This window comes from Macaca thibetana, chromosome 5, assembly GCF_024542745.1.
Source record: "Macaca thibetana thibetana isolate TM-01 chromosome 5, ASM2454274v1, whole genome shotgun sequence".
In the NCBI taxonomy this organism is placed as follows: Eukaryota; Metazoa; Chordata; class Mammalia; order Primates; family Cercopithecidae; genus Macaca; species Macaca thibetana.
Window position 1 is genome coordinate 161735503 of NC_065582.1, and position 144179 is coordinate 161879681.

The following is a 144179-nucleotide window of genomic DNA, read 5'->3' on the forward strand; positions in this document are numbered from 1 at the left end:
ATGCTGTAGTTGGAGGTAGGAGTACTGGGACTCAAATCTTTGGCAACTTGATATTGGGAAACTCTGAACTGTTCCCTTTCAATTCTCTCCTGGGCAAAATGTAAATAATGGTTTCTGCTTCACTTACTGTCCAGAATTCTTTAGGCAGTTATATCTGCTAACAGTTTACATTGTTACCATATTCAAATGAGATCATCAAAAGGCATTATCTCTGCACATGACCTGTGTAAACTGTAAATATATAATTGGTGATTAAAATTCTTACTTTTTTATTTTTTAACTCAGGTTGGTTTGAGGAAAGCAATGTTTTTCAGTTTTTTGGTTAAACTTTCCCAGAGGAGTTTGAAACTCTTCCCTGCACCTACCCTAGAGTTTATCCACAGCATCGCATGTTTATTGACATCAACGAGGAAGCATTTCAAAAATCCCGAGGTGTCTTGCCCTAAGCAATTGAATTGTATGTAATCTCTGGGGGTGGAGCAGTCAAAAAACTCCCCAGGTGATCCAAATGTACAGCCAGGGCAGAGAAACACAGCCTCAAGAAATGATTTTCCAGTTTAGCACCTGAAGTTCAGCCAGAAAAACTCCTAAGCATTACATCTGTTCCAGGTGGGCGGGTAGTGGTTTATCCAACCTCCCTCTCATTTTCAGGAAGGTGGAGGCTGCAGCCATTCCGGGTGCTTAGACAGGCAGATAGAGGATCTGCCTCTGCCATTACAAAATGCCATTGCCGGCATTTAATATTTTCAACAGTAGTAATAAAATCACTTTTTATAATTGAAGTGCTTCACAGATTCCAGAGTGCTTTCAAATGCATCGACTCATTGAAATAAATTTACTTTGCCCCCACCAGTACAAAGAAACAAGTGCTTTTTAATAGGAATTTTAGAAAGTATAGAAAAGCTGAAAGAAGACATCAAAAAATCTTCCAAATGCCATTACTTAAAGACAATCACATTTTGTAAATTTATTTCTAATTTTTTTAACAAATTAGTTAAAATTTTTATCATAAAATTATGCATGTTTGTTGTAAAAAAAAGTTAAATACCAAATTTATAGAGCAAAAAATGAAAGTCCCTATCCTCCCTCCAACCCCTCACCTATCCCAACTCCTACCCCACCTTATTAAATTACACTCTTCAGAGTCAGATGTGGTTAATAGTCTTTGTTTGTCCAATTTAGAAGATTTAAATTTTTTTTTTCATTTTTAAAAAAGTTTCCATAGGTTATTGGGGAACAGACGGTGTTTGGTTACATGAGTAAGTTCTTCAGTGGTGATTTGTGAGATTTTGGTGCACCCATCACCTGAGCAGTATATGCTGCACCCCATTTGTAGTCTTTTATCCCATACCCCCTTTCTACCCTTTCCCCCTGAGTCTCCAAAGTCCATTGCATCATTCTTATGCCTTTGCATCCTCACAGCTCAGCTCCCACTTATGAGTGAGAACATACGATGTTAGTTTTCTATCCCTGAGTTACTTGACTTAGAATAATAGACCCCAATCTCATCCAGGTCACCGTGAATGCCATTAATCCATTCCTTTTTGTGGCTGAGTAGTAGTCCATCATGTATACATACCACAGTTTCTTTATCTGCTCGTTGATTGATGGGCCTTTGGGTTGGTTCTATGGTTTTGCAATTGCGAATTGTGCTGCTATAAACATGCGTGTGCAAATATCTTTTTCATATGATGACTTATTTTCCTCTGAGTAGATACCCAGTAGTGGGATTGCTGGATCAAATGGTAGCTCTACTTTTAGTTCTTTAAGGAATCTCCACAGTGTTTTCCATCGTGGCTGTACTAGTTTACATTCCCATCAGTCATGCAGAAGTGTTCCCTGATCACCACATCCATGCCAACATCTACTATTTTTTGATTTTTAGATTATGGCCATTCTTGCAGGAGTAAAGTGGTATCACGTTGTGGTTTTGATTTGCATTTCCCTGATCATTAGTGATGTTGGGCATTTTTTTGTATGTTTATTGGCCATTTGTATATCTTCTTTTGAGAACTGTCTATTCATGTCCTTAGCCCACTTTTTGATGGGATCACTTTTTTTTTCTTGCTAATTTATTTGACTCCCTTGTAGATTCTGGATATTAGTCCTTTGTCAGATGTATAGATTATGAAGGTTTTTTCCCACTCTCTGGGTTGTCTCTTTACTCTGCTGACTATTCCTTTTGTCATGAGAAAGCTCCTTAGTTTAACCAAGTCCCAGCAATTTATCTTTGTTTTTATTGCATTTGCTTTTAGGTTCTTGGTCATGAAATCCTTGACTAAGCCAATGTCTAGAAGAGTTTTTCCAATGTTATCTTCTAGAATTTTTATAGTTTCAGGTCTTAGATTAAGTCCTTAATCCATCTTGAGTTGATTTTTGTATAAGGTGAGAGATAAGGATCCAGTTTTATTCTCCTGTATGTGGCTAACCAATTATCCCAGCACCATTTGTTGAAAAGGATGTCCTTTCCCCACTCTGTTTTTGTTTGCTTTGTCAAAGATCAATTGGCTGTAAGTATTTGGGTTTATTTCTGAGTTATCTGTTCTGTTCCATTGGTCTATGTGCCTATTTTTATACCAGTACCATGCTGTTTTGGTGACTATGGCCTTAGAGTATAGCTTGAAATCAGGTAATGTGATGCCTCCAGATTTGTTCCTTTTGCTTAGTATTGCTTTGGCTATGCGGGCTCTTTTTTGGTTCCATATGAGTTTTAGAATTGTTTTCTCTAATTCTGTGAAGAATGATGGTGGTATTTTGATGGGGATTGTGTTGAATTTGTAGATTGCTTTTGGCAGTATGGTCATTTTCACAATATTGATTCTACCCATCCATGAGCTCCTCCTCAACATAGTACTGGGAGTCCTAGCCTGAGCAATCAAACAACAGAATGAAATAAAGGGCATCCAAATTGATAAAGAAGAAGTCAAACTGTTGCTGTTTGTTGATGATATGATTGTTTACCTAGAAAACCCTAAAGACTCCTCCAGAAAGCTCCTATAACTGATAAAAGAATTCGGGAAAGTTTTCTGGATACAAAATTAATATACACAAATCAGCAGCTCTTCTGTACATCAACAGCGACCAAGCTGAGAATCAAATCAATAATGTAACCCCTTTTACAATAGCTGCAAAAAAAAAAAAAAAAACTTAGGAATATACCTAACCAAGGAGGTGAAAGACCTCTACAAGGAAAAACTACAAAACACTGCTGAAAGAAATCATAGACAACACAAACTAATGGTCTTTACATACAAACACTTTCTGGCTTTTCCTTTCTTTGTGCGTAAGTTTAAAAAGCTTCCTTTTTCATGGTTGTATTCTTAAAGTATATGCAACTTTTATTCAGTTTTACCTCAATGAAAATTATATCATAAGTTTTCTTAAGTATGATTTTTAATGGCTGCTTAATATCCTATTGAATATATGTATTATAATTTGCTTAATTATGTAGTGTTGAATAATTACTTTTTTTCTAGCTTTTGACTATTATAAATCCTGCAGTAACCGTCTTGCACATAAAGCCTTTTCTGTTCTATTTAGGCAAATTCTTTCTTTCTTTTTTTTTTTTTTTTTTGGAATAGAGAAAGGGTTCTCACTATGTTGTCCAAGTTGGTCTTGAACTCTTGGCCTCAAGTGATTCTCCCACCTCAGCCTCCCAAAGTGTTGGAATTACAGGAGTGAGCCACCGTGCCTGGCCTCTTTCCACAATTTCTCTAGATATATCCATACTCCAGGAGAGCATTCCTGGGTTGCGTTGATGATTCTTTCTGTGACCCTGGGAAGTTGGCTATGCAGGTACCTACCCATTGAATACTAACACAGGAAGGAGCATGGGTTTTGAGGGTCAGACAAACTTGTATTCAAATCCTAGCTTTGACCAAATGTGGTAATTCACACTTGTAATCCCAGCACTTTGGAAGGCTGAGACGAGTGGATCACTTTAGGTCAAGAGTTCAAGACCAGCTTGGCCAACATGTGAAACCCTATCTCTACCAAAAATACAAAAATTATCTGGGTGTGGTGGTTGCACACCTGAAATCCCAGCTACTTGGGAGGCTGAGGCATGAGAATCGCTTGAACCTGGGAGGCAAAGGTTGCAGTGAGCTGAGATCACACCACTGCACTCCAGCCTGGGTGACAGAGCAAGACTCTGTCTTAAAAAAAGAAAAAAAAAAAAAAAACCGGCTTTGCCATTGATTAGCTGTGTGACTTTGGAAAATAACTTAACCTCTCTGACTCTCATATTGTGCATTTGTGATACAGAGATAATAACGCCTACTTAATGGTGCTACTATATTATGAAGATGATTTTGTAAAGCACTTATGGAGATAACTTCCCTGAATTAACACAGAGTAAAAGATATTTCCTGTACTTCCTTGAAAACAACAATGTTGTGGGGACTTTTAAAAAAATAAAGTGTGGCTTATATACTGTAAGGTGCACATATTTTAAACACATAACTTGACGATTTTTAAGCATATGTATAAACCTAAGTAACTACAATTCAGATCAAGAGATAGAACATTTTCATCACCCAGAAAATTCTCTTATGCCTCCCGCTTCCCCATCAGTAACCATTTTCCTTCTCAGAGGTAAGTGCTGATGTCTACCAAAATGGATTAGTTTTTTATCTTAACCTTTATTATTTTTTCTTTTATTTCTTTAAATAAAGTCTCTGATAGATTTATTTCCCCAACAATTTTGTCATTAGGATAGCATTGGCTTTCACCTAGATGACAAGACTTTTCAGCACAAATATAAAGTTTTCTGTAAGTAGCAGTCCTATGCTGAATCCAAAACCTCTTATTTTGCATGTCATTCTTTCCTAGTCTTCAGTTGCACAGCAGAAGGGGAAAAGGGTGGAATTGCAGAGGAAGAGAGGGTGCTATTTTGTCAGGGACAATGAGAGTTCAACATGGCTGGGGAGGCCTCAGGAAACTTACAATCACGGCAGAAGGCGAAGGGGAAGCAAGGCACCTTCTTCACAAGGCTGCAGGAGGGAAAATCGTCAACCTTTATTTGAAGGAATCAAACAGTATATATTTCTGTGTTTCTGGTATCTTTTGCTCAATAATTATGTTTGTAAGATTTATCCATGCTGTTGTTTTAATAGTTTGTCCTTTTATATTGTGTCATATTTCAAGCTCTGAGCATCCCAACATTTGTTTATCTATTCTGCTATTGATGGACATTTGAGCTGTTTCCGGTTTGGATCTATTATGAACACTTTGGTGCATATCTCTAGTGGACACAGAACACTCATTTTTTGGGTACATATACCTAGGAGTAAAATTGCTGGGTCATGGGGTAAGTGAATATTTAGCTTTGGTAGATATTTCTATTATCGTCTATGAAAACAGATTTCAAAAAGTTGAAGTCGGTCAGGCGCAGTGGCTCACATCTGTAATCTCAGCACTTTGGGAGGCCAAGGAGGGCGAAATACCTGAGGTCAGGAGTTCAAGAGCAGCCTGGCCAAGGTGGTGAAACCCTGTCTCTACTAAAAATATTTTTAAAAATTAGCCAGGCATGGTGGCAGGCACCCGTAATCCCAGATACTCAGGAGGCTGAGGTAGGAGAATCGTTTGAACCTGGGAGATGGAGGTTGCAGTTGTGAGCCGAGATCGTGTCACTTGCACTCCAGCCTGGGCGACACAGCAAAACTGTCTCAAAAAGAAAAGAAAAGTCGCTTAATTATTTATTTGATAAATGGTAAGTGCTACCATGCATCAGCTACTGTCCTAAGTCCTGAGTTGGGGAAGTTCCATGGTTAGTCAATTGAGAGAATCAAAGACGTTAGGGACCACTTTTTCTTTTTACCCTCTTTAGAGTGTTTTAGGGCACTGATCTTCATCTCCTTATTCCTACCCTCATGGTCTTAAGATGGTTTCTGCAGTTTCAGGTATTATATTAATATAATTACAAGGTCTCATCCACAAACAAAAAGCAGGTGAGGAGCAGGGGAACAGTTCTCCTTGTGTGTGTGTTTTATTTTGTTTTTTAATCAGAAAACTTTCTCATAACTCCCCAGCAAGCTTTCCCTGTGGCCCCATTGGCTGGGTTGGGTAATATGCTCATGCCATAGCAGCAAAGTCTGGAGGAAGAGTTTCCAATGACTGGGTGCGATGGCTCATGCATGTGATTCCAGTACTTTGGGAGGCTGAGGGAGGAGGATTGCTTGAGCCCAGGAGGTCAAGGCTGCAGTGAGCCGAGATAGTGCCACTGCACTCCAGCCTGGGGTGACAGAGTGAGACCCTGTTTCAAAAATTTAAAAAAAAAAAAGTTTCCAGCATTTTCTTTCTTTTTGAGTTTCCAGCATTTTAAACTTCTTTAATAAGAAGCATGTTCAGCCAGCAAAGAAGAAGAAAAATGGTTACAGACAAGCAACCAACAGCATCTGCCAAAGCTATTTTATAGCTGTTTAAACCTAGGTAAGTAACTTACTCACTTTCTGGCTTTTCCATCAGAAAAATGGGAACAATAACAATTGCTTTAAAGATTAGGATCAGTATTAAGTGAAAAAAAAACATGTGATGTGATAGGTATCAAATAAATGCTAATACCCTCCCTTCATACTATTCCCACTCCTATGGTGCTTAACATTTGTGATTACATCAGTTGTCCAAATGAAAGACCAATTGAGAAAAGTGAAGAGAAGAAACTAAGAGAATGTATTTCATGTTGTGATATGTGTATGTAATTTATAAATTATATGGCTAGAGAAATTGTAGTTTATTATTTTAGGATGCAAAATAGAATGTGGAAATCTGAATCAGTTACAGGGAGATGTATTGCAGTTAAATGAATTGTTTTGCTTCACAAATACATGAAAAAATATAGTCATCTGAAGGATATTGGATACCAAATGGACTTTATTTTTAACTGTTTGTTTTAATAGCTCATGAAAATATGGTGGTGCTTTTATGGCTGCAATGAATTTTAGGAATAGGAGACTTCACTGCAGCTTTCTAGCACTAAATCTTTTTAGCGGAGACATAAGAGACTTAGTATGCTGGTGTCTCTCCATGCATCCTGGTGGTCAGTTCCTCCTCTGCTGCTATTCATGCTTTTCTAAACACTGGAGGCTGTGAGGATGGGTGGAAGGGGTGACAATTTTAAGAGTTGGTGCCTAGGAAAGTCGTATCATCTCTCATGAGCTTCATTTGCTTTTCTTAAGTTGATTCTCTTGATTGATTCACTTTTTTTTTTTTTTTTTTTTTTTTGAGACAGAGTCTGTCTCTTGTCACCCAGGCTGGAGTGCAGTGGTGCAATTGTGGCTTACTCAGCCTTGACCACCTGGGTTCAAGTGATCCTCCTGCTTCAGCCTCCTATGTAGGTGGGACTACAGGCCTATGCCATGTTACCTGACTATTTTATTACTTTTTGGTAGAGACAGGGCCTTGCTATGTTGCTCATGCTAGTCTCAAACTCCTGGCCTCAAGAGATCCTCCTGCCTCAGCCTCCCAACAGGGAATTGTTGAGCGAATTAAACAAATTAATATATATAAAATACTTATATGATAGACTCGATTTTTAATTACCTATATATAATCAGCTATGGGAAGGATGTATCTCCCCATCCCATTTGAAGTTAAACTTCATCTTTTTTTTTTAAGGCAATATCTCACTCTGTCACCCAGCCTGGGGTGCAGTGACACAATCATAGCTCACTGCAGCCTCGACTATCTGGGCTCAAGGGATCCTCCCATCTCAGCCCCACTGAGTAGTTGAGACTACAGGTGCATTGCCACCACACCAGGCTAATTTTTCAATTTTTTGTGGAGATGGGGTCCCACTATATTGCCCAGACTGGTCTTCAACTCCTGGCCTCAAGCAATCCACCTACCTTAGCCTCCCAAATTGCTGGGATTACAGGTGTGAGTCACTGTGCCTGGCCTTAGAAATGTCTTAAAGGAAGATTTACAAATGGCCAATAAGCACATGAAGATACTCAACCTCAATAGCCATCAGAGAAATGCAAACCAAAATCACAGTGAGATACCACATCATACCTACTAGTATAGTTATAATAAAAAAGCCAGATAGGTGGGGCGCTGTGGCTCATGCCTGTAATCCCAACACTTTGGAGGGCTGAGGCAGGCGGATCATTTGAGGTCAGGAGTTCGAGACCAGCCTAACTAACATGGTGAAAGCCCGTCTCTACTAAAATACAAAAATTAGCCAGGCATGTGGTGGGCACCTGTAATTCCAGCTACTCGGGAGGCTGAGGCAAGAGAATCGCTTGAACCCAGGAGGCAGAGGTTGCAGTGAGCTGAGAACACACCACTGCACTCCAGCCTGGGTGACAGAGTAAGACTCTGTCTCCAAAAAATAAAATAAAATAAAATAAAATAATAAAAGCTAGATAATAACAAGTGTTGATCAGTATGTGAAAAAATTAGAACCCTAAGTGCAATGTCTCACACCTATAATCTCTGCACTTTGGGAGACTGAGGTAAGAGGACTGCTTGAACTCAGGAGTTTGAGACCAGCCTGGGCAACATAGTAAGACTCCCATTTCTGTATTTAAAAAAAATACATGAATGAATAATTTTAAAAAAAAAGAACCCTTATACATTGTTGAGAGCATATAAAATGGTGCAGCTGCTCTGAAAAACTGTTCAACAGTTACTGTAAAAACTGTCTGGGAAACTGTGGGGCAGTTACTCTGAAAGTTAAATATAGGTTAACCAAATGACCCATCAATTTCATTCCTAGATATAGACCCAAGACAATTGAAATGATATAAATTAGTATAATATTTCTGGGATGTAATCCTATTTGACCCATAAATTCTACCTCTGGTAATATAGTCTAAGGAAGTATATATTTTCTTGTTTTTTTTTTGTCCCAAACTATCCTCAAACTCCTGGGCTCAAGTGATCATCCCACCTCATCCTCCCAAGTAGCTGGGACTAGACTAATGGCAGGCACCACTGCACACAGCTCTAATAAAATATATTCAGACAAGAGTGCAAAATATATGTATAAGATGTTTATTGATGTATTGTGTAATAAATTTGGAAATAACCTCAAAGATCTATCAATAAGAGATAAGTTATGACACAGTTTCTATTAGGCAGTGGAATACCTAGCATTTATTTAAAAGGATTTTGTTGATAGCTGAGTGTGGTGGCTCACACCTGAAATACCATCACTGTGGGAGGCCAAGGCAGGTGAATCTCCTGAGCTCAGAAGTTTGAGACCAGACTGAGCAACATGGCAAAACCCAGTGTCTACCAAAAATACAAAAAAAGAGCCGGGTGAGGTGGCAGGCATCTGTGGTCCCAGTTACTTGGGAAGCTGAAGTGGGAGGATCTCTTAAGCCTGGGAGGTGGAGGTTGCAGTGAGCCGAGATCATTTCACTGCACTCCAACCTGGGTTACAGAGTGAGACCCTATCTCAAAAAAAAAGAAGAAGAAGAAGAAGATAAGGGCAGGGGCAGTGGGTCACGCCTATAATCCCAGCACTTTGGGAGGCTAAGGTGGGCGGATCACTAGAGGCTAGGAGTTCGAGACCAGCCTGGCCGACATGGTGAAACCCCATCTCTACTACAAATACAAAAATTAGCTGGACACGGTGACTGGTGCCTGTAATTCCAGATACTTGGGCGGCTGAGGCAGGAGGATTGCTTGAACCCGGGAGGCAGAGGTTGCAGTGAGCCAAGATCGTGCCACTGCACTTGAGCCTGGACAACAGAGTGAAACTGTGTCTCCAAAAAAAAGATAAGAGGATTTTGTGTTACTGGACTGATGAACCTTTTACCCTGTAGTTTTGATCTTGTTTGGAGATGGAATGAACAGACTAGGACAAACATCTGCTTTTCTTATTCACTCACCTCTGGGTCCACTTCCTAGAAGATACCACATATTTGAAGCAACAAAGGAGAATGTGCAATGTTTGCAAATTCCTTTTCTACAGTTCCTGGTTGTTGGAGGCTATGTTGAGTTGCTTTCTATGTTTCTATTTGACAATTGGGGGTGAAAGATTCCCTTCAGTGTCCCAAATGAGAGAAGAGAATTGTGATTGGGAGTGGCCAAGGTTCACAATTTCAGCCTGGAGGAAAGTTAAGGAGGTAAGGGCAGCTCCCACTTTGGAAAGACAATCTCCCCAGGCCTGCAGAAACAGACCTGCAGGATACCAGAGGCCCCTTGTCTACTCCCACATCACTGAGAGAGCTTCCCTAACTTGAGGCTCAGCAACATTTGGTATCCTACACTTAGGCAGAGGGTTGCAAACAGTAGGGGCAAATGCTTGAACTCTGCTTAGCACTGAGTGGTCTTTGCTACTTTTGGTCCTGAAATTTCTACCATGTTCCAATGAATCTAAGTACAATCTAGTCCCGGGGTCAGGGTGGGGTAGCCAGCCTAAATTTTGGGATTTTTGTTGTTGTTGTTTGTGTGTTTTGAGACAGAGTTTCACTCTTCTTGCCTAGGCTGCAGTGCAGTGGAGCGATCTTGGCTCACTGTAACCTCCACCTCCCAGGTTCAAACGATTCTCCTGCCTTGGCCTTTCAAAGTGCTGGGATTACAGGTGTGAGCCACCATTCCCGGACTTTGATAGTTCTTAAGGTATCTATTTATTGAAAGGAAAGATGTCCATGATGTTAAGTAGAAAAGGAAAGCTGACTACATTAGGACATAGATATGTTCATATGCTGGACCATATTCACATGTGTATCAAAACATCACATTGTACACCTGAAATATATGCAATTGTAAAAGCTGAAAAAGAGTATGTGTGTATATATATATACACACACACACATATATACACACACATACATATACACATATATACACACATATATACACATATATATACACACACACATATATATAGTGATTTCTATTTTTTGTATTAAAAGCATACAAGTTGTTTGTATAGAGAAAACATTTTGATGGACATACATGCAGCATGGTAACAGTGGCTATTGCTGGGTGGTGTGTTTTGGAGGTGATCCTTTTTTTCTTTTGTATTCTTCACTAGCATTTTATTTTTATTTTGCAAAGAGCATGTATTTTATAAACAGTAGAAATAAAACTATTTTTTAAAAGATGCCAATGTGAGAGGGTCAGGTAGATACTATTGGCCTCAAAAGCTGCACTTCGGAGCTTGGCAGATCAACAGTGACACGTAGAAAAGCACATAACACAGGGTGGTTCCTGATTGCAGGGCACAGGGCGCTACTTTCTGCCCGATATTTCTCTCTCACCAGATGTTTGTGGTCATGTCTCCTCCTGCATTATATCGAAGTTAAAGGAATGTCAGAACCTGGTCTGCTAAATGGAGGATTGCTATGGGCTGAATTGTATCCTGCTCCTTCAAATTCATATGGTGAAGTCCTAACCCATAGTACTTCAGAATGTGGCCCTATTTGGAGATAGGGACTTTACACAGGTGGTTAAGTTAAGATGAGGGTATGAGGGTAGCCCCTAATCCAATCTGACTGGTGTCCTCTAAGGGAAATTTGGATACACAAAGAGACGCCAGGGATTAACCTACCCAGAGGAAAGGCCACATGAGGACACAGCAAGAAGGTGGCCGTCTGCAAGCCAAGGAGAGAGGCCTCAGAAGAAGCCAAACCTGCTGACACCTTGGACTTCCCAGCCTTCAGATTTGTGAGAAATAAATTGCTGTTGTTTTAAGTCACCCAGTCTATGATATTTTGTTATAAGAGCCCTAGCAAACTAATACAAGGATATTCATCATTCTATGTTTTTGTGCATTGAAATGTATAAATATTTCAGCCTCAATATTTTCACAGATGCTGTCTTTTTTGTCTCCATTCAGAGTAGCTTTCTTCAACAAATATTTCATAAGAACAACTTCATAATATAAATTGTCTCTATTTATGATTCCACACAATTATGGGCTTCCACAATTTCATTTTATTCCAGTACAGAACATAAATTTATCTAATTAAAAATAGGTGCTTCAGCAAAAGATTCATCCTCCAAGTTGAGATATTCTAAAATGCAATTACAGAATTTCAGCATTAATATTGTATACTATTTGAGGGCTTATTGTTTAATTTGTTCAGTACTCACTGTGCTTATGAAAGGATAAACTTCAAGTTTCTCTGTTTGCAAATCATTTTTCCAATAACCACATTTTAGTATTTCATTTGACAAATACTTTGATTAAAACTTTTTATAAGCATATGAAAATGTGCTCAACTTTATTATTCATCAGAAAAATACCAATGAAAACTCCAGTGAGATACCACTACACACTAGAATGGGGAATCATGAAGATTGACACTACCAAGTGTTGGCAACGATAAGTTGCAACTGGAATTCTCAGATGTTGCTGTAGGAACACAAAATGGTATAGTAGCTGGGGCCATGGCATTATGTTATAAAAGTAAATTCATTATGGCTGGGTGTGGCGGCTCATGCCTATAATCCCAGCACTTTGGGAGGCCGAGGCAGTGGATCACCTGAGGTCGGGAGTTCGAGACCAGCCTGACCAACATGGAGAAACCCCATCTCTACTAAAAATACGAAATTAGCCAGGTATGGTGGCACATGCCTGTAATCCCAGCTACTAGGGAGGCTGAGGCAGGAGAATCGCTTGAACCGGGTAAGCGGAGGTTGCGGTGAGCCAAGATCATGCCATTGCACTCCAGTCTGGATAACAAGAGCGAAACTCTGTCTCAAAAATAAATAAAGTTAGATTCATTATCATACGATCCAGAAATTCTACTTCCAGATATTTACCCAAGAGAAATAAAAACATATGTCCGAACAAAAACATGTACATGATAGTAGGGTGTGGTGGTGGATACCTGTAATCCCAGCTACTCAGGAAGCTGATGCAGGAGAATCGCTTGAACCTGGGAGGTGGAGGTTGCAGCGAGCCAAGATCGCGCCATTGCACTCTAGTCTGGGTGACAGAGTGGGACTCCATCCCAAAAAAAAAACAAAAAAAACTCACAACAAAACATATACATGAGTGTTTATAGTAGCATTATTCATAATAGCCCCAACTAGAAACAACACAAATGTCCATCACTATTAAATGGATAAACAAAGTGTGATATACTCATACCACAGAAAACTATTCAGTAATACAAAGAAAGGACATAATACAGACAATAACATGGATACATCCTAAAAATATTATGTTAAGAGAAAGAAGTCAATCACAAAATATTCTATACTCTGTGAATCTACTCATATGAAATTCTGTATTATGTAAAACTATAGGGACAGAAAGAGAATCAATGGTTGCCTGGGGCCAAGGTTAGGGGAGATAAATGAATATATACAAGTATGAGAAAACTTTCTGGGGTGAAGAATTGCTCCATTTTTTGATTTCGTTAAATGATTAGACACAATAACCAAAATTTACCAACCTGAACACTTAAAATTAGTATAAATAGGCAGGGCATGGTGGCTCACGCCTGTCATCCTAGCACTTCAGGAGGCTGAGGCAGGTGGATCACGAGGTCAGGAGTTCAAGACTAGCCTAGCCTGACAACATGGTGAAACCCCATCTCTACTGAAAATACAAAAATTAGCTGGGCACAGTGGCAGATGCTTGTAATCCCAGCTACTTGGGAGGCTAAGGCAGGAGAATGGCTTGAACTGAGGAGGCAGAGGTTGCAGTGAGCCAAGATCGCGCCATTGCACTGTAGCCTGGGCAATACAGTGAGACTCTGTCTCAAAAAAAAAAAAAAAAAATTTAGTATAAATATTACCTTGGTAAACAAAAAGGAGAAAGCAGTTTCCAACCAATTTTGAATAAAATACAATCAAAATTAAGAGGACTTGTTTGTACAAAATTCAGTACAATGGTTGAATATCTATATTGGTTTATAAAATAGATATTAAAAGGCTTAAACATTTTTAAACATCAGACTGATGACAGGTAGCAGAGAGAAAACATATAATGCCATATTGAAATATGTTTTTATATTCAATGTCAACATTGTCACATGATTTTGTAATCTAGTTATTCTGTGCATATGTAAAAATATTTGTAGATTTTGGCAATTACAGTTTTTTTTTTGGTTTTTTTTTTTTTTTTTTTAGACAGAGTCTTGCTCTGTCCCCCAGGCTGGAGTGCAATGGCACAATCTCAGCTCACTGCAACCTCTGCCTCCTGGGTTCAAGCAATTCTGACTCAGCCTCATGAGTAGTTGGGATTACAGTCACCTGCCACCAAATCCGGCTAATTTTTGTATCTTTGGTAGAGACGGGGTTTCACCATGTTGGTCAGGCTGGTCTTGAACTCCTGACCTCAGGTGCTCTGCCCACCTCAGCCTCCCAAAGTGCTGGGATTACAGGCGTGAGCCATCGCGCCTGGCCCGGCAATTACAGTTTCTTTTTGATAATTAAAATAATTATTTTTTGAGAGTTTGAATATAATTATAAATTATGTGTGTACCAAATCCAAATGCAAGTAAATCTCTTTAGTAAGAACACTACTTTTTTCAAAATGTGTATGTATGTTATCACCACAAACATCAGTCAATTTTCTTTAGCATTGAAATTTTTATGTTTTTAAGCTGGAGTCTTACTCTATCACCCAGGCTGGAGTGCAGTGGCGTGGTCTCGACTCACTGCAGCATCCACATCCCAGGTTCAAGCAATTATCCTGCCTCAGCCTCCTCAGTAGCTGAGATTACAGGGACACACCACTATGCTCATCTATTTTTTTTTTTTGTATTTTTTTGTATTTTTAGTAAAGACAGGCAGACTGGTCTTGAGCTCCTGACCTCAGGGGATCCACCCACTTCGGCGTCTCAAAGTCCTGGGATTACATGCGTGAGCCACTGTGCCTGGCGTGAAAATTTTAATTTATTATAGAATAACAGTCATAATGATTTCTACATTAAACCTTCAAGAGAATAAACTTCAAAAGCTTTACTTTGATTCTACACACCGGATAGAAATAATTAAATAATTACTAGACTGAACTGGTTTTCTATTTGAAGCTGATGGCAATGATATACAATTAGCGCCATTCAACCATAACAATTTTTCTTCATCACGTATACTGCTATCACTTTTTCTATATACACAATAAGAAATGGGGGGAAAATGAGCAGAAAAATGAATGTTGTTTGATCTAAAAGCCATGCGTCATAGAGTGACAGATAAATCCACCTTTTGCAGCTACACATGTTAACAGTCAACTTTAGGCACAGACTTAAAATAACTTCTAGCTTTAGAAACAGATGTTGATGTTTCTTCAAAAATTTGTATTTATGGCCAGGCATGATGGCTCACACCTGTAATCCTAGCACTTCGGGAGGCCAAGGTGGAGTGATCACTCGAACTCAGGAGTTTGAGACCAGCCAGAACAACACAGAAAAAAAAAAAATAGCCAGGCATGGTGGCACACACCTGTGGTCTCAGCTGCATGGGAGACTAAGGCAGGAGGTTCGCTTGGGCCTGGGAGGTCAAGGCTGCAGTGAGCTGTGTTCATACCACTGCACTCCAGACTGGGTGACAGACTGAGACCTTGTCTCAAAACAAAAACAAAACCCAAAAAACTTTTGTATTTATTCATATTATCAGTGATATAATTACAGCCCACATGGTGATGTAAATGTTGACATGTTATGTGCAAGTATCCTATCATCGTTAACTTTCTTAGTTAACAGATACTCATTACTTAATTTTTCATTCAATACACACTTTGCAATTCTCAAAGGGGTCAGGAAAAGGAATGGATTATTATTGGCCATTCTTCAGAATTAGGGGGGGGAGTTGTCCTTTCTAGATATGCATCTCATGACTGCTAGATGAGATCATGAAAGAAGCTAGAAGTACAATGTGGAGGTTTTCCAAACCCATCCCAGTTTATCATTTTAGTGAGGTGAAATGCAAAGATTTTAAGCGTATTCCTCATACAGTTTTAACAAAGGTATATGCCCATGTAACCTGTACTCAAATAAAGCATAGAATGTTCTCATTACTCCAGAAAGCTCCTTCACTTCCCCTTCCAGTTAATTCCAACCCCTATAGGTTACCTGTGTTTTTTGTTTGTTTGCTTGTTTGAGACAGGGTTTCACTCTGTTGCCCAGGCTGGAGTGCAGTGGCATGATCTCAGCTCACTGCAATCTCAAACTCCCATAGCTCAGGTGATCCTCCTGCCTCAGCCCCTCAAGTAGCTGAGATTACAGATGCATGTCACCATGCCCGGCTAGTTTTTGTATTTTTAGTGGAGACAGGGTTTACTTATGTTGCCCAGGCTGGTCTTGAATTCCTGGGCTCAAACGATCCACCTGCCTCAACTTTCCAAAGTATTGGGATTATAGACGTGAGTCACTGTGCCCAGCCTATAGGTGACTCGTGTTCTGATTTCTATTGCCACGCATTTGTTTTGCTTGTTTAAAAACTGCATAAAAATGGAATTATACAGTATAAATTCTTGTAAGTTTGGCCTTTTTTTATCTCCTCAACATTATGAAGTAAGATTCAACTACAGTATTGCACGTATCAATACAGTGGTTTGTCCTTTTTTCTTTTTCTTTTTTTGAGACAGAGTCTTACTCTGTCACCCAGGCTCAGCTCACTGCAACCTCCGCCTCCCAGGTTCAAGCAATTCTCCTGCCTCAGCCTCCTGAGTAGCTGGGATTACAGGCACAAGTCACCACACCCAGCTAATTTTTGTATTTTTAGTAGAAATGGGTTTCACCATGTTGGTCAGGCTGGTCTTGAACTCCTGACCTCGTGATCTGCCCACCTTGGCCTCCCAAAGTGCTGGGATTACAGGCATGAGTCACTGCACCTCGACCTCTTCTTTCAATTTTTAAACTGCTGAGTGGTATTCTGTTCCATGCATCTATCACTGTTTATTTATCCATTTTCCTACTGATGGATATTTTTCTTCAGTGGTTAATACTTTTTGTGTCCTCTCTAAAAAGAGTCATTTTTTTTTTTTTTTTTTTTTTTTTGAGACGGAGTCTCGCTCTGTCGCCCAGGCTGGAGTGCAGTGGCGCGATCTCGGCTCACTGCAAGCTCCACCTCCCGGGTTCACGCCATTCTCCTGCCTCGGCCTCCAGAGTAGCTGGGACTACAGGCACCTGCCACCACGCCAGGCTAATTTTTGTATTTTTAGTAGAGACGGGGTTTCATTGTGTTAGCCAGGATGGTTTTGATCTCCTGACCTCGTGATCCGCCTGCCTCGGCCTCCCAAAGTGCTGGGATTACAGGTGTGAGCCACCGCGCCCGGCCAAAAGAGTCATTTTCTTAAAAGTGTTACTGGATGAGCATAAGTTTTTAATTTTGATGAGTCTAGGGTATCAATTTTGTTTTACAGTTAGTGCTTTTGTGTTCTAAGAAATCTTTGCTTACTCCAAGGTTGCAAAGACATTGTTCTATGTTATTTTCTAGAAGCATTATAATTCTAGTTTTTATACTTAGAAGAATGATCTATCTCAAATCACTGTTTATTAGTAATGTGAGGTAGGAATTGGAATGGTTAATTTTTATCTACATTAGGCAATGTTTTTGAGCCTAATTTACCCCCTCTACAAAGTGATTAAAGGCTACCTCAGAGTAGAATTGAATATAAAGTTATTAATATTAGCATTTAGCACAGAGTAGGTATAGAATAATGTAGTTCAATAAAGATCATCTTATATTTTTGTGGATCTCTTGAATGTCCTACAATAGTCCTGCCCATTTTCTCGTGGTCCTTTAAAAGTGTAACACCCTCAATTAGCATGAACACAAGTAATCCAAACTGGCACTTCATGTAAATTCCAGTAACTCTTTGAGCAAGTATGATCTTCATTTTGAAGATGATTAAACCGGCTGAGAAAACATAAATAACTTGCCCAAGGAAACAGTTAGTAAGTGGTAAGTGGTATTCCAAATTAGGTCCAAGTTCAAAGCTCACATCATATTCACCACATTCCTTTGACTGTTTTTTTTTTTTTTTTTTTTTTTGAGACAGGATCTCACTCTGTCACCGAGGCTAAGGGGCAGTGTGCCATCATAGCTCACTGCAGCCTCAAATGCCTGGGCTCAAGCGGTCCTCCCACCTCCGCCTCTGGAGTAGCTGGGACTACAGGCATGTACCATAACACCTGGCTAATGCCTTTGACCTCTCCATTGGGCCTGACATTCATGTTAACACGATCCTTTGGAGTCATCTGGACGTTTTTGTGATGAGCACTTAGAGATAGCCCTCATTTTCAGCCTGTTTGAAACATCGTTTTCCTGGTGCATCTTCTACCACGATCATGATGCTCTGTCAGCAGTCTGCAAATGAGCCTCGCGTGTCTTCCCTGCACCTTAGTCTTCTCCATTTGGTCACACTCCTCTCTGCTATCCATCCGTAATTCACACCCAGGGAAGTACAGCCCTCCAGGGAGGGGGTGTTTTGGACCTGCTGCACTTAGTGGGCAGGGTTCAGGGATTCTGAACATCATACCGTGCAAGGAGCAGACCCACAAAAGGAGTCCTTCAGCGCAATAGGCCAATAGTATACCTTCCCTCCCATGTTTGACTAACTCCTGACTGTCTTTAGGGACCCATTTTCCTCTGTGAGGCTTTCTCTGCCCAGCCAGGCCCCAAGTCATCTCTGCCTCTTGAATGACAATCTGCTAACGCCACCTCTGCTGCTCCTATGGAGATTTCAGTCCTGTGTTTTCTGGTTTCCTTCTCTTGTGGGTGCCTTTCTGTTGAAACACATTGAAGGCACTCTGGCCTCAGGAAGCAAGTCTGCTTACTCACCTATCTAGCACTTCATGAGTGCAATGCTTCATTTGCTCAGTCATTCAGTCAAAAAAATGATTTAAAAAGGCCTCAATCAGTAGAGCTGTAGGAATTTCTCCAGGGGTTGTAGGCAGAGAGACGTGAACAGAGGCCTTTGTACAGAATGAGTATAAACGTGTATGCTATTGATGCCTGTGAGAGGCCTGGGAGCAGGGACGGATGCAGGGGAAGGCTTCAGCCATGGCTGACCCTTGCGTAGAGCTCAAGGCAGCAACAGAGATATGAGAGAGCCGAAACCGCCTGTCAGCACTCAATTCTGCACTGGCAGTCCCTGTGATTCATGCACCAGGCGATTAATTCAGTAAGAAGCCGCTCAATGGGCAGATGAACAAAAACAGGAGGCCCTTCTGAGAGCCATAAATTCACTCTCCTAACAGCTTTATATACTTGAAAGCGAAGGGTATTCCAGGAGCACCGTGGAAACGACTCAGAGACTCAGTTTCTAACAGAAAACCAGGAAATTCTATTCTACTGCTAACAAATTAAGGACTTACTTTGTCAAGGTGGCTAGGTTGGCACAGAGATGAATAAAAAGCCAGGGTTTCCTCTTTCAGGAGTTCAAAAACTGGTATTTTTTTCCTCCTCCATTCTACTTTTTCCTCCTCCACCTCCATATCTAATCCTAAGAACTATTCCCTTAATACCCTTGTATGAATCCGTTTTCACGCTGCTATAAAGAACTTTCCGAGACTGGGTAATTTATAAAGGAAAGAGGTTTAATTGACTCACAGTTTCCTATGGCTTGGGAGGCCTCAGGAAACTTACGATCATGACAGAAGGGGAAGTAGGCATGTCTTGCAAGGCAACAGGCAAGAGAGAGGGTGTGTCAGTGCAAGAGAAACTACCATTTATAAAACCATCAGATCTCATGAGAATTCACTCACTATCACAAGAACAGCATGGGGGAAACCACCCCCATAATCCAATCAGTACCCATCAGGTCTCTCCCTAAACACCTGAGGATTGCAAGTCAACATGGGATTTGGGCGAGGACACAAAACCTAACCAGATCAACCCTCTCCAGACTCTCCCCTCTTCTTCACCCCTCTGCAGCTGCCAGGCTTTCCTAATGTCTGCATGGGTGGTCTCAACACTCCTTACCTGGTTTCTCTCGCTACCCCTGCCCCATATTCTGTTTCAGCATCACACACTGGCAGATTCATGTTTCCAAAACAACAATCTGGTCCTATCGCTCAGTAACTTATATAAAGCCCTTTACTGATGCTCTGTTGTTTTAAGGAGAAAATTCAGACCCCTTACCAAAGCCCTTCCCCATCACGGCTCTGTTTGCCTCTCTGGCCTTTCGTCAATTTAAGTCTCCAGTCCAGACAAAGTGACTCTCTGGCTGGTTCCCAGACCTCTATGCTCCTGCCTGCTGCTTCCTCCCACCATGTGTCCCAGCCCCTTATTCTGCTAACTGTGCTTTCAAAATGCAGCCTGGGCGCTATCTCCTCCTCCTCCTCCCGCTCTTGTCCCGAGTGAAGGTTGCCTCCTATGTGTGCTTCCACCACCCCTACCCATTTTCACTTGTCACATGCACCATATCTGACTCCTTGTTCTTCTCTCCTAGCTGACTTTGATTTTCTCAACTAAACTTCAAGAACTAGATCCGATTCATTGTTGACTGCTCAGCACCTAGTAGAGCACCTGGCACCTGCTGGTACATTATAAGTGTTTGCTGAATGTATTTGAATGAGTGCCTACGCAAGGTCATAATAAATGAGACAAGAATGGCTTATTCAGAGATGCCTGTAATGCACATTTATCTCTCCGTGGTCCCTGGGTTGCTTCTAATACTGCACTTGGAAAAGTTGTGATGGGTAATTGAATGTCTCATTGTTCTTGAATGATGTATGGGAGTGGTATGATCTTAGAAGAGAGACAAGGTTTGTTATCTTTGGGGAAATCAAATTACAAGTCTCCAATATAATTCTGTCACACAAATGATACAAACATTCATGTTCAAAGTAATATACACATCAAAGATCTATAGGATGTAGGATGAATATTTTGGTTAAGTACTTGAGTTTGAAACATCATGTGTATTTTATTGTTATTTTTAAAATGTTTTTACTTCTCTTTTTTTTTTTTTAATAGAGATGGGGTTTCACCATGTTGGCCAGGCTGGTCTTGAACTCCCGGCCTGGGATCTGCCTGCCTTGGCTTCCCAAAGTGCTGGGATGACAGGTGTGAGTCAGTATGCCCTACTGAAACATCATGATTTTATTAAGCAATCTGCCTTGCTTTTGAAACAGTTTTACTTATTTGGTGGCTCCAGACATCCTTTGGTATGTGGCTGCTACTCTTTACCTTTGTCTTCACATGACCTTCTCCTCTTCTGCTCTCAATAAGGATACGCCATTGGATTTAGGTAATGACCTAGGTAATCCAGAATGATCTCATGTTGTGATACTTAATTACATCCACACAGACTCTTTTTTCAAATACAGTCACATTCCTAGGCTCTAGAGATTGGGGTGACCATATTTTTGTGGGGGAGTGGTAGCACAATTCACTCCGTTGCTGAAAATACATTTATAAAAGCCATTGGGATGAAATTCCAAGAGTTTTCAATGATCATTTTATCTTAGTTATACATTACTATTTTGAAGTGCTCCAGAGGAGTCTTATTTCCTCAATTTGGAAGGGGCTGCTACTGGATGAGCATTGAGTATTAATATTGCACGGGGACGCCACCTACTGGTTGTTAAGATTCACAACTGATAGACGTTGGCGGTCACACTGAGCAGAATAACATGCATCAGCACAGTTAATAAACTTGATTACATGGAACCACATTTATTATTAGCACATTGAAAATATAGAATGGCTATTCAAATACAGCTCCCTTCCCTCTCTGAGCCTCAGTTTCTTTACCTGCAAAGGTGAAGATTTCCTCACTCATTCCTTCATTTATTAAGACACGATTATTTGGGTATCCACAAGGTGATAGTGACTGGGACTGCAATAAGCCTCTTACAGATTATTTCTTTTCATAGGTTTGTTGTATGGATTAAATGCAATAATTCAAATAAAGGGTCTGGTGCAGTAATTATTGTTAACTTTAAATTATATTTGATCCAAATATCTAATTAGAGTGGCCTACCTTGACATTGGGTCTTACTTGTTGAAGAGCTCTAGCTCTTTTTTTTTTTCCTTTCTTTCTTTTGAGACAGAGTCTCGCTCTGTCGCCCAGGTTGGAGTGCAGTGGCGCGATCTCAGCTCACTGCAAGCTCCGCCTCCTGGGTTCACGCCATTCTCCTGCCTCAGCCTCCCGAGTAGCTGGGACTACAGGTGCCCGCCACCTTGCCCGGCTAATTTTTTGTATTTGTAGTAGAGACGGGGTTTCACTGTGTTAGCCAGGATGGTCTCGATCTCCTGACCTTGTGATCTGCCCGCCTCGGCCTCCCAAAGTGCTGGGATTACAGGCCTGAGTCACAGCGCCCATCCTTTTTCTTTCTTTTTAAAAAACTACAAAAAAACTTTTTTAGAGACAAAGGCTCACTATATTGCCTAGGCTATACTTGAACTCCTGGGCTCAAGGGATCTTCCTGCCTCAGCCTTCAGAGCAGCTGAGACTATAGGTTTCAGCTTCTTTTTTTTTTTAATGCTTGTTAGCTCTTCCTCTCTTCTCTTCCCTCTGACCTGCAGAAGTTACACACCACCTCATCTAGTTCAGTTAACTCTTTGGATGTGAACCAATGATTGAGTACCATGAATTTCAAAGCAAAAAGAGAGAAGGGGTCTGGCGATAACCTTTCCTTTTCCTCCTTCCACCCCATTCTAAGTTCCCCTTAGTGCCATCTAGAAGAGACCTCTCAATGTGTCAACACTATTGAATATCTTTCACACATTGGATGATATACTAAATGTTGAATATACAAAAACAATGAACTCTAGTCCTTGAGGCAAAGGACTTCCAAATGCAAGTCCTAAAAATGGACCAGGCAGAACTCAGTGTCTCCAAGAGTGCAAAAAGGATGTTTTTCACTGAACGGTTGAAGCAGTGTTTGGAAAGACACAGATCTCATGATTTTTATAAATTCAAATGCAACACAGAGTCACATGGGCATAGAATTTTCCTGGATGTCTGAAAAATTTGCCAACCAGCTTTTTGCCTCCTCCTGTGTTCACTTTTACTTCACCTGGACGTCTCCTAGCATCCTGAGAAGGAAATGTTTCTGAGCTATAAAGAACTTGGAATGTCTTTTTCAAAAGTACATTTTTCAACATTCAAGGAATTTCAAGAAATGTACTATTTGCCTAAGGGTAGATGATTTAAAAGACCTCTCTTGTGATGCCTTCAAATAAGTTGGTGATTGGAAAGCTGATACAGGAGTAGAAGGCATTATCATTCTACATTGATGTTTCAGAGGAGGAAGCCAGTTAGGGGAATATTTTCCTCCCTAACATTTTATCCCTGCTGAAATAAGTCAAAATACCCAATGTTCTTTGTATTCAAAGGTGACACTGGTACCAGCATGACTGTCAGCTGCTGTCAATCCTCAGCTTCTAGAAGCAATGTCATGGTGCTTTAACTTGCTTTTCAGTTTGCTCAGCATGTCTTTGAAGCATCACCTTTACTCATCTCTTCCAAAGCTCGCTGTTAACCACATTGCACTATTTCAGCAGGAAGTCAGCGAAATACTTAAAAGCTAGTGGGCCAGCCTCCTTCTTGTTGAGATAGAAGCCTGTTTTTCAAAGAGCAGTCCTCAGAGAGACAGTGTCAACATGTCCTGGGTGCATGTGACACTGCAGATTCCTTGTTCCCAGACCAACAGATTCAGAAACTCGGGGAAAAGATCAGGTAATGTACATTTTAAACAAATGCCCCTGGTGATTCCTCTGCAATGATGGCTAAGACCTTTGAGTTGAGGGCTTTTGCAGTCACCAACTATTAGTTTTGTTGAGCCTGCATATTCATTTACACACAGGGACATCAACAGTCTGCAGAAGCCAGTTCCCAGAAATACACCTTAGTATCTCCACAAAAGGGAGGTCTGTTCACATGATTCTAATCTTCCCAGAAGACTCTCTGAGTCTTACATATATTATGGCTTATATTTGGAAAAAGTCCCACTTGCAATTAAGTATACCTTTCCAAATGGCTACGTAGATCCTGAATAAAGAGAACACATCAAATTCAAAATGCTAACATACATTAAAAGAAGAGGAGCTTGAGTAGTGAGAATAGAATTATAACCTTCAACAGAAAGGGGGGAGAATATCCTTAGGTTGGCTGGTACACAGGCAAGAACTATTTCTGGTATATGTTGAGAAAATAAAAATAAGTGCAACATGTTGGGCATCCTTTTTAAACAGGTAGATGCCCTGCCCAGGGCAGGTTGCACTTCCTTTTCTGGCTGGCTAGATACAGTGCCACTGGCTCAGGGCTCCTTTTCTATTTGCATTGATTCTACAACCAAGATAGCACTTCTGCCCAGTACGTTTTTTAAACTTTTTTTTTTTTTTTTTTTTTTTTGAGACAGGGTCTTGCTCTGTCACCCAGGTTGGGGTGCAGTGGTGTGATCTCGGCCCACTGCAACCTCCACCTCCTGGTTTCAAGTGATTCTCCCACCTCAGCCTTCCGAATAGCTGGGATTACAGGTACCCACCACCACGCTCAGCTAACTTTTTGTATTTTTATTAGAGATGGGGTTTCACTATATTGGCCAGGCTGGTCTCAAACTCCTGACCTCGGGTGATCCGCCCATCTGGGCCTCCCAAAGTGCTGGGATTACAGGTGTGAGCCACTGCACCTGGCCAATTTCTTTTAGTTTTTGATTTTTGAAAAATTTATAGTTTTGCTGGAAATTGCTATATATATGTATTCCACATACCCTGCACCTAGCTGCCCGAATGGTAACCTCTGGCACGACTACAGCACAGGAACAAAGCCAGGAAATTGACACTGCTTATTGGTAGAATCTACAGAGTGTATTCAGATTTCACCATTTTTATATACACTGTGTGTGTGTGTGTGTGTGTGTGCAGCTCTGTGCAACTGTGTCACATGTATACATTAGTACAGCCACTACCACAGCCGAGCTACAGAATTGTTCCATTACCACAAGGCTCCCTCCCTTCAGAGCCATACCTAGCCCCTTCCACCCATCCCTAACCCCAGCAATGGCTAATCTGTTCTTCATCTCTGTGATATTCCACAATTATTTTTAATAGCATTTTAAAGCCTTGAGGCAACTTCCAACCATGTTGAGCTTCCTGCCTGGACTGTCCAAGTTGTCTCTCAAGGTACCAATTACTGTTTAGTTAGTGCTCTAGTTACAAAGTTGCATAAATTTTTAGTGGTCTGACTATAATCCTAATATTCCTGAAAGCAGTCTTTTTAATGTTCGCTTTTGCTGAGTGTGTGTTTTTCAGCAACATCTATTCTGCATCACCGCAGAAATATTTGTTTAGTGGCTGAAACATAACAGAGGTTCATTTATTTCATTCACAGAAGAGTCCAAGGAAGATGTTCTGTCTGGCAAGCATTTTTTCTTTTTTTTTTTCTTTTGCAGTATTCTTGTCATAAACTTTCAAACCAGCTAGGTGTGGTGGCTCACGCCTGAAATCCCAGCACTTTGGGAAGCTGAGGTGAGTAGATTGCTTGAGCTCAGGAGTTCAAGACCAGCCTGGGCAACATGACAAACCTTGTCTTTACTAAAAAGACAAAAAATTAGCTGGTCATAATGGCTTGCACCTATAGTCCCAGCTACTTGTGGGGCTGAGGCAGGAGGATGACTTGAACCCAGGTCATTGAGGTTTCAGTGAGCCAAGATGATGCCACTGCACTCCAAACTGGGTGACAAAGTGAGACCCTGTCTCAAAAAAACAAAAACAAAAACAAAAAACCCCCAAAACCATAAACTTTCAAACATGTTCTTTGTTATCATCAACTTTGAACCTAAACCTAATATCATTTTTTAAAAATTACACTATACAATGTGTATTTTCATTTTAACAGATGATATCATCAATCAGTCATAATTAAAGAGCATTTCTAAACCATTTAGATTTTAAGACATTTCTAGATGATGATGATGACGACTGCATTTTATAGAACATATCTGTCTCATTACCACCACCACACAAGCCTTTCTCCATTCTTAGAGATTCCTCTTATGCAGAGGCTACTCTCCCGGCTCTCTCCAGTCCATCTCTTACTCCCATCTTTTCCCCCAACCAGTCCTTTTTTCTTCCTTCTTTTTGGGGAAGGCAGGGGTGAGACTGCCCTGGGCCACAACTGGTAATGGATAAATCTGGCTAATTCTAACTGCTATAGAGGAAGCTCATTTGGCAATGTCTCTAACTTAGACTTTAACAGTGATAAAGATGATATCTTGGCCTCTATCTGCATCATCATTTGTCTTATTTCTTAATTGGTTCAAAACCTGGATGGGAAAAGCAATTTTTATTTACTGGGGTCTACTCAAAGTTCCCAAGAAAACACACACATACACACACACACACACGCACGCACACACACACACACACACACAGAGTTTTGTGATGATACAATTCAAAGGATAAGGGTGGCTTTTGTTTGTTTGTTTTAGTAATGCAACGGTAGGGAGCAGGTGGAAAGGAAAGGATGTTGAAGCAGCTAAAGAAGTTTTTTAAAAAAATCTAAGCAGAGTAGAAAGAATGAGATGAGTGCTCAATGTGGATTCTGTTTTTAGGGTGGGACAGTGCCTCTCAAACTGTGATCATGCCAGAGAAATACCTGGGGATGTTGAAATTCCTATTACGATCACTAGATCTGGAGTGGGGCTTCCATGTTTCCAGTAAGCTCCAGGTGATGCTGATGTCTCCGGTCCACAGACAGCACCTAGAGCTACAAGGCTGTAAGACATCACAAATCACTACCTTTTGCAGGCAGTAATCACTCGTCAATCTATTTATCTATTTATTTAGTATTATTATTATTTTCTGTGAGGAGGAGGGATAGAGGAAGGAAGAAGGGAAAAGGAGAGTAAAAAAAAAAGAAGGGAAAAAGGAGGGGGAGCTCGACCTATTTATCTTGAAGCAAATTTATGCAAATAATTATTTTGCTTAATCAAATATTTACAATGCTCCAGTTTCCTAAATGTACATCCATCCGGATGGCATTTCATACCTGCCTATGTCACTCATCTGCCCCCACTTCTAATGCCCACCCCCCCCATTTTCAGCAAGCTTTCACTTCTTTCACAACCTATCCCAAAATGTAATGGCTTAAAATGACTACCATTTATTTTGGTCACAGTTCTATGCGTTACAGTTTGAACAGGGCTCAGCTGGGCTATTCTACTGGTCTTGACTGGGCTTGCATGTGAATCTATGGGCAGCTACAGAGAGCTGGATTGCCGTGTCTCTGGCAGTGCCGGCTGTTGACTGGGATGTTGGAGAGGACTGGGCCACGTGTTTCTCAGCATCACCTGGCTAGAGCAGGCTTGTTCACATGGTGACAGAAATGTGCCAAGTACCGTCAGCCCTCCGTATCCATGCGTTCCGCATCTCTGGTTTCAACCAACTGCAGATAGAAAATACTCAGGAAAAAAACTGAGTCTGTACTGAACCCGTATACATTTTTTTCTTGTCATTATTCCCAAACAATTTTATATAACAACTATTTACATAGCATTTACATTGCATTAGGTAACATAACCAATCTAGAAATGATTTAAAGGATGCAAAAGGATGTGCATAGGTTATATGGAAACACTGCAGCATTTTATATAAGAGAACAGAGAGTCCACTGACTTTGGGAGGTCCTGGAACCAATCGCCCATGGATACGGAGGGATGACTGCACACCCTTGGAGTCAGCCCAGATGTGCAAGCCCTTTGAATGCTTCTACCTGAATCACAGTTGCTACTCTGGCCATCCCACTGGTCACAGAGAGTTGCATAACCAAGTCCGGAGTCAGAGTGAGACAGGATTGCCTAAGGGCATGGATGCTGGGAGCAGGAAGCATTTGTGGCTGCTTTTGCAATCAGACTATTTGAGTTGAAATTGGCCTTAAAGGCCTATCAGGCTTCTTTTTATCGCCACCCTATTCCTCCTACACTTTCCTCATCCTGGAACCCCTTTTCTACCTCTCTTTGGACAGAGCCCTGGTCTACTTTTTTTTTTTTTTTTTTTTTTTTTTTTTTTGAGACAGGGTCCTTCTTTTGCCCAGGCTCTGGAGTGCAGCGGCGCGATCATGGCTCACTGCAGCCTTGAACTCCTGGGCTAGTGATCCTCCCACCTCAGCCTCCAGAGTAGCTGGGACTACAGGGATGTGCCACCACGCTTGGCTAATCTTTTATTTTTTGTAGAGATGGTCTTTCACTATGTTGCCCAGGCTGATCTTGAACTCCTGGTGATTCTCCTGCCTCAGCCTCGCAAAGTGGTGGGATTACAAGTGTGAGCCGCCACGCCTGGCCACTATTATTTATTTATGCTAGTTACTTTATATATTTTTAATTCCATGTCAGGTGGGTTTTCTTACTGACTCCTTACAGATGAGGAAAATGAAGCACAGAAAGGTGAAGTAACTTGTCCAAGATCACACAGCTAGGAAGCTGCATAGCCAAGATTTGAACTCATATTTCTTGAACTCAAGAGGCCGGCCTTTTCAAGTAGTCTTATAATTGAAAACAAATGGTTACAAATGACCCACATGCAGACAATGAAGAATTGGCCAGAGAGTGTGTGCTTGCCCACTTGTTGGGACAGCAAATCAGGCTTTAGGGGTAGAAGAAGATCTCAGGGTTCATGGGTTTCTGGGTCTACGACTAGATTTGGACTCAGATCTTTAGGGTCACAAATTTTTCTCAGTTCTCTTAGAGATAATCAGGCTCTGTTGAACGGAATCATTGTAATCAGTCTCACAAGAGGCTAAAAAAAAGAGACTAGAATGCTAATTTATTACCGTCTATGGATTTAGAGAAGTAACAACCACAGCAGCACAGATGTCAGATGGTCAGAATGACCAACAGGGAAACTAAGTTGAGATGAGAAGGTTGCAGAGTGAGTTTATTTCCTGCCTCCTTGCAAAAAGGATTTAAGTCCAATGCAACGGGAGCTGCTATTTTTAAGGAATACAGTCACCACTGAGGCATGGTGAGTCACTCTCAATTAAAAGGCTGTATCTGCCAAACTGGCAGGAAGACTCATTGAGTCATCAATGCCCTATCTCTCTTGGACAATGCTGGAGAAAGTATTTTCTCTCAACTCTTCATTTTCAATATTCCATTAAAACATCAGTATCAGGTTTCACTTTATTGGCTTGAGATGGTGAATTTGCTCTATTGACTCTAATTATTCCCTGCCCAGCATTACAGTTGCAGTTGGTGCAGCTATCACCAGGGAATGGCAATGCCTCAGGTTTAATTATGTAGGAATGGGGTAACTGGTCAGTCTTTCCGTTGATGTAAATAATTCAGGAAAAGTAACACAACCAAGTGAAGTGAATGATGCTTTTTCTAGAAAAAAATATTCTCACTTATAAAAAAAAATGTGGTATACAGTGGATTGTGAAGGAAAAAAATGCGAAAATCTGGAGTAAGAGTCAAGATTGAGGGCAGGAGAAAGAAATGCCTCAAGATGTCTTAACTTCCAAGGGATTTAATTCAGGGAATGGGCTGTTTACAAAATCACTGGAAGGTCTAAGGGTATGGGCTTTAGACTAGGTTTCCAGAAATGACTACCAGAAAAAAGCAGAACTGACCCACCAGAAGAGCTACTACCTCTGAGGCCACCACTAGGGCTACTGATTTCAACTGTGAGACTGTGTTCCTGTATCAGGAAGCCACACTAAACAAGCAGCCTGGCTTCAAAATGGGTTTCAAGATGTAACCTTGAAGCAAACCGTAGAAGCCTTTTCCCTTAGCCTTCAAAAAAATAAACTCCACATCCTTCTCTTTCTCACTGCATACACTCCCTCCACATTTCGATAACGGTAGGCTAGTATCTAATTATGTGCCTTCTTAGAAGTTCCTCGGGCTAATCTTGAGATGGGCAGGCCAAGCCTGGAGACCCAGCTGCAAAATTCCAGAGATTATCTCAAGGTGGCTAGTGAACCACCCAGCCATTGTGGAGATGATGTCAGCCCACGCTCCAGGTAGAATGAGACCCAAGATGGCCGCTGGAATGAGACACGCGGACACCGTATTCAGCACAATTCTTGCATGCCTTCCATATCAAGTTTCCCCTTTTTAATCCCTTGCCCCTTGTCTTTCCCCACAAATTCGAATTGGTCGCTTTGGATGGGAATCCAGCCACTTCCCCATTACTAGTTTTGGTTAATAAAGTCACTTTCTTTCCACTAGACCTCACTCTTGTTGAACTCTGCAGGCAACAAGCAACCGGATCTGTATTTGGTTACAGCGCTGCTCCTCATGCTTCCTCTAGACATGCAGATGACTGGAGAATGGATGCAGAACGGTTGAAAAGCCTCATGTTCCTACTACCTCGTTTGCCAATGACAACAAAGGCTTGTCATGGAACAGGAAGTTAGCCTCCACCAGATCCACCTTCCAAATCTCAGTTGAGTATAATCTTTTTTTTTTTTTTTTTTTTTTGAGACGGAGTCTCTCTCTGTCGCCCAGGCTGGAGTGCAGTGGCCGGATCTCAGCTCACTGCAAGCTCCGCCTCCAGGGTTTACGCCATTCTCCTGCCTCAGCCTCCAGAGTAGCTGGGACTACAGGCGCCCACCACCTTGCCCGGCTAGTTTTTTGTATTTTTTAGTAGAGATGGGGTTTCACCATGTTAGCCAGGATGGTCTCGATCTCCTAACCTCGTGATCCGCCCGTCTCGGCCTCCCAAAGTGCTGGGATTACAGGCTTGAGCCACCGCGCCCGGCCTCAGTTGAGTATAATCTAATGGTCAAACTTGATTTGTTTCTGGAATGCTAGTTGGGAGGGAGCCTGGATAATATAATTTGTCGTTTTGTAGCCCCTGGTATAGTCGGTTGGAATGAGTTGGAGGGAGCCAGTCCACACTCTCCACACATCTAGGATCAAGTGGCTTATTCGCCACCATGGCTACGACTAGCTGTCTCAGTTGTGATCACGAGCCCTCACATTTGACCCTCCCTACCACGTGGTCATTCCCTTCCCTCTTTATTATTAACCCCTTTCATAGAAGAATCAGCTGAAGCCTAGAGGCGTGGGATATTTTGCACAAACCTATGCTGGAGGAAGAAGGGGAGCCAGGCTTGGAACTCCATCTGTCTGATTCCAGAGACTGCACTCCCCACCAGTACTTGATCCTCCCCACAGCTGCTCTCTCTCCAAGTCAAAGGCCCATGAAGCTCTCCCTCACTCTGTTTCAAGTGGCAGCAAGCTCCAGGCTCCAGCCCTGTTCACGGACTCCCAACGGATCTCCTGCAGCTTTTCTCTTGCTCCTGCTTTTACCGGAAATTATAACTATTTCAGCAGTTTTAGTGCTTGGAGGAAGCTTTCTCTACCTACCTCTCCTCCCTCTGGGGACAGGATGCTTTACTCATCCCAGGGAAGGCCTTAAATTACCTTCTGCTACATCCACAGATTTTATTTCATCTCTCTCCATTAGAAATAAAGACGAAGGCAAGACCATGGTTTCTGAGTTCTCTTAGTCTCCACAGAATATAATTACTACATTTTTTTTTCTTTTTCTAATCACAGGAGACTTCTCTCAGCAACCTAGTTACTGATTCTATTACTCCCTCACTCTCCACTTCCAACTGCTCTTTGAAGCGGCTTTGGTAGGGAAGTTATTTCGCTTCAAGTTGTTTAAGAGGCCTCATTAATGAGGTTGATGACAGTCAGATCCTGCCATGCCTCTTAAGAGACTTGTCATTTCCTCTACCCTAAACATTGTAAAACAAACGCAGGTGGAATGGTAAAGCAATGTGGTCATTATTTGTCTATTTGCATCCACCATTGGAAAACATCTCCTTTTCAATTTAAAATACTCTCAAAATACGAGATGTTGCCTATTTGTTGCTAGTCCCTGCTCTCTCTCTCTCCTGTCTCCACATCTGGGTTCATTTAGTAACCATCAAAAGAAAAGCAACCCTTGGGATCCATTATTATCATTTATCCATCCAAATCTGTGAATGCTTACTATGTGCCAGGCACTGTGCTAAGTGCTCAGAAGAGTAGGTGAATAGGGTTCCTGTCTTCCAGACGCTTCCAATCCAGACATTACACAAGCGATCAACTCATAAAATAATTTAAAGTGGGTGCCGGGTGCGGTGGCTCACGCTTGTAATCCCAGCATTCTGGGAGGTCGAAGCGGGAGGATCGCCAGAAGTAGGAGTTCAAAACCAGCCTGACCAACATGGTGAAACCCCTCTACTAAGTACACAAAAATTAGCCTGGCGTGGTGGAGGGCACCTATAATCCCAGCTACTCGGGAGGCCGAGGCAGAAGAATCGCTTAAACCCAGGAGACAGAGGTTGCAGTGAGCTGAGATTGCACCACTGCAGTCCAGCCTGGGTGCCAGGGTGAGACTATGTCTCAAAAAAAAAAAAAAAAACAAACAAAAAATTAAAGTGAATATATAGGGCATTTCCTCAAAACTAGGTTCCTACTTAGACGAAGTAGAAAGGGAAGGCTTCTCAGAGAAGGTGACGTTTACACTGAAGGAAAAGGAGAAAGCTGCCATGCAAAATGAGGAGAACATTTGGGACAGAAGGCACAGCATATATGAAGGTGGGAAAAGAAAACGTTGGTGTATTGCAGGTCTGCAAGGAGGCGCTCAGGATGGAAGCCCATTGGCCAGAGGGAGGCTGATCCTCGAGATCAGTGGGGCCAGACCTTGCAGGGCTTTATAGGTCAAGGAAAGGAGTTACGATCGTATGCTTAGTGTGATGGGAACCGTTGGAGAAGGGAGGAAGATGTCTACTCAAGGAATTCTCACGACTGAGTGAGGAGTGGACTGGAATGAGGGGATGATGGCAAAGAGGATGCAGAGGGCATTGCACTTGTCCAAGAGGAGCAGACAGAAGCCTGGACTAGGTGGTGGGGAGTGGAGAGGGGGAGGTGGGGGACATGAGATTTGCTGATAGCTGAGATGTGAGTGGTAGTGAAGCGGAGGAGTTAATGACGCCCTCTGCTTTTTCAGATGCTGTTTGGGGCTCAGCAGTGAGGAATCCTAGCACCAAGAAGGCAGGGGTGGGGGTTAACCACCATAGGGGGGTTAATGGGCCTTATGACTTAATAATATGCCTCTTGGCAACCTACCTTTTCTCCCCTGTGGCTATATTCTTGTAATGCCATCCACTCCTAGTAGATAGAGGCTGCATATTTACCTGCCTCAAGTCTAGAACATGAAATGCCTCTTGAATCTGACAGTATCGAGGAGTGGTTAAGCACAGTCTCTGGAGCCAGGCAGCCTCATCCGAATCCTATTTCTCTTGACTATAGGTATAATCTCACCTGGCTTCTCTGAGGCTTGGCTTCTTTAGTTGTAAATTAGTGTGATGATAATAGTACCTACCTTGTGGGATTGCTGGGAGGATTGTATGAACTCCTGCAAGGGAAGTCCTCATAGCAGTGCCTGGCACACGAGCTCAGTGTTAGCTCATATTAGAGTAAATCACAGGGGACCAGGTACTTTTGAGCTGCCTTTATTTCACTCTACACCCACCCTTATAACAGGATTTAATGCTTTAAGGCCTGCTCCAAATAGATCCAACCGCAGACTGGATTCACAAGACAAGTCTGCCTTACTAAGTATTTCTTTTTTTTTTTGAGATGGAGTCTTGCTCTGTCTCCCAGGCTGGAGTGCAGTGGTGTGATCTCCACTCACTGCAAGCTCCGCTTACCAGGTTCACGCCATTCTCCTGCCTCAGCCTCCCGTGTAGCTGGGACTACAGGCGCCCGCCACCGCGCCCGGCTCATTTTTTTTAATGTATTTTTAGTAGAGACGGGGTTTCACCGTGTTAGCCAGGATGGTCTGGATCTCCTGACCTCGTGATCTGCCCGTCTCGGCCTCCCAAAGTGCTGGTATTACAGGTGTGAGCCACCGCGCCCGGCCTTACTAAGTATTTCATAGGGAGCTGGAAGTGGGGGTTTCCTCTAGCTGCAAAGTGTTTCATTTCAAAATCCCTAATGAAAATCTGGCAGCCAGGCATGGTGGCTCATGCCTGTAAACCTAGAACTTTGGGAGGCTGAGGTGGGAGGAACGCTTGAGGCCAGGAGTTCAAGAAGAGCCTAGGCAACATGGTGAAACCCCATCTCTACAAAAAAATGCAAAAATTAGCCGGGCATGGTGGTGCATGCTGGTAGTCCTAGCTACTGGAGAGGTTGAGGTGGGAGGATCACCTGAGCCTGGGAGGCAGAGGTTGCATTGAACCAAAGATCTTACCACTGCACTCCAGCCTAGGTGACAGTGCCAGAAAATCTGGCCCCTTCTCCCTCTCTATTCACTTGCAACTGTATGCACCTCTCCCCACATTTTCCTCTTCCAGTTTTTCTGGCCCCTGGGATTATACCCCGCTTCCCACCTCACCCTTAGTCTCTTCACAGAACCCAGCTTTACTAATTCTCTCCTTGTTTTCTGCTATGGTCTGAATATGTCTCTCCCAAACTCGTATGTGAAATCCTAACCTCCAAAGTGATGGTATTAGGAGGTGGAGTCTTTGAGAAGTGAGCAGGTCAGAGGGGCTGACCTCTCATGAATGGGATTAGTGCCCTTAGAAAAGAGATCCCAGAGAGATTCCTCTCCCTTTCTGCCATGTGAGGATACAGAGAGAAGATGACCCTTTATGAACCAGGAAGTGGCCTTCATCAGACACGGAATCTGCCAGGGACTTGATCTTGGACTTCTGAGCCTCAGTAACAGTGAGAAATACATTTCTGTTATTCATCAGCCACTCAGTTTATGATATATTGTCACAGCAGCCTCTAACAGACTGAGACATTTTCTATTTCCTAATTTCTGATCTTATCTTTATTATTTGTTTTATTTAATTTCCTCTGGGTTTATTTTCCATTCTTTTTAAAACTTCCCAGTGTATATTTTCCATTATTTTACCAACTCTTGAGATGAAAATCTTAACTCATAAATGTTTAGCTTTTTTTTTTTCTTTTCTGTTACATGCTTTTAAAATTATGTTTCCCACAAGCATGATTTTGGCTGCCTCTCATAAGTCTTGATGTGTGGTATTTTCATTATCATTCAGTTGAAAATACTTTATAATTTTTATTGTAACATTTTCTTTGACCTATGGATTATTTAGAATATTGCTTAATTTCTAAATAAGCCTTGCCTGTGTTACTGATTTCTAGCTTAGGTGCATTGTGTCAGAGGATGTACTTTATGTGATTTCACTGCTTTGAAATTTGTTGTGACTTGTTTTATGTTATGAAACAGCATATAGTTAATTCTGGTACATATTCCCGGTGAGCTTGAAAAGAATATTCACTATGCAGTTATTGGGTACAATGTTCTAGGAATGTACATTAGGTCAAGTTTGCTAAACATGGTATTTCTATATCTTTACTAATTTTGTCCGTTAACATATTCTATCAGTTTCTAAAAGGTGCCTTATAAAATTCCACTATGATTGCAGATTTGTCTATTCTTCCTTTTAGACTTTTCATTTTTTGCTTTATGTATTTTGGAACTATATTACTAAGTGTATACAAATTTAGAATTATTGTATCTTCTCATACAATAGTTGATAATGGTAAATTAAACCTTTCGTCATTATGTAGTATTATTTTTCATGGTTAGTAATGTCATTTATCTTAAAGTCTACTTTGCCTAAAATTAATAATTTATGTTAGTTTTTTTTTTTTTTTTTTTTTTTGAGATAGAGTCTTGCTCTGTTGCCCAGGCTGGAGTGCAGTGGCGCAATCTCGGCTCACTGCAACCTCCACCCCTCCAGGTTTAAGCAATTCTCTGCCTCAGCCTCCGGAGTAGCTGGGATTACAGGCGCATGCCACCACGCCCCGCTAATTTTTTTTTTTTTTTTTGTATTTTAGTGGAGACGGGGTTTCACCATCTTGGCCAGGCTTGTCTTGAACTCCTGACCTCGTGATCCACCCGCCTCGGCCTCCCAAAGTGCTGGGATTACAGGCGTAAGCCACCGCGCCTGGCTGTGTTAGCTTTCTTTTTGCTAGTATTTGCATGTTACATCTTTTTCCATTATTTTACTTTCAACTTTCAATATTTCTGTAGCCTTTTGTTTTAGTTACATTCCTGGTTAAAACAATATGTAATAAAAATGTTTTTCCCATAGTTTTATTGAAGACTTGTTTTAATTTGTTTGTTTGTTTTTTGAGACGGAGTCTTGCCCTTGTCCCCCAGGCTGGAGTGCAATGGCTTGATCTCGGCTCACTGCAACCTCTGCCTCCCAGGGTTCAAATGATTCTCCTGTCCCAGCCTCCCGAGTAGCTGGGATTATAGGCGCCCACCACCACACCCAGCTAATTTTTTGTATTTTTGGTAGAGACGGGGTTTCACTATGTTGGCCAGGCTGGTCTCGAACTCCGGACCTCAGGTGATCCACCTGCCTCAGCCTCCCAAAGTGCTGGGATTACAGGCGTGAGCCACCACACCGGGACATTTTAAAGAATATAAGTAATTTGCCAGATTGGTAACATCCTGGGATTTCTATGTTACTTTGTAGAAGATCTTAATAGAACAACCCGCTGCTCTTCAGGTTATTAATAACCTAGTCTTAATGTTTCTTAGCCTTAGCATATGTGAAAAACTATAAATTGTAAATTGCTATACACATTTACATCATCTTGTATATGTAATTGTTTTTGTCTTAAAAAATCTAGTCGGATAATCATTGTCTTCTAATATGAATATTTTGCTTACTTATATTTAATTTGGTTTCTATGTATTCAATCTGTTCTGTTTCTTTTTCTTTCTTTCCTTGCTTTATTTTCAGCTGATCATTTTTTACTTTTTCAGTCTCCCCCTGTGTCTGAAAATTATGCAATCTTTTAGCATTCCTTGAGTGGTTACCATAGAGATTACAAAATAAATTCTAGATATGCAAAAATCTAGTATCAATTAGTTCTTTTACTCCCTTTTCAGATAATACACACATTTTGGGAACAATACTTCCCAAACCTTAATATGCATATGAATCACAGAGGATTTTGTTAAAACAGAAATTCTGATTCAGTGATAGTTCTGAGATGCTGCCTTCTAATAAGCTCCATGAGCCACTCTATGATTAGAAAGCCTTTAGAACACTTTACTCTCTTTAGCTCCTCTCTACTTAAATACCAATAATGTCCTTTCTCTATATTTTAAACCCTAAAACACATTACTGTAATTTTTTATATAGGTAATATTAATCTAGATTCGCCCACTTATTTATTTATTTAATGCATATTTTTTGAAATGGAGTCTTGCTCTGTCACCCAGACTGGAGTGCAGTGGCACCATCTCAGCTCACTGCAACCTCCACCTCCCAGGTTCAAGCAATTCTCTTGCCTCAGCCTTCCAAGTAGCTGGGACCACAGGTGCCCAGCACCACACCCAGCTAATTTTTTTATTTTTAGTAGAGATGGAGTTTCACCATGTTGATCAGGCTGGTCTGGAACTCCTGACCTCAAGTGATCTGCCCACCTTGGCCGCCTAAAGTGCTGGGATTACAGGTATGAGCCACTGCACCCAGCCTCACCCACATACTTACTATTTTTATTGTTCTTCATCCCATCCTGCATTGTTGATATTTTGGGTTTTTGTTGTTGTTGTTGTTGTTTTTTGCTTTTTGGGTTTTTTGTTTGTTTGTTTTGAGACAGGTCTCACTTTGTCATCCAGGCTGGAGTGCAATGGCATGATCATGGCTCACTGCAGCCTCGACCTCCTGGGCTCAAGCAATCCTCCCACCTCAACCTCCCAAGTAGCTGGGACCACAGAAGTGCACCACCATGCCTGACTAATTTTTGTATTTTTGGTAGAGATGGGTTTTTGCCATGTTGCCCAGGCTGGTCTTGAACTCCTGGGCTCAAATGATCCACCCACCTTGGCCTCCCAAAGTGCTGGGATTACAGGCATGGGCCACAGTGGCCAGCCTGTGATATTTTGGTATTTCACATGGAACCATTTTTCTTTTGGCTTAAGAATACCTTTTGGTATTTCTTTAGTGGAGTTCTGCTGGTGAAAATTCTGTTTTTGCCTGAAAATGTCTCTAAACTTTTAATTTTGAAATATTTTTTGATTTACAGAGACAGAGCAGAGGATTCCTATATATCCTTTACTCATTTATTTTCTAATGTTAACATCGTATTTACTGTAATACATTTGTGAAAACTAAGAACTCAACATAGTTACACACTCTTGAACATACTTCAGATTTTATTTGTATTTCTCCACTCATATTTTCTTTCTGCTTCAGGATCCAATCCAGGATACTGCATTACATTTAGTTATTATGTCTCATTAGTTTCCTTTGGTCTGTAATAATTTCTCAGTCTTTTCTTGTTTTCCATGACTATGACAGTTTTGAGACATACTAGTCAGGTATAAATAGCCAGGTATTTTCTAGAGCATTTTTTTTTAAAGGGGCTCTTTGGCATAAACTGGAAAGCCTACTAGACAAATTCTGAAAGAGCTGTAACACCCTATAACATTTTTCAATTGGAGTTTGTCTGTGTATTAATTTGCTAGGGCTGCCTAACAAGACTGGATGGCTTAAACAATAGAAATTCATTTCTTCATAGTTCTAGAGATTAGTCTGAAATCAAGGTATCAGCAGGTTTGACTTCTTCTGAGGCCTCTTTCCTTGGCTTGTATATGGCTGTCTTCTCTTTCTGTCTTCGTGGTCTTTCCTTTGTGTGTGTCTGTGTCTAATCTCCTCTTATAAAGATACCAGTTATATTGGATTAGGAACTCACGCTTAGGACCTCGTTTTACCGTAATTACCTCTTTAAAGGCTTTATCTCTATATACAGTCACATTCTAAGGTACTGATGGTTAAGAGTTCAACATATAAATTTTGGGGTGACACCAACATTCAGACCATATCATACACCTTTCCATGCTTTGAAAGCATGCTTTTTTTTTTTCCATTTGTGCAAGATATGTCCCAGCATAGTGAATTCTAAATTGGCAGTTATTTATTTCAGCACTTTTCTTAGTTCATTGCCTTCTGGCTTCCATTGTTTCATCTGTGTTCCATATGTTTTTTATTCTCTTACACTCTCTTCTATATTTCCATCTTCATTTTTAACTGCTATGCTTTATTCTGGATAGTTTCTTCTGGCTATCTTTCGATTCAGATTTGAGGGTACAGTAGAGTATTTGTTGAGACTAAGTAGCCTGAGTGACCGGAGGACATCCACGGGGGGTTGGGAGGATAAGCTCAGGTGAAAATTCAGGGCTTACAGAAAAAAATCTAGATTCTTCAGACTGGCAAGGGAAGCCTTTTGACATAAGGCTCTAGTTTTACTTTGTAGCTTTCCTCCCTATGATTTAAGGCCAACCAGTTAGACTCATATCTTTGTGAAATACATCTTTATTTCTGATTCCAAACTGAAGTCATTTCCTCCTTTGAAGTGCTGATTTCCCCTTGTCTCTACTGAGCTAATCCTCAAAGTTTTGGCTTACGTGCCCCTTATTCAATGAAACCACTTTTGATCATTTTAGACCAGTGGCACAGGGACTCCTGCAGGCTACTTAATGTATGTTAGCTTATAGTGTTAGTTATCTTGTAATGTTTATGCCTTGTTTTTCAAATAAATAATAATACTTGGAGGAAAGGTATGTCTTGTACCTTTCAGCACCTAACACCTTAGCCTCAGTACTTAAACCCGTGTTTGGCGCATATTATGTTAATAAATTTATATTGATTGATTTTGTTTTCCTTTGTCACTCTCAATGTACTAGAGAGAGATCCTCTAGCTACATACACAATGCATTTTAGCTTTCGGTCACTTTTTTTTCTTTTGCCCAGGCTGGAGTGTGGTGGCAAGATTTTGGCTCACTGCAACCTCCGCCTCCCAGGTTCAAGTGATCCTCCTGCCCCCGCCTCCCAAGTAGCTGGGACCACAAATACAGGCCATCATGCCCAGCTAATTTTTGTATTTTTGGGAGAGATGGGCTTTCACCATGTTGCCTAGGCTGGTCTTGAACTCCTAAGCTCAAGCGATCTGCCTACCTCGGCCTCCCAAAGTGCTGGAATTTACAGGTGTGAGCCACTGTGGCCACCCTTGGTTACTTTTAATTTTATGGAAGGTGCAGAAATAAATGAAGACCATGCAAATGAGAGCAGCTAGAGGCTATTTATTCAGAACTTGCTATAGCAGGGGATCAGTCATTTTCATTTATATTTGGCAGAAGCTCAAAGATAATGAGGACAAGGGGAGTGGAGAAACTTTATGATAGAAAAAAGGAAAGGGTTAGGTATGTGCCATATGGAGGCTGTGGGCACCAAGAAGCTGGAGGCAGGTTAACTAGAAATGGGGCATCCTATGCAATTGGTTTGGGGAGCACATTTGGCTTTCTTTGGTTGGTGCTGAGTTGGAAGTGGAGGCGAAATAAAGAAAGCTGGTGGTTACAGGCCAAGTCCTAATTGTTTGGGGATGATCACTGCAGAGTATGGTTTGGCTTCCTGCTGGTTGCTGCAGAGGTTATGGGTCAGAGTTTTATTGTCATATCTCCTGGCTATTGTTCACCTGTATATTCAGTCCCTCAGTCTCCGTTTTGGCCACTGTCTTACTTGGAAGAGTGTGACCAGTTGAAGGAAGGCTAGTGATCCAGATCTCCAGATCTTGGGGATTGTTTAGTCGCCTCCACAATCAATCTTATTGTGAGATCTTTTGGACTTTTTTGTGTTTTACCATTATGGTGATAATCTGGTAAGAGGGCGCCTGTACAGAAGAATTTAAGACTCTGGATAGAATGCAAAGGGCCTCAGGTTGAAGCATCTTTTTAGATTAACATTTCGATTGTATAGAATTCTAAATTGCTTCTTTAGTTGTGAAATGTGAACCCAGGGATTGACTTCCTGGAGTTTAATTGTTGTGTTTGCTATTAACTCTGCTAGATAAGGCTACTTTCGATGAGGTTCAAGAACAGTTTCTTTCTGTTATCACTTCCAAATACATAAAATTTCCTGTTGAAGATCATGAAGAGGCTGTTTAGGAAGATGTTGTGGGGATACTGGCATAATGATCTTGGTGATAGAACTGGGTATGGTACATGAGTTCCTTGAAATATTTTGTCATTTTTGTGTGCAGTAGGACAGAGTCTATTATCTAAAGTGAAATATCTCAACGCATGGGTCTTCTAGTTACCAGTTCTCAGGGGAATATATTCCCAAGGGAATAATGAACCATGTAACCATAAAGGCTAGTGAAAGCGGGAGTAGCTTTGGTGAAGGGAGCTCGAAGATTTCTGAAAGTTCTGCTAATTTAAATTTAAGAATGCCATTGGTTTTTTTTAACCTGTCCAGAAGATTGTGGGTGGCAAGGATAGTGTAGTTTGGAGTAAGGCGTAGTTATTTTATAATAGTTCCCATAAAGTGTTTGCTTTAGTCATTTGATATAAAAGTTGTCATGCCCCAGGTTGGAAACATAAAACCATGCAGCTTTTTTAGAGACTGTAAGGACCGTAGCTTTTTGGCAGAAAAATGCTGCAGTCTACTCTGAAAATAGACATACAATAAAAACATTTTAAAAATCCATTTGAAGGTGTGCAAAAGGGTGTTGAGGCCTTGGTTCTTGGCCATGTCTCACCTTTACAGATTATTCAGGATTATGTGTTGACAGGTGACACATGACTCCAAAATAACCTCAGCTGTCTTTTTCAAGTTTCCCAACTAATGTCCATATAAGGGAGTAGGCAATTTGTCTGTGCCATGATGAGCAGTTTTCATGGCGAAATTAAGCTAACTTCCATTTGAAGTCATCTGATGTCACCAAACCACTGTCTTGGGAATTCCAGCGATGACGCAAACAGATATTTTTCATTCTTCCTTTTCAAAGATTTGGCCTAAACATTGATATTTTATTTTATTTTATTTTGAGATGGAGTTTTACTCTTTCGCCCAGGCTGGAGTGCAGCGGCGTGATCTCAGCTCACTGCAACCTCCGCCTCCCTGGTTCAAGTGATTCTCCTGCCCCAGTCTCCTGAGTAGCTGGGATTACAGGTGCCTGCCACCACACCTGGCTAATTTTTGTATTTTCAGTAGAGACAGGGTTTCGCCAGGCTGGTCTGGAACTCCTGACCTCAGGTGATCCACCCACTCCCAAAGTGCTAGGATTATAGGCATGAGTCACTGCACCTGCCAACATTGATATTTTATAATTGTCTCTTTGGATACCTCCAGAAATTTATCCTCTGAGGGCTGAGATAGGATCATATACTGGTTAAATCTGCTTGTTTGTCACAATGAGCTGCTAGAGCATTTCCTTTAAGTTTCATATTTTCTCTTTTTGCATGAGCATTTACATTATAATGACCACCACTCAAAGGAACAGGAGTGCATCGAAAAGTACATTACCTTGTTGTCTATTTTTCTGGGAGTTTTGATAGAGATGAGAAACTCCCCACTTTTTTTTTCTCAAAGAATCTCAAAGTCATGTACTATTCCAAAAGCATATTTGCTTTCTGTACATTTGTTTACTCTTTGGTCTTCAACTAATTGACAAAGTGTAATACATGCATTATGTTCTGGCATTTGTGCTGACTTTTACCCAGGTAGAGAACACTATATTCTAAAGAGAAATTAGTCATACCATAACCTGCTTGATAACCTCCAGTATCAGTTTTTGTTTTTGAGATGGGATCTTGCCCTGTCACTCAGGCTGGAGTGCAGTGGCATGATCATGGCTCACTGCAGCCTTGACCTCCTAGAGTCAAGAGATCCTCCTGCCTCAGCCTTGTGAGTAGTTGAAACTACAAACATGTACCACCTTACATGGCTAATTTTTTCTTTTTGTAGAGACAAGATTTCACTCTGTTGCTCAGGCTGGTCTTGAACTTCTGGGCTCAAGCAATCCTCCCACCTCGGCCAGTTTCAGTTTTGAGGTATGATCCATTAACAAATAGTATTAGGTCAGGGTTCTCAGTGGGAGTCCCTGATAAATATGAATACAGAAAATTTCCTAGCTAAGGTGAGACTATTGTGAGGCTCCCTTTCTGGTTAGGGGCAGAAAGAGTGGCAGGATTCAGGGTGCTGCAGTAGTGAATGGTAATGTGAGAGGGAGAGTAGCAATATCCTAGGAAGTTAATCAGCTGGCTGAAAAGTGTTGTGTGTTTTCAGTCAGTAGTAATGTCAGTACTATATGAGGGACCATGAGATCAAGTGGGGAAACTAGAACTATTTCAGCAGAAGTATGGATAAGTAATTTTTGTTTTTTTCTTAATTGCAGCTTTCAACACAGATGAGAGGAAAGCCTTTACAACCAGATCAAAGGTAAGGCTATATATAGTAAGTCATGAGTTTTGATGGTTCCCATCAAGTTGAGTTAAAACTCCAAGGGCTTATCCATATAGCTTATGCATAAATAGACCAAAGGGATTTTTGTAGTTAAAGATACCCAGTGAAAGAAGCTGTTGAAGAACTTTCTTCAGGCTGCAGAAAGCCTATTCCAAGTTTGGGTTTCCAGAAGAAAAAGTCTCTTCCTGAGGTCTGAATCAAGTCATAAAGGGATATTACGATCTCAGAAAATGTGTATGCAATATCTAGTTAAACCTAGAAGTCCTATCAACTGTCATTTAGTGAGAGGTCTAAAATAAGTTTGGATAATCTTTTGCCTAATGAGAGAATGTTTTTCCCTCTTTAGACACACCATGTTCTAAATAATGGATTGTACTTTGGAAAAGTTGAAATGTATCTGTTGAAACTTTGTTCCTTCTCTGTTAATGCTGAGAGCAAGTAAATGGAACCCTTTTACAAGTTTTCTTGTTCTATGAATAAAGTAGATCATCTACATATGATATCAGAACTAAATCACAAGAGAAATTCAGATCTTTTAAGAATTGTTTGAGGAATTGGGAAAAACAGGAGGGGGCTTCAATAAAACCCTAGGACATAATTGTTCAGGTATATTGTTATCTTCTCCAGGTGAAAGCTAAAAGGTATTGACTGCCCTAGAAGTGGTCTAGAGGCACATCCAATAAATAAATAAATAAATAAATAAAAAGGTAGAGCAAAAATACACTACAGTGAAACAAGTGGCTTCAGGTAGAATTGATGCCAAGATGGTATCTGAATTAGGTACTACTGGGAAGCAAGGAACAAAAATTTTGTTGATTATCCTGAGGTCTTGAAAAATGGATATTCTCACTTATTTGGTTTCTTTACTGGCAAGACTAGAGTGTTACAATCGCTAGTGCAGGGTATGAAAAGACCATTAGATATAAGGCCTTCAAATACAGCTTTGAAATCTTCCTTTGCTCTGTCTTCAAGGGATATTGGGGATGATTGGGTAACAGTTTGGTACAACCTATCTTCTCTTCGGTTTCTACTACAGTTATTTTTTTCTATGTCCGTAGACTTTTAAGGCCACAGAATGTCAGGTACAGTGTCAAGACCTTCATGCGGGGGTATGCATCAAAGATAATGCAGGAGGCAAAGGTATATCCACAGTAGGCACAACTTGATTATGAATAGAGGAGTCTTCTGGAACTTTAAGAAACAATTCCTCTCTTGCACATTTAATATTATGATTCCATTTGCAAAGAGGAGGCTATTAAATTTGCAGGGGTAGTTTCACAGACCAGGAAGGGATATTTTCACTCAAGGGCCCAGGGGTTACAATTAAGGGCTGGGAGATAGAAAAAATCTGTGGGTTATTTGAGAGACCTACCACTTGTGTGTATGTTTACTCTGAGGAGGAAGCTCAGCAAAGGTGGTGAAGTTTAATGCAGAAAGAGCAGCGCACGTACCTACCAGGAATTGATGAGATTGACCATCTGTCTTCGTTCATTTATGCTACTGTGACAGAATACTGGGTAATTTATATAGAACAGAAATGTATTTCTCATGGTTCTGGAGGCTGGGAAGTCCAAGATCAAGGCACTGGTATCTGGTAGTTTGTTGGGGGCCTTCTTCCTATGGTACTCACATGGCAGAAGGTGGAAGGGCAAGTGGGGGCAAATGTGTCCTCACATGGCAGAAGAGAAAAAAGAATGAACTTACTCTGTGAGTTCTTTTTATAGTTGCATTCATTCATTCCTGAAGTAGAACCCTCATGACCTAAATATCTCCCATTAGTCCCCATCCCCCAACACATTTGCCTTGGGGATTAAGTTTCTAACATATAGATTCTGGGGAACACATTCAGACTATACCATCATCTATACAGTTAATTCACTTGAGTGTTTAAGAGCAAAGCAGGATACTGGGAGCATTTTTCTTCTTCTGAGAGCACTCTCATTGATTGGAATTGAGGGATTTTTTTTGTCTTGGTTTTTCTTTTATAAGATAGGACAATATTTTTTTCTGGTTTACAATATCTGTAAGTGTCCTTGTCAAAATAGCTGATGAGAAGAGGGCCACTTACCTGTTTGATCTGTAAGACCATAGTTTATTTTGGGCCTTGTGTCGTTTTTATTCTAAAGCCCTTTCAAAATGTTCTAAGAGGTGTTTAGTTCAGGTAATGAGCTATTTTCCATTCTAATTTCTACTTTTGAATTAGCCTTCTAGTTTTGGATTTAACTCCATTGACAAAATAAGACGAAAGGGCTGCTGTTACACTGGCACTGTTGTTAACTCCTGAATATTGTCAGGAGGTATGTTATAGTCTATCCTGAAAATCTCCTATAGTTTCATCTTGTCTCTGTTTGCATTACTGAATTATGATACAAAAGATTTTTATAGAAAACGTTTGGGATATTGCTTTTAGGAGGCTTTGTTCTACTTTTCAGGGCATTGTTTTGTTTTCTGTTTTTTTGTTTTTTTTCATACTCTAAGTTTATTGGGGAAAGAGCGATCCTTGTAGATCCCTTCTCATGTCAGTCCAATCAGCTTTTCTTTAAATCCAAGATTTAACACCTGAGGATCTGGCCCATATATGTATACATTGATATATTTAGGTTAGGTAACCCTGAATCATATGCATTCAAATGAATCCTAAATTCTTTTATAAATAGTTGCTGGTCTTATCCCAGCACTCTGGGAGGCCGAGACGGGCGGATCACGAGGTCAGGAGATCGAGACCATCCTGGCTAACACGGTGAAACCCCGTCTCTACTAAAAAATACAAAAAACTAGCCGGGCGAGGTGGCGGGCTCCTGTAGTCCCAGCTACTCGGGAGGCTAAGGCAGGAGAATGGCGTAAACTCGGGAGGCAGAGCTTGCAGTGAGCTGAGATCCGGCCACTGCACTCCAGCCTGGGCGACAGAGCGAGACTCTGTCTTAAAAAAAAAAAAAAAAAAAAAAAGTTGCTGATCTTGTTTGGAAGTAGGGAAATCCTTGATTATTGCTCTTAATTCATCTTGGGTGCAAAGTTTAAATTCTGCAGTTGCCTGCATACCTGGCTTTTGAGGGGAAATGGATCTTTAGAAGCAATTAACATTTTCGAGTTTTAGGAGAGTTGTTGGGAAAATGCAGGAGGCCTGGACAAGAGGAAGAGAAGGGGTTTGTTGATGGAAGTGAAGAAAGAGAGATATCAGAAGGCTAAGGGATAAAAGGGACATCTGGATATAGGGAGCCAACCCAAAGGGGAAGATTTACTAGGAAATGAGTCTAGTTTGTTGTTGCTTAAGTTGTCAAATTGCTTGTTTGCTTTAGCCAAAGCATCTTTTAGTGGAATAATTCTTGAATCAGAATTTCCTTTGGAGGCCTCTGTGTACCACTCAAAACCTGTTGCCCATCAGACCTAAGAAATCTTAATTTCCTTTCTTTTCTAAGTTGCCCATCAAATAAAAAATTTTGTCAAGTCAAGTGTTTCCCAGAGTGGCCATTGAAGGCCCAACTCCGCATTGACAAAGTTATCCCACTTAGAGAGATAGGCACAGGCATTAGGATTGTAATGAGAGTATGTATAAGCAGCAGCAGTTTTTCCTGGTAGAGAGGATTTAGATTTGGAGCACCCCATGCATGCTGGTTATGGTGTTGAAAATTATGCTCTTGCTTATCCTGTCTCAGCCCCCGGTCTGAATTTTGCCCCTTTTGAACACAGACCGGATAATCTGTGCCCCCTGGCAGGCAGAATATCAGAATGACCTCTTTCTTTGGATCAAAAGCAAGCCCTCAGAACAAAAAATCAAGATGAAGGGAGAACTTCCTCCAGTTTTATTGGTGACCCACAACAAAATTTGTCCAAACGGATGTAGTCTGGTGAGAACTGCAAACTCATCGGTCTGTGAAACTGGCTTAAACAACAGGGTTGTAGGGCCCATGGCCATGTTCTACCATATGATTCTCCTTCTTATGGAAAACAACACTTTTAGATAGCACAATACAAAATAGAAGTACAAAGGACAGCGCCAAGGATGAAAAGGAATTGCCTGATTCCACTAAGGATGCAAATAGGAACCAGTAACAAAATCTGAGTACCAGACTTCAAATGAATAGCTTAGGAACTCAAGGCAAACAGGGAGGAGTTCCAGGCCAGCACTGACTTACCAAGTTGGCATGGACTTGCCAAGCCATAGGCAACAAGGCACAAGGAGCCCCTGTGGGCATCACAAGTGGCCTAAGGCTGAGGTCCACCGTCAGGGACAGCACAGACCATGTTTCAGTGAAGTCTCCGGGAAAACTGGAAATTCAGAGCTTGCTAGAGAAAGGAGTCAGTCACCATCATTTGCATTTGTCAGTCTCAAAGGCAGGCAGGAGAGTGGGAAAGCTTTATAGTGAAAGATTCAGGTACAGGGAAGAATTCAGGTGTGCCGATTGGAGGTGTTGGCAAGGAGAAGCTAGAGGTTGGCTAAGTAGAAACAGGGCATCTTATGTAATTTGTTTAAGGAGGATATTTGGCTTTCTTTGGTTGGTCTTAAGTTAGAAACGAGTAATAAAAGAGAAGCTGGCAGTCATTGTCCAAGTCTTAACCATTCTTGCCTGATTGCTGCAGAGGTGGTGGTTTGGAAGGTTAGTTGCTACAGAGGTTGTGGGTGAGAGTTCTGTTATCATATATGATCTGGCCATTGTCCATTTGTATAGTCAGTCTATCAAGAGGAAGATGTCATTGAGCAATTACCTCTTATTTAATCATCGTAACTGTCTCTTCCATATCCCTATTTTACAGATGAGGAAAGCAAAGCTCAGGAAGTTTGAGTAATGTATTTAAGGTTATACAATTAGTGACACTAGCAGAATTTAAACCTGTGTGTTCTGGACCTATTTTAAATGATGCTTCATCTTGTAAAGACCATGAGGTTATTTTGATGTTGCCCTATCTATTAAAAATAGTAATTACATACTATTATTAAAAATAGTAATTACATACTATTTGAAATAGTAGTTACAAACTATTTACTATTTTAAAATAGTAATTACATACTATTTTTAATAGATAGGCAACATCAGAATAACATGGTCTTTACAAGATGAAGCATCATTTAAAATAGGTCGAGAACACACAGATTTAAATTCTGCTAGTGTCACTAGTTGTATAACCTTAAATACATTACTCAAACTTCCTGAGCTTTGCTTTCCTCATCTGTAAAATGGGGATATGGATAAATACTTGTTGGATGAGTGAATGGATGAAAGTAATTTTAGAATACTTCTCTTGAAATTGCTTCCAAAGCTGGTATCTTTTGAATACCTTTAATGAATGCATATCTTGACAATGATTAACTTTTGGAAACAGACAAACATTTTCCTGAAGATGGTGAATAAGGTGAGAGAACAAGCTGGCTCAAAAACCTCGTGTGTCCATTCAGTAATGGGATTAATTTTGGGATTTTTGCACATTTTGCATGTGATTGACAAAGCAGCTTTGAAGGCTTTTCCAAAGACAAAGTTGCAAAAATAGTTGCATTTTGAGAATAAGAACTCAAGTTTCCAAAAGTTTGAAAGATAATACTCATTTTAGAAAGAAAGCTAAATTCTTGTTGTTTTGTGGTTTACCTGTCTGTTTAGTTTTAAGTAGTTAAATAGTCTATGTCATTCAACAAATATTTATCAAACACCTATTATGTATTTAGTGCTGTGCTTTGAACACAGATATCAATATAGCCCTTGTCAACCAGGGGCTCACAGTCTAGTTGAGACAGAAAATTAACAATTGAAATGCAATTCAACAAATACCATAAATACACTGATATATATTAATAGCTGGATGCCCTGGGAACATGCAGTAGAAACAGTGATGAGCTCGTGTATGTTGAACGACTGACTTCTAGGGGAGTGGGTTGGAGGGTAAGGGCCTGATTTGCAGTGTTTACTGATTTCCATGGCGTAAATGCTTCCACCTTGGCCAACGTGACATCATCAAAAGGGGAGTTGGAAGATGTGCAGTAGTATAACATTATATTGAATTTCTACCATATAGATAAAATGCATGTAAATAACCTGAAGAGCATAGATAATAGTAAAATGTAAAATAATTAGGAAGTGATGAATTTTGAGTATTTTTACTTTGGCTTTTAATACAATATTTGAGTGGCTGTATTTAAAAACTGGCTCACAAAATTCCTGAACATTTAACAAGCAGCTCTTGCAGGTGGGTGTGAATCAGTGCAAGTGGGCATACCACCAGGTGAAAGCAATGTCAGGAGTTACTGTAGGCTCACATAAGATGAAGATTGTAAAGAAACTGAAGGCAGGGATCTCCAGCAGTGAACCTCTAGGTTGTTGAATTGTTACAGGACTGCCAGGTTCCTATGTCAGTCGTGCAGGAACAGGCCAATACTCTGACAGCAGGCTTGCAGCAGAGAAAGAGTTTTAATAATCACAAGTTACAAGCCAGGAAACAGGAAGAGTTCTCAAGCTTCAATTCGTTTCATCGAGGGGTTCTAGGCTAAGGTGTTTAAGGGGATTTGTGGAGGGTGAGGGGCTGGAAAATTTGGGGTTATCGATTTGTTGGGGTAAGGGAGATGAAATCATCAGGATGTGACAATTGCATTCCTCCATAAATCAGTTTTTTATTGGGCCTTCCAGACAAGCTGGCATCCTTAGTTTTGTTGGTATGCAGGACCTAAAGAAGCAATGCAAACGAAAGCTTCTCTTCTCACAATGTCTTAGATTTTATCTATAGAGCAGAAAAAGAATGAAATGTCTTGTGATAGGCGCCACATTCTCCTGGGGGTAGTAAGTAGCAACCAGATACAATTAAGTCGGCCATACTGCAAACTGGCTTAATAACAGCAGCTGTAAGCCTAGTTGGATTTTTTTCCTCCCTTAATCAATTTTACAAAATGTTCTTGGGGATAGTTTCCGAATGGTCAAACTAATTCATTAATTCAATATCAATTTCTTTTTTTAGGCCCTACTTTATGCTGGGCACTGTTTTAGGTGCCCGGGGGAGGGGGGCACCGCAGCAAAAACCGAGGCCCTGCCGTTAGGTTAGAGAGTTTACATTCATGGGTGCGTGTGTGTGTGTGTGTGTGTGTGTGAGTATAAACAAACGTCTGGCATGTCACGTGGTGAGTGGTAAGTGCTATGGCTAAACATTCAGCAGTACAAAGGGGAAAAGGAGTAGGGCACTGCTATTTCCTATGGGGTTGTGTGGCAGTAATAAGTGTGGAAAGGTATCAAAGTAAAGATTGAAGGTTCTGGCATCTGACAAACAGTTTGAATAAGGCGGAAGCACAGACCCTGCACAGATCTCAACCATCCAACAGGACTGGAACACAGAACTTAGAAAACCCCACGTACCTAGTTTTCACTCTGCTCGCCCGGTCTGCACAAGTGCAAAATCCTTTCCTGAAGTTCCTATTAGGAACACAAGGGTTTAACCAGACCAATCAGCTGCAGCAGGGCGGGGCTCATTTCAGTACCTCCTTTGCCTGAAGTCACCTAAAAGCGCGGACTCCCTCGCGCATGCTCAAACACGCCAACTTCCTCCTGGAGCGCCGAGACGGTCTGCGCATGTGCAGAATCGATAAGTGTTCTTTTTTTTTTTTTTTTTTTTTTTTTTTTTTTTTGTCCCAAGGCGTTGCCGTACAGTGCAGGAGGCGAGTTGCATTCTGGTTCCATCGTGAGTCTGGCGTGTGGAGCTGGTGCTCCCGCTTATTCGCCACTGTCGCCACCGCTGTCATGAACCGCGAGAGCTTCGCGGCGGGCGAGCGGCTGGTGTCACCGGCTTACGTGCGGCAGGGCTGTGAGGCCCGCCGCTCGCATGAGCACCTCATACGGCTGCTTCTGGAGAAGGTACCGAGCTGTCGGTCCCCTCCCCAGCCGCCGCGACCCCGGGGCTCTGGCTCCGCCCGCCGTTCCCGCTGGTGCTGCCCCACCGGCAGCTCTTTGCTGCTTGAGACTAGTCCCAAGTCTGTCTTAGCTTGGCTTGCCCTAGCTGACCGACTGCGGTCTGTGCCGTCTCAGCCTTGCCAAAGCCAGTGAAAGCCAAAGGGTGTTCTTAGGAGGGGGCGTTGGGGTCGGGGTTTTGAGTCCCTCTTTCTAACTTCGGGATGCGGAAGTGAGGGAAAGTCCCAGTGTACTTTTTTATTCGCGGAAAGGGCAAAGTTCGCATCTCCATCTTTCACCACGCTCAATGACTCAGAGCATATGTGGTGTTTGTAGACCACTGTATGCTAACTCGAACCACGAGGTTTCTGCCGAACCTCACAGGTCTGCCTCCTGCCAGCGTTCCTGAATTTTAATTTCATTAAAAGTTTTGTTGTGTTTTGTTTTTTGAGTCTCGCTCTTTCGCCCAGGCTGGAGTGCAGTGGCGCGATCTCGGCTCACTGCAACCTCCGCCTCCCGGGTTCACGCCATTCTCCTGTCTCAGCCTCCCGAGTAGCTGGGACTACAGGCGCCCGCCACCACGCCTGGCTAATGTTTGCATTTTTAGTAGAGACGGAGTTTCGCCATTTTGGCCAGGCTGGTCTCAAAGTCCTGACTTCAAGTGATCCGCCCTTCTCGGCCTTCCAAAGTGCTTACAGGCGTGAGCTACCGAGCCTGGCCAATATTTCATTGAAGTTTGACAACTACCGCCCTTCTCCACGTCCCCCCGCCCCAATCGTAAAGCCCTGGTTTGAAGCATCTTCATTGGGGATGTGCTGTATTGCTGTTCAATTAGTTTAGCTTATGGAAATTTAAGTATCTGAGTAGATCTCATTGTATACATTTATCATCACTTCTCGAAATCTATAAATAGTTGTAATCAAATGTATAAACTTTTTGTCTCCTTGCTGTCTCTATATAGTGCTCAATTTATGCCTGAATTTTAGAAAACAAGGAGCATGGCAAAATACACATTAAAAAGTGAAAATGTATTCCTGTAGTGTTCTAGAGAACGATAGTTTTATTAAATATAATCATAAGTTTTTTTTTTTTTTTTTTTTTTTTTTTTTTTTAAGGGCAAGTGTCCAGAGAATGGCTGGGATGAAAGTACACTTGAACTCTTTTTACATGAACTTGCAATCATGGACAGCAACAATTTCTTAGGCAATTGTGGTGTGGGAGAAAGGGAAGGGAGAGTGGCATCTGCATTAGTTGCTCGTCGTCATTACAGGTATCTTTTTTTAAGTAGTATGGGAGACATCGTTTATTTATTTTTGGTTCAAAATAATGGCAGCAGTTTTCATTGTTAGATTATCAAATGTCTGTAAACCACTTTTTCCCTGCTCAAATGGATATGTAAACCAAATGCAACAGGGAGATGGAAACAATTTTATCTCAGCGGGTGCTTTTCAAAGACAATAGAGTAAAAATATGTGGGGGTTACCCCGTCAGGTTCTGGGTGACTGACACAGGCTATACATTTTCTGAGGAATGGTAACCCTAATAAACATATCTGGTTGTAAGAGTTTAAAAATTCATTAAGGTTGTTTATAGTTTTCCATGTTTGTTTTCTAACATTGGCAGTGTTTTGTTTTGTTCTGTTTTTTGAGAATGGTTTGCAGTAAGAACTTTAAACTTTGTTTTAAACTGAATCCCATTTTATAAATACCTCTCTGTTGCAATAGATACAGGGAAAGGTGTATTAGATTATTGAGTGATTTTTTTCTTTTGCATTATTGGAGAAAGCTTTTCATCAATTCTGATAATGATTTAATTGGTAGTTCCAAATATGATCACTCATTGCTCTGTCCACCAACCTTTCTGTGAAGTGTAAACTCTGTTAAATAAAACTCCTCTCTTCCATGCTTTTACATTATAATGAAAATTTCCTGGGCATAGTAGAATTTGTATTTCAGTAAAAATCACTGCAGTCAAAACTGATGATAATGCCTAACTTGGATGAAAATTTCAGTTAACAGTTTGCTGATAACATGGTTGATAATATATGTAAGAAATGTTTTGTAAATGAGATTTCAGTGGTGAGGAAGTACAACATTAGTATTCTTCAATAATCTGCCTATACAGAATTTCTGATATATTTGACTGTCAATTAGAAATTACTCAGGTTACAAAAGGGTTTTTTATTTTAAAGAGTATTGAGAAATATCTTTAAACAATGTATAATATCGTCTAATTTAAAATGAGTAAGATTTGCACACTGATTTTCTAGGAGCACATAGTTCTTTTAAAATTAAGGCAATATTTGAACCATCATTGGAACTTAGCCCACTGTGTGATTAGGGGAAAAGGAAAGAAAAAAGATAATTTGGCTGGGCGCTTTGGCTCACGCCTGTAATCCCAGAATTTTGGGAGGCCAAGGCGGGCGCATCACGAGGTCAGGAGATCCAGAGCATCCTAGCTAACAAGGTGAGACCCGTCTCTACTAAAAATACAAAAAAATTAGTCCAGCGTGGTGGCGGGCGCCTGTATTCCCAGCTACTCTGGAGGCTGAGGCAGGAGAGTGGCGGGAACCTGGGAGGCAGAGCTTGCAGTGAGCTGAGGTCGGGCCAATGCACTCCAGCCTGGGCGACAGAGCAAGACTCCGTCTCAAAAAGAAAAAAAAAAGATAATTTATTGTTTCATATATTTCAGTTTTCTATTGCTACAGAACAAACCACCCTAAAATTAAGTGGCTAAAAACAATTACTTATTATTACCTCTCAGTTTTTTGGATTAACTGGGCTTAGCAGGGTGAGTATTGCTTTGGGTCTCTCATGTAGTTGCAGTGAGATACTAGCTGAGAGTTTAGTCATCTGAAGGTTTGCCTAGCATGAAAATTTCACACAGTCACTTCTGCTAGATTCTTCCTGGCCAAGCAAGTCACTAAGTTCAGCCCAGATGCAAGTGGAGAGGAAGTAGACTCCATCTCTTGGTGTGGGAGTAGGATGTGGGCACAGGGAGAAAAATAATTGATGGGGGCCGTCATTGAAAACTAGCTATCACAGCATAATTGATGAAGTTGTTTCAGTTTAAGTAGGAGAGTTCCACATCATTAATAGTTTGTGACATATATCTGTAACAGCCAAATATTGCTCCTGTGTTTTTTGGGTTATTATATTTGCATATTTGTACATTGTATTACTTAGAATGCTGAATGTATTTGTCCAGTTTTTGGCCCATTTTTTGCTTAGGTTCATTCATGGCATTGGACGATCGGGTGATATTTCTGCTGTGCAACCAAAAGCTGCAGGCTCTAGCCTTTTGAACAAAATTACCAATTCTTTGGTCCTGGACATTATAAAGCTGGCTGGTATGTACGGTCTTAATCATAATACTTTTGGCTGACTGGACACACACACACCCACCCCATTGACTATTTCCTTTATTATTGCCCCTTTCCAGAAAGAGTATGAGTGGCTTTTGAAAAGACTTTTTCTAAAAATAAAAAGTCTTTAGAACAAGATAGAAAATCAGAGCCATAAGCTCAGAAGTTGAATTTGGCATTGAGCTTCCCAAGAGTGAGTACAGAAACAGAAGCACTAGGGCTATGACTCTTATTATTTTTTAGATGAAATATATTATTTCCTCAAGAAGGATGCTGGGTGCTTAGCGGGATAACAGATTTCTGTTTTGCTGCTTATTTGTAGGTGTCCATACAGTAGCCAACTGCTTTGTAGTTCCTATGGCAACTGGCATGAGTCTAACTCTGTGTTTCTTAACATTACGACACAAAAGACCAAAGGCAAAGTATATTATATGGCCACGAATAGACCAGAAGTCCTGCTTTAAATCCATGATCACTGCAGGTAAGAGAAGAAAAGTGTTGTGTATAATGTTTTAAACATCACAATTAGAAAATTCAAGTTTCTTATATAAAGATAAATGAAAAATTAACTCTGTTCCCTATTGCTTTTTTAAAAGAAAAAATTGTGGTAAAATAAATGTGACAAAATTTAATGTTTGTATTGCTTTATACAACTTTTAAGTTTATGGATACCTAAATATATATGGTTCCATAATTATTATTTGTTGCCGGGCCTTTGTTTATATACTAGTTAAGTGTGCTGTTTTAATAGAAAAATGTGAAAACACTTTTTATCTTTAAATTATGCAAAATTTACTGTATACATTTTGTTTTCATAGGAGGCTTTTGTAGGCTATGCGATGGATCAGTGATCCTTAGGCTGCTGAAATTTATTACGTTTTTCTTTAGAGGTAAAACATTGAGTAGATGATTGTGATTTGTTTCAGCAAGTGAATTGTATTATTATTAATGTCCATCTCTGAAATAAAGTGAACTTTAAAATAAAACAGAAATATTGCCAGAGAATGAGTGGACTTACTTTTCTGTGGATTGAAATTGAACTGGATTAAAGTGATCCTTTTTGTCATCAGTGTCCATGTTATTACTTCTCTAGATATCCAACATTTGTTTTCCTTACTTTCTAGATTTCATTCTTGTCATATCCTAGTGTTAAATAGACTTATGGTCCTAAAATTGTGTAGTCGTCCTTCACATTATTTTGACCTGCCTTTGACTAATACCAGTACTGAGCTGTGTATTTATTACCAGAGGAAGGTTAATCTACCAAAATAAATATTAAGAGTTCTTGGCTAGAATAGCATGCTTCCTAGAGTTTCAGGATCTTCCCTTATTTTAGTTCACACTAACATTTTTTTTTCTGATTGGTTTGGTTAGGTTTTGAGCCTGTGGTGATAGAAAATGTTTTGGAAGGTGACGAGCTGCGTACAGACCTGAAAGCAGTGGAGGCTAAAGTCCAGGAACTTGGGCCTGATTACATTCTGTGTATTCATTCTACTACATCATGTTTTGCTCCAAGGGTGCCTGATAGGTAAATTATTTGTGAATATTGTCCTTAAGTTATCAGTCTTTTAAATAAAATATGATATACTAATTCTCAAATATGCTTAAATAACACTTCGTAATAAATAAGTGAATGATCTGTTCTAAGAGAATAGATTGACCTTGTGAAGAAATAGCGTAATGGCTTGGGAAAACAACCATTTGAAATAGAACAAGGGAAAACCACTAGTACAGGGTGGGGAGCTCCCTTTATCGATTGAGTAGATACAGACTGTCTCTGTTTTCTTGCTCTTTGTCCTGTTTCTGATCTCTTAGCATGTTTTTTCTTATTATTTAATAGAAGTTTCTCTTCTAAGCTAAATGTTGAATTTACTTCTTTTCATTGCTATCCGTATTAATAAATTAAAAATTTAGGATTGTTTATTTTCAAATTGCTGTAGTTGGAAGATTAACTCAGATGTATACTTATGTGTGCTTAGTGGTTGTCATTGTCTCCATTTTGAGAATAATACAAATATTTAAGAAAATAAAAGCAAAAAGGAAAGAAAAAGCAAAGGTTTACTCTTCTAAAGGATAGCCACACATTTTTCTTCTGAAAATGTAATAGGCTCAGGTCTAGTAATATAGATTTCTGTTTTTGACTACAATTTTTTTTTGTTTGTTTCATTTTAACATTTTGAATGGAAGAGGTAATAATTCATAGGAACTATATTGACTTTGGGCTTTTCTTGTAGCATCGAGTTATACCTTGGTTTTAATTCATGGAAGTACATTATTTGGCAGTAATGAATGCCATGTTGGCTTTTGTTATCTTACAGGCAAATTGTAAGAGACAATTTTTTAACTATGCTCTTAAAAATTTACCTTACTACATTCATGAGCCTGTGAACTCTATTTTAAGATTACTTTGCATATGCTACTGTGGTTTATTCATTACTTACCAGATTTCAAATTTATATTGAAATATTAAATAAACATCATTCTTTATTGGTGGTTTTGATATATATATATTTTTTAATGTGATAGAAATCACATTTTGAAAAACAGCTAATGGATATTTGTATTAGTTGGATTATTTATCCTTGTGGATACTTTGCTTTTGTTTCATTTTGACTAATGTCTTTCGGATGTTTACAGTATGCCTGGCACAGTGTTAAGTGTTTTACCCGTATTATCTCCTTTAGAAAAAATTTAATAAAGCTTTTTATCAGTCAGAAAAATTCTTGTTTGTCACTGTTGTGTAATGAATATTTCTGAATAAGAGTGAAGTTTAGGAAGAGGGTGGTGCACAGTAATGTTTGAATTTCTGACTTTATTAAATTTTAAAACTACATTTTGATTTTTTTTACATCAAGCTTCATTCCTTTATAGTCTTAATTTTTTGGGTACAGTATACATTTTGTTTTTGTTAGTTAATTAGACAAAAAGTAGAGGAAATTCATTTAAGGGAAATGTTGCAAAAAAGAAGGGTATTATTTCTTTTAAGTGATAAACACATTAAATTGGCTTCTAAGTTAGAAAACAATTTGATATATATGAAAAATATTTTTTCTGCTTCTCCTTTCATTTAATACGTTTGTTTTTTAAACACACCCTAACCATTAACAGATTTAGGTAATTCAGATTATTTAAAAGTACTCTCAAGTTTTTTTTTTTTTTTTCTTTTAAAAATAGAGCTTAATGTTACGGAGCTTTATTTTCAAAGTTTTTTATTAAGGAATATTTTCATTAGAACACACACATATGAAAGTACCTTTTATTTTATGAAGAAAATACTTGTGTGTATCCCAGAAGGTCTATTTTGTTAAAAACATCATCTGATTAGTTTGAAGTAACAAAAAGAATTTCTATATCAATTTGTAGGGTTTGTGAAAATGAATGATAAAATGAGTTTTTAATTCATGAGACTTCAAGCAAGCAAATTGATAACTTGTTTTTGGTCTGAGGCAAACTGGATAAAAAAAAGAAAACTTGTAACAGATGAACATAATGGTATTCCTGCTTACAGTTAAAAATATATTAATGACATCTACTAGAAATAGTACATGTATTATGCATAAATCGGTAATTCAAACTGTATATTTGAAATATATCCTGTCAAAAAGGACTTTACTTGTATAAAAATGCTTTCAAATTCTTTATACTTTAGAAAGAAAACTTTAATAGTTTTACTAAAACATAGGATTTAGTTTTAGTTTCATAGCATGAAGACATTTCTATTAAAGATGAGCTCAGTCACAAGAAGTATTTGGCTTTGTGAAAGAACATCTATTTATTATGCTGCCACTGAAATTTGTTACCTTACTTTGCATAAAGTTAGACTCTCAGATTAATATGAGAGGTGTAAAATGAAAAAGTAAGAGTAGATAAGGGTGGATTTAAAACCAGGAGCTATTTAAAAGATTCCTCAGTATCCAAGTTGTTGGAAAATGTTAGTTATTTTGGTAATGACACATTTTAATGTTCTGTATTTTTTAATACATTAAAGTCTATTTGAGTATGCATTTTTTATTTTATGAGATGTTTAATGTAAGAGTTCTTAAGATTCCAGATATGCTAATTATTTTGCAGATACTAGCTTCAGTATGGTAAGCAAACAAAAGTGAAAAAAAAGAGCATACCACCTTGTGAGGGGTCATTATACATAAATCTTCTGGCTTTCTATTTAGGGAATTTTTAATTTTAAAATGATTTACCATCTACATAAATTTTTGTATTTTTTTCATATATTGATAACATTAATATAAAAGCCTTTTAAGGTTTATTCAAAAGCGCTTGCTCTGTATTTCCAAGCTGCTGTATTACATGTCAAAATACTGCAATAGAAATTTCAGTATTTGTCGTTTTTTTCCCTTGATGTACATTAAGGATAACTAGTAAAATTTTTAAAAAGTTTCTGCACTAGCATTTATAAAGCACAGTGTGAGTATGTCTTTCTATTGAATATTTACGTTTATAGATTAGAAGAACTGGCTGTGATTTGTGCTAATTATGGCATTCCACATATAGTCAATAATGCTTATGGAGTGCAGTCTTCAAAGTGTATGCACCTCATTCAGCAGGTAAGAGAGTTTAAAATATATATGTCAAGGAAAAATTCAGTTTAACATATTATAGGATTATTACTTTTTCTTACAATCTGATATCGTAAAAACAGTTATTTATGACCATCTGCTTCAGGTTGTGTTAGGAACTTGCATCTGATAATCTCAATAAAAGTAATTATTCTTTGGTACTATGGTGGTAATTGGACTGAAAGCTTTGGTAGGCTAGAATCAACATGGAAATACTTTAGTAGTTTAGCTTTTAACTTTCTGAGACTGTTTCATTACCAGGATTCTCATTTTTCTAATATACTGGATTATATCATTTTAAAAAATATGTGATTTATTCTATATTTAAGGAATTATTGTACCTTATTATCTTAGACTAGAAGTGACTTCATTTATAAACATTCTAGTATATACCTGTGGAATTGGCAGGTTTTTGTTTTTTTTTTTTTTAAGCATCAGCTAGATCCTGGTCATTTGTTTGAGGTTCTACTTTTGAAAATATGTCTTTGTTTCCCATGTCACTTGTAAGAACTATGGCCTACAGGCTTTGTGTATTCAGGCCTTTGCTGATTTGCTGATTTCATTTTCTGCTTTCCTTTTGCTTGCTGTGCTCCAACCACCCTTGCTGCCTTACTTTTTTTCCATTTTGTCACATGCCTGCACTTCCAGGCCTTTGCTCTTGCTCATCCCACTCACTGGATTGCTCTTCTAGAGAGTCGCGTAGTTTTCTTTTCATCAGTGAGACTTCCTCAGAAACTCTATCAATTTTTGTCATTATTGACAATCAATAACCGGTTACTGGACAAAGTGAATGAATAAATGAAATATTGTATTTATTTATGCATGTATGATACAGGCTATATAGTTTGTGTGCATAATTATGTTAATATACATACTCAGTTTTGGCAAACATGTCAAATCCTATCTAACATCTCCCCCTTCCTCACTAGCATTTTCTACTTTTTTATTTTTTTGAGATAGGGGTTCACTCTCTTGTCCAGGTTGGAGTGCAGTGGTGCAGCCACAGTTCACTGCAGCCTCAACCTCCCATGCTCAAGTCATCCTCCTACATTAGCCTCCCGGGTAGCTGGGACCACAGGTGTGCGCTATCACGCTCAGCCAACTTGTTGTATTTTTTTCTAGAAACGGGATTTTGTCATGCAGCCCAGGCTGGTCTCAAACTCCTGGGCTCAAGCCAGCCTCCCACCTCTGCCCCCCAAAGTACTGGGAATACAGGTGTGAGCCACTGTGCCCAGCCCTTGCTAGCATTTTCTATCCCTCTTTTTGCTTTTTTACCATGTTCATTGATTTTAAGATGCAGTGTTCTATATTTTGACATCTGAAATTGTGATGTCTTATAATCAGTGGTGTCTTACAATGTTAATAGGCAATTTTTTTTAATGTAGTGATATATAAAATAATGATGTTTCTTATAATTAATGGCTCCTTGCTATTTTTCTCCAGAACACTTATCACCGTTTGATATAATGTTTGTTATTGACAGTAATTATAATTAAGGTTCTGTTGGGGTAGAACTTTATTTTGTTCACTGCTGTGCCCTCAATACTTAAGACAGTATCTGGTACATAATGGACAATCAATAACTGGTTACTGAACAAAGTCAGTGAATAAATGAATTACTGTATTTATGCATGTATGATATGGACTACATAGTTTGTGTGCATAATGATGTTAATATACGCATTCAGTTTTGACATACATGTGATTTGTGTTATGTGGGCATAAGTTATTTGCAGATTGCCTGTGGCCTGCTCCGATATGATAAATGCTCTGAAGCACAACAGATACTATCTAGTACATTTTTTTGTCTTCTATATTATTTTTCGTATACTAGTATCATCTTTTACATAAATGTGGTTTATATGAAATAGTAATCGCAGATTTGCTTAATTTCTTTACTCACCTTTGTATCAGTTAGGATGTCATTGGCAGCAAGTAACAGAAACCCAACTCAAGTTGGCTTAAACCAATAAGGAAATGGATTAATTTATGTAGCAAGTCCAGAGGTGGAGTGGGTTGTAGGCATGGTGTGTCGGGATTTCTTAAAACCTTTAGAGAAAGACTGTTTGCCACTTCCTTGGTATTTCTTTTCGTTATTCTTTAACTTTTTAAGGCTTCTTCACTTATTCTGGACTAGGTTATATCTAATTTGTATGGTCATAGAGGAAGGGTGTACTATTTTCTACACTGGAAATCTTGAAAAACATTTTATTTCAGTGATTGATTTTTATTCCTACTTTCCCTTTCCCCCTTGCTCCTCTTCTCTGTAATTTTTAGCAGCTTCTCTTCTTTTAAAAGTCAAATACCATCAGCATTACTAAAAGTTTAGGAAAATGAGGAAGGAGTAGAAGATCACTCATAACGCTATTACCCTAACAAATATCCTTAACAATTTATGTATTTACTTTTTCTCTTTTTGTATGCATATTGTTTTTACATAGTTATATTCATTGTGTACATTTAATTTTTTTAGTGTTATATTTCTGTACCCTTCAGATGCCTATAAAGTTTTCGTAATGATCATTTTAATGATACAACATATTTTTAAATACTAGAAAATTTGGTGGGGCACTTGAAGAGGTTAAAACTAAAAGGGGCTGGGTGTGGTGGCTCATCTCTGTAATTCCAGCACTTTGGAAGGTTGAAGCTTGTGGATCACTTGAAGCCAGAAGTTTGAGACCTCCCTGGGCAACAAAGCGAGACTCCATCTCTACAAAACTAAAATTAAAAAAAAACATTGGGTGATGTGGTGGTTTGTACTTGTAGTCCCAGCTATTTGGGAGGCTGAGGCAGGCGAATGGGATGAACCCAGGAGGCGGAGCTTGCAGTAAGCCGAGATAGCGCCACTGCACCCAGCCTGTGTGACAGAGCGAGACTCCGCCTGAAAAAAAAAAGAGCTCCAGAATACAATAAGAAAGGTGCCCTTGGAGTTGCACATCCCTAATACTCTGCTTTGTCATTACCTCTCTGCATTTGGGAGGTGGTTTTACTAAAATTTTAACCAAAAAATAAAACTATAAGATGGGTGAATAAACTTTTAAATGCAGATACTGTTGCAGATAATGTATTACCTTCTAAAGTTGACATTTCTTTAAAAAAATTTCTTTGATACATAATATTTAGATATATTTATGGAGTGCATATGATATTTTGATACATGTACAGATTGTGGGATGATTAAGTCAGAGTATTTAGGCTATCCATTACCTGGCATTTATTACATCCTTTTGTGTTGGGAACATTTCACATCCTCTCTTCTAGGTATTTTGAAATATACAATACATTGTTGTTTACTATAGTCACTGTACTGTGCTATTGAGCATTAGAACTTACTAAAATGGATATTTCTTTAAAACCAAAAAGCAAATATATAAAGATTCTATTTTTCCCAAATTGGCCTTCACCAAAAGATGTTGTGGCACTATTGATTTAAATCAAATGAATACTTGAGTCTTGTTGAGTGCAGGTTGCTGTTTCATGACATTCTAAAAAATTAAAGTTAGCTTTAATTCATCTCAATAGTCCTTATTGTTGATATATACCATTTACTACACACTTTCCATGTGTCAGCCATCCTACTAGGCTTTTAAAGTTATTAACTGAATCCTGACAATTTAAGTGTACTTCTTATTCCCATTCTGCACATGGAGAAATAAAATAAGTGAGATTAAGTGACTTACCCAAGGTCCTATAGCTACAAAACAGCCCATCTAGTTCAGTGTGACTCCAAAGTCCCATTTTTCTGTTAAAAAACAAAATACTAAAGTACTAATACTCTAAGTCTCTTCTTGAGAAAATAATATTGCAATAATCAATCAATGAAGGAAAACTATAAATGTTTTTAAATTTTTATTGTTTTAACATTATGTTTTTAACTTTTTTATTTTTAAGATGAGACCCTAGAATGCCTTAATGCTGAGCCTGTAGAGTATTCTGTATGCTCATGTAGCCCCCCTAGGGAAATTAGTTTTGAATAACCTATATTTCTGTTTATATTTACTAAAATGAATTTAAGAGATTCATGAATTATGGATGTTAGGATAGATTAATGGAGAGGGATATAGTAGAGTCCCAAAAATATGTGTATAAGACTAATTATTTTGAGTCAGAATAGATTGTAAAGCTCCAAAAGTGTGGGAAGCGGCAACTTTGCCTATTAAGAATTTGGGAGAAGTAGGTGTTACTACTGTTTATTCACAAACCTAATTGCCTCTTCATTCAACAAATACTTTCTGGGTTCCTACTTGTGTACCAGGCACCAGGGTAGGAACTAGAGATGAAATAGTGAATGCGACAAAGTCTTTAACCCTCATGGAGCATTCTATTTTTTGTGGGAAAGCAGAGAGTAAACCTTGAGTATGACAAGTCTTGGATAAATGCTCTGGTATTTGGGGAGGACGGATGTCATTAGATGGAGTGATCTAGGAATGGAGCTCTGAATGACATGAAGGAGGAGGCTTTGCAGCTCTCTAGAGAGATTCTAGACAGAAGCTAATAGCCAAGACTCTGAGGGAGGAGTGTGCTTGGAATGTGTGAGAAATAGCAAGGAGGCCAGTATGGCTGAACCATAACGAACAAGGTGAACAGTGGTTGTAGAGCTTTGAGGTGTGTTAAGGGTTTGGGATTTTATTCTTGGTATGATCATTGGCCATGGAAGGATTTCAAGCAGGAAAGAGTGACATGCTATGTGGGAAATAGACTAGGGAGACAAGAGTGGAAGGCTGTTGCAGCAACCCATGTGGGATTTGTTTGTGGCTTTGGCCAGGGTGGTAGTTGTGAAGGTGGTAATAAATGCTTTTATTCAGATGTATTTTGAGAGTGGATTTTAGAGCATGTACTGGTGACTTAGATGTAGCTGAAAAAAGGGGGCTCTGTACCATTTCTGAGATTGGGTCTGGCCTGTTTGTTTTCTTGCCATAGAATGTGCTGCTTTTTAAATGCTTTCTGTGTTTTAGTGATGGAAGGGTTCTAACAAAGTCTGATGCACTGATTCCTCTAGTATTTCTGCTTCCAATTTAGGTTCCTGTTTCTCTCAGGAGGCCTTGGACAGTACTATAATATTAATACAAAGGCAACTGTCACTGTTCCACTTATTTTTATGTGCTGCTACTTCCCATGTTTTCCAGTTTTTTTTTTTTTTTTTTTCTGTTAGTCTTATATGCGTCTCTCTGTTTTCCTGTGATATGGTGAGATTTTCTCTGATCATGGTTTATTAGGAAATTTGAAGAGGAAGAGGAAGGTTAAAATTTGAACAGTTGTATAATGGCCTCCAGAGCAGCCGCTCCTCTTCCCTGCTTCAGCTGCTTCCACCTGTTACCTGGATCTGGACTCTTAGATTAGGACAGCTATCTGCTCCTTCTATTCTCCCTCAGATAGCAAGATGTGAAAATGAAGGTCAAATATGGTTATAATATTAATAGGAATGCAGATTGTGAATACAGATTGAAAATCTGTGGCTACAGATAAAGAAAAAGGCTATCTTAGTTGTAATTTAGATAGTATCTGTATTTTTAAGAGGAGAAAGTTGAAGCACATTAGACAGAAGGTCATAGACTGTGTTGGACGAGGACCGAACTTACTTTTACATTTCTAGTAGGTAAGTATTCAATTTTTCACCAGAATATTAGATTTTCACTGGAAGTTCATTTGCAATGGAATGAAGTCATCTAAGTTTACAATATTAGGGAGCAGGAGTTATGTAGAAACGTTGCTTCTAAACTTGCCAAGAGTATACAAATAAAATTTCCATTAAGTGATGTTAAAAGTAAAACTTTGCATTTCTTTTTTGTTATCTGAGTGCTTAAAATGGTCATACAGGTAGTAGATTGTGCAAGCATTAAAGAGAGGCACACGTATAATTAACTGTTTGGCAACTCGGATGGCTATAGTCCCTTAGGTTATGGTGGCCATCCTTGAACTTACAGAGGGTATTTAAAACCACTTAATAGTTATAGAACCCATTGTAGACATTTGTTGTCAAAAAGGAGCACAGATGAGACGCATGGGATGAATCCATTCTCTTTTTTTTTTGAGATGGAGTCTCGCTGTGTCGCCCAGGCTGGAGTGCAGTGGTGAGATCTCGGCTCAGTGCAAGCTTTGCCTCCTGGGTTCATGCCATTCCCTTGCCTCAGCCTCCCGAGTAGCTGGGACTACAGGCGCATGCCACCACGTCTGGCTAATTTTTTGTTTTTTTAGTAGAGATGGGGTTTCACCGTGTTAGCCAGGATGGTGTCGATCTCCTGACCTCATGATCCGCCCCCCTTGGCCTCCCAAAGTGCTGGGATAACAGGCGTGAGCCACTGCGCCCGGCCAAATCCATTCTTTCTTATCAAATTTTAAGGTGTAAAATTTTGTTTCATTAAAGTTCCCACCTGAGCTGATACTGAAACCATGCTTACCTCACAGAGTTGTTATGAAGATTAAATGATTTATGTGTGAAAGCACGTTGTAAGCTTAAAGTTCCACATATAAGCAGCACCATTAAAAATTTTGTTTTAATACTTAAAAACGTTTTCTTGGCATATTACAAAGAAAATAAAAATAAACATTTTCAATTGGTTTTTCTGTGCATTGTTTTAATGGTGTTTATTTTTATTCTAAGAGAGTTGACAAAAATTGTGTATTTTTATGGTGTACAATTTGATGTTTTGATGCATGTATATATCGTGAAATGGTTAAATCAGGCTAATATATTAACTAACTCAAATAGTTATAATTTTTCATTGTGGTATGTATTTGTTAATAGCAATTGTCTGTTTTCCTAGCAACTAATATGTAATATTGATTCTAGGGGGCTCGAGTTGGTAGAATAGATGCTTTTGTTCAGAGCTTGGACAAAAATTTTATGGTTCCAGTAGGTGGCGCTATAATTGCTGGCTTTAATGATTCCTTCATTCAGGAAATCAGCAAGATGTATCCAGGTAAATAAATAAGTTGCTTTTCAGAAAAAGTAACTAACAAAAATCCATTTGTACATAGGCTACTGTAATAAATCTTAATTTCTACAGCTACCCCCCCATCTTCTTAATGTAACTTATTCTTCTTATTTCAGGAAGAGCTTCAGCTTCACCTTCTTTAGATGTGCTTATTACTTTATTGTCACTTGGATCAAATGGCTATAAAAAGCTACTAAAAGAAAGAAAGGTAAGCTTTCCCTTTATATATCGAATAACATTCTCGACTAGAACCATGCTCCAAATCTTTGGTGTTTCTGCTTATTGGTTTCTTGCATTGGGAGGGAGACATCTAGTATGGTCCGACACTATTTATTCAGATCGATTTATTCAGATCTGTTATTCAGTTTCCTATTAGTTTTTGTCAGCCTGTCTATCCAGATATTACGAGGAATCTTGGTTAGGTGATTTTACTTTTATTTATTTACTTTTTAGAAACTCCTGCATTAGGGACTCCTATTCAGTAAAATTCAGTTCATTTATCACTTAAAGGTAGAAGCTCTTAAAAGACAAATGGACAATTCATCTTTTTAGTTTTTGGAAACGTGAAAATTGTTTAGGGGTGAGATGTCAGTCACAGGTCAGAAGTTAGCTCTATCTTTTTATACTAAAATAGTAAATTTATCTTTGTCTTTTTTTTTTTTTTTGAGAGGAGTCTTGGGCTGGAGTGCAATGGCACAATCTTGGCTCACTGCAATTTCCGCCTCCTGGGTTCAATCAATTCTCCTGCCTCAGTCTCCTGAGTAGCTGGGATTACAGGCGTGTAATTTTTTGTATTTTTGGTAGAGATTAAAATTGGCCAGGCTGGTCTCCAACTCCTGACCTCGTGATCCACCCGCATCAGCCTCCCAGAGTGCTGGGATTACAGGCATGAGGCACCGCTCCCGGCCTATTTCTTGTCACTATCGAATGCTGAACTCATTGGTTATATTGGTTGTGAAAAGAAGTTACATTTATGCTTGAAAACAGAACTTTATCTCCAACACAACTAGCTTAATTCAGGACACCTCCAAAAGACAGAGATCGTATAGCTAGGGCAGGCAGTGTTTTATTCATCTTCTATCTGGGGGAGAGTGAATCCTCCGGTGCAGTTTTTAAATCTGATAACTTTCTAGCACTTAATAACAATTGTAGTCCCTTATATTTATAATAGTACTTTATATATTCTAAAGCATTTTCATATTTATTATCTCATAGATCTTCTCACAGCCTTAGGATGAATACATAACAAGTTTAAAAATCTTGTGCTCTGTTTTACCCCGGTCCTCCTTCCCCTACTAATTCATTCCATGGGAAAGTAATTGTTTAATTGTGAGGACATTTCTTAAGATCTATGTGATATAGGAAAAGATGCTCAATGTTATTAGTAATTAGGGAAATGCAAATTTAAAACCACAATGAAATACCACTACACACCTTTTAGAATGGCTAATGTACCGAAATATGCAATAAGATAATGACTTTCAAATGCATTATGCTAAGTGAAAGAAGCCAGACTCAAAAGGCTACGTATTGTACAGTTTCATTTATATGCCATCCTGGAAAAGGTAAAAAATATAAGGAAAGAAGAAAGATTAATGGTTGCTAAAGGCTAGGGATTGGGGAGGGAACTTTTTAGGGTGATGAAACGTTTTATGTCATGATAGTGGTAGTGGTTTCCTGACTGTATACATTTGTCAAAATTCATAGAAGTGGGCACCAAAAAAAGAGACACTCCGAATTTTACTATATGTGAATGAATTATACTTCAGGAAGTCTGACAATGAATTTTTATACAATAAGAATAAAACTCTGGTTTTATGAACTCCAAATTGTAATCATTCATGGTCGTAGATTGTTGTAGCCAAGAGAAGACTGTGGCAAATCTTTCAAGGAACCAGATCCATATGTCAGATGACAACTCTCTATAGATGAGGAAAATCTGTCATCTGCTTATATGTGAGTTTAGTTGTTTCAGATGCCAGTGGTTCTTAGCTCTCCTATAACTAGTCATTTCGTCCTGGAAAAGTTTTAAAGATTTTATTTCCCCATTTCATTTGTGAAAGACACAATTGACATCTCAGGCCACTTTTAGTTTTAAAAGACTCTGGAATATTTCTTAAAAGAGTTACTTTCTGGACTTTGGACATAGTAATCATGAGAACTGGCCTGTAATTTAGTAATCCACTATAAGGCATATTGGTAATATAAATTGGACATTTTGGAAATTTGAGTTTCTCTTTTTAACACAATGGTCTCTTCAGTTTCATGTTACCTCATACCCGTTTTTACCCTCATCAAGCTGTCTTGGCTTTCCTCCCTGCATCTGAATAAGCCAATTTTAAATAAATAGCGGAGTCTAAAGTATGGAAATGCAAAGGTAAAGTTGAATGTGGGATAAGATTCATTGAGTAAATATTTAACTTACTGTGTATTTATTGACCACACGTAATGTGTCAGGCATATAGCTATAGATAGATACAGCAGTCAATACAGTAGATAAAGATACTTGCTCTTGGGGAGCACACATTGCCTATGGGGGAAACCAGCAATAAACAGGCAACATAATACAGAAATTACAAAGTTTGCTTGAAGGTGATAAATGCTATGGAAAAAAAGCAAGATTAAGGAGAATTTGGGATGATGAGGTGGTGGTGGGAACTGATTTTTAAATATAGTGGTTAGGGCAGGCCTCGTTGAGAAGGTGACTTTTTTTTTTTTTTTTTGAAGACAGAGTCTCACTCTCTTCACCAGGCTGGAGTACAGTGGCGTGATCTTGGCTCACTGCAACCTCTGCCTCCTGTGTTCAAAAGATCCTCCCACCTCAGACTCCTGAGTAGCTGGGATTACAGGCATGTGCCACCACGCCCGGCTAATTTTTATATTTTTAGTAGAGACAGGGTTTTGCCATGTTGGCCAGGCTGGTCTTGAACTCCTGACCTCACGTGATCCACCTGCCTTGGCCTCACAGAGTGCTGGGATTACAGACGTGAGCCTCCATGCCTAGCCCAATACCCTGACATTCAGTGAACTTGAAGTTTGAGGGGAATATACACATATGATGGTGAAGTGTGTTTCAGGCAGAAAGCCAGTATCAGGACTCTAGGCCAGATGTGGACCTTGTGTATCTGAGAAGCAGCAAGGAGGCCATTGTGGCTGCAGCAAAAAGAGCAAGGAGGAGAACTGTGGGAGTTGAGGTCAGGGTGGTAATGAGGGTGGGGCTGATCATGTGGGGCCTTTTAGGTCACAGTAAGGTCCGTGACTGAAATAGGAAACCATTGGAGGTTTGAATTGAGTAGAATGATCTGACACATGCTTTGAATGCTCACATTGATTGCTGTTTTGATAATAGATTGGGGGGCAAGGGCAGAAGCTGGATGGATACCTGTTAGGAGCCTTTTATAGTGGTTAAGAAGTGATATTGGCTGGGAGCTAGATGGTGGCAATGGAGGTAGTAAGAAGTGGTTAGAGTCTAGGTTTGTGTTGAAGATTGAGCGAATAGGAGTTCCTGATGGATGGTAGAGAAAAGTAAAGAGTAACTCTGAGATTTTTGACCTAAGCAGTTGGAAGGATGGAACAGCCATTAGCTATGATGGGGAAGCTATAGGTTTTGGGGGAAGACTAGGAGTTCAGTTTTGGACAAAATTGAATTTGAATTGATCTTAAGATAGAGTTGCAAAGTGGAGAGTAGGATATACAAGTCTAGGATTGAGAGAGAACTGGGCTGGAAATAAAAATCTGGGAGTTAATTGGCCAAGAGACTAGATGAGATTGCAAGAGAGTAAGTCTAAACAGAAAAGAGGTATAAGGACTGAGCTCTGGGCACTACAGCATTAAGAGGTCTGAGAAAAGCAACCAGCAAAGGAGACTTAGAAGGAACATTCAGTTACGAGGAAGACTAAGAATGGTATCCTAAGTCATCCCTTGGTATCACTCAGATACCAAAATCTGTAGATGCTGAAGTCCCATATATAAAATGACATAGTATTTTCATATAAATTATGCACATCCTCCTGTATTCCTTAAATCAACTCTAGATTGCTTGTAATATTGAATACAATGTAAATGTTATATAAGTAGTTTTTATACTGTATTGTTTGGGAAATAATGACGAGAAAAACTGCATATTCAGCACAGATGTAATTTTTTTTTTTTTCAAATATTTTCAAACTGTGTATTAAGGAGGAGGGAGCGATTAGCATAGCTAATGGCACTGATAGGTCAAGTAGGGTGAGCATTAAGATTTGACCATTGGTTAGAAAGGTTTCATGTAAAATTCGTTCTTAACATAGTCTTTCCATGCAAGGTTTGTGTTTATACAAATACCATATACGTCCTTATACATTTATATACATATGAAATAATTACACATAATACTGAGCACTATGTGGAAGGCACTCTTCTAAGTACCTTTTTATGTATACATTTAATCCTCAAAATATTCTTACGAGGTGTTGTTATTCTCATTTTCATAGGAAATGGAGATTTGTATGAGGTGAATTGTGGAATATGGACTGAAATCTAGGCAATTGGGTCTCCTGTTCTCTGTCTTAACTTATAAATTCTACTTGCCTTTTTAAATATAGATGATAATCTAGCCTGGTGGCTATGGAGCTGTTTATATGTCCGTAAAGCTCAAGATATGGGTCTACTGATATCTAAAGGAGACGAAAACAGTGAATAAATCTAGCTACTCTGGCCAAAAAACTCAGTTATATTTTAGAGAGGATAATATGTTGTTTGCTTGTGCAGAATCGCTGTCATTGGAGAACTGCTCCTCCCTGACTCCAGGTGGTCCTGTTGAGTCTGTCAAGCAGTGTCCCTTCTTCTTCTTTCATAGGTTGGGCAGATGATCTGGCTAGTCTGGTTCACAGGCATGTGGAGATAGTATCCTTCCAGTAGATTTGATTGATCTTTTAGAGACGGGACCTCTTGCTTTGCAGATAGTAAGCTGTAAGGATATAATCTTACAATTGTCAGCTGCCATATTTCTAGCCATGCCAAGAGAGACTTCTCAACACTAGGGACTATAAGAAGGAAAACAGAATTAAGTCATTTGAGACTCTCTCCAGCCATGCCTGCTTGTGGACTGGGCTCTGAGATGAAGCAGTAAATTCCCTTCTCTGTTATAAACTTTCTAATGCTGATACTTTTGATTCCTTTTATATCTTAAGCCCTTATATCATTAAGTCCTTCACAGTGTTTCCAACATTCATTTCTTTCCATTTCCACTGCTACCCCTCCCTAATTTAAGTCCTTAACACATCACACCTGATGGTTACAATAATTTACTCACATTTCAACTGTTCCCCCACCTTGGTCTACTCTGTCACATTGTAGAGCAATGCCAGGTTAATATTCTAAAGACACAACTTTCGGAGGCCGAGGCGGGCAGATCACAAGGTCAAGAGATCAAAACCATCCTGGCCAACATGGTGAAACCCCGTCTTTACTAAAAATACAAAAATTAGCTGGGTGTGGTGGCATACATCTGTAGTCCCAGCTTCTCAGGAGGCTGAGTCATGAGAATCACTTGAACCTGGGAGGCGGAGGTTGCATTGAGCCGAGGTTAGGTTGCATTGAGCCGAGATCGCGCCACTGCGCTCCAGCCTGACAACAGAGGGAGACTCTATCTCAAAAAAAAAAAAAAAAAAAAAAAAACACAACTTTCTTCAAGTTCTTTTGCTTTGGTTCTGGTTGCCTACAAGACAAAGTTCAAACTCCTTAGCCTACCATAATCTGATCCTTTATAATCTGATTCCTTTTTTAAAAACAGTATTGGCCCCTGCTCGTTCGTTTATTCATTCAAACAAATATTTATGTGTAGGCCCTAAAGCTAAATCCACAAACAAGATTGACTTAGTCTTTACCTCCATGGAAATTATAGTTTGGGGAGGAAATCTAGATATTAAATAGTTACAAATCTGATGAGAATTGTGAAAGGAAAGCAGAGTGTATGAGAGCATCTATTACCAAACCCAACTGGGACACCTACCCCAGCTCTGGAAGGATCAGGTAAAATCTCCCTGGAAAAAAGACAGTGCATTTATACATTGACATTCGTGGTGTGGTCCTATGGTAGTACTGATGGCTAATACAACTATAGAGCTATGAAAGGGTGTTTTAAACTGAGTCTAGAAAGCCAAGTACTGTGCAGTTATTTGAGAGTTTATGTTTTGAGTCACTTTATAAAATTAGCTTTCCTTTAGGATAGATTCAGATTCATTAGGTCAGAAGGAGGGCTTAGACAACTGTATTTTTAACAAAATTTTCCTAGTGAATTTTGGTGCAGATTCATGTTTGATACCCCTTGTTTTGGGGCACATAGGTCACTTGTATATATAACAGAAACTTGGAGAGGAAACATACAGTGTCATAGCATTTTAACACTTATACATAGGTGGATAATATTTCATGGCATTTGAGATGGAATGCATAAATATCCCAAATATCAAAACTTGGAAATATAGCATTAGTTATCTGTATTTATTTCTGATCTTTTATAGTCTTTTTTTCGTAGATTTTTTTTTTCTTTTTTCTTAGCTGCTTTTTGTTTTATATTGAGCACTCCTCAGATTTGGCTAAAATCATAAATTTATTTATTTATTTATTTATTTATTTATTTAATTTTTAAGTAGAGATAGGGTCTTGCTATGTTGCCTAGGCTGGTCACGAACTCCTGGACTCAAGCCATTCTCCTGCCTTGGCCTCCCAAAGTGTTGGGATTACAGGCCTAAGTTTATTTTTAAACTAAATAAATGGAATATATTATAACTCTAACAATAAGACCATTATACAGAGTTATAAGTCATTTTAAAAGCATATTATATAGATGGTAACTTTTAAGATTTAAAAAAAAATTTATTTTAGGTTCTGGGGTACATGTACAGGACGTGCAGGTTTGTTACATAGGTAAACGTGTGCCATGGTGGTTTGCTGCCCCTGTCAACCCATCACGTAAGTATTAAGCCCAGCATGCATTAGCTATTTTTTCTGATGCTCTCCCTCTCCCTGCATCCGTCTGACAGGCCCCAGTGTGTAGTGTTCCACTCCTTGTGTTCGTGTGTTCTCATTGTTCAGCTCCCACTTAGGGTGAGACCACGCAGAATTTGGTTTTCTGTTCCTGCTTTAGTTTTCTAAGGATAGTCTTCCAGCTGCATCCATGTCCCTGCAAAGGACATGATGTCATTTCTTTTTAAGGCTGCATAGTATTCCATGGTGTAGATATGCCACATTTTCTTTATCCAGTCTATCATTGATGAGCATTTGGATTGATTCCATGTCTTTGCTATTGTGAATAGTGCTGCATTGAACATATGTGTGCATATATCTTTATAATAGAATAATTTATATTCCTTTGGATATATATCCAGTAATGGGATTGCTGGATCGAATGGCGTTTCTGGTTCTAGATCTTTGAGGAATACCCACGCTGTTTTCCACAATGGTTGAACTAATTTACATTTCCACCAACAGTGTAAAAGTGTTCCTATTTCTCTGCAACCTTGCCAGCATCTGTTGTTTCTTGACTTTTTAATAATCACCATTCTGTCTGGCATGAGATGGTATCTTGTGGTTTTGATTTGCATTTCTCTGCAAATCAACTCACTCTGGTGAGTTTTTTTTCATATGTTTGTTGGTTGTATGGATGCCTTCTTTTGAGGAGTGTCTGTTCATGTCCTTTACCCACTTTTTAATGGGGTCATTCGATTTTTTTTCTTGTAAATTTGTTTAAGTTCATTGTAGACTCTGGATATCAGACCTTTGTCAGATGGAAAGTTGCAAAATTTTTTTCCCATTCTGTGGGTTGTTAGTTCACTCTGATAGTTTCTTTTGCTGTGCAGTAGCTGTTTAGTTTAATTAAATCACATTTGTCAATGTTTGCTTTTGTTGCAATTGCTTTTGACATTTTCGTCTTGAAATTTTTGCCTGTGCCAATGTCCTGTATGGTATTGCCTAGATTTTCTTCTACGGTTTTTATAATTTGGGGGTTTGCATATAAGTCTTTAATCCATCTTGAGTTAATTTTTGTGTAAGGTGAAAGGAAGGGTTTCAGTTTCAAGTTTCTGCATATGGCTAGCCAGTTTTCCCAGCACCATTTATTAAATAGGGAATCCTTTCCCCATTGCTTGTTTTTGTCAGGTTTGCCAAAGATCAGATGGTTTTAGATGCGTGGTCTTATTTCTGAGTTATCTATTCTGTTTCATTGGCCTATGTGTCTGTTTTTGTACCAGTACCATGCTGTTTTGGTTACTGTAGCCTTGTAGTATAGTTTGAAGTTGGGTAGCATGATATATCCAGCTTTGTTCTTTTTGCTTAGGATTGTCTTGGCTATTTGGACTCTTTTTTGGTTCCATATGAATTTTTAAATAGTTTTTTTCTAATTCTGTGAAGAATGCCAATGGTAGTTTGATGGAAATAACGTTGACTCTATAAATACTTTGGACAGTGTGGCCGTTTTCATGATAATGGTTCTTCCTATCCGTAGTATGGAATGTTTTTACATTTGTTTGTGTCCTCTCTAATTTCCTTGAGCAGTGGTTTGTAGTTTCCCTTGAAGAGTTCCTTCACTTCCCTAGTTAGCTGTATTCCTAGGTATTTTATTTTCTTTGCAGTAATTGTGAATGGGAGTTCATTCATGATTTGGCTCTCTCTTTGTTTGTTGTTGTATAGAAATGCTTGTGATTTTTGCACATTGATTTTGTATCCTGAGACTTTGCTAAAGTTGCTTATCAGCTTACGAAACTTTTGGGCCGAGACAATGGGGTTTTCTAGATATAGTATCATGTCATCTGCAAACGGAGACAGGTTGACTTCCTCTCTTCCTATTTAAATACTATTTATTTCTTTCCCTTGCCTGATTGCCCTGACCAGATATTCCAATGCTATGTTGAATAGGAGTGGTGAGAGAGGGCATCCTTGTCTTGAGCTGGTTTTCAAGGGGAATGCTTGCAGCTTTTGCCCGTTCAGTATGATATTGGCTGTGGGTTTGTCATAAATGGTTGTTATTATTTTGAGATATGTTCCTTCAATACCTAATTTATTGAGGGTTTTTAACATGAAGAGATGTTGAATTTTATCAAAGGTATTTTCTGCATCTATTGAGTTAATCATGTGGTTTTTGTCTTTAGTTCTGTTTATTTGATGAATTACATTTATTGATTTGCGTATGTTGAACCAGCCTTGCATCCTGGGGATGAAGCCTACTGAGTTGTGGTGGATAGCGTTTTGATATGCTGCTGGATGTGCTCCCGGTTTGCCAGGAATTTATTGAGGATTTTTGCATTGATGTTCATCAGGGATACTGGCATGAAGATTGTTTTTGTTTTTTTTTTTTTTAAATTTCTGCCAGGTTTTGATATCAGGATGATGCTGGCCTCATAAAATGAGTTAAGGAGTCCCTCCTTTTCAATTGTTTGGAATAGTTTCAGAAGAAATGGTACCAGCTCCTCTTTGTACCTCTGGTGGAATTCAGCCGTAAATCCTTCTGGCCCTGGGCTTTCTTTGGTTGGTAGGCTATTAATTACCACCTCAATTTCAGAACTTGTTGGACTATTCAGGGACTCAGCTTCTTCCTGGTCAGTCTTGGGAGGATATATATATGCAGGAATTTATCCATTTCTTCTTCATTTTCTAGTTTATTTTCATAGCGGTGTTTATAGTATTCTCTGATGGTTGGTTGTTTTTCTGTGGGTCAGTGGTGATACCCCATTTATCATTTTTTATTGTGTCTATTTGATTCTTCTTTCTTTTCTTATTAGTCTAGCTAACAATCTACCTATTTTTTATTAATTGTTTTTAAAAAACCAGCTCCTGGATTTGTTGATTTTTTTTTTTTTTTAATGGTTTTTCGTGTCTGTCTCCTTCAGTTCCACTGTGATCTTGGTTGTTTCTTGTCTTCTGCTAGCTTTGGGATTTGTTTCCTCTTGGTTCTCTACTTCTTTTAGTTGATGTTAGAATGTCAATTTGGGGTCTTTCTGGCTTTTTGATGTGAGCATTTAGTGCTATAAATTTCCCTCTTAACACTGCTTTAGCTGTATCCCAGAGATTCCAGTATGTTACCTCTTTTTCCTCACTAGTTTCAAAGAACTTATTTATTTCTGCCTTAATTTCATTATTTACCCAGGAGTCATTCAAGGCAGGTTGTTCAGTTTCAGTAGCATGGTTTTGAGTGAGTTTCTTAACGTTGAGTTATAATTTAGTTGTGCTGTGGTCTGAGAAACTGTTATGATTTCAGTTTTTTTGCATTTGCATAAGGTTGAAACTTTTAAGATTTCTATATGCTGTCATTATAATTCCAAATAAGCATGTTATTTAGTATTTCTTGCTTTTGTTCTTGAATTCGAAACCATAAATAAAAATAATAATATGCAATATTTACTACAATAAACTAATATAAGTCTTGAGTAATTTTGTAGTTAAACTTATTTAATTAGCAAATTAAACTAAGAGTTTGAGTGTATTCTTCTAAAAAATTACTATTATGTGTCTGAAATGAAACTTGGTCCTTAATTATGAGTACTTTGGTAGACTAATGCCCCCCTTGGAATTTGCCATCCATCCCTCTATTCTTAGCATCCCTTACTCGATATATAGTAGATGCTCATCATATGTTTGTTGAATGTATGAACACAGGGTATTTAAGAACACCTGGATCAAATGTTGTATAATCTCATATTTTATATAGAATAAGTATCTTTCTGGAAAATTAATTTTACACACACACACACACACACACACACATATTTTTAAAGATATGGGGTGTTCCTATGCTGCCCAGGCTGGACTTGAACTCCTGAGCTCAAGCAGTCCTCCCACCTCAGCCTCCCAAGTAGCTAAGACTATAGGTATGTACCTCTGTGTCCAGTTGCAAATAATATTTTGATACCGATTTCCATTGTGAATTATATGTTCTTTTTTTTTTTGAGATGGGGTTTCATTCTGTCACCCAGGCTGGAGTGTATTGGCTCACTGCAACCTTGTCCTCCCTGGGGTCAGATGATCTTCCCACCTCAGCCTCCTGAGTAACTGGTTTCCACAGGTGCACACCACCTTGCCCATCTAAATTTTTTTTTTTTTTTTTTTTTTTTTTTTTTACTTTTTGTAGAGACACAAGATTTTGCCGTGTTGCCCAGTTTGGTCTCGAACTCCTGAGCTCAAGCAATCCTCTTGCCTCAGCCTCCCAGAGTGCTGGGATACAGGCGTAAGCTACTGCACCCAGCCTTTTTTTTTTTTTTTTTAAAGGGAATAATCTACTGTATATTTCTATGTTCTTATAGAAACATTTCTCTAAATATTCAACTATATGGATATAGTCGAAAACTTGTGAAAAGGAATGGTGATTACCTGTTGTATATAACAGGCATTGTGCTTCCTGCTTAGCAGAAGCACTTTTCTAACCTTAAGATTTTGGAATTGTTGATTTTAGGGATTTTGTCATCTTTTTGAAATTTCTGTTATGTCTTCATTGTTCTGTCTTGTGACATTTAGGTTTTTGACTTTAAGATTTTTGACAACTTGTAGATGATTGATTCCAAAGGCCCATGCCTGTGTACATTTTGCTTAGCGTGAGTGAAAATCCACCTCCTTTGAGGATGACCTGCAGGAATTGTAGCTCAGCTAGTGAATGAATCCAGCAGGCAGCTCACTTTCATTGGGATTTTGTTCTTTATTATCACTGGGTAAACACTTTATGGGAGAAATTTTATGTTGGAGTAGTATTCATGAATTGGATGCCTTCATCTCAGATGTCAGGAGGTAATTCTCTTTGTAACATTCAGAACTTTGTTCTTTTCCTTTTATCTAGATATATAGAGTAGAGTAGAATAAACAGGAACAGGACAAGAACAGGATTATAGCTACAGTGTATTATCATGTGTCTGTAGGAGTCCTGCTAGCTAACTGTAGTTTTTTTTATCCTGAAAACTCTTTTAGACTAGGGGAAAAATAGGTGGGTGGGGAGCTAACGTTTTTATGAATGTCTCTGCTGTATGCGAGGAACTGTGCTAGATTCATTGTATTTATTATTTCCTGTAATACCCAGAGCAAGTGTGTGAGGTAGGAATTATCCCCATTTTGCAGATAAAATTGAGACCCAGGGGAGTTAAGTATTCGCCCAAGTACCACATATAAGTACCAGAATTGCCATTGAAAGCCAGGTCTGTGTGATGCTAAAGTCTCTCGCGCTTTCTGTCTTACTACTCTCTTCTCACTACTTCTAGTCACTCATCCATTGTTGAGGGAGTGATCACTTGCTCTGTGCTAGGCATTTGAGCCATAAAGATGGTGATCTTGTGACCCTCCCACTCTATCTAGTGGAGGTATGTAAAACCCCAAAGGCTCTGTAATGTACTAATTGGTTTTATTTAAAATTCTATGTATATAATTTATAAGAGAGAATATCTCTAGGAGTAATTTTCAAAGTATTAAGATGCCCATTTGAGAACTCTGTCACTGTAAGTTAAAGTTTGCTTTTTTAATAACTTCATTCAGTAGGCAGGTTTTTCTGTTGAAAAATGTGGATGTCTTCCATAAACCATAATTGCATATGTGTAGCATAAATATTGTTTTTTTTATTGGATTTGTTGCAGAAATAAGGGCCTCTTTTGTTTAAATGGACTTGCTTTTGAACTGTGAAAATTTAATCATGATAGTTTATTGGTTCAGCTCTGGAGAAGCTGAGGCAAAGCTATTTTGCTCCAGCCAGAGCTATTTATGTACCATCACTGAGAGTTCCTTTTTATATTATTGGTGTTATTGTGTACTAAAAAAAGGAATGTTAGTAGAAAACTTAGGATTTTTTTCATTCTATGTCCTTATTCACCACAATGATATTTTTAGAGGTTATTTCATCTAGCTTTATCTCTTCCGAAAAAGCTTTTTCTTTTTCACAGTAGTGGCAGACAAGAACTCAGCTTGAAGCCATTCCTTCTTAAGCTTTCTTTTTTGAAGGGTGAAAGGATCAGAGAGAGTGGAGCTCTGTGTGTGAATTGAGCCTCTTTGCCCTTATCCCCTTCCTGATCAACACATTTGCTTCATCGAGGGGAGAAATAACCATGAATTTAACCCCTTTTAAAAAAGGGGTTAAAACGTAAGGCTGTATCTTTTAGTTTGTCTATGCAGAAAGAAAGTCTATGGTCTTAGAAGTTTATCCTCACTTTTGTTTCGCTTCTGGAGAAGATCATTATTCCGTTTAGCTTTCCTTTTAGAAGAGTGCTTTGCTGAACAGGGAAGGCAGGTAATCGTTTATTGTTGCAAATATCTGCTAAATTGGATAAGTGGAAGAAGAATAACAGCACTATGGCTGCTCGCTGGCTAGAATTTGTGAGCTAAAAACTGGGGGACAAACTAAGTTTTAAAAGAACGTCATACACTTCAGTGTCCTTATAGCAGAGCTAAGTTTGGAAACACTACTAGATCTGCAGCCCTGTAAGTGGAGTGGTTCAATCTCTGCAGAAGCATCTGATTTCAGGCCTACATATGGGGCCTTAACAACTTGAATGCAAATGGGTGTAGCCTCTGAAGCAAGATTTGCCAAGTGTGCCTGGATCCTTTTAGCTGACCACAGTCAGGGACAGCAGCATGTCATATTTAGTACTGTTTTCCTCCAATATGGACATCTGTCTGCTTCAGTATTTACCTACTGTCAGTCATCCATCCATCCATTCATTCATGTTATCTTTGAAATAGTAGACTAGTGGGTATGTTTCTTTTGGTTTGTTACCTGCCTTGTGAAACATATTGTAATAATATGTGAGGTTCCATCTTTATTTTATCCTATAACTTGAAACAGTATGTTTTCAAAGACATGATTACATAAGACCGTTTCACTTAAAATTTAGTGAATTATGCACATCTTTGGATTCTGGGAGAGACAGGCTAAATGTCGAATTTCATGACTGCAAATCAATTTGCAAAAGGCCATATGAAAGATAATGCTTAATATCATTCAGCTTCTCTTCCATTAACATCTTGAACTATGGTGTAAAGTTTTGTATTTTTATTCTAGAAATATAGCTGACATTAGCATTCAGGTGTACAGTTCAGTTTATCTCTAGTGAAAAGTCTCTTAAAATTAAGTTAAATACAGTACAGAGAACACGGAAAATCAATAATATTTCATTTCTTTTAAGTAAGATCTTTCTATATACATTTGCTTGGGTTGCTTATAAATTTCTTTCTTTACAGAAGTATTTTATAATAAATGTCAGTTATAGATTTAACTGTAGCAAAAAATAGTACAGGTTCTGTAGTAGCTTTAATATATCAGGTAAAAAACTGCTTAGCTAAGTATTAGTGTAGAATAGTGGAATAGTCTCCTAAATGATATTTTTAAAATGTAGTAATATTAATAGGAGAGCATTTAGGAGCTTAACATGTAGAATATTATAGAATTTAGCATATTGTGCTTTAAGATATTTAAAACATTTGCTTATTGGTTTACTTATAACCCTTTACACAGAGTAAATATATTATAAATATTTGTTGATGGATGTGAACTTGCTTCAAATTTTTTTATATCTAATTACTCCCATACTAGTGATATAAGATTTAATTACTTTAGTGTTATCTTCATAGTCTAAAAATAGTATCCTAATACTACCTACGGTTCAAACGGAATTCTAGTGGCATTAGCAAGTGATTGATAGAACTGGTAAAAACTAATTTGTTAAAGTATTAGAAGTTGAACATTGGGCAAATTCACTTTTTAATAGCCATGTATGCATCAGTAAGTTTAAAAGCACCCCCTCTAGGGGTGTTGCTTAGGAAACATTTTCTCTTTTTTCAGAAATAGCTAACCTGAGTATAAATTAAGTACTCATCGGGTTCAGCTTATTCACAGATGTGACCACATTGGTATTTAATGTGGCTGCCAAAGTAGATAGAATAATATTTTAAATTGTTTTCACCACTGAAATATGTAAACTGGAAAAAATTTTGCTTCATGAATATATGCTTGAGGATAAATGAAGGATGGGTGTGGGTTATGTTGTTGTTAGGTGGTTTGTAGGGGGTAGGGCTCTGTAAAAGGCATTTCCTGCCTATGAGGTTTGTTTGTGCCTTTGGGAGTTTGATGAATTTCAGAGTAAATTGGAAAGACGGAGGCCATTTAAGACTTTGGTGAATAATATAAGTGAAGAAAAATCAGCATTTAATATCTAAATGAAAATATGTGACTGCTTTAAAAAAATAGCATTTAAATTAGTAACCTAATTACTTTATAGGAGACGAAAATGTATGGATGAAACCCAGGAATTCTCCTCTTTATTAACCCTGGTGTGTTACTAAAAAATTATGAATTGTTCTGATTGCTGGAAAAACTGTTGATTGGTTCCATTTGATTATCTTCTTGTTTCACCTTTTGTAGTATGGGAATATTGGGTTAAGAAGGAGGGTCGAGGGCCGGATATAATCCTAGCACTTTGGGAGGCTAAGGCAGGTGGATCACCTGAGGTCAGGAGTTCGAGACCAGCCTGACCAACATTGGGAAGCTGGCGCAATCTTGGCTCACTGCAACCTCCGCCTCCCGGGCTCAAGTGAATCTCATGCCTCAGCCTCCTGAGTAGCTGGGATTACAGGCTGACACCACCATGCCTGGCTAATTTTGTATTTTCAGTAGATAAGGGGTTTCACCATGTTGGCCAGGCTGGTCTTGAACTCCTAACCTCAAGTGATCCACCGGCCTCAGCCTCCCAAAAATGCTGGGATTACAGGCGTGAGCCACCACATTCAGCCCAGGATATTTTTATATGTCTAAGGAAAGATGCTTTTTTGTTTGTTTCTGGAAATAATGCCATTTGTCTCCTTAAATATTTCTCTATACTTTAAATAACAAAAGAGAAAGGCTTATCTCATGTAACAGTAACGTTTATTAATAGCTTCATTAAGTATGGCCACTGTAGATGTTAACTTTTTGAATATAAAAGGAATGAATTTATTTTAGTGATCTAAGATTTTTGTAATTCCAACATTCTGAGAATTAATATTACAAAGTATCCTAAAATTTAAAAATGATTATTCAAAAATTTTAGGTGAGAATATAAAATATATGTACTGGGTTGACAGAAGTGAAACTGTTTGTGGTCTTAAGTAGTCTCATTAATAATTCATAAACCTGATAGGAGTTTTCCTCTTAATCTTTACCTAACAAAAGATGGAGTTAATCATCTGTGTGCTTCAGACATGAAAAAATTCCTCTGGGACTCAGTGTGGGATCAGGGTATCTTGGCCTTTGAGGTTGGAGAAGTGTCATTTCTTGCTGTCTCTGCTTGGGCACTCTGTTAGCCCCTGGCTGTTTGGTATATTCTTAGAGTTTATATGTTTTGTCTGTGATTAGAGGAGCTCAGTGCAAATGGGTTTGTTTAGCTGCAGTTGTAGTTGGGCAGATACTGATTTCAACACTTTTTAAAGGTCTTGTGAGGAGAAGAAAGTAAAATTTTAGGTCAAGTAGTTGCCAACTTAATATTTACTTGTAACTGTTAAACTGCCACTTATATACATGTGACATTTGATACTTGTAAAATATATTTTTATTATATTTTCTACTATTGAATATATTTTATTTTTCAGAGTGGGACAATTTTTAGTTTTAGTTGCCTTTTTTTTGTTTTTGTTTTTGTTTTGTTACCCAGGCTGGTGTTGACCTCCTGGGCTCAAGCTTGGACTGTAGGAGTTGCTGTATTCTTTTAATTGAAGTAAGGGAATTGTTCACTTTAATGTTGTGTGATTTAAAGGAAATACATTTATAAACTACCTTTTCCTAAATAACTTGTGTACTAAAGTCTGGCACATTTTTCTTGGTGTTGGGGCAACGGTGGTGAAGAAGACAAAGTCCTTGTGGTCAAGGAGTTTTTCCCCTGTAATATATAGTAATAGGCAATACTGATTTAAGCAAATACATGAGATAATTTCAGATTGTGGCACGTATAGTGAAGGAACCAAAATAGGTAATATGTTGGAAGGAGATTGGGATTGGGAAGAAGATTGGCAGAGTTGGAAAGCTGCTTTAATAGGGAAGTTAACAAAGGCGGGTGTCTTTAGCATTTGACAAGAGGGACCACTTGGGGAATGATCTAGGAAATTCAGGGAAAGCAAGCACAAAGATTTGAACACTAGAATGATTGGAAAGGAGGCTAATGTGACTGGTGTGTAGTGACTAGGGGAAATGATAGTCACTAGGTTGAGTATATTGGCTGGGTCACATTATGTGGGGCCTTAGAAATGAAGAGTGTGGTTTTCTAATAGTTACTGGAGGAAGTCGTCAGGGGAGAGGCATGAACTGGTATGCTTTTGAAAGACCTCTCTAGTCTCTGAGTGTAGAACCGATTATAGAACGGTGGAGAACAGGCAGACAAATCATTTAGGATCTATTGCTGTGTCCAGGGAGGAGATTGATAGCTATGAGTTCCAGAGTGGTAGATCTGGAAGTTCTGAGAAGAAGATGGATTTGTGATAGATACATACTAGTGAAGGGAGAAAGCGTGCTGGTTCTTTGCCTTTACTAAAATCCTGTGGCTTCTGATAGTTGTGGCAGCTTTGAATTTCACTGTGTTGTGGCAAAGGAGAGAATTGGTGTTAAGGCACGTGGGTGGGTTCATTTACAATGTAGACTTCATACCAATCAGATTTTTGTCTTATTAAATCTGGCAGTAGATATTTGATTTGTTTTAAATGTGACATTTTATTGTTGCAGGAAATGTTTTCATATTTGTCCAACCAAATAAAGAAGTTGTCAGAAGCCTACAATGAAAGACTGTTGCATACACCTCACAATCCCATATCTTTAGGTAATTTCTTTTTTCCTAAAGAAAAACAAATACTTATGATCCATCTCTAGGAGGAAGCTGGTACTTCTAGAAAGAGAGAAAACTCTTTCTAGTTATAATGATATTTCTAAATTCATCACAGTATTTTAATTTGTAAATTGAAAAAGTTTAGTTAGGCTTTTGAAATATTTTAATATATTTCTAAGATAAAGCCTATACACTGAGAGAATCAGAGTCAATATTAAGTATTATAATGAAAATGCAGAAAGTAATACTTAAAGTCCTGTTTCTAACCAGAACTCTATTTATAAATAATTAAAGCTTTCTCCAGGTCGGGTGTGGTGGCCCGTGCCTGTAATCTTAGCACTTTGGGAGGCTGAGGCGGGAGATCACTTAAGCTCAGGAGCTCAGAACCAGCCTGGGCGACATAGTGAGACCTTGTCTCTATTATTTAAACCAAACAAATAAACAAAACTTTCTCCAGTTAACAGAACCCCAACATACCAGAAATTAAATCTTATGTTGTTTTTAATGTCATTATTGCTTGTTTTCTTTAGCCTATGGATGTTAAAGAAATTTGTATTTATGGTATTTTCATTTGTGTATATAAGGACTATGTTTTTGTCATGTAATATAGGGGTTACTAAAAACAATAATGTGAATATTGACTTTTATGAACTTAATTATCTTTTAAGCTTCATAATTACCCCCTTTTAAATTGTGAATATATGTAATATAATGTTTCATATTTCACAGATATCTGAAGAAAGGAAAGTGAATCATTTGTAGCCGAAGCCTTTTTTAGGAATGGGCTTCTGTGGAATACCATTTGAACACCAATATATAATAAAAACCACCCCAATTAGTCCTTTGCTGATTTATGATCTATGTAGATGTTATAGAAGGTGATATTGTGTAGCTTGAATTCCGAATCTTCCATGTCCTAGCCTCTGACCTCCTTTTCCCTCACATGCAAAATTGTTTAATGATTGGTTGAGATTGTTTGTGAAGCATGTAGTATGGTGAGTCCTTAGTAAATGGTAGCTACGAGTGGTGCTATGTATGCAATCCAGTTTACCCACACAGCCTTAGAACGATCAGTTCCATTTCTATATGCAGAATTTGATCTTACTTAGTTTTGTATATGTACTGAAATATATCCCACATTTTTAAAAAACTTTACAAGTTTTTAAAACTTGGTTGAATTTGAATAAACAGCCATACTGATCGTGTTATTGTTCCATCTCTTTAGTTGGAAAAATTTACTCTCCTGAAGGATGATATGGAAATTCTGTTTCGTATTCTGAGATGTTAATTTACATTAAAATATTTTTGTCTGATATATAAAGAAATCCCTATGATTTATTAAGTACGTTACAGTGAAATTGTGCCACTTGACAATGAATCAAAAGTAATGTCTTCATCATTATTATTGTTATTATTTGAATTATTTTTATGCCAGTAAACCAGCGCTTATTAGGGTACTTTTTTCTTTTTCAGCTATGACACTTAAAACACTAGATGAACACCATGACGAAGCTGTCACTCAGCTCGGCTCGATGCTTTTTACCAGACAGGTTTCTGGAGCCAGGTAAGTATGTTTAAAATAGATGTGGGTTTATTTGGCTTTTCAAAGTTAACTCCAATAAAATACCTTTCCTCAACAATAGTCCCCCAAGTATATGCTGAACTATACCTGCGAATTTATCATGGAGTAAAGAATGATGAGTTAGAGAATCTGTAAGGCTACTGTATGCCCACCTGTTGACTGCTTATGCCTGAAATAGTCACAAAAAGACATGAATCTTGTTTGTTTTCATAGATGTACAGAAACAAAGTTTTATTACCTCTCTATATAGATATTTTGTCTTTATTTCCTTTGTTGATGATCTTCGGCATGTCACATTATGGTATTAGAAATAAACCATCTTCATCACTAAACTGAAGTGAAAGTGTTGTTAAGGAAAAGCCTTCTTCCTAAACTAAAAAAAAAAAAGAGTGTGCAATCCTTGCCTATGTAAGAGAAAATTGTACTTTTTCCTCTTCTGTATACATGGCCTGAAAAATGAATCTCGTTTTTCATTTTAGATTTGATGAGGTCAGAGAAAAATGACTTGAAAATATCTTGCTGTAAATACTTTACATGCTTCTATTAAAGAATTTTTCTGTAGCTACCAGAGGATAGAGATTTTATATCACAGTACAACTTTTTAAAAGTAAAATCTTAGATTAATTTACTTTTTACCTTGATGAACTCTTACCTATATACAATATAGTTTTGACACTTCTAAAATGGATTTCTTGACATTGCTTTTAGTATTGCCACTATTTGTCTTTATGTTTAAGTTGAGCCTCATTGACTTCTTTAAAACATAGCTAAATGATTAGAGTATTAGAAATCTGCTTATATCTAACATGCCAGCGAAATCAAGCTTTAAAAATGCAGGTGCCTTTGCTGAATATTACTGTTTGCTGACCACCACCCCACTATAAACAGTTACATAACTTCTTCTGTATCTTGGCTTTAAAACTATCCATTGCATAGCACTGATCAGATAGTTAGACTTTTAGTTTGTTGATTATTTGAGGTAACACGACAATTACAGTGGTTTGACTTGCAAATTTCAATATTTCAGTGAAGGGTGTATATATGAAGTCATATTCCAGATTTGACACAAAACCAAATCATTTTCTTTTTACTTCTTTAAAGAAGATGTAGAGGTGTTTAAGATTCCTAGAGCTTCAGGTAAAGAGAAAAATATACTGGCAAAAGTAAAATAGAAAGAGATTCCTAGAGCTTATAGGTCTTTAATAGGAGATAAGTAAACGATAATCAGATAAGTAAACGGTAGGCAGGACTTTCCTATGTAAAAAAGCAGTGTGTTATAGAATTTCATTTTAAAGTTGATACAGTCTGTTTTCGTAGGCCATGATTTATTCCTGTTTTAAACTTCTTAATAAGTGGATGTAAGACTTTGTAACACATATCTTTTGTTTATGGGTGACATTGTGTTACCATTACCAGACATATTAAATTGGTAAATCTTTCTTCTTTCAGGGTTGTGCCTCTTGGGTCTGTGCAAACTGTGAGTGGCTATACTTTCAGAGGCTTTATGTCACATACAAATAATTACCCTTGTGCTTACCTAAATGCTGCATCAGCCATCGGAATGAAGATGCAGGATGTGGACCTGTTCATAAAGAGACTTGACAAGTGTTTAAAGGCAGTAAGAAAAGAACAAAGTAAAGAGAGTGATGACAATTATGACAAAACTGAAGATGTGGATATTGAAGAAATGGCTTTAAAACCAGATAATGTCCTTCTTGACACATACCAGGATGCTTCTTCATGACATGCGAAGGGTTTCTTCTTGATCTTTGCAAATACACGTGCAAAGGTGTATTTGAAAGAAATGATAAAGGCTGTAGTACAAGCAAGCAGTTTAAAGATAAGACTTGAGATTTTTGAATTGAGAATTTCATGGAGAATATTCAGTCAAGGAGTAGACTGTGGTCTGAACTAACCATTGATGATTGTTAAGTTTCCCATTCTTAGACTGCATCAATCCTTGTGATCCTTAACAGGTTACAATATACAGCTAGCATTTTTCTAATTGTTAAAATATCTGTTAATTAAGCATCATGACTCAGATAATTTTTACTAGTGTAACGACAGTAAAATTACCTTCAATTCTCTTTGAAATGTAGAGTGCTTCCTCCTAACCATTCTTTACCTTTTCTGATCACACAGAATTGAGAAAGATTCCTTATGCCACTAGTTACTAGTTGTTTGTTGAGATGTGTAAGTCACAGTGTGCCTGTAAAATGGACATTCCCCAGGGAAGCAGAGTCAAGGTATAAACTTCCATTTTGACCCAAAAGCAATGGCTCTCAACTGGGGTTGATTCGCTTATCTGAACAGCATCTGCAGCCATTTTTGGTTGTCACAACTGGTGGGATGCTGTTAATATCTAGAGGATAGAGGCCAGGGTGCTGCTCAACATTCTACAATGCACCGGACAACTCTCCACAACAAAGAATTATCCAGCCCAAAATGTCATTAGTGCTGAGGCTGAGAAATACACCTCTAAAGTAGATAAACTCCTTGAGTAAAGAGAAGGTTACCATAGCAACTTTCAGTAGTACTTCAAAGAAGATAGCTTTATAAATGTCATCAAACTATACTATATGGAGAATCTTAAGTGATAACCAGGGTCACAGGTTCCAAGCATGTCATTATAAATTGTTTTATATGGCACTGGTGCATTTTTCCTTTTGGGTAAGGGAAAACATTATTCCACTTACTGGTTTTGCTTTAAGCAGCCTGCATATATTGGTTAGTTTGTTCAGATGTTGTGCACAGACATCATCAAAATTAGCTAACATGAGTATTTTTGAACATATGTTTGCTAGGAAGGTAAAAATCACATAGTATAATAAACAGGTGTGTTCCCCCCTCCTTGCCCATGTGCTCATTTTTCTGAGTCTGAAATTCCAGACATACTGGCTTTAACAATAATTTTGTTGTTAATTTAAGAAATAGACTGATATGTCATAGCCTGAAGATTTACTGAAGCTTCTAAACATGCCACCATGCCAAAGCTATGTTTCTCAAAACCAGCTCTGTGGCTTCTGTTTCTAGAAGATGCTCATGGGGAGAAAGTGTTTACAAGTAATTCTGGGAGCCGCCTTTGCAAACCTGCCTGTTGGCGTATAGAAGGCTCTAAGAATTCCTTCACTAAATAACCAGTTTCAATATATCCTTATCCAACGAGAAACTCATTTTTTTAAAGTGAAATATTTGTTAACAGCCCATTGAACATACTTTTAAAAACACTATGGTAGAGAATGCTGTGTTGCCTTCTGGGCTGCATTTTTCTTATTGATTTGGCATTGTAACCTATGTATGAGAAAGAGATTTTCTGGTATTTTGGTGACATTGTACATTGTTCCGGACTGTAAACATGAGCTCAGACAGACACCACTTCCTTTAATGTGTAAGGTAGACTCCTGTGGTCACTGGCTTGACCACCTTGGAAGTCAGTGACTATTTTGAGATGAAGTATTTAACTATGAATATCATAAAGGTTATTTTAAAATGTATTTATTTTATCTTTGGGGTTCAAACATTAAAAAAAATTTACATAGCTATAGTAACTCATTTCAAGGGAATAAATGCTGGATTAAAAAGTGTAAATTTTTAATGAGAATTTAGGACTAAATTGCAGGACCCGTAAAACTGAAGAGTTGCAACCTCTAGATTCAAAAAAAGGGATGAAATGTTGTCGCAAATGTAAATTCTGGCAGCACGGCTTGCTGTACATGTAAGCCAAAATTGTTTTATAGAACAAGTGATCTATATTATTGTGATCATCACTTAGCTTAAGAAAGGCCGGAGCTGGGAGAGTAGCAAATGTTTTCTCATCTGCAGTGTATCAGCAGTTCTTGGGCTTCAGCTGCTGAATAGATAATAATTCTAATTGAAGATAAATTACATGAACTCACATGTGAATGATAGATATGTTACAACATTTCATTCCTGATGCAGAAAATCAGCTGTGGTTTTTATTATTAACCCTTTCTTTCTCAGTGGTTTTGGAATTCTAGCTCTATTCCTCCTGGCTTAAAATTTGACTCTGAGGGCATAAATTCACAAGTTTTTGAAGAGTTCTGTCTATTCAGGCTTTCCTTTGTCCCCATCCTAGTGTCATTTTCACTCACTCCTATTTCCACACATAAGTATTAAAAAGGGTGTGTTTATTATAATTTGCTAGTACTGATTGGTAAGCCTCATAATTGGCCTTTGTTATCTTTGTTCTGTGACGAGGGCAGTGGATGATACATTACCAGTCATTGCTGAAGATAACCTCTTCTATCTTTGCGACCCAACAATCCTTATTAAAACCATCAGGTAAAATATTGGAGTTAGGTTTGTAAAGTCATTGGGCTGTGGCAGCCTGCTTAGAAAAGAAAATTGTGTAACAGAATATTCTTTTGGTCACTACACAATGTGTTACTTATACATGGCAGGGAAAGGAATTTTAAATCAAACTCGCAGTTTGGTTCTTAGGTCCTCTGTTGATGAATTCTCGCTCTATCAGGGAATGATATGTGATGCCAGCCTTAGGAACCTGGTGTTCAACTGTAAATCTTTCTATTTAGCTTTTTGTATTAGTTGAATAAAGTTACAGATATGAATTATTGAATACAGTTCTGTTCAGCCAATAGGCACTTGATATACAGAATGGTAAATTTAAATATGAATTAAATTTTTCTATTATTATGATCACCACTTCACTGTGGTTCTGTGTCTTTAACCACCTCATAATAAGAACTGTTATTGAGGACTGGGCTACAGAATGTGCTTGTATTTTTAGACTACGTCTATGGCTTCCATAGATTTTAGTAAAATTTAAACAAAGATAATTTGTGTTTACTGCTGATGTTACTTTAATGTTGAATTAGTAGTTCATCCTGAGAGTTATATTTCACAGAGGAAAATAACCAATAGCTGAAAACAACAACAGGAAAACTCTTGTGAGTCTGAGTCATACTCGGAGAAAGTTTTTGGAATACATACACATTTGGTGCATGTAAGAGTTGGGTTTCCTTTTCCCACTTTCTGAGATGTACTAACTTCTGCCAAACCCTTAAATGATTTTGTTACGTTTTACATTTTTGAGGCCAACCTTATTTTGTAACTGAAAAAAAGTCCAGTTTTGCATACACAGAAATTTGGTCATTTTAGAAGCCTCATAACCTGAATAGTTTGATAATAATTGAATATGCTATTAACAGCTTTTAAAAATAAGGTTCTATTAGTCAGTTTTTTCCTTGTCTGTCATATTATGTTGGTTAATGTCTCTTATGGCCAATCTTGGGAGACAGACCTAACACTCACTGCATCCTTTTGTGCCTTACTTTTTACTTTCCTTTTGCCTTTTTGGTATGTGCACATGTAAGATGGTAAGTTTAAGGCTAATGAATATATGTTTGTAATTTCCTACTTACTACTCTGCAGTTAAAGCTAAGGCCTTAGGCAAAATCTAGAAATGTTTATATTGTTTTGTTTTTTATCAAGTGGTGTCAACTTGAGAAATACAAAGAAAAGCTATGCTTAACTGTATAATTGTGGGGGATTTTAGCCATGAGAATATGAAGCTGATGTCAGCCTGCTAACCTGTTTTACCAAAAGGAAAAGATGTTTCCAAAAATGTTTTCGGTGTAGACTGTTTAAAGATAAAAATAAATTATATAATTTGTTACATGAAATAAATTTTTAATAAGTCACTGACAGTACATTATTTTACCTAATCATTATGATAGATAAAATCTGAAAGTACAAATAACTGACACTAAATTACTTGCCCGTTTTTGATTCAGTCATCAGTATCAGCTTGTCTAGAAATCAGCAAGAAAAGTCATACCTTAATGAGAAGCATGAGTCATGGCTGGGGGTTAAATTAAAAAAAAAAAAAAAAAGAGACGATATTCCTGCAACCATTTTGCAAAGGATCTATTGACTGTAGAAAGTACTTAGAAGCATTTAATCTTTTCTAAAAGAAATACTGTCCTTTATTTGAAAGTAGATTAATATCACTTTCTCCTTTAGATTTCACATCTAAATTGTGCTATTTGAATTTTGCAGATAGTGGCCTTTGATTTGGAATTTGATCTCTGCACTAGCACTTATTAACCATGTGAGGTCACATATTCAGCCCCTTTGAGTCTCAGTCTCATCAAATATAAAATAGATACAACCTTATAGGAGTGAAGATTAAATGAGATAATATATGGCAACGTGATTAACTCAGTATCTATGCATAAAGTACTTACTGTTAATAACTGCTATTATGCTCCATAAAAAGCTATACTGTCCTAAGTTGTACTATATTTAAATTTAAATGTATTCATTATTGTGTAGTTTATTCAGTAGAACTTTTTTCGAAGGGAATCATCAATGAATTTTGTCCATTTGCCAGTGGAAATTAAGTTAAAAGTATTCAGTTGATTTTAGATGACCGTTATTTTTTATTTTCAGGGTTTTTCTATTTTGGCTTTTATAGATTTCCTTTTGTTTTGCATTTTTGAGAAGTTTTTTAAACCCGTATTTAAAGTGCATTGACTAATTACCTGAAATTTCAGATCACAACCCAGGAAAGATATACCGAAGAAGTTCACATCACAATCCTTCCATAATGATTATATTATCTGACCAAAATGTATGGTATAATAGGCAGATCTACAGGCACGGCAAATGTTCAGTATATATAGCCCTATTCTTACGTGACTTTATAGTAGAATGGCTGATCATGGCTCCCAAATGGATATCTTTAGCAGACTTCTTTCCTGAACCCCGCACTTGTATGCAACTGCCTAGTCAACATCTTTTGCGTGTCTGATGGACATCTCAACCTCCACATGCCACAGGTTATTCCTTGATCTTCTCCCCTAAAAATCTGTTCACCCACAGCCTTCCTCACCTCAGATCACACTTCTCTTCAGTTGATTAGGCCAGAAACCTTGGAGTTATCCTCCACTTTTCTCTCTCACATCCTACGCCAAATCCATCAAGAGATCATGTTATATCTATTTACTGATTTACCCAGAATCAAGCCATTTCCCACCTACTCTGTAACCAACCAGTTCTGAACTCCCAGTCTGGATTATGACAGTACCGTTGGTTCCCCTGGTTCTTCCCATGTCCCTTTACCATCTGTTCTCACAGCCAGAGTGATCCTCTGGAAACATAGGTCCTGTCACTTGTCTGTTCAAACTCCTGCAGTAGCTCCCATGTCACTCAGAGAATAAGCCCAAGGCCTTGCTGTGTCCCGTAAGGCCCCACAGCACTGGCCATAGTAACCAGTCCCCCTTTATCTTTCTGAACCGACTCTTCATCCTTGCCCACTCCATTCCAACCAAACTGGCCATCTTGCTGTTCCTCAGACACTCCAGGCATGCTTTGCCTTAGAGCCTTGGCTCAAGCTAGTTCCTCTGCCTGAAGCGTCTCTTAACCCAGATGCTTGGCTAACTCAATTCCTTCATACTGTTTACCAGAGTTCTCCCTTTTCAATGAGCTCTACTTCGACTACCCTTTTTAATACTGTAGCTGTCTCCCCCTCCCCCTACTCCCACTTACCATTGTGTAAAAATGGTCTTAAAATTGAGGGTGGGGCCCGTAAGAATCATCTGGAGTTGTTAAAATGCAGATTCAAATTCACTAGGTCTAGGGTGGGGCAGCATCTCTAGCAAATCCCTAGGGCCTGCCCACACTGCTGGCCCATGAGCACACTGAGGAGCAGAGGTCCGACATAGCGTGTCATCTCCGTACTTACTATGTTGTACTGTTTGTCTCCCTCTCTGGCTATAGCATAAACGCCACTGAAGCAGAATCTTTGTTTTGTTCACTCATGTATCCCAAGCACCTAAACAGCACCTGGAACGTGACAGACCCTCAAATATTTATTGCATGAATGATTCAATAGGTATTATTAAATATTCATGTAACTATGTATGAAATCTCATCGTGTCTGATTGAAACTACTCAGTGGTTTTCCATCTCTCCTAGAATAGAGCTCTACAAATTTTACTTGGGTGGTAGACACAAAGAGGTTCTGTTCAGATCTTGCACAGAAAGACTCCTACCCAGTTGCAAGGAGTGTGCTTAGCTGACAGCCTCCCTGCTATCAGCACCTTCAAGGTTAGCTCAAGCCTGTGTTTGAGCCAAAGTCATGGCCTTCAGCCAGTTTCTGAGCAAGGCCCAGATACAAAGACCGAGCCATTTCCACCGAGTGCAGCTCTGGAACTCCCTGCTGGACTGGCAGACACTTGGTTGGGTCTGCTTCACAGTCCGAGGGCTCCCCCTGCCCTGGCCTGCTTCCCCTCTTTTCTTTTTCAGGTGTTACTCCCCAACAAACCTTTTGCGGTCCTAACTTCGCCTCAGTATGTACCTCCCAGAGAATCCAGCCTTCGATACCCGTGGCCAACAGAATGATCTACACTCTTCTGCACACCTTTCTACTCATTCTTCTCTCCTTTGCTCTAAACGTGTCTGCTAAACCCGATTGCACCCACTTGGTACTATTCCAGTGACACCAATCCTCAGTAAGGTTCATTAGCCTCATGAATCTTTTCTGTGTTGGCTATCACAGAGTATGCCATTGTTTTCATCTGGCATTTTTTTTTTTTTTTTTTTTTAGCTATTTTATGATTTTAAACACTACTATTTTGAGGAATGGTTCATGACTTAATGATTTAGCACACCTTTGGTAAGTGGTCATATGCCGTGAGAAGGTGAATCCGTTGTTCAGTGACCACCCTTCAGGAAGAGGTTTCTCCTGGGCACTACAGTGATCACAAAGTGAGAGGCCAGACTTCAACCCTGGCTCTGCCACTTAGTGGCCGAGTGATCTTGCATAAGTTACTTTTGACTCATCAGTAAAATGGGGATAATATCTCACAGGATTGAAATAAAGATCAAATGGAAGAATCTATCGTATATAAAGTACTTAGCAAAAAGTCTCGTATATAGCAAGTGGTCTGATAGTAGCTGTTATTAAATGAATCTTACTTAAAATTATTAAATGGTTGTTAAAAAAAAAAAAAAAAAACTGGGAAAGATCTTCAATAAAATAGCACCAGAAACAGTCTTTGGAAAATGTAGTTGTGTTTGTTGGCCTGATCTTTATTAAATCCTGTTCTGATAAAGAAAGAAAATTGAGGCTGGAACTCTCTTCAGAGCGCTTGGCTTCAGTGGCGTTTTTGGAGGTTCCCTCCTCTTTGCTCCTGCCTGACTTGCACTGTTGGATTCATTTCTTTGTCTTAAGGCTTTTTCTCCTGTTAAATGCAGATGCCTCTGGAAATAGATAACTGCTATTTATCCTTATTAGTTGGTGACATCTTACTTTGGATGTATTTATCAGATGTTTCCTTAAGAGTGGGCTTTTTGTTAAAAAACAAACAAACACTTTTTATTATAGAAACTTTCAAGCATATGCCAAAAAATGTGATGACGCCTAGTAGCCATTAATCAGCTTGGGCACATACCAAGTCCAATTTTGTTTCACCTACAGCACCAGCCAGTCCTCCCCTCTATCGCTTCAAGCAAGTCTCATCATTTCTGGGTGTAGCTCACATTTCAATACATGTCACCAAAGGAAAGGACTAATTTTTGTTTTTTAAGTCACAATACCATTATCACACCTGAAAAATTTAACAATAATGTCTTGATGTCATAAAATACGCTGTCAGTTTCATTTCTGTAACGACCTTTCTTTTACCCTTTAGTCAGGATCCAAATAAGATCACCTAAGGGTAGATTTTAGTGGAAAAAGGGTAAGAGGAGGGAATCAGGAAGCATTAGGAACCAGTGGCAATTAGAGAAGTGCAGAGAGGGGAGATTGAAAGTACTTGAGACAGTGTTTGTTTGTTTTTAAACAGCTTTCCCCTGGGTTAATACTGGATTTACAGGAGATGTTTATACCTGCACGCAGGCTCCCAAAGATCTTTCAGGATGCTGGAGAAATTACAGTTTGACATGCTTCAAGTTTCGCTGGTTAGCATGAGAAATGGACTTGAGTCCACACTGGTGTGTAATAATTCACTTTTAATGCCAACTTTCCCAACGTGAGGCTTTAAGTTAGAACCCCAAATAGGATTAGGTCTGTAATATGCTGGTGGTGGGGTGGTAATCGTTGTAGCTATATAGAGCTAACTTTTATTCTAAAATGGATTGAAGACAAAGCAAGCTATGCTGGGCTCCCACCAGCTAGGCTCAATGAGCCGAGAAGGCAGAGCGCCATCTCAAAACCAGCGTTCAGAGCAAACGGGGGCAGAGAGGCACCCCCGGGGTGGAGCAGAGGAGCTGACTGTGGTGCTCCTGGTGGAAGAGTCCATCTGATGCGCTTCATGGATCACATGAGAGAGACGAAGGAGCTTTCTGGGAGAACTTGGAGCTTCTGACCAGATCCGAAGCTGAGAGAGTTCTATTCCCACCCTCCCTCCAAAAAACTTGGTCATGAGCAATAAGTGGGTCCTTTACACCACAGTGGCAGAAGATACTTTTAGTTAGAAACCAAACCAAACCTCACTTTGGAGACGTTAACCTGGAAATGTAAGATCCAGAGTCCCTAGGAATCCATTGGTCTAATGAAATTCCCCATTTTAGCTTTCCCAGGTAATAAAACATTCTAAGAAAGACAACCCAAAGCCACATAGCCCCTTCACGACAGCACTGAGGCAGGTTTCAGGCTGCAGCCAACCACAGGCCGATGACGGCCAAGGGCAGGTCTAAAGGAGGTAGAGAAACCTTTTGCAAGACAAAAAGTTGATCCAGAAAACGTTTTCCCCATTTTCGGATCAACTTTTCTTTTGTTTCCTTAGAAAATTCATCGATTTCTTCAGTTTCCAGTGCCTCTCTCACCACATCCAGTTGATGTGCTGTTCTGTCCTTGCCTGGTGACTCAGACCTTCCTGGAGTGGGAGAGGTGAGGGTGGTGGCCGGCAGGAGCTTTTGAACAGTAATCCCTGCTAACTTTTCTTGAAGGCCAGTAAAAACACTCATCAGTTTTTATCTTCTAATGAAAAGCAAATGGACCTTTTAACATTAGGAAATTCAGCATTTTTTGGGTTTGCATTTATGATCATTGTCTATTTTCCATTTATTACTATCTATTTGCAATAAGTGTATTTTAGGGCCAACTTGGTTTATGCTGTTCCCAGGGAAAAAAAAAGTAAAACCCACAACCAACCAAACTGCTTTATAGATCCATCCCCATGGAGCACAGAGCTTCCTAGGCATGAAATTGACTGACGCACACAGAGGCAGCAGGTGCGGGGCCACATGCCACTTGCCGCCTTTTTTTTAGTGTGTGTTTATAATCAGTAAATGGCTGTAGATGTTTAAATGGTTGCCTAATACTGATGGAGAGCGGATGCCATTATAACTTGAACTTGTATTGCCACGCAGATGGTGGAAATAAACATCCAATTCTGCACACAGTTTTGTTTGTTTCTCACTTTTAAAAGATCAGCTGAGTGTCAGGCATCCATGGTGCCAGCAGGGGGGCTGCGGCTGGGGGTGGGGAGCGATAGAAGAGCTGGGCTGCTGTCGAGTTCAGATTGGCTTTTGTGCTGACAGTCAAAAACAGCAGGCTCCGCTGTAAATGGGAGGGGGTTCATGGCAGCAGTGGACTCCACCCCGGAGTTACCAGGCAGCAGCTCCAAATATCCCTTCACACACAGTCAAAATGTGCCTCCACAAAACTTAGCTCTGGGGCTCTGCTGCCTCTCACCCTTCTCCATCGTAGGATTCCAGCCCTAACCGTGCCTGTGGGAACTCTTGCTACACCTTCTTTTCTTTCTCTCTTCTCTTTCTTAAACACCTTGAAAAATGGAGCTGGTTGGACACAGGGGTGACAACACCTGATTTGGTTTCACCCTCCTAGCTTCCCCGTCTGTCCCTCGAATGCCCATTGGTCTCCTACATTTTGTGGGACCGTAGCAAATATTTCTTGAACAAATGATCAACCGATTTGTTCACACTCTAGAAATAACCAACAGGGTTTAATGATAGCCTAGTCCAGAAATATTTGTTTTAACAGATTTGGAATAATCAGAGAAATGAATCTCTGTGAAATTTTGCAAATCAGTGAGCAGAAAAGAGCAGAGTGAATCTGGGGACAGGGAAGTCTTCTTAGTACCTTAAAATTGCCTTGTGGGGGAAGCCCACACCTTGGGAAGAAGCCCAAACCTGTGAATGCCCTGCAAGCCATTTCTCTGGGACAGTGACACTGGCTCCAAATGTAAATGTTTAAGAGATGAATCCATGCTTCAGGGTCAAAGAATATGCTCCATCGGGGAGCAAGGGCACAGGGTTTATGACAAAGGCCATTCCCAACAGGCTTGGTCTGTTTTATTAATGAATCCTGCAAAAGCAAGGCAAACCCGCCCCCACCTCCTCCAGTTGGCTTCTTTCCTTCATACCAGCCCTCTTTCTCTCAATCAAATAATGCAGTGATCCTTCCCATTTCTGTAGAGTGCTTTCTGGATTACAAAATGCTTTCATGTACATCATTTTGTTTTCATCTTCTGACAGTTTTAGGAGCCAGGCAGGGCGTGATGATTATCCTTATTTTGCACTTAAGCCCCAGAGAAGTTTGGTGACTTCCATGGCTTGTCTTGTCTGGCGTCATTCCGAGGGTAAGGTCTGGAAACCCTGACACTCACAGCTCTGATGCCAGCCTTGGCGCTTTCTTGGAACATTAAAACATGGGGTAGGAGCCTTTGCTTTAGAGCAGGAGTGGTCAGCAAACTTTCTCTGCAAAGGGCCAGGCAGTAAATATTTTAGGCTTTGCTGGCCATACCATTTCCGTTGCAACTACTCGAAAGCAGCCACAATCTGTAAATGAATGGCCATGGCAGTGTCCCAATAAAACTTTATTTATGGACACTGACATTTGAAATTCATATAATTTTCATGAGTCGTGAAATATTCTTCTTTGGTTGCTTTTTTTCCCCCCCAATCCCCTAAAAGTGTAAGAACTATTCTCAGCTCACGGGCCATGCAAAAATAGGCGGCTGGTTGGATCTCACTTGTGGGCTGTGGTTTGCCAACCCTCCTTTAGAGCTGGTTCTGCTGTTTATCAAGTGTGTAATCTTGGATAGGTTCCCTGCATAAACCTCAGTGTCCTCAGCTACAAGATGGGAAAAGGAAGGAGGAGTTCCTCCTTCAGGGACTGGGGGATGCCATGGAATAACTGTGAAGTGTTTAGCATGATACTTACGTAGATCGCTCTTGGGAGTGGGAGGTGTCATGATAAGATGATGCTGAGTCCCTTCAAGTTGTTTGTCCTCCTGAAATATACTGATGGGGGGCTTGTCACTGTATAACAACCTCAGCCTTTTTTGCACTTATTGCTAGTGAGAAGTTGAGGGAAAATCCAACCATGCCAACAGGACAGAAATACTTTTTTTTTTTTAACTAAAGAAAAGCCTTTTTTAAAAATAGCAACTTATCAAGGACAAGAAATGCCCAGACTAAATGAGAGCAGGCTGCACACTGGAACTGCTGACATGAAGCCAGGGCAAGGTGCTTCCCTACTCTGGCCTCAGTTTCCTCCTCTGTGGAGGAGGAAAAAATGAGAATTTTGGATTCGGTCCTCCCCCAGGTCAGTCCCCCTCTAACACTGTGTCATGCCAGGTGACAACCAAAATATCTAGATCCAGAATTCATGTCTGCAATGCTCTTGCTATTGCTAACAAGGCCCCTGCCACCAAGGGGAGATCACACGTTTTCTAGATGTCCTTTTTTACCTCCCCGCAGGGTCAGTGAGGCTTCCCTGTAGGTGAGGTCCTTGGGCAAGTCTACCTCTCTACACCTCAGTTTCCTCATCTGTGAAATGGGGATAATAACAATGGTCTCGACAGCACAGGGTTGAGGGGAAAACGAAATAGGATGCTAGGTGCAAAGCACATAGCATATGGGACAAGCACTCTGCCAAGGCCGATGAAGAACTCAGTGTTCTGCAGGTCATTGGTGCCCGCCTCCATGCTCAGGTCCTCAAGAGACCCGTGACGGTCTTCCCTTGATCTTGGCTTTTGTGTTGGTGATGGCGGTGAGGAATCATCTAGTAGCCAAGTAGAACCTTCTATTCCTGAGGACTAATGAGACTGTGAACTTTGTGCATCCTCCACTCCTAGCAGCCAGAAGATGCAGCCCAGGCCAGAGGTCATGGTCTGTGGGGCTCTGGTGGTCAGCAGAAGAGGCCAGGATAGAGCGAGGTGGACAATGACTGCGAGCACAGCAAGCTGCAAAGGAGCAGGATCCAGGTAGGAGCCAGAGTCTGTCCACTCAGCATGTGTGAACCTGGCCTAGATTTGCCCAAATCCGGCTCCCTGCTCTCTCCTTTCAGAAGCAGAAGCTTGTGACTTGGCACCTGTTTCTGGAACCCACTATGGCCCAACCTTCTCAGAAGATTTTGCACCTTGAGCCAAAGAGGATGCAGGGCTCTTGGGACCCAAAAGGCTGAGTAGGGCTCCTGCCCTCCCTCTCCAGCCTGAAGTTTCCCATTCATCAGCTGGAACCTTCACACGTGCCCAGAGGACTGCTGACTCCCACTGACGGTGGCCACAAGGTGACAGCTTGTGTCCTGTGGGGGTAGATGGTGATAACCATCTGGTAACCAAGCAGATGAAGTCCTGGGGTGACGAAGTCCTAGGAAATAAAGAAGATTGATCTTGTCCTTAGCCATCCTCACTCCCTTGGAGCAAGCCTCCAAAGTCCCTGCCCCAGCAGGCCCTGGGCATGGAAGGGATGACTGATGACTGTCATTGTCAAGGACGGGTAGGTCAAGGATGGAAGAGTGGCTCCTTCTGCCTTGCACTATCCCCCTCTCCTGAGCCAGCCTCCTTCCTGCCTTTTGACTCCCTCTCAGGCAGTAGTCACAGCCTTCTGGAGACGAAGCTGACACAAATCACAGGTCAGCTGGCCTGCAGGGCAGTGGGAACCCCCAGGGCATGGGTGGAAAGGGTGGAGGCTGGCTGGACCATTTATCTGTCTGTCTGAGATTTACTGAGCACTGGCCAGAGACTGCTCATTTCTTCTTAATATTTCCTTCTGTCCCTTAGAACCCTAACTTTAACTGGGAATAACGCTGCCCTTCCCAGGGGGAATAACACTGGCCTTCCCAGTAGGGTAAGCTTCCTAGCTGATGTAACCGTGCATTAAGGTTAGGCCAATGAGATGTAAACTGAATTATTGTATAGAACTGCTGGAAATTTTCCCTAAAAGAAACGTGGTATGCCTTTTTGCGCCTTTTTGTTCCTGACACAGAATTCAAATGTGATGGCTGGAGCTTAAGCAGCCATCATGGGCCATGAAGTAGACACACTAAACCTGCTGCAGGAGCAAGGTGGAAGGAGCCCGGACCTCTGACGACGACAGTTTCACAAAACTTTTCCTGGGGTGTACACCTCCAGACACCTCTGGTTCCTGAGAGGCAGATAAACTGCTCCCTTTTAAAGCCACTGTTGTTTCGAGCTGATCCGTTACACATAGTCAGACCTGATCCAAACCCGAAAATAAAAGAAAAAGCAAAAAAACCTGATTCAAACTGATTCAAGTCCGTGCTGTGTGACAGACACTCTTTGAGGTTGTGGTGACCCAGCAGTGAGGATAGGATGGTCCCCAGCACAGTGGCCATGGTGCCTGCCCTGTACAGCCACATTCTAGTGGAGAGAAAGCTATATATGAGGAAACAGTAATTCTATGAAATAATTGGTGGCATGGAATAAAGAAAACAGGTGATACTGAGTGAGACACAGTTCTGAGACTGTCTCATGTATTAACTAATCTAATTTTCGTATCAATTCTGTGAGGTGATATCATACCCATTTTACAGAGGAAAAAGGAAGCCCAGTGGGGGGGTAACATTGTGTGCAGAAGGACACACGCCAATGAGCAGAGGAAGCAGCATGTGACTCCCAGCACTCAACCTTCAGAGCTCACGCTCCTAGCAGCTCCCCCAACTGCTTCCATAGCAAGGTAGAGCAAGGAACCACTTCTCAGGAACTATGGCCTGACCAGCGCTGGGCCCATTGACTCTGACCCAGTAGTCATTTTTTTTTTTTTTTTGAGACAGAGTCTGGCTCTGTTGCCCAGGCTGGAGAGAAGTGGCACAATCTCAGCTCACTGTAACCTCCGCCTCCCAGGTTCACGTGATTCTCCTGCCTCAGCCTCCCTAGTAGCTGGGACTACAGATGCATGACACCACGCCTGGCTAATTTTTGTATTTTTAGTAGAGACAGGGGGTTCACCACGTTGGCCAGGCTGGTCTCAAACTCCTGACCTCAAGTGATCTGCCCGCCTTGGCCTCCCAAAGTGCTGGGATTACAAGCGTGAGCCACTGTGCCTGACCCTATCCAGTAGTCTTTATAACAACACTATTCCCTTCAGGTGTGACCTTTCGACCATGATGATCCTGGGACATGAGACTTAGTGGTAGCTGTCCCCAAGAGCACGCCTGGCAAGAGTACCAGCTGGAAACTGCATGACCTTTCTGGGATGAGACACGCGGCCTTTCTTCCATTGCCTTTTATTGGTAACAAGTAAGTCACAAAGGCTGACCCAGTCTCAGGAGGAGGGGACACAGACTCCCGCCTTTCTCAAAGAATGTATAGGTTTGTTTAGAACCATCACATGAATCAGACATGTTCTCAGTGATGGTCACTGGGTAGGGAGGCCCCTAGGAAGCAACTGGAACACAGACATGGTAGCTGGAGCTCAAGCAACCATCTTGGACCACGAGGACTCCACGGACAGACACCAGGAGCCAACAGCACTGCACAGACAGTAGTGACCATGCACGGTGAGTGGAATCTCAACCTGATATGGGTGAGTCCTAGGGGCTGGGAGCTGAGGAGGCCTTGTGTTTCTCTGGGCATCAATAGCAGTGGTCAGTGCTGGCTGGGTCTCCTCCCTGTCTATGAGGGCTCTGTGGGCTGCCGACCACTGCAGCAGCTGACTTGGGAAGCACCAAGGGGCTGGTCCAGGGCAGATACGCCCAGGCAGGTGGAGGTGTCTGCGTGGGGCAGGGCCGGCCCTGGAGCTGCACTGGCCCCTAGGTAGGCCAGGTCAAGTGAGCTGGTGGGATCCTCAGTGGATTGCTTCTAACCATTGACATCTTAGGGAGGTTTTGAAGTCAACTTCCCTTTATAGGAACCGGCCCAGTTGCGGAACAGCTTTCTGGAGGGTCCCAAAAGTTGTGGAATTGCCTGAGGTCTGGGGAATATGGACCAGGGCAGGAGAAACTCAGGGACTTGCTCCAAAAGTCTTCCGATCTGTCCCACAGCCATCACCCCAACCACCACCTAGGAAACAGGAAACCACTCCCCCAACAGATGGCTCATGGAACAGCAAACATAGGAACACTTGCTGTTCAGTAAGGGCCTAGGCTTTTCCTGTAGTATCCTACGTTATCTCCTTTCACCTTCACAACAGCTCTGCAAGAGAATATCACTATTCACCTTCTACAGAGGAGGAGACTGAAATTCAGAAAGATGAAGTCATGTGCCTAAGATCACATGACAAGTGGCAGGGACAAGCCTGAAAGCCAAACCTGCCTGGCCGTGAATCTTACTTTCTTTTCTCTGCCCTATCCTAACTCTCACCTCTAGATACAGCACTGGGAGTTGGGCTTGGACACGCTCCGGGATCCTTGAGTGACAGCAGAAATATGTCTGCGGCTGCCTCAGGCCATTCAGGAGTAAGCTCAGCTGGTTCCAGGACAAATCCTGTAGGAGGGGAGCACTCTCAATGCTTGGAGGCCCCATGGGGGTTCCACCAGACGCTGCCCAGACCATCTGCAGCTGGGACAGCTGGGGGGCCCAGCCGCTGGGAAAATGACTGTGGAACCATTTCCCAGAGAAGAACAATGGAAAATGGGGCTTATTAGTGGGGAAAAGGGAGGAGTATGGAAATAAAAGAAGGACTGGATTTTCCATACGAAGGCTTCTCTCCCTCTCATTCTTCATCTTGCTCTGATTGTGAACAAAGCCCTGTCTTTTTCTAGGTTGAACAAATGGTTTGTCCTCAATGCTTTCTTGGGAACCCATGGCCCAAAACTCACCTTGGATGAGACCTGAGAACACAACAGCAGGGGAAAGGCTCTCCGCCCCGGGCATTTTGCCTTCTTAGAAACGAGAAGTGTGAGCAGACTCCATGTTAGCCTGGCTTGGACTGCAGAGGCGCCATAACAGAGCCACGCTCCATGAACATCCTCCTAAGTCCAAAATCCTCTGCAAACCTAAAGCTTAAGAAAATCTGACCCTACTCCAACTATGCGAGGCTCTTTCTAGTCTTTGTTTATCTCACAATTGTGTGAATGTACATACATTTTTGCTGCAGAAATGCCAATGTGTGTTTGTGTACAGGAGGCTGCCCCCAGGTGGGTACTGTGCCCCACAGTACCCTCCTTAAAAATCCCCAGATTCTGAATATGGAAAACACCTGATCCCAAGAAGATCAGACCAGGAATTGTGAATCCACATCAGAAAAACGCATATTCTTCTTGTCCTTCTCTCATTCGTTGTCCTTTTTCTCTCTTTTCTCTCCCTTTTCACTCCTCCTCTTATTTTTTAAAACATTCTGCTTCTTTACCTTCCCTCTCTGCTTTTCATCTTCGTAGTTTTTGTGGTTGCTGTTGTTTGTTTTTTGAGACAGAGTCTTGCTGTGTCACTCAGGCTGGGGTGCAGTGATGCAATCATAGCTCACTGTAACCTTGAACTCCTGGGCTCAAGCAATCCTCCCTTCTCAGCCTCCCAAGTAGCTGAGACTGTAGATGCATGCCACTACAACTGGCTTATTTTTTTACTTTTTGCACAGACGGGGTCTTGCTTTGTTGCACAGGCTGGTCTTGAACACCTGGTCTCAAGATAGCCCTCCACCTTGGCCTCCCAAAATGTTGGAATTACAGGCATGAGCCAGCACACCTGGCTTCATCTTCATAGCTCTTTGGCTCTTGTTTTCTTCCTGTACACACATGATCCATCCATCCACCTAACAGATGTGTACGGTGGCCCCGGCATGTCACTTGGCCATGCAGATACAATGGGGGGCCAGTGGGCATGTCCTGACTTCAGTCTGGTCCTGAGGGTGAGTCTAGTGGGGGAGCCAAGAAAGAGACGATCTTCAGGCCACGCGATGGGAGGGAGGACGGAGGAAGCCTAAGGAGCTAAGGCAGGAAACATGTGGAAGGAGTAGCTTACCCGGACCTGGGGCAGGATGGAGTCTAATGGGGGCCTCGGAGGTGCCTTTATTTCCTCCTAGCCTCACAAGCTTTCCACCAAAGGCACCACAAATAAACATACTAGCATGTTATCCCTGCAACACCATATCAACGCCACATCCTGGTCTTCTCTTCTGCCAGCAAGTTCCGCCAGTCCCCTCTTCTGTAGGGCCACGGTCAATGGCTCTGGAAAGGTTTCCCAAAAGAAGGGAATCTAAGAGGAGAGCTGGAGGATTTTGTTAACTGGCCTTTTCTTTTTTCCTCTTTATCATGTGATATTCAGTGTATTCCTGCCCTAGGGTTGTGTAACTAAGTACCACAAACTGGGTGGTATAATCAACAGAAGTGTATTACCTCCTAATTCTGGAGGCTGGAAGCCCAGGTCAACGTGTCAGCTGAGCTGGTTCCTTCTGAGGCTGTGAGGCAGCGTCTGTTCCATGCCCCTCCCTAGCTCCTGGTGGTTTACTGGCAGTCTTTGGTGTTCCTTGGCTTGTAGAAGCATCACCCCATCTCTGCCTTCATCTTCCCATGGCGTTCTCTGTGTGTAGATCTGTGTTCAAATTTCCCCTTTCTCTAAGGACACCAGTCTCATTGGACTGGGCCCACTCAACTCCACTATGACCTCATCTTAATTAATTACATCTGCAATGACCCTATTTCTAAGTAAGGTCACATTCTAAGGAGCTGGGAGTTAGGGCTTCAACATATGAATTTGAGGGGACAGAATTCAACTCATAATATCAAGTCTTTTCTTGGAGTCACCATGTTTCCAGGGGAGAGTCTTTGGTCCTTACCATCCAGCTCCATTGGGCCTGTGGCTCCCGAAAGGACTGATGGGGGATGAGTCAGGAGGCAGACAAGGAGCCGGATGGGCTTTGCCACTGCAGAGTGAAGAAGGCAGTAGTCCCGTGACTGATGCTCTCAACCAGGGAGAGCCTGAAAGAGGCAGGGAGCCCAGGGACTGGTAGAGGAAGGCTCGGGCTCCATGAAGGCTGGGGCCAGTTGGGGTGCTAGAGCTATCTCAAAGGGCTTTAAAAACAACCATTTGATGCAAAACACTTGAACAGAAAAGAGAAAATCATTTCCCATAATTCTGCCTGCCAATCATGAAGGACTTTTCAAGCTAAGCTCAAAAAAAGTGACAAGGAACAGATCAGTGTAGCATGGTGGTTCAGGATGGGGTTGCATGCCAGCTCTGCCACTTAGGAGCTGTGTGACCTTGGCAAAGTTACCCTCTTTGTGCCTCAGTTTTCTCATCTGCACAAAAGGGTAAACAGCTGTATCTACTGCATAGAGTTGTTGCAAGGATTCCTTGTGAGTCCTATGAGCAGAGCTCTCAGCACAGCGCCTGACGCACTCTGCTCTGTTAGCATTTAGAGTGTACGTGTTGAAGCCCAGAACAGACTAGAACCACACTAAGTCTGCTTTTAGATGTTTCAGAGAAGCTTACCTTTAAAGCAACTATTTAGGGAACAAGCAAACTGATCCTTTGGACCGGGAGGATAGTGAAAAAATGTCTAGCTCCTTTAAATTAGTGCCATCCACGTCCAAAGCTCAGCTAAATTGCACCCCAGGACACTGAAAAACTTACTGATATGGCCACAGAACTGCTGTGAGTATTCCCTGGGGAATCATGAGGTATGGGAGTGGCATGAGAGAGCCGGGGATGGAAAGAGCTTTTTTAGTTCCTTTTCAAGGAAAAAAGGGTAAATTCCAGAAACTCCAGACGGGAGGGTGTTAATCCCTTATAAAATTATTAGGCAGTTTGGCACACTGGTAGAAGAAAAGAGTAAAAATCACCCAGGACTTTCATGGGCTCACTGTCTCTTTTGGGATGTGGTTAATATGGATTTGTGAAATGCTCCAGACCTGGTGGACCCTGATCTTGTGAGATGTTATCAGAGATCCTCACAATATCCTTTTGGACAGGAAGGAGAAGCGTGATCTGGCACAGGTAGGTCGATTTGTTCTTGGTTGTAGGCAAAGGATGTTGAGTAACAGTTTGAAAGGAAGATCTTGAGAGTTGAGTCCTGGGTTCAAAGGTCTCCCTGTTGCCTTTTAGAAATGGATAACATCCTTCCCAGCACTGGATCGAATCTCGTCTCCCTCCCCACCCCTCTGAATATAGTTTTGACGTTTTCTTGTTTGTTTGTAGAAACACATTAAAATACTAACAACAAACATAGGATAATTTTGTCTTTGCATTTTTTTCCTTAAATTTCACTCCAATGGTGAAATGTATCATCAAAATTCAAACCATTTGGTAATCATTTCACATTTCAGGGGATACTGAAGTCCTGAGTCTTGGTGATAAAGAAGGAAGCTAGTTGGTCAATAGGCGTTCTTTTCTGCTCATGTTTTCTCTCTCTCTCTCTCTCTCACACACACACACACACACAGGCACACACCCCACCCCCCGACCATTTTCCTGCTTAATATCAACTATGTGCCCAGCACTGTGTTAGAACCAAAAGACTCAGAATCATAAAATCAGAAGGAACCTGGATATTTTTGAGAACAAGTGCAAAAGCCGTTTTCCTGATAATATAGGACTTGCAGAAGCATTTTAATGAAAGCTCTTGCTATACAGCCATCCTCAAAAGGTTTGCAAGCTTCCTTACCCTTTGTGCTGGGGTTTTACTTTTGAAATAAAAGCCGATCTCCTGGGAAAGGCCATAAAGACAAAATTGCAGTCCAGGCTTTTTTTTTTTTTTCTTTTAAAAGCAAGGAAGAATGTTCAGAGAGGAACTCCTGAATTATTATATTCAGCCAACCTCTGGGGAAAAAAACCAAATAACTCCCATCCCCTCCTCCAACAACTACAAAACCAGCTGGCCCCAGGATGTGGAAGGCTGGCTCATGCCCTATCTCAGCCAGGCCCTTTCCTGGCCCTTGCTGCGCTGTGTGGTGGGCCCAGCTGTGTACACTGTACCCGGCGTTTCACGGGGAAATTTGTTCTTGTAAGTGGAGTGGAACAGAACATGGATCATAGCCGTGACAAGCCAGGAGCCGATGTTCCCCAGTGTTTCCCAAAGCAGCTGCTTTCTGTTCTTTCATAGTACTATAAAGTGTGTTTTCTAAAAATGGCAGGCCGAATAAAAAAGAGAGCTTCTCTTCTTCTCACCTAGTCCATTCCTCACCCCTCACTCACTTCCTTTAAATCAGATCTCAGTTCCATCCATCAGGAGCCGGCCGAGATTGTGTAGGTAATCTAAAGGGAGGTGTCTACTGAAACGTGGGGTTGCCCCGAGCTGCTGGGAGTTTGGGAGGTTGGTGTCACATGGTTTTTGTGCAAATGCCTGAAACTGCTTTACAGAAATACGAGCTTCATCCCACATGCCCTGACGAGTGGCTGTTGATCCTGGCTGCCTGTTTGCAGTACTTTGGGAGCACTGAAAAAATTCTGGTGTCTGGGCCCCTACCCCAGACCTAGGGAACCCAGATCTCTAGGGGTTGGCCTGGATCTCTGTAAATAAAAAAATCCAGTATTTCTTTCTTTCTTTTTCCTTTTCTTTTTTTTTTTTTTTTTTTTTTTTTGAGGCAGAGTCTGTCTCTCTGTCACCCAGGCTGGCGTGGAGTGGCGCAATCTCAGCTCACCGCAACCTCTGCCTCCCGGATTCAAGCGATTCTGCCTCCTCAGCTTCCCCAGTGGCTGGGGCTATAGATGCGCCACCACACCCGGCTAATTTCTGTGTTTTTAGTAGAGATGGGATTTCACTATGTTGCCCAGGCTGGTCTTGAACTCCTGACCTCAGGTGATCCACCCGCCTCGGCCTCCCAAAATGCTGCGATTTACAGGCATAAGTCACCACACCCGGCCTCTTTCCAGGTATTTCTGAACCACTTAGGCAGCAAGAGCTCAGAGTTCAACATCTGAGAGACCTGGGTTTGAAACTTGATTTCACTGCTGACTTGTGAGGGGGCCCTTGATTCTTGTTTCTTAAATTTTTTTTTTTTTTTTTTTTGAGGCAGTTTTCTCAGCTGTAAAATGAGAGATCATAGTAACTACCTTTGAAGGTTGAAAGGATTAAATACAATATTAGTGCTTGATACATGGTAAGTGCTTAATAAACATTGGATGTTAAGATGATTATCATGGTTTTGAATCACTGACAGGTGCTTGTGGATTTGGACTCATGCTTTCTGTGTCACAGCCTCCTCCATGTGCTGTGGGCTGGATTTGAAGTAACCAGGACCCATCTTCTCTCTGTTTCTCTGCTCTGCCCATGAATGTATTTGGCTTCAGTCTCAAACTGAACATGGGACATTGGCTCCACTCCTACCACCTCTAGTATTCAGGATGAGAGCAGAAGAGTGAAAATACAGCAATAGCCTTGCAGTGTATAATTGGTTCCAGTGATGTCATTGTTCTTGACCAATCTCCCTGGCAGTGAGGGTGTGAGGCTGTGATTGGCTTAGGACTGCATCACATGGCCCATCTAGAGCCAGTGATGAAGTACAAACTGAAGAGTATGAGCTGGAGATTGGAGAGGGAAACCATGGTTGGGTTTAGTGGATGCTGGGGCAAACACTGTAATGCTTGCCTCTTACAATCTGGCTCACCCATTGTTAGCTATAACTGTGCAAAGAAACAAGACCACTTATTACAGGAATGGGACAGGAAAGAAGATCAAAACCCTGTGCTACCGCTGAGGCTGATATCTAGCCGGTATGCACCAACAGGGTGCAATGGCCTGTGTCTACTCTGTTGGCTGCCATATTGCTTGTTAATTCTTTCAGTATTTCCTCTGCCTGTAAGTACAATGACCTCCTGGATGCTCCCTGTACAGATTCTAATCTCTCTTTGTTCATGCTCGTCCATCTAACTGGTGTCATGTTCCTCCCTCTATGTGCATGTGCACCCATCCAAATCCTACCTACTCTTCAAGATCCCACTCAAATCCTCCTTTTCCAGAAAGCCCCTTGCTCCTTCACTTCCTCCCATGACTAAAGGAAATGCATTCAGGTTTCTAGAACTTTCATCTATGTCTATTTTATAGCATGCATCACTTTCAATCTTGTACAATTATTCTAGCACATACCATTGCTTTCACTACTAGCCTAGGACCTTCTAGAGGGCTAGGTTTATTCAGCTCAGTGCCTTCATTACTGTGATGGTTAATTTTATCCATCGGATGAAGGTTGGAAGGCTCGGAAGGGTGAGGAGGTGGAAGTGGGGAGAATGAAGAGAAATTGATCAATGATTACAATATACATTATTTGGGTGACAGATACCCTAACATCCCTGACTCGACCACTATGCAATGTATGTATGTAACAAAATGGCACATGTACCCCATCAATTTGTACAAATAAAAAGGATAATAAGCAAATAAAAAGGATTATCCATTAGCTTAGCTGGGCCATGATGCCCCACTATTTGGCCAAATATTTTCCTGGATGTTTCTGCGAGGGTGTTTTTAGATGAGATGAACATTTAAATCAGTGAACTTTGAATAAAGCAAACTGCCCTCCATAATGTAGGTGTGCCTCATTCAATTAGTTGAAGGTCTGAATAAAACAGAGACTGACCTCCTATGAGCAAGAAGGGACTCTGACAGCAAATGACCTTTGAATTAACTGCAAATTGGCTCTTCCTGGATCTCCAGCCTCCTGGCCCACCCTCCAAAATGTGGCCTTGCCAGCCTCCATAATTTTGTGAGTGAATTCTTCAAATAAACCTCCCCCTTTATATACGCACATCTTATTGGTTCTGTTTCTCTGTAGAATGTTGGTGAATATAGTTACCTAGCGGAGTGCCTGGCAAAAAGTAAGTCTTTGTGCATAAGTGAATGAATGAATGAATAAATGAATAAATGGATCCTGCATGGCCCTTGGGTGCTCTGGATCTAAGGGAAAGCCTGTTTTTTTTTAATTACAGTTGATGGGATTATGTATAGAAACAGGCTTTATAAAGGGTAGAGCTTTACACAGATGTTTGTGGTTCCAATTGTTACTTCTCCCACCACTACTGGTTCTAGAACTTTGGCCACTGCTGGCCTTCAAGTGGTTGACAGCTCTTGCCCGCATGGATCACCTGACACCTTATTCCAAGTAACCTCCACCTCATCCTCTTTCTCCAGCTGCCTAATACTGACTTGGTCAACTCGTGTGTAATTTCGTGTCTCCCTCCCCTATCTGGGCCACACCCTTTGAAGTCGTGCCTCAGTTTGTTGGAAGAAAGCCATGAGGAAGGGGCCTTCACTGTTTTCTTTTTCATGGGCAAATCATGCATCCATTGAAGAACTGAATGAATTAGCAGCTAGAGGGGGGCTTTTTGCTAGTGCGTCTGGTGGTAGGAGGAAACCAGTTCTTCAAACTCAGTGTTTTTGCCAAGACATGTTACTGTTGCCACTGAAAAGCCTGTGCTGAATGAGAACAGTTTCTGAAACCAGTGACAAGCCCCAGATGAGAAATTGCCCCAATTTACTGCAAGTCCAAACAGCTTGGCTCCGAGGAGTGGGCTGGCACCACGTTTGAAGAACATCTGTGAGATCAATTTGGGTATGGGTTTATTAGTCATGAACTGGGTTTGGAAGGGTGTCTGTGGGGAGAAGGGTCTTGGACAGGGGACCCAAACTGCTGTGAATAATCCTGACAGCCACATGTATCACTCAGGAAGATTTCACTGCCTCAGCTGTGCCTCGTCAGTTGGCCAGTTCAACGAAGCCTCAGTAGATAAGAAAGAACAACCCAGGCCCGGGGCCAGCCGGCCAAATCCCAGCCTGGCGTTGGGCCCGGGTTGATTGTACATGTTGTCAGATGGCAGTCCTGGCCTCTGAGATTCTCAAGTTGGAAGACAGAAGCCCAGGAAGGTCATGGAGCACTTGTCAGGTTACAGGAGACCCATGAGTCTTTCTGGGGTACAAGTGTTTCATCTCAGAACACAGCAGGAGGACAGCAGCCACAACAAAGGGACAAACTGTTATCAGATCCCCACCGTGTGCCAGCCCCACTCCTACCCTCCATGAACTGAAATCCTGCAGGGCAAATAGCACGCGAGGCAGTGTGAGGAGTACCAGGCTTACCAAGAGGCTGCCTCACCCTCTGAGGCTGTTAGCACCTTGGTTGGGTTTTGGTGCTGTTTTCCTTCCCTTCCTTCCTTCCTTCCTTCCTTCCTTCCTTCCTTCCTTCCTTCCTTCCTTCCTTCCCCCTTCCTCCCTCCCTCCCTCCCTCCCTCCCTCCCTCCTTCCTTCCTTCTTTCCTCTCACTTTCTTTCTTTCTTTCTTTCTTTCTTTCTTTCTTTCTTTCTTTCTTTCTTTCTTTCTTTCTTTCTTTCTTTCTTTCTTTCTTTCTTTCTTTCTTTCTTTCTTCTTTTTCTTTCTTTTGTTCATTAATTCATTCTGCTTGCAAAGATAATATTTGCATTCTGGCTCCATTCTGTTGTAGAAAATTCAAAAACAGAAAGGTAGAAAGAGGAATGTGCTGGAAACAAATTATTTGAACATCTGACATCTGACAGATGATATCTTCCACACCTTTCTCCTATGTATATACTCATGTAGACATTTATATGTAATTTTACATAACGAGAATTTTTGGTTTCCTAATTTGCATTTTTTACTCAATGATGTCATAGACAGCCTCCTCCAACAATAACTGTAGATATACACATCAACATTTTATTATTATTATTATTAATTATTATTATTTTGAGACAGAATCTTGCTCTGTCTCCCAGGCTGGAGTGCAGTGGTATGATCTTGGCTCACTGCAATCTCTGCCTCTCGGGATCAAGCAATTCTCTTGCCTCAGCCTCCCGAGTAGCTGGGATTACAGGCATGTGCCAACACACTCAGCTAAATTTTGTATTTTTAGTAGAGATGGGGTTTCACCATGTTGGCCAGGTTGGTCTTGAACTCCTGACCTCAAGTGATCCACCTGCCTCAGCCTCCCAAAGTGCTAGGATTACAGGCATGAGCCACCATGCCCGGCCCACCTCAAGATGGAAAAAATTATTATTATTATTATTATATATTTTTTGAGACAGAGTCTTACTCTGTTGCCCAGGCTAGAGTGCAGTGGCACGATCTCGGGTTCAAGTGATTCTCCTGCCTCAGCCTCCCGAGTAGCTGGGATTACAGGCGCCTGCCACCGTGCCCAGCTAATTTTTGTATTTTTAGTAGAGACAGGGTTTCACCATCTTGGCCAGGCTGGTCTCGAGCTCCTGACCTCGTGCTCCACCCACCTCAGCCTCCCAAAGTGCTGGGATTACAGGCGTGAGCCACCACGCCTGGCCTATTTATTACTTTTATAGAGACAGGGTCTTACTATGTTGCCCAGGCTGGTCTTGAACTCCTGGCCTCAAGAGATCCTCTCACTTCAGCCTCCCAAAGTGTTGGGATTATAGGCGTGAACTTCCAAGCCTGGCTCACATCAACATTTTAAATGATGGCTTAATATTCTGTTACATGGCTGTATCAAAATGAATGGACTCAGACACCCATGCATGGACTCTTAGGTTGTTGCCACTTTTTTGCTCTCAGAGACCCCACCAAAGTGATCCTCTCTGCACCCATCCACTCTCGGACATCCTCTTGCTTGTTTCATTTCTACTCTGTGCCTAGTACCTAGCACCTGCCTTGTGTCTGGTAGGTTCTCCGTAGATGTTTGAGGAATAACTCGAGCAAACAGCTTCATGTCCTTGTTCTGTTATCTCCTTAGGAAAAGCATCTAGAATTAGAATTGTGGAAACAAAGGGAACAGACATTTTAATTTTGGTCACACATTGCCCACTTGCCTTCCAGAACAGTCCTGCCCACTTATGGTCCTCCATACGTTGTGGGAGTTTCCTCCTTGCTGCACCGCGCCTGGGTCTTCTTTTTTTCAATCTTTGCCAATCAAATAGGTTTGATGCTTTATACTTAAAGCTCCATTTATCAATCTGAGTTAAAATTATTCGTCTCCCTTCTTTCTTTTCTTTACCAGCAGCTAGCACAGAGCCTGAAGCAAGGGCAGTACTTAATAAATATGTAATGCAGTTGCTTCAGAATGACTGTAAAACTCGTCACCGTCCTAGACACCCAAGAACATGCAGAGAAACATGTCATTGATTCTGCTGCTGGCCACATGGAGACCTGATGTGTTATCTTACATGGTTGGCATCCACCTTTGGAAAGAAACAAGCAATGCTGTGGGAGGGAGAACACAGGAAAATGAAGGTCCCCCACGGGATAGGTTACAGAGGGCGTGTCCTGGGAGCCGACACAATGTCTAAGGTGGAAAGTAGGAAGCGCAGGGCAGTGAGACCTCCCTCAACGAGGCAGGCACTCACTCACTGCATTGGCGGTTGGCATCCTAGCCTCACCCCTCAGGGAGAGAGTCCATGAAGGAGGAAGGGACTCTGGGCAGTGGCTGCGGTTTCTTAACCTACAGCTGAGAACTACCTGCAAGAGAACCCTGAACGAATATTTATTAAAAGTGCATTTTCCTGTCTTCACCACAAAGCAGTCTCGGAGCTCCTGAGATTGGGCAGGTCCTGACACCTCCAACAGGAAATTCCTTGACGTGGCGAAACTTGGGAGCCATGGCTCGGGACAACACCCACCTAGTAGATGTTGGAGTCAAATAGAGAAGGGGGATTTAGGGTTTGCCTCAAAACAAATAACCCGTTCATCTAGCACCCTCCCTGCCCTTTACACCCTCACATCAGCCCCTTTGTTCTGGTGTCAGGAGGCGAAATCACTCTCCCTGGTTCTTGTGTGACCTCGCTGTGGGAGAACATTCTTTGGTCTGCGGGATTTAGAGAACTGGCTAAGCGTGGCAGCTGACGTGTCCGTCCGCCAGCCGCCATGGGAATCTTTGTGGCTAAGTTGTCCATGAAATGCGAAATTCTCTTGGGATTTTTCAGTATTCTCAGGGGAGGACTTCCATTTGCCTACTCGGTGGCCGCAGAGGAGAGCACGCTCTTGCTGCTCTCTATCCGAGTGACCGTCCCCTTGCCTGGGTCGGGCAACTCCCCACCTGCCCGGGGGAGTTCCCCAGGGCAGGGCATTGGAAGCAGTGGCAGCTGCTGGAACCTTCCCAGGTCGTTGCCTCTAGACCTGAAGAATGGGCCTCCCCAAAACGTGCACTGTGGAAAATGCAGTTTCTGCTTCTTGCCTCCTGCGGCTTCAACGGCTGCAGAGTTAAAGCCCGGAAGAGCTATGGACATGTCAGAAAGCAATCGAGGCGGCTAAATCCTGGCTATCACCATACAGGCGCGCCTAAGTCCCGATCTTGCTTTACCCACGGTCTTGGCTCAGGCCCCCGCTCCTGATGGAGCACGGGGTGGGGGGGTGCAGAGGGAGCTGTGATTTCCAAGAGGCTGCCAGATGGTGGCGAGAGGCCCGGCGCACACATGTCACGCCGACTGACAGCCTCGGAAATGATGCAGATGGAGCAGGAGCCCTTTAGCCACAGTGGATGGCATTTATGCCATTCACTGAATGCTTAGGCGGGAAGTAATGCGTCCTGATAACCCGCCGGAACCGCTCACTAGAGCTCTGATAGGCTGAGACCGGCGCATTTCCAGCGGCGCAGGGCTGGTGCAGTCAGCGTATGGGTGTAATGTGCGTCGGAACCATCATTCCCTGGAACCAGATAAAGCAGTTGCTCTTGATGTTGCTGACTTAAGGCCAGATGAGTGGAGGACAGGCGAAGAGCAAGCGGCTGTGCCCAGGACCACTCACTCCTCCGGGTTATTCTCTGCCACCTCCCACCAAGAAAACACTCTTCCTCTCCCTTAACCAGCGAACCCACCCCCACCTTTAAGAAGCCTTCCCGGATTTACCAAGGGCAAAAGGCCACCCGCCCTTTCCTTAGGATGCACTTTTCAAACCAGGAAGCTTCCAATACCAGAATCTCTGTTGTTTCACCCACTGACTGCGTGGCCTTAGGCAACCCTCCGGGCTGCTGGGGAGATGAAGCCAGGTAATATGCAAAGAATGTAGACCTGGCTGGGCACTGTGGCTCACGCCTGTAATCCTAGCACTTTGGGAGGCCGAGGCAGGCGGATGAAGATGTCAGGAGTTCCAGACCAGTCTGGCCAACATGGTGAAACCTCCTCTCTACTAAAAATACAAAAATTAGCCAGGCATGATGGCGCAGGCCTGTAATCCCAGCTACTCAGGAGGCTGAGGCAGGAGAATTGCTTGAACCCGGGAGGCAGAGGTTGCGGTGAACCGAGATCGCACCATTGCACTCCAGCTTGGGTGACGCAGCGAGACTCTGTCTCAAAAAAAAGAAAAAGGAATGTAGACCTGTGCCTGGAACAAAGGAAGGCTCATTATCAGAATTATTATACATAATATATAATCCATATGTTATTACACATATTACATATACACATATTATAATATATAATATACATATACATAAAATATGTACATTGTATATATAATTTATCTATATATATGCAATTTAGTATATCTGCATGTGTGCAATTATATATTGTAATATATAATCCATATGTTATATACACATGTTACATATACACGTTAAAATATACATATACATAAAATATGTACATGGTATATATAGTATATCTGTGTATATGTATTTAGTATATCTGTATGTTTGCAATATATAATAGGTATTATATACAGGTATACTACATATACAATTTATAATACATAATATTAATAATTATGATTAGATTAACAAATACTAACCACCTACTATGTGCCAAGCATGGTTCTCCCATTCCTGTCAATGTGTGACAAACACCCAGAAAGGGAGTGGGCCATGTGTGCAACTTGCTCTAACATAAAGTCAAATAAAATGCTTTCTAAGCAGAGCCGTCAGGGGATGAGGCTCAGGGAGAGGCCCACCAAGAAAGAAGGAGCTCCCCAAGTCCTGACTGCCAGAAAGGAAGAGAGGGCTTACTGGAAAACAGGAGTGTGTGCTGGACCCAGAAGGACAAGTAAGGTTTGCCAGGAAGAATGAGCATCCTAGGGTATGGGGGCAGAGCGAGAGGAGGGGGCAGAGGCCTTCGCTTATCTAGAGAGCAGCTGGTGAGTGCCCACTGTTTGCCCAGGACCCTGCCAGGCCCTGGGAATGGAGCAGTGACCAATACAAACCACCGTGGCTTAGCTAGGGTTAAGAAAAAGAAAATATAACATAAAGGGGATGGGAATCCCTTGTCTGTATTGGGTCATTTTCACATTTTTATAAAGAAATACCTGAGACTGGGTACTTTCTAAAGAAATTTCTAAAGAAAGGGATTTAATTGGGTCACAGTTCTGCAGGCTGTACAGGAAGCATGATGCTAGCATCTGCTTGGCTTCTGGGAGGCCTCAGGAAACTTAAAATCATGGTGGAAGGAGAAGACGGAGTGGGCATCTCACATGGTGAAAGCAAGAGTAAGCAGGTGGAGGTGCCACACACTTTTAAATGACCAGATCTCGAGAGAGCTCACGATCATGAGGACAGCATCAAGAAAATGGTGCTAAACCATTCATAAGAAATCCACCTCTGTTATCCAATCACCTCCCACCAGGCCCCACCTTCAACAATGGGGATTCCATTTCAGCATGAGATTTGGGCAGGGACACACGTCAACACTGTATCACCTTCCGTCTGTCCCTGGGGGGTGGGAGACAGTGGTTGTGGGAGAGAAATGGCAATAGAGAGAGATTGAAAAGGTCATGTACTGGGGTCTTTGTTTTTCCATTCCCAGAAGCCATGGCTGGAGTGGGTAGCTCTAGGAATATCCAGACAGGCGTGAGTGTGATAGAGCACGCAGAGCTTGCACCTTTTCCACTGGGTAGTCAGGGCTCAGGAGAGGCTACAGGCCCCCAAGGGAACCCAACCCACAGCCTGTTCACAACTCGGCTCTCGAGTGATGATGAAGCAGAGGAGGGAGGGGGAGCCGGCCACCACACAAGCCTGAGGTGGTGCTTTCCAGCTTCTTGCCCTCTTTTGTTTTGAAAAAACCAAGCCCTGAAGGGAGAGAAATTGCTCTTTTTTCTAAATTCCTTCATTTCACTATTTAACATAGGCCGGAAAATGGGCAGTCACAGGAAGAAAGGGACACAGGCTGCTGGTTAGACTGTGAATTTTCTAAAGACCTATGTTTTTCTTCTGCCTCACAACCCAGGGTACATTTGGAGAGACAAAGCTTGGAGGAAGAGAAAGTGAGCCTTCAACCAGCAGTGTGGAAGCCAAGCCCAGCTGCAGAGGCCCAGAAGCTCTGGAGCTTAGGCCTGTCCAGTGGCCTGCATGTGGAAGTACAGGAGTGTCAGGGTTTGTTTCTCAGTCTGCTTTCCTGAGCTGTGTGGGTTGGACCCAGAGGTTCCAGCAAACCATGGATAAGGAAACTTGGAAGCAAGCTAAGTGCCAGTGCATCTATCTTCCAGGGTCAAGGAAGGCAGTCAAGGCCAGCAGGTGGATGCAGAAATGTTTTCTCAGCTGCAATCCCACTCCTGATACCCCTTTCCCACTCTCCACTGAGGAGAGAGCCCTGATTTTTCTTTCAGGTAGTAGTAGGTAGAGCTCCAGGGGTAGAACGATGATTGACCTCAGCCCATCATGGTAATCCCATCCTCCTTTGCTAAGTATTAAATTTACCAGCCTCTCTTGCAGCTAGGTGTGACCATTGTTTTAGCTGGGCCAATGAGATGTAAAGGAAAGTCTGTTGGGGAAATTTTGAGAAAGAGAGGAAGAGCAAGCCAAGGAAGAAGTTCTGAGAGCCAAGGAAGAAGAGATTCTGGCTTTCTGCTTTTGAATGTAGTCATGATATCTGGAACAATAGTAGTCATCTTGCTACCATGAGGTAACAAGCATGAGGATGAAAAGACAACCACCCATAGATGGCAGAGTAGGAAGATAGAACTTGGATCTTTTGTTGAGAAACTAAACCGAGCTTCAGACTGTTAACCTCCAGGCCTTTTCTTGAGTAAATTGTAAATTACCTTACGGTTTAATTCACCAATAGTTGGGTATCTGATACTTGCAGCAGAGTGTATTTTTGTTGATATACTAAATATTAGGGTTCAGTCAGGAAAACAGAAACTACATCTATTTTTTCTTTTTTTGAGACAGAGTTTTGCTCTGTTGCCCAGGCTGGAATGCTGTAGTGTGATCTTGGCTCACTGCAGCCTGCACTTCCAAGGTTCAAGTGATTCTTCTGCCTCAGCCTCCTGAGTAGCTGGGATTAGAGACTTATGCCACCATGCCTGGCTAAATTTTGTATTTTTAGTAGTGATGGGGTTTCTCCATATTGGCCAGGCTGGTCTCCAACTCCTGACCTCAAATGATCCACGCACCTCAGCCTCCCAAAGTGCTGGGATTACGTGCATGAGCTACTGTGCCTGGCCACATCTATTATTTTAACAGAGCTAGTTTAATACAAGGAAGTAGTTGAACCGAGTATTGAAAAGGCAAAGTGGGACCACTGAGATCTCAAAGGGGTAGTAACTAAAGGAAGCAGCTTCCATCCTTAAGACTGGAGAATCAGAAGAGGTCGGGGTTATGAGGACTTAGAGGCATGGAGGAGGTGCCCTGTAAAGCTGGTATCCAGGCTGGCTCTGGAAGGGTAGGAGAAAGCTGGAACCAACCACTGCTGCAAGGCTGAAGACTGCGGCTGAGGCTGTGCAGATGGAAACAGGAAGAAAACAGGAGGAAACAAGCTCCTTTTCTCTGCTCCTCTGCCTTGCGGTTTCCCCTGAGAAAAAGAAAAGAACTTCTATCTGAGGAATGCAAGTCCTTTTAAATGATCAAGCCCAGAGAGACAAGACAATGAGACAGCACTCACATCTTACACTTCACTTTGAGCTATGCATTCATCTCTTGAAACTGCTTGCTATTACCACAAGGAACTGTAAATTAACCTAGTAATGCCACACCAGACACTATAACCCATACCCTATAGCTTCACAATGTATAGCCAATCCCTAATCAATGTTATTTCTGTAAACCAGTGAGGATTCCTGACAGTGTTGTAGCAGCCCTCTCCCTCCCTGTCCCCCTTCTTTGCCTTTAAAAACCTGCTTTTAAGAAAGGCAGAATGAAGCGCATAGCCTAGGTTACTTGGGTCTGAGTCTTCTGGGCAGCTGTCCTCACTTTGGCTTAAGCAAACTTTTAAAATTATATTTCATGCTTCAACCTCTTCCTTTAAGGCCAACACTGTCAACCAATAGAATGTGGCAGAAGTGACAAGTAGGTAGGTTCCGGAGCCTGGACCTTGGAAGGCCTTGTGCTTCCGTCCTGCCCATCTTGGAATATTGCCCTGACATGGCCATGCCATGAAGAATGAGCAGTGAAAGACCATATGGAGAGAGATGCTCAGCCCAGACAGCCAGAGCCCAGCTGCCTCACCAGCTACTAGCTGACTGCAGCTGCATGAGTGAGCCCAGGTGAGTCCAGCAGCCAAACCACCCAGCCAACCCCACGAACTGGGAGAACTAAATGTTAGAGTTTGTTATGCAGTGATAATAGATAACTGAAACAATGTACAATGAAGACAAGAGTCAACTAAAGCAGGGCACCCAGCAACAGGACTTGATGGTGCTAGGGCGGATAGGAGGGGAGACAGGGGAGGAGGAAGGGGCAGGGATAGGTGAGAAGGAAGGGCCTGGGTCTCTCTTCTGACCTTTTATAATTATGACTATTACTTTTGAGACAGGTCTTCTCTGTTGCCCAGGCTGGAGTGCAGTGCTTCGATCACAGCTCACTGCAGCCTCAAACTCCCAGGCTCAAGTGATCCTCGCACCTCAGCCTCCTGATAGCTGGGACCATAGGTATGCACCATCACACCTGGCTTATTTTTAAATTTTTTTTGTAGAAATGAGATCTCAGTATGTTGCCCAGCCTGGCCTCAAACTCCTGGACTCAAGTGATCCTCCCACCTCAGCCTCTCAAAATGCTGAGATTATAGGCATCACCCATGGCACCTGGCCCTGACCTCTTATTATTGAGGCTCAATGAAACCACAGCTGTTAGTTTGTTTCTTTGAGCAACAAACCCATGACAATGTGGCTCCAAACATAGTCCAGTCCTGCTCCCTGGAATGCTGTTCCCTGGCTCCTCATCTAACTAATGTTATGCACCCTAATCCTCAGCTTCTATTGTCGTGTCTTTAAAGCAGTCCTTCCTGACCCTCAATCAGGACCCGCTGTGTGCTCTCTGAAGGCACACTGAGTTTCCCTACAGAACACTCATCTACATTTATAATTATTTATTGTTGTATTTCAGAGGATCCAGGCCCACAAAACCAAAAGAACTGATGCATCAAGACCCTATGAGACATGATGAGTAATTGCAGAACTTCCCAGTCCCTCATCCTATGTATGAATTTCTTTAGACCAGCGGTTCTCCAAATGTGGTCTGGAAATCAACATCACTTGGCATCATCTGGGAACTTGTTAGGAATGTAAATTCCTGGGCCCTAATCCCAGTGATACTGAATTAAACTCCGCGGGTGGAGCTCAAGCAGTCTGGGATCCATCCTGGTGATATTGATGGTACTAAAATTTGAGAACGACTAAGCTAGACATCAGGGAGAAAGGTGAGTTGGGGAGAAGCAAGGAATGAGATGAGATCCTGAGACAAGATAGCCCTATGCCAGGTCCCTCCCTGCCTAGTGTGCCCAAAGGAGGAGGGTGGTGTCAGAAATGCGCAGGAGGTTTGGAGGGGATTGGTCTGAATACACAAGGATCTATGCCCAGTTTCCCAAAGAGATCTCAGATGAGGCATGACCGCATGCTGGACCCAGAAAGCCACCCACTGGCCCACTGTCAACAGGGCTTTGGGACATGTTGGGAAGACCTCTTAAGTTCCTCCTGAGGATCACTCAGACTGCAAAGCCAGAAAGGCCCAGATCTCTGCCCTCATATTTTGCCTGTTATTATTATTATTATTATTATTTGAGACAAGTCCTCACTCTGTCATCCAGGCTGGAGTGCAATGGTGCAATCATAGCTCACTACAGCCTCTAACTCCAGGGCTCAAGCGATCCTCCAGCCTTAGCCTCCCAAATAGTTGGGACTACAGGCACAAGCTGCCACACCCGGCTAATTTTTTTGTTTTTGTAGAAATGAGGTCTCACTATGCAGTCCAGTCTGGTCTCTAACTCTTGGGCTCAAGTGATCCTCCCACCTCAGTCTCCCAAAGTGCTGGGATTACAGGTGTGAGCTCCAGCGCCTGGCTGCCTGTTATATTTAACACAACTGGATTATGGGGGAACCCCAGTGATGTTTTTCCTGGTCAAACTTCAGGCGAATTGGGAGCTGCTCAGCAAATCTTGAAGACCTATGGTCTAGGGAGATAGCCACTGATACCCTGAATTCATCTTCCAATTCCTGGGCACAATAATAAAATCTACTATTGACTGGCCTGCCAGGGACTTTTCCCGCATTTTATCATTTAGTCCTCACTGTGTCCCAATGAGGGAGGAACTACCATATCCCCATTTAACAGACGAGAAAACTGATCTTTAGCGGCATTAGGTAACTTCCCCAGACCCATTCAGCCAGGATGCGGCAGGGCCAGGACTTGACCCCATGCCTATCTCTCTCCAGGGTCTGCGCTGACAGCCAGCCTGTTCGGCTGCCAGCCTCATCATTTTTTGGAAACACATTTCACACTTTTCTTAAAGAAGTAGCAAAATGAGCATCTCGGCAGAGAAATACACAGTGTGCTGCGCTGGCTCACGAGGTGGAGGGGGTCAGAGGCTTCCCCTGCAGCTGGTAGGCTCAGCTGTGGACTCCGAAGATGATATTCATTCTCATTCTCTCTCTCTCTCTCTGTCTCTGTCTCTCTCTCTGTCTCTGTCTCTCTCTCTCTCGTCATCCTTTGCTCCAAGCACCAAAGCTGAAGAGAATAAACAGCGGGCAATGCATCTCCCCGAGTTTATTTACTAAAACAACATTTTTTATTACCAGGACATGTTCAGAGCGAAAATATGACAGCCCACATTTTATGTCGCCATTGATCTTTAATCCGAGCCTGCCTCGAGGTTTCCTATAAAATCAGGGCTTCCTGGTCCCAAATGTGATTCCGGCACCCGAATGAAGGACGGCCGGGGCTGCTCTTTTCTCATCTGAAAAGGCTGAAATTGCTTTGTGTAAATGGGTAGAAAATGCTGATATTTGGATTCTATAAATATCTCGCCTCCCGAGCGAGCAGCGCCGGGCTTCATCTGCGCGGTCTCCTTGGAGTGTTTGGGGCCTTATCGCTTGTATCCAGGGTGCGGCATACAAATGAGCCTCCGCCCCGCGCGGGTTTGGAACATTTGGGCGCATCTGCAGTTCCTGAGCGGGGATGCTGCGGAGCGAAGCAGGACGTGGCCCACGGGAGCGGCGGGGGGCTGGAGATGAGCACGAACCTCGCTTTAGGGGAGAGAGCCGCGCACAACCCCTGCTCCCCACTTCCATTTGCAGCCGGCGCCTGTTTGCGTGGGAGAAGCTTCTATCTATAGCGCGCTATTTTTAGCTCCATCATCTGAGGAACCTGACAGCCAGTTAATGACTGGGACCCATCGCGGCGTGTCTGCCGCGCTGTGGCATTCGCACGCCAGGAGCAGATGTGCTGAGGCTCAAGGTTGTTGCTTCTGAAAGTGCCCTTCCTTCCCTGGGAGGTGGGGCTGTTTGAGCAGGCCTGTATCAGGGGGCGTCGCCCCCCACTTTCTGACAATCCTCATAGAGCAAGGAGGGGGCATCTTATTCATTTCTGCTGCAGCGAATGTCTTCTTCCTGATGCACGCCCTGGCCCCCGTTTCTAGACAGCGCAGCCTGGAGAGATGGACAGGACAGGGAGGGCTGAGTGGCAGCTCTGAGAGATGACAGAGGACTCCTACTGCACCCTGGGGAGATCGGAAACCTGGGAAGATCAGGGCACAGGCACCCTAGTTAAGAAGCTGTAATTTTTCCCCAAGGAAGGAAAATTCTGTGTTTCAGTGATTTAATGCCTGTCAGAGAGGCTGTACTCTGTGTTGGACTGAACCCCTGAGTTTATAGATCAGGGATTCTCAGAGAGGCCCAGCGACTTGTCCAGGCCCACACAGACTGACTCCCTGCTCCATGCCCTCTGCACCTGCTGAACCAGGGCCAAGTTACAAGTCGAGCGGCTGGTTCTACTCAGTGAATGACTCCAGGGCTGTGTTCGGTGTTTGTGCACTCATTCGTTCTTTCCCTTCTACATACTTGGACCTGGGGTGGGCTGACTGGCTGAGTACCAGGAAATCAGACCCAGAGCAAGGGGTGACATGGAAAAGCCGGTGTCAGGGTCCCAGTTGGGAAGCCTGGGAGAAAGTCTTGGGTTGAGAGTTAATACCACAGATGTGCCCAGGAAGAGGCCCTCTATCAGGCCTCCTGGATAATATCAACAGCCGACATAGGCAGCAGGTAGCATGTGCCAGGGCACTGTCCTGAGCATGTTACAAGGATCAGCTTAGAGTCCTCACTGCAACCCCTAAAGCTGGTATGCTGTTATCACCCACATTCTGCAGGTGGAGAAAGAGAGGCCAGAGAAGATAGCGACTTGTTTGAAGTTGCCCAGCTGGTAAGTGGAGGGTCTGCAATTGAAACTGGGGCCACCTGGCTCCCTGTTCACGCCCTTAACCATTCTTCTGTACTACATTCGGGTCAGAGCTATCTGACTTGCCTCACTCAGCCCAGCCCGGCTTGAACTTCCAAACAGGCTCTGTCACTCTCAGGTTCCCCTAGAACAGCACTGTCCAGTCACAGCACTCTCTATGATGGTGGAAATGTTTTGCATCTGCTCTGTACAAAGGGTAGCCACTAGACACATGCAGCTACTGACTGTTTGAAATGTGGCCACTATGACAGAGAAACTATTTAACTTAATTTCAGTGTCAATAACCACATGTGGCTAGGGGCTAGCACTTGAACAGTGCAGCTTTAGAAGGCTGCCTGCACACTTTAGGCAACGAGGGAGATTTGAAAGATAATTATGCTAGGACCTATTCTCAGAGATTCTGATTTCATTTGTCTGGGGTAGACCAGGGCATCATTATTTTCAAAGGGCTCCGGTTGATACAATGTACAATGAAGTGTTGAGAATCACGGGGCTCCATGAGATCCCAAGTCCCGCTAGCCTTGTCTGCCCTGTAGTAAGCAGCCGTCTGTTCATCCTGTAAGTGACTCATTCAACACTGTTCCTATTCCTTTTATCCCTCACCTTCCTCTACTACAGAAGCTAGAAAGCTAAACACTTCATTTCTCTAATGGCCATGCAGCTGGAAATGCCCCTGTAACACTGCTCTGGCCAAAGAAACCTAAGCAGAATTCTGCTGGCTGTGTTCCACCAGCCGCCTTCTTCCTCCCTAGGATGAAACCAGGTATCTAGTGCTGTGGCAGCCATGAGGGAAGACTGGAAGAGTTGGAGTCAACTTGCCTTGATATTGTGCTAAGGACACAAACCCAGCAACTGCCTACTTCTAGACTTTTTGTTTTGGAAGACAATAACAACCTATTTGTTTAAGTCATTCTAGTTATATTTTCTGTCTGTGATATTCTGAAGCATTTCTAGTACAGCCATCTGTATTATCCTTGGCCTTGAGATTGTTCTGAAGACCAAACATGTTAATGTATGGGAAACCACTTTGCAAACTGTAAAGCACTCAGTGAATGGACAGTGTTTGGAATTGGTTTGGAAATATTGCCAATCTCTGCTTTACGTAAGGAATCTAAAAGAAAGGGCACGAAAGCCATGCTATTGCAGGGTGAGCTGGGGAGCATTTCCAGGAGGATTTTGGTGAAGGGAGGCACAGAGTCCTGGGAATAAGGTGACCAACTTGTCCTAGTTTGGCCAAGACATTCCCAGTTTTAGCACTGAAAGTTCTGTGTCCCAGGAAACCCCTGCATCCTCGGAAAACCGGGATAGTTGGCCACCCTGTCTGGAGCATGCAGCACAGAGACCTACCAGTCACTGCAAAACATCTGCTTTTGGAGCAGGTTGCTAACTCACCCCCAAGTGCCTGGCCACTTCTTACTGGGAAATCTATCAGCTGATGCACTGCGAGCCAGAACTTACTCTACTCAGCATTTCAGCTGTGGTTGCTGGTAATGAATTAGTGGCTCTTTGAAATTTTCACATACTTCCTTCATGGCCTCCATTTCTTTTTTTCTCTAAGAAGGAGGAAGTGTGTGGGAATCTGCCACTCCTGGGGAGCAGGGCTGGCCCGTGGGCTAAGTGTTCAACTGCCTCGCACAGTGCCCTGACCAGAGCCAGCCTCCAAAACACACACTGCTTGGTGGAAATGCACCAGGCTGGTCTTTGGCTCCGGTCCTGTTCCCCATCTCCAAGGTGCTGCATCTGCATCTGGGTCACCCCCCACCCCTGCCTCTCCTCAATTTCATTCCAGCCGGAATGACTCTTTGCCAGTAATTTTGCTCACCCCTTTCATCTGAATGGCATGTTTCCATTTGCAAAAAATCTCATGCCTGTTATCTCTTTCAGTTCTTCCAGTAGTCCTGAGAAGTGCTTATTAGTCACCTTATCCCCACTTTCTAGATGGGAAAACAGGCTCAGAAAATTAACTCCACGGAGTCCCTTTAATTTCTGTCTGCCATTGCTGAGGTGTGGTTCTGGACAGGGCTTTGGAATCTGACAGATTTGGGTTGAATTCTGTCTCTTCTCCTCCCCAACAGTGTAACGCTGAGCATTTAAGCCTCCTGAGCTTCACCTCTTGATTACTGGGAGGAGTAGATCAGATAGTGCCTCTGCAGTTCCCAAGAAGGTGCCTGATACCCATAGAGGTTCAGTAAGTGATTACTCCCTTGTCCCTTTCTCCTTTTCCCAGGTGCCACCCCTTCCACTGTGCTTCAGTGTTAACAAGCTTCTAAAAGACTAAAAGTTCAGGTTGGGTGCAGTGGCTCACGCCTGTAATCCCAGCACTTTGTGGGGCTGAGGTGGGTGGATCACTTGAGCCCAGGAGTTTGAGACCAGCCGGGGCAACATAGTGAAACCCCATCTCTATAAAAGAGTATCAAAACTAGCCAGGCAAGGTGGCACGTGCCTGTAGTCCCTGCTGCTCAGGGGGTTGAGGTGGGAGGATTGCTTGAGCTCAGGAGGCGGAGGCTGCAGTGAGCCCAGATCGCACCACTGCCCTCCAGCCTGGGCGACAGAGCAAGATCCTGTATCAAAAACAAACAAACAAACAAAACACTAAAAGGCCTTTAAGCCCTTTAGTAATAATAATAACTAACAGCCGTGTGCCCAGCACTATCCTAAGCATCTATTAATTCTTCTGGTCCTTGAAGTCTGTGCTATTTTCACTTCCTTCCATAGATGAGGAAACCAAGGCACAGGGAGGTTAAATAACTTGTTCATAGTCTCAGCTAGTGGGCTGGGGTGATAAACCCAGGCTGCCAGCTCCAGAAGCTGTGTTTCCAGCCATGCACTGTCCTGCCTCCGTGGACGTCCTGCTGAAGAATTCCAGGAGCTGGCAGCACAGGGTAGCTGGAGGGCCTTTATGGATCCTGCATGCCTTCTGTGCTGTTCCCATCGAGTATGAATTTATTTTAAAATACCATGCTTCCTGAAATGACCATGATGCCCTGGCAGGTTTTGGGGGGTGTGTTAATTTCCTGATGCTGCTGTAACAAATTGCCACAAACTTGGTAGCTTAAAACAGATTTAGCTTCCAGTACAGGAGGTCAGAAGTCCTAACTGGGTCTAATTAGGCTAACATCAAGGTATTGGCGGGGCTGTATTCCTTCTGGAGGCACTAGAGGAGACGCATCCTTTGCCTTTCCAGCTTCCAGTGGCTGGCTGCTTTCCTTGGCTGTAGCCTCTTCATTGTCAAAGCTGGCAGCATCTTCTAGTCTATGACTCTGACCTCTTCTTGGTAAGGATCCTTGTGATTAGGCTCACGTGGATAATTCAGGATCATCTTCCCCTCTCAAGATGCTTGACTTGGGTTGGTCGCGATGGCTCGTGCCTGTAATCCCAGCACTTTGGGAGGCTGAGGCAGGCAGATCACAAGGTCAGGAGTTCGAGACCCGTCTGGCCAACATGGTGACACCCCATCTCTACTGAAAAATACAAAAATTAGCCAGGCATGGTGCCATGTGCCTGTAATCCCAGCTACTTGGGAGGCTGAGGCAGGAGAATCGCTTGAACCCAGGAGGTGGAGGTTGCAGTGAGCTGAGATCGAGCTGTTGTACTCCAGCCTGGGCAACAGAGTGAGACTCCATCTGAAAAAAAAAAAAAAGATGCTTGACTTCATCACATCTGCAGAGTTCCTTTTGTCATGTAAGGTAACATATTCATAAGTTTTGGGGATTAGGACATGGGTATCTTTGGGAATGCCTTACTCTACTTACTATAAGGTTGAGGCAGAGTTTGAATCCCAGCTCTATCATGTGTAGCCTCTGTGCCTCAGTTTCCTCCTCTGTAAAATGGGGGATGATGAAGCTGCTATACCTACCTCCCTCTGAAGATTGTGAAGGCCAAAGGGGATGATACATGTTCAAGTGCTTTGCAAAGTTCTATGAATGTATAACTTCTTATTGTTGAATAAAATAGTACTCAAAGAGAAAGACTGCTTCAGGCCAGCCCAGGACCAGTTAGAAATACTTGCCTTCTGCAGCCCAGAAAACTCAGCTCCAAGGTTACCCACTATAACTGTTGTTTCCATTGCCAGACCTGAAATGTGAAGTAACTGCTCTCCAGCCATTTCACTCAGCGAGTCTCTTCTTTTTGACCAGAATCAAAGTCAAAGTCATGGAAAAGTCCTTTCTCATGTAGGACTGCATCAACTGAACACTGCTCCTAAGGGAGGAGACCACCCCTCATATTGTCTTATGCCCAGTTTCTGCCTCCAAAGAAAGAAGAAGTAAAAAGTAAAAGGCAGAAATGGAATGCACAGGCAGATCGCCCAGCACCGTGCCCTAGGCCTGGTAGTTAAAAATCAACCCCTGATCTAACTGCTTGTGTTATGTATAGATTTCAGACATTGTATGGAAAAGCATCGTGAAAATCCCTGTTTTGTTCTGTTCTGTTCTGATTACTGCTGCATGCAGCCCCCAGTCACGTACCCTCTTCTTGCTCAATCGATCATGACCCTCTCATGTGGACCCCCTTAGAGTTGTAAGCCTTTAAAAGGGACAGGAATTGCTCACTCGGGGAGCTCGGTTTTTGAGACGTGAGTCTTGCCGATGCTCCCGGCTGAATAAAGCCCTTCCTTCTTTAACTCGGTGTCTGAGGGGTTTTGTCTGCTCCTCGTTCTGCTACACTCCCACTTCTGTGAAAGATTTAACTTCATCTGGGAACATCTGTTCAACGTGCTCCTCATACCCTTCCCCTCCTCCTAGTCCTGTGTTCTGGGGCAGAGTGAGGAACTGCAGTGGATGCACAATGAAGTCCATGCATCTTGTCTTTCAAGGGGCTGGCACTCCAACAGGGTGAGGCACTCTGGAGGGGTCTCCAGGGAATGCATCCAGCATGGCATGGCATGATGCACCACAAATAACCAAAAGCAGTTTTCTCAGTCCTTTCCACAAAATATCTCACTGAATCCTCAGAATAACCCTAGGAGGTAGGTATGGTCATTTTCCCCATTGTGCAGATGAGAAAACTAAGGCTCAGAGAGGTTTAACTGCTTGCCTAAAGTTACACAGCTAATAAGTAGCAATATAGGTGTCTAGAGGCTGTCACCATTGCCCTTTACCACCGCTGTGGTCTCATCTTTCTTTCTTTTCCCAACTCAGGGACATTTACATTTTAATAAGACTCATAGGCCTTAACAACTACATAATAATTATGAAAAAAAGAATATAATGATGGAAATATTAATAATGCATGAGGCCAAAGAGGACAGCTATAAAAGTTCAGAGATTCATGGGTAGAAGGAAACTGAGAGAAGATACCACAGTGGACTTTGCAGGGGGTGAACTGTGTGGTGCAGTAGAGGTAGGCCACTTATGGTCAAGGTTTCTGCAGGCCAAAGCCGTGAAGTTAGGCAGGTTTGGGGGCAGTTAAGAATCCTGTTTGATTGGAGTGGAGAGTTTGTGGCCTATGTTGGAAATTGAGGTTAGTCCCACTCATTCATTCAACAAACATTTACTGAATGCCTTCTGCAGGCCTGTTGTTCTCCTTGGTGCTGGGGAAATAACAATGAAAGGACAGATGACCCCAAGCTCCTGGAACTTCCACTGCATTGAAAGAGACAGATAAGGACATACTAATGAGAAAATATCAGGAAGTTAAGTGCTGAGAAGAATGTAAAACAAAGTCAATGGGTGTTGAAAGAAGCAATCCACTGTGAGTTCTGAGCCTTCCTGCTCTTGATTGCTGGGTATGCCAGGAATGCCAAACCATCCTGCTTTTACCTGGGCTGTTTCTCAGGGTTGTGTTTGCAACAGACAATCTTGTTTTCCACCAGACAAAGAGCAGGTTTGTTTACTGCTCACTTTCCCAGGATCAATGTTCTTTGGGTGTGACTGAAATCATCTGTAATGTGTGGCATCTACCTGGGCCTGCCTCTCTCACCCCCGTAGGACTAGGGAGACATGGAGACCCAAGCTAACATCATGCTCTCTACTTGCTCTGCTGTGACTAATAAAAATTCCTTTGTCTCTGACCCAAGAGTCTCATATCTTCTGCCAGCATCCAAGAAACTGTAGCAGGCTAACTTTTTCTTTTTTTTTTTAGATGGAGTCTCACTCTATAACCCAGGCTGCAGTGCAGTGGCATGATCTTGGCTCATTGCAATCTCTGCCTCCCAGGTTCAAGTGATTCTTCTGCCTCAGCCTCCTGAGTAGCTGGGACTACAGGCGTGTGCCACCACACCCAGCTAATTTTTGTATTTTTTGGTAGAAACAGGGTTTCACCATGTTGGCCAGGCTGGTCCCAAACTCCTGACCTCAAGTGATCCACTTGCCTCAGCCTCCCAAAGTGCTGGGATTATAGGTGTGAGTCACTGGACTTGGCCAGGCTAACTTATTACCTTGCAACTAGGGAATGTTTCCGACTCTTCCCAGACCCTGACAGAATGATGGTGGTAGAGTATGGACAGGGAACAGGTGTCTTAAGGTGATCTAACTTTGATCTCAAGGGGGAAGGAAACACCACCTGACCTCAAAGTCACATGTCGAAGATCTAGGAGGTAAAAAAGAACTGTAACATTATCATGTTAGTTTGTTTTTGTGTCACTATAAAGGAATATCCAGGACTGAGAAATTTGTAAATAAAAGAGGCTTAATTGGCTCAGGTTCTGCAAGCTGTACAGGAAGCATGGTGCTGGCATCTGTTCCTGGTGAGGCCTCAGGGAGCTTACAGTCATGGCAGAAGGTGAAGGGGGAGCAGGCACATCACATAGTTGTGGTGGGAGCAAGAGAGAGAGGGAGGAGGTGCCACACTCTTAACCAGATCTCAAGTGAACTAACTGAGCGAGAATTCACTCATTACCAAGAGGAGGGCACCAATCTATTCATGAGGGGCCCACCTCCATGGCCCATACACCTCCCACCAGGCTCCACCTCCAATATTAGGAATCACATTTTAACATGCAACTTGGAGGAGACAAATATCCAAACCATATCAATTACTAATTAGGTGATTTAGGCAACTTCATCTGGTGACTGCAGGGCAGGTGGGAGCATTGTTAGGCTTTTCAACATAAGAAGAAAGTTAATGTGATGGCAATGTGTTATGCTGTCTGTAATTTCACTTAAAATGTTTTAACAGAAATAGTGTAATATCTAGTGTGTGTGGGTTTGCTTTAATCTATTCTCTAGAGACAGTTAACATTTTAAGTGTTCTAATCAGAACACTGCAAGGGTGGTTGGTTAGCATTTAATAACTTCAAGCCAGACGTCTAACCTGAGGTGGCTACCACAAGATTGCAGTTACTATTTTTAAATTTCAGATCAATATCAGAGGCTTTGTTAGCTTACATAATAGGTGCTAGAAGTTATTTTTGTTATTGGTGAAATAAGAAGCATTCAAGATTGGCTTAACATATTGTAGCAGGACCCCTGCTCTTGATGAACTGAATTTAAGAATCCAAGGAGCCCAATCTTGGCTGCATATTGTAATCACCTGGTGGGAAGTTTTAAAAAATATCAATATAGTGTCTGGACTCTGCTTCTAGAGACTGACTTAATTGGCAGACTTGGCAAGGGCCAATGTAATGGTGTATTGCTGGTGTGCACCCTGGGAATTGGGATTTTTTTTTTTTTTTTGAGACAAGGTCTCGCTGTATTGCCCAGGCTGGAGTGCAGTGGTGTGATCTCGGCTCACTGCAAGCTCCGCCTCCCAGGTTAACGCTATTCTTCTGCCTCAGCCTCCCAAGTAGCTGGGACTACAGGCACCTGCCACCATGCCCAGCTAATTTTTTTTATTTTTTTATTTTTAGAAGACAGACGGGGTTTCACCGTGTTAGCCAGGATGGTCTCGATCTACTGACCTCGTGATCCACCTGCCTCGGCCTCCCAAAGTGCTAGGATTACAGGCATGAGCACCGTGCCCGGCCGGGAATTGGGATTTTTAAAGCTTCACAGTCATTCTAATGCATGGCAAAGTTTGAGAAGCATTGCAACAGCTCACACTTAAGTCTGTCTCTGAGGAGCTATGTGACCTTGAGTAAGTTCTTTAACCTCTCTGGGCCTGTCTCCTCATCTGTAAGATGGGTATGATAATATGCCAACCCCATCTGCTGATCATGAGGATTTCATGAATTATTCCATGATGAGTGCTTAGAATAGTGTCTGGCAAGCAGGAAGTTCTCAATTAAGTGTTAGCCATTATTATATTATTCTTATTCAAACTACTTTCACTTTGATCTTTGGAACATTTCCCAAGGCATGATTATGGTGTCTAGCTGCTATCTTGGAGAATTCATGTTCCTAGTCCGCTGTAACTAATTGGCTGAAACCTGCCACTGGAATATTTGCCCTGAATGAACCTTTCATATGAGATGCTGTTGGAACTCCTAAAAAGAGAGAGGGTGCCAGAACTTGATTTTGCTTCCAGAACAAGTTGTAGGCTGGAACTGTTTTAGTGTCAGTTTGCTAATAAATGTCTGTGTGGGTGGCAGGAGTCTCTATAAAACTTGCTTTCAATAAAATGGAGTGAGAGGTTTGTGGAGTAGTGACCTTTGACCCATCTCTGCCTCTGGTTCAGATGTTCTTATTCCTTTTTAGGGCCTTTGACCCTTTAAGAGTCTGGTAATGCCTCTGGATCCCTTTGCAAAATAATGGTTCCAAATGCATAAAATAAAATACTTATTACTACAGAGGAAACCAATTTTATTATAGTTATCAAATTATTAAAAACAAATTTATTATATAATTATATATGTACTTCCTTGTTAGTATCTTAAACAACGAAGTCAATTGTAATGTGATATGAAAAAAATCTATGATTTCTATTAGTGACAATAGAAATCACTTGTGACAAAGCCACAAGTATTTTTATACTGCTGTGGTTTCTTGTCTCATTTGTAATGAAAGACAATGCTAAATTTCAGTTAAACATTAATGAAAATAAAGATGTTATCTTTTTCCCCATCTGTGTTCACAACTCTCTTGAATTTCATGATTCTTGGAATAAAAACCTTTGATTGGAGGCTACCAATAGCTGTCCAGCTAATTATTGGATGTGACCAAATGGGTTTAGGCCACACTGCAATACAATGGAAATACAATGAAAATATAATGCAATGCCATAATTGGACCAATTGAACTTACAGTCCAATTACAGAACCATAACAGGAAACTTTTCAATTATTATTGCTGTAATAAAACTCCAAAACCTAGTGGCTTAGAATAATGGTTTACATTTCCTCGTGATTCTGTAGGTCAGGACTCTGGCCAGGTGATATAATTTGGCTGTGTCCCCACCCAAATCTCATCTTGAATTCCCACATGTCTTGGGAGGGACCAGGTGGAAAATCACTGAATCATGGGGGAGGTTTCTCCCATGACTTTCTCGTGGTAGTACGTCTCACAAGATCTGATGGTTTGATAAGGGGAATCGCTTCTCTTTAGTGCTCATTCTCTCTTTGCCTGCTGCCATTCAAATAAGATGTGACTTGCTCCTCCTTGCCTTCCGCCATGATTGTGAAGCTTCCCCAGTCATGTGGAATTGTAAGTCCAATTAATCCTCTTTCTTTTCTAAATTGCCTAGCCTAGGGTATGTCTTTATAAGCAGCATGAAAACGGGCTAATACACAGGGCTCAGCAGGGTGATTTTCTGTTGATCTTCCTTGGGTTTCTCATGTGTCTGAATTCACGTAGGAGCTTGGCTAGATCTGAAACTGCTCTTCCTCCAAGGCCTCTCTTCACATAACCTCTGACCTCGGAGTCATCTAGCCTGGACTTCCTTAAAGCGCGGCACCTGTGCTCCAGAGAGATAGTAGCATCTGCCCGTCCTCTTCAGGCCCAGGCTTGGAAGTCCTACAGAGTAGCCTCCACAACCTTCTACTGGTGAAAAACAAGCCATAGGCTGGTCAGATCCCAGGGGAAGGCACACAGACTCCATTTCTTGAACTGAAGAAGGGCACAAAAGCCCAGGGAGGGGAGAAATTATTGGAAGCTATCTCTGGATTCTTTCCACCGTAGGGACCTATCAGGATTGCAGACTGCTCAGACATGGGGGTGAGTCAAAGCTGCCACTGAGATGTTCTGCTTCGGGACTTGCTGTTTTTGCTACACATCAGACTTCCTCTCCCAGAGTTCCTAATCGGTTCTCACAGAACCATCAAAAACTATTCCTGAGGCTTGCGAAGTGTTCATCTCAATGAAAAAAAAGTGCCAATTTTATTAATACTCATTAACAGACTTAATTATGCAGTGTGTCCTATACTGTCAATACCATAGGTGGCTGTTGCTTTAGCAATGAGAATTAAATGCACACTTTCCCTTTCATTATCTCAGCATGTCTGACTACTGTTGATATCTAAGCAGAGAGAATACTCTCCTCCTTTTGGGGAGCCTTGGCTGAGTGCAACCCCAGCTGCAGCCTGAATCAGGTTCCCCTCCCTGGGTTTCTGTAACCCCTACCCTTGTCCGTGCATTTTCAACACCTTCATTTTTTTCCTTTTTTTTTCTAATTTCTTTCCTTTTCTTTTCTTGTTTTCCTTCCTTCCTTCCTTCCTTCCTTCCTTCCTTCCTTCCTTCCTTCCTTCCTTCCTTCCTTCCTTCCTTCCTTCCTTCCTTCCTTCCTTCCTTCCTTCCTCTCTCTTTTTCTTCAGCTTTATTGCGATATATACATACCATACATCACCTGTCATTTCTAGCAGCACTGGCTTGGAATAATCTTATATATGCCATTCCTACTGCTTCTCACCATGCCACACTTTGGATTCATCTGGGGAACTTTAAAAAAATTGTCACCTGGGCTGGGCATGGTGGCTCACGCCTGTAATCCTAGCACTTTGGGAGGCTGAGGCAGGAGAATCACTTGAACCCGGGAGGCGGAGGTTGCATTGAGCTGCAACCGACCACTGCACTCCAGCCCAGGCAACAGAGCGAGGCTCCATCTCAACAAAACAAACAAACAAACAAAATTGCTACCTGGCTTCCACCCTTAGAGATTCTGATTTAATGTGCCTGGATGCACAGATGGTTTTTAGAGCTTCCAGGTAATCCTAATAGGCAGCCAGGCTTGAGAACCCCATCCTAGGCTGTGGTGTACTTGAGGGCAGGGGGCTGCCTTACTGGTACACAGTTGGTGCTTAATAAAAGATGAACAAGTGAATGAATGACGAATGGCTCTGCTTTCCTTCTTAGGGAACTGAACCTTATGCTCCCAGCTGCTGGAAAAGGTATTGAGCCATAGTTTGTGTTTGTCCTTGCAGCTGCCAGAAGGCGTTTTTTTGTCTTTTCCTCCTCAAGAGGCTAGCAGAACTTGGAAACTTGGAGTCTTCAGAATATGTATTTTGTTACCTTTGGGGCAGAAGGAAGAGGTCCCTGTTCCTGAAAGCTTACTTAGGAGCCTAAGGGCTGGAACGAGGCTGGGGGAGACTGGGAGGGATTGGGAGGGGCTGGAAGGAGGTTGGGGGACACTGAGAGGGGTTGGGAGGGGCTGGAAGGTTGCGGGAGACTGGGAGGGGTTGGGAGAGGCTGGGAAGTGGTTGGGGACACTCTGAGGGTTCACAATATCCACAGAGTATCACACTTACTCAGCACTTCCTTTGTGCTGGGCCTTGTGCCAAGGATTTGATATGAACTCATTTGTTTTTCATGACCCTATAAGGAGGACACAATTGTTTTCATTTTATAGATAAGAAAATGGAAGCACTGAGTGGTTAAGTGGGTGACCTCAAATTTTCAAGAACTGCAAGGGAGGTTTCCAAAGGCTGGAAGTCTACGGGTTTGGGAGAGTGGCAGGAGGTGGCACGGCCTGCACCTCAGTTCTAAGGCTCCTTTGGCCCGGGAGCTCCCAGGAGGGGATGCACTGAGCATGGACTCTGGGAGCCTCCCACATGCGGCACGGCGCAGGAGGTCCCCAGGCTCCTCCTGGCAGAAGGCTCGTACAGTGAGCTCATCGGCCCTGTCCAGTGAGAGCCAGGCACCAAAGGACCCTTTGGACATGCTCTGTGTTACCTATAAACTCCTGCCTCCCTCCACTCAACCCTGAAAAAGATTATTCCCAAGCAAAGGACTCTGGTGGGTGGTGACTTGACCCACATTTAATTTTACATATAATAAATAAAGCAAAATGTTGTGCCGGAATAAAACTCACACAATGTCTGGGGCCACAGGATACTGGCAATTTTGCTTCTGGGCCTTTCCTCCAACTCTGACCAAGTTCTAGGTCATGCCATCCCTGGGCGGGCCCTTGGAGCTCCATCCCAGCCTCCACCAGCTGCTGCTCCAGCAGCCTTGATGCCCCCAACAGTTCAAGTGGCCTCTTGCCTCAGCCTGTCTGAATTGGGTTTGTTTAAGGAGATTAAGAACCAGACTTGGCTTAACTCAGACTGGCTCCAACTCGTTATTACCCCACAGTCTTAAGCTTCAAGCCAGCCTGAACAAATTCCTACAATCCGCCGTGGGGAGAGAGCCACTTCCTCCTGTAAAAACAACCCTGTCACACTTCATGGCAGGTGCATGCTAGGCAGAGATCTGTATTTGATTATTTATATTCAGTTTTGGTTTTGCTTGATAGGATTTAGAATGATCTGAGGGAAGGAAAGGAGTGTGTCAAGAGAAGAGAGGTGACGGGCAGATGCGGGGTAAGGGAACACTTCAACAGAGGGGAAAGAGGTAGCCCCTTCCTCACTTTGGACAGAGTTAGGGATCTCAGTGGAGCAGGCTACAAAATACAAATCATACCATTCCTGTGGGAAAATGGCAAATTGGTCCTCACATTAGGAAGTCAGAGTAACAAGAAAACTTCACAATAACAAGTATTGAGTAATAAGTACTTAATCTGCATGCCAGGAACTGCACCATTTCCCACGAATTATCCGCTCTCATGGCCCTCATCGTACAGATGAGAAGACAGAGAGGTTCTGCAGTGTGCACAAGACCACTCAGTGACGGGGCGGCTCAGGTGGGTCTTCAGTCTGCATCTGTCTGAAGCTCCCGGCTCTTAGCAGCTAGCTCTGCAGAGATGCAGCCGGGAAGAAGCCCGAACAGACTGCAGTCAGCGCTTCTCAGCCCTGGATGCGCATTCACATCAGCTGGGGAGCCTTTAAAACAAGCACTGGGCCCAGGCGCCTCCCGGAGAGCCTGACTGAATTGAACTGGGCTGCGGCCTGGGCATCAGTTTGCTTCTAAAGCTCCCCACGTGAATCTGATGTGCAGTCAGGGCTGTGAACCACGGCTGGATAGGTCGGAGCTGAAAGTAAGTCCTGAGGTGACCTGGGCAGAAGTAAGACTCCGACACTAGGGAGCCTGGGAGAAGGAAGACAAGAATCATAATTTCTCTCTTCGTCCTTCTTTTAAGTGATAAGTGACTCTGCATTCAAGATAAAATTGAAGAACTTTAAATACCACGTTTCCCTAGATAAAGCACAGAGAGCAAACCATCTGAAACTTCTTTAATTTCATCAGTAGCTCAGGCCCAGAACCAGCCAGACTGCCGTCTGACACAAACACCACTAGAAAGCCGTCATCCTGTCCCTGGGCCAGGTTAACCCCGACCTGGAGTTAATCCAGAACTGATTTAACATATATATATATATTTTAATTTTTAAAATCCTGGTAAAATGTACATAACATAAAATTTACCACTTTAATTGTTTTACCTATACAGCTTGGTGGCATTAACTCTATTCGCATTGTTGTGCAGCCATCCCAATTGATACGGTTTGACTCTGTGTCCCCACCCAAATCGCTTCTTAAATTGTAATCCACATAATCCCCACATAGATAAGAAAATGGTCCCTCGAGGGAGGGACCTGGTGGGAGGTGATTGGATCATGAGGCGGTTTCCCCCATGCTGTTCTCGTGACAGTGAGTTCTCGCGAGATCTGATGGTTTTCTAAGGCAGTTTTTCCTGCTCTTGCTCACTCTTCTGTCTCCTGCCACCATGTGAGAAGGCCCAAGCTTGCATGCCGTTCGCCTTCCGCCATGATTGTAAGTTTCCTGAGGCCTCCCCAGCCATGCGGAACTGTGAGTCAATTAAACCTCTTTCCTTTATAAATTACCTGGTCTTGGGTATTTCTTTATAGCAGGGTGAAAATGAACTAATACACTCACTATTCATTTTGTGAACCTTTTCATCTTGCAAAACTGAGACTCTGTGCCCATTCAACAATAACTCCCCATTCCTCCCTCCTCTAGCCCCTGGCAATCAGCATTCTACTTTCTGTCTCTGAATCTGACTGCAACCCAGACCTAATTTTATGACAGATTGTTTATTCCTATAACAGCTCAAATAAAATCAAATAACTAAACTACCCTTGATTAAGCAGTTCATTACAGAGCAACTATCTCAGTATGTGCTATTGCAACCTGCATTGAACAGATGACCACGCAGTGTGGCAGAGACAATTCTATGTGCTCACTCTGGAAGATCACCTTTTCTAGCCTCTGTGCAGGGTAGGAGGGGCCATACTACTAGGTTCTAGCCAATAGAAAATAGGCAGAAGTGATGAATATCATTTCCAGGCCTGGCCATAACCCCCTCTGCTATCTCCCACACTCTTTCACCCTTCCACAGGAAACTACATATTTAAGGTGGCAGTGTTAAAAGATGAGAAGAGTCTGAATCTTGAGTCCCTGCTTGGACAGAGCCCTCAAGAATTGGTGTCCAACCTGCATTAAACTTGGGTATGAACAAGAAATCAAATTGAGATATTGTGCATATGTATTACTGCAGCAAAGCCTATCCTACCCTAATATAGAGAGACCCAGTGACTTGCTGTATTAGTTCATTTTCACACTGCTGATAAAGACATACCTGAGACTGGGTAATTTATAAAGAAAAACAGGTTTAATGGACTCACAGTTCCACGTGGCTGGGGAAGACTCAATCATGGCAGAAGGTGAAAGGCACGTCTCACATGGTAACAAACAAGAGAAGAGAACTTGTTCAGGGAAACTGCTTTCTAAAACCATCAGCTGTTTTGAGACTTATTCACTATCATGAGAATAGCATGGGAAAGACCCACCCCCATGATTCAATTACCTCCCACTGGGTCCTTCCCACATATATGGGAATTGTGGGAGTTACAATTCAAGATGAGATTTGGGTGGGGACACAGCCAAACCATATCACTTGTTATAGCTAATAGCCACTGGAGTCAGTATTCAACCCCAGTTCTCTCTGATACCCAATTTGGTAGCCTTGGCATTACACTCTGCTACTATTGTGTTGTCCACATTGCTCTCAAACTATCTATTTGAGGTTAAATATATGGCCTTAAAAAACTGCTTATTTCTGTACAAAAAGCTAAGCATTTTAATATGTCCCTCTCTCCACACCAAACTATCCTCTGTACACCTTGCTATCCCCAAAAGAAAAATAAAACAAGCTTCTTTTGCTGAGCTCCATTCCTCCAGTTGATAAAAATCCCAGGAGCCTCTAGTCCTCAAGTCAGGCAGACGTTTAAACCTATTCTTCTTCAAGAGATGCTTCACCAGCAATTTATTTCCTGTCACAGCCTGTGTTTTCTGCCTATGAAGGATGATATTTTGTTCACCTTTGGTGCCTTTACCCCATCGTATTCTGCAGTAAATGTCCCCAAACAATGCTTGCACTATCCATTAGGAAAGACTGTCTCGACTGGCTGTCACCCAGCAAGGCTGCTTCTCCCAGTCTTTGGTCTAAACATAATGTCATTTCTTCTTAGCACATCACCCACTACTATCTCCTGTTTTTAAAAAAGGGTTTCAACAGAAGTTTCTTCTCTATTCTATATCAATATCCATTTCATCACAACAAGCCAAGAGCTTGATAACCTTTTTAAAATTTTGAAGAGGCAAGTGTAGAAAAATGACCCAGAGATAGAACATACATCCGGGAACTTAGAAAAGTAAAGTTGGATGTAGAGTAGCAATGATAGTGAAAAGAAAATGTCAGAAAACTTTCTACATTATGAACCTCACAGAACAGAGAGGTAAATATTTTTTACTCAAGCATTGAAATAGAGTAGGGTGGACAGATTTAGCAACTAAAATACCAGATGCCTAGTTACATTTGAATTTCAGATCAGCAGTGAATTGTTTTTTTGTATGTCTCATGCAATATTGGGGTATGTTTGTACAAAAAAGGTATTTGTTATTTATCTGAAATGTACATGTAACTGGGCACCATGAATTTTGGCTGGCAGTGCTAAGAGAGGGCACAGGCTCAGGCTCAAACTCTGATTCTTTCCCTTATCAGCTGGGCCACCTTGGATAGAATACTTAACCTCTCTGTGCCTCAGTTTCCTCATCTCCACAATGGGGATAGTGAAAGAGCTATTGGGAGACTCATCTGGGAGATGCAAGTAAAGACCGTGCACTGTACCTGGTACATAGTGTTCGATAAACATACAAGAGCTGGTGGACGGCCAAAGGGAACCAAGCCTGTCAGCATTCGCCTAGGGCCTCTTCCATGTTTGGTGCCATGTTGTGTCTGTTTCGTACCTGAGTCCCTCTGTGACTCTGGGCAAGGTGTTAATCTCTCTGAGCTTTACTCTCCTTATGTGTAAAAAAGGAGCTGATACCATCTACTCTTGGAATTTCTGGAAGCATTAGTGAATGCACGCAATAGGATGACTTAATTCAAATCACCGTTCCTGTGGGTTAAGCATTGCCGCTCTGCAGTCTGTCCTTCTGGAGCCCTAAAGCAACCCAAGGTGCCCGGGGCCTCACTGAGGAGAGGGAGTAGAAGGAAGGCCTGGAAGAGCCAGAGGAGAACATGGCACCCTAAAGAAAAGCAAGGGAAACAGAAGAAACCTTCTCTTTTCCTTGCACTTCACCTGTGTGGGAGGAGCTGAATTTCTGTTTTAGTGAGAGGTCCCCGCTGAGAAGCTCCCTTCTATGTTCTCGCCACACCTCCTCCCTTCTGATTTGCCAGTGTCATTTTTTGTTTGTTTGTTTTTTTGAGACGGAGTCTGGCTCTGTCACCCAGGTCAAAGTGCAGTGATGCGATCTCGGCTCACTGCAACCTCGGCTGCCTGGGTTCAAGCGATTCTCCTGCCTCAGCCTCCCAAGTAGCTGGGATTACAGGCACCGACCACCACACCAGGCTAATTTTTGTATTTTTAGTAGAGACAGGGGTTCACCATGTTGCCGAGGCTGGTCTCGAACTCCTGACCTCAGGTGATCCTCCCACCTCAGCGTCTCAAAGTCCTGGTATTTCAGGTATGAGCCACTGCTCCCAGCGGATTTGCTGTGTCTGAAATTCCTTTTCTATAAGACCCTGCTTCTAACCCGATTTGATCCTTTAAATATTTGTTGAGCACGTACCACATACGATGGGACAGCAGGTGGTGGGAGAGACATATCTAAAATTTAAACAGCATCAGAGTCTTAGGCTAGAGGGAAAGGCTTTCATGATAGAATTTTAGGAACTTGGAGAGGCATTTCTGAAAGCAAGAGATTTCCAAGGACTCCTGAAATTATACTATCTTAATTCTTCTATGCAGCAGACAAGTTTTGAGCACCTATTACATGCCTGTCACTGTACTGGAGACTGGATAGGTAGATGAGTGAGATCCAGTTCCAGCCTTGCAGTTGCTCTGGTCCACTGAGAAATGTGTTAAGTACAATGTGGCAGGTGCTATGATGAGTATCGGAACAGGGCACCGTGGGGACACAGAGTAGGGATGGCCGACCAGGACCTGTGGGGGCAGGGAAGGCTTCCTGGAGGAGGTGATATTTGACTCCAGTCTTGAAGGAGGAGTGGGTGTTAAAGAAGGGGAAGAAACAAAGGAGAGAAGTATTTCAGGCAGAAAATACAGTACCTGCAAAGCCATGCATCACCTATATAAGACCCACCTAATAATAAAATACCACCTGCCGGATGCAGTGGCTCACACCTGTAATCCCAGCAGTTTGGGAGGCCGAGACGGGCAGATCACGAGATCGAGACCATCCTGGCTAACACGGTGAAACCCCGTCTCTACTAAAAATACAAAAAATTAGCTGGCCATGGTGGCACACGCCTGTAGTCCCAGCTACTCAGGAGGCTGAGGCAGGAGGATTGCTGGAACCCGGGAGGCAGAGGTTGCAGTGAGCTGAGATCGCACCACTGCACACCAGCCTGAGTGACAGAGCAAGATTCTGTCTCAAAAAACAAACAAACAAACAAACAAAACCACCAAAAATACCAGTAGCCAGTGTTTCCTGAGTGCTTACTGTAAGGTAAGGCATGGTATTAGGTCATTTAACCCTCACAATAGGTGGTAATTTTCCTGTTCTCCCAGTGAGGAAACTGAGTAATAGGTTGGGTAATTCGCCCAAATTCATACAGCCAGTTAGCAACAGCTCAGCATTGTACTTGGCCTTTCCAATTCCCGAAGCTAAACTCCCAAAGCCTCTTCCCTAAGTCCCCTGCATTGTTATTTGGAGCCGTGAAGTGAGAGCTCAGCATTCCTTGGTCATCTTTCTACGTATTTGCTATTTTCTCTTTAATGAGAAAATTGGGCTCCGTCTGAGGATCCTGATAAAAACCACTTAGCCTGTGTGTGCATCAGAGTCCCTGGGCTTCCTTTCTGCCCTCTCTCTGCCCAGTATTCCAGCCATCTATCTTCACAAAGCACCGAATCAGAGAAAAGTAATGTGAAAAACAAAATCGATGGCTGGATGTCACCCCCAGGTCTTTAATGAAATTGCAGTGATGCTTGACTTGTCGTGGCCTCCCTGCTTCCCAGCCTGGCTCCCGAAGCCCTTAGTGTCCCTATTGATTCCTGGGCCGCTGCAGATGGGAGCCCGTTGCGAGGAGTTGCTGAAGTCCTGTTAATCCACCTTCCATTGTGGGTTGATTTTTTATTTGTTGAATTTCCTTATCTAATTTCCCTAGTTCCTCCATTTAGAAATAAATAATATAGTCAAGTTAAAAAAGAAAAGGATCCTACGGGTCTTGAATTCATTTCCTGTCTAGCTGTGTGCCAGATTGGAGGTAGCTGACCCTGTAGGCTGTATTTACCAGGCTCCAGTGTGGTTGACCCGGCTGGGTTTGGCCAGTGGGAGGCCAAGGTGGGAGCCAGAAGGGTAGAAAGAAGGCAGAAGCCAGGATATGTCTGACCCCTTTCAGGCCCCAGCGTGCCCAGCAGTGGCTGCATGTTCTCTGTGGCATCTTCTTCTAAGGGTCTACCTTGGCCCTGTTGGGGAGACCCTGGCCCTGGGCTTTGGTAACACCACCTCCTCCTCTGTCCCTCCAGCCTAAGAGCTGACTCACCGTCTCCCATTTGGCTTCTTAGCTCTTTCATCAACTGGGCAAACAAGGCCCTTTGTTACATTCCTTCTGTTTTAAATACTTAGAGTGGTTTCTGTTTACCTGGTTGGAGTTTAACGGATACAGAAAGGGAAGCTAATTTGCTAAGGGTAAGCAAAGACATGTGGGGTGCAGCCCAGTCTATAAAACTATCAGCAATCCTATCCAGTATGATTTGGCTTAATTCAACTCAACAACTCAGTTTAACTCAATTCAAATTAATAGATGCTCACGGAGCACCTACTTTGAGAAACGCACTCTACTAGATAACAAGGATACAAAATAAAGAAGTAAAAGAAATCCCCTCAAGGAGTTGACTAGGCGTCTAGTGGCATAGTCAAGAGAATGAAGAGTGAAGGTATTCTGCACAGTGGATCGTAATAAAGGGCATTGTTAGACAATCTCTGGTGTGGGACCCTCATTAGACTGGAGGTTAAGGAGCTTCTAAGGAGGCAACTCTCAATGGGAAGGTGTGGAGTAAAGACTGCCAGCTAAGGAGAACAACCCCATCACGCAGGGAGTGGATGGATAATTACGAGGCTTGAGAAACCTAATTCCAGAAAGCATAACACTTACACCCCAGTCTCTAAAATCCATGCAAGCAGATGGATAGATTATTCCTAGGCTAGCAGAAGAATTAGCCTAGGAATTAGAATTCGCTTAGGATAAGATTTTTATTTAATAAAAATAATAAAAGGTAAAGAAAATATTACAAATAAATGGTATTATGACAACTATTGAATTATTGGGGAAAATATAGATTTTGCCAAAATTATTGATTGAAGAGTTCATTCCTCTCCCCCAATAAATTATAAACTCTAGAAAACACTGTAGATTAAAGTTTATTGGATTTGGGGATGGAGAAGGACATGCTAAAGCATGGAATATATTATAAAGAGAAAAAATAGAGTTTTATATATTAAACTCCATAAGCAACATTAAAATAGAATGGAAACAAACTAGGATTAAAAGTTTGCAAAAAATATGACAAAGGATTTATATACTTAATATAGAAAGAATTTTTATAAACAAATATAAGT

The 144179-nt window shown here is 41.5% G+C and overlaps 1 protein-coding gene, 2 long non-coding RNA genes and 1 other non-coding gene across 6 annotated transcripts; 2 read left to right on the forward strand and 2 right to left on the reverse strand.

Annotated features, from left to right (window-relative positions):
- Positions 1-4639: 4639 nt before the first annotated feature.
- On the reverse strand, positions 4640-50514 carry LOC126954819 (uncharacterized). The gene is made up of 2 exons (XR_007725731.1): positions 50434-50514; positions 4640-5661 (listed from the first exon to the last, which is right to left on the reverse strand). It is a non-coding gene; the product is annotated as an uncharacterized LOC126954819 (long non-coding RNA).
- On the reverse strand, positions 38225-38286 carry LOC126955836 (U7 small nuclear RNA). The gene has a single exon (XR_007726123.1). It is a non-coding gene; the product is annotated as a U7 small nuclear RNA (small nuclear RNA).
- Positions 50515-50610: 96 nt separating the features above from the next.
- On the forward strand, positions 50611-90892 carry SEPSECS (Sep (O-phosphoserine) tRNA:Sec (selenocysteine) tRNA synthase). 3 transcript variants are annotated; one of them, XM_050790690.1, is made up of 11 exons: positions 50611-50928; positions 52077-52231; positions 54192-54310; positions 54648-54806; positions 55700-55853; positions 58785-58887; positions 65690-65819; positions 65951-66042; positions 83524-83617; positions 85097-85187; positions 86655-90892. In XM_050790690.1, the coding sequence occupies exons 1-11, from the start codon at positions 50647-50649 to the stop codon at positions 86947-86949; spliced, it is 1674 nt and encodes a 557-aa protein (XP_050646647.1). In that variant the 5' UTR covers positions 50611-50646; the 3' UTR covers positions 86950-90892. The 3 variants fall into 3 exon arrangements, with proteins under 3 accessions (XP_050646647.1, XP_050646649.1, XP_050646648.1); XM_050790692.1 differs by lacking the exon at positions 50611-50928 and adding an exon at positions 50979-51345; XM_050790691.1 differs by lacking the exon at positions 50611-50928 and adding an exon at positions 51569-51661.
- Positions 90893-122837: 31945 nt separating this feature from the next.
- On the forward strand, positions 122838-124688 carry LOC126954817 (uncharacterized). The gene is made up of 3 exons (XR_007725729.1): positions 122838-122898; positions 123806-123858; positions 124647-124688. It is a non-coding gene; the product is annotated as an uncharacterized LOC126954817 (long non-coding RNA).
- The last annotated feature ends 19491 nt before the right edge of the window (positions 124689-144179 follow it).

Excerpts from the sequence above, each read along its gene's own strand:
- SEPSECS (XM_050790690.1), top strand. The coding sequence starts at position 50,647 with ATGTGCAGAATCGATAAGTGTTCTTTTTTTTTTTTTTTTTTTTTTTTT. Across the intron at positions 54,807-55,699 it reads TAAATCCATGATCACTGCAG|GTTTTGAGCCTGTGGTGATA; the intron begins GTAAGAGAAGAA and ends TGGTTTGGTTAG. Across the intron at positions 66,043-83,523 it reads AGCTACTAAAAGAAAGAAAG|GAAATGTTTTCATATTTGTC; the intron begins GTAAGCTTTCCC and ends TTATTGTTGCAG.